We start from the raw sequence: 121896 nt of genomic DNA, 5'->3' as shown, positions 1-121896 counted from the left end.
AGGGAAATGGAGAGAAGTCTTCAGGAACTGGATTAAACTATTGTTCTGTCATGTCAACTGGTCTTGAATGACAGAGCAGAAACAGCTGATCAGTCATGTGGGTAAAACGCTCCATCGAAGCTTATTTGGAAAATAATAATAATATCATCATCACCCATTTTCCCTATAAACTATGGTTTGAAAAAGACAAAAACCACCTCAAGCGAGCATAAAAACTTTTATGCACATTTTTGATGTTTGATGTTTTTTGTTTCCATCAAGCTTTTCTCATGCAAATATTCAAAATGCGGATAGAAATGTGTTGATGGGAACAGGACTACTGATGAGCCTATGTGTACAATTTAATTTAACTTCAATAATCATGTAATTAAACCTATTTGGTTTTACAGAGGACCCTGAAATATCTGGGAAGGATCCCTAAACGGTCCACGAACCAGTGTTTTGGAACCTCTGATTTACGGTGTTTTATCACACGTAGGCTACTTTTTCATTAATCCCCCGGTGCTCCATGTTGTACCGAAGAACACGGCCATCCCCCCTCTCACAGCCCGTCGGAAGGAGGAGTTTAACCCCACATTGTCTGGGAGGAGTCCGCAGTCTCTTGGCGCTCCGTCCCAGGAACATTTGCTCTGGAAACAGAGGAAACGTGGAAGTATATGCTCCAAGAAAACCCGATTTTTATGCTCCTGTTAAATGCAATAACGTTATATTTAGCGGTCGCGGAGAGGGGAGCACGAGAATACTGCGAGAAGTATGTTTTATCAGAGGAGACGTTAGCCGGTGAGTTGCGAGCGAACTTCTTTTACAGTCACGTTGGCTTTAAATCTGTCCGTTCATTTCTGTGTGTGAGCGCCAATGCAACATAGACGCATCTTTAAATCAGGATAAAAGTTTGTCTGCTAAAACAAAAGTTTCGGGATGTTTGTCTCATTTCACCGGTGACTTCTCATTGGTTGTTGTGAGTGTAAATATCGCTGCAGCAGCTGTGACTGAAATCATTTAACTGTAAAAAAAAAAAAAAAAAAAAAAAAAAAAAGTAACCATAATTGTTTTATGGTGAGAGGCTTTTTTTATTTATTGTGGGAGTACACCATGGGTCGCAGTATAAAGTACAGAGTAGTTATTCATCTGTGTGTATTATTCTAGAGAGAAAGAGTATGACCTCTCTTTATATTTATGATCATCTATTAAAACTGCTTGTGCCGATTTTCACTTTCTCATGAATGCAGCATCCGTTATTGAGCCTTTTGTGTGGTGTGAAGCATAATTTGGTCTGCTAAATTAAATTAACTGCATCCTGTGAGCACACTCAGCCATGGGAAATTAATTAACCCCCCAAACCAAAGGTATTTGGTTGTCATTCCACTGACACAATAGATCACCGAGTGTGGAGATGTCCAACATGTAGCCCACAGCAGCTGCTTATTGCTCCTCATTCTTTCTTCTGATTTATGAACTGAGAGATTGGGAGTCTTGGTTGGTCACTCTTAAAATGCTGGCGGGTGCTTTGCTGTTGTGCTTGGATGTGATTTACCCTCAGCTTTTATTGTTGTTTGGCTGTGTGCTGGGGTGGAAGGGCTCTGTAGCCGCATATAGAGGTAACAAAAGGGCCCCGGGACCCCTGGAGGCAAGGGCCCGCCCTGAGAAAACACACCCAAGGAGCAGGAGGAAGGGCCGGGCACGCCTTTTGGCATGGTGGGCCCTCTGTTATGGAAACACATGCGAGAAAGTGTCATTGTGACTGTCGGGTACCTTTGCACAGCACCGTGGAGGGTTGCAATAATAAAAAACACAGGCTAATGTTTGACTCAGAAAGCCTGGCTGGTTATTGATCCGTCTGCTCAGGTTCAGTCTTGAGGAAATGTGATATTTATGGGCAATTAATGGGATTACTGATTATTGAAAGATGGATTAAATGAGTGGATGCACTGTAAATGGCTTTTAATCATTTACTTAGCTTGATTTTATCCAGGAATTAGCCTCAGCCCAACATAAGTGCAAGAGAAAAGAATGCCTTCTGTTTATTTTTCTGGAGGGGGAACATGCTGTGTGATTGGTTTATATTTCAGCCCTCTCTCCTGTTCAATGGACTCTACAATAATACTTATATAATTTCTGTTGTCCTCATGTGTTCATTCTTTTTATTTTATTTTGGAGGCCAGTAACAAAATTGCGGGGTCAAAAGCAGTGGCACCACATGCATGTTTTTGCCTTTGCACTCCACATTTTTGCGGCATAGAAATCTTAAACCACAAGGAACATAATGTTTTTACTATTCTGTTTCTCCGCCGACTTGGGACGGGGTCTTAAACCAATGTGATACTGATTGAGTGTGGCCCGTAATTTCCTTTTAACGGAAAACATATTTGTTTTGCTTGTTCACTTTTTCCTTTTGTGCCACGAGTTGCGAGCTACAGCTAGCAGGACTGTCAAAGTTGTTTACGAGTGACAAAAGCTAAATGTAATGCTAACCCCTCTCTGGGTGGCACAGGGTTGCATCACAGGCAGCTCATCTCTTGTCTAATTTAAGTTGAAGGGTTCGGTAACATCGTGAAAAGATGACATAATCACCACAGGGTCTTGTGAAACAGTCTGTTTTTGAAGTCAGTTCGTATCTGACTTTGGAGTTCTGTAATTTGACTCCTCTTGTCATTGATACTTTGATGCTCTGAACAGCACCCTTCCTCGAGTTAAAAACTTTGAATTGTTCTCTCTGCAGCAGGCCGCTTGGAAGTGTGTGTGAGTGCCCGTCGTCGTTAATTCTGAAACACACTGGCTGAGAAACGCCAATGTTTCATGTCTTCTCCCCGGCACATTTTTCTCCATATAAGGTGGCGTGCATGTGACTTATCAGGCATGGGTAACATCTGTGCTTATTGTCATACTGGGGATGAAGGCCTTTTACTGTCTCTAGGTAGAGAGGCACAGCGGGGGGAAACCACATGCACATGACTGGTGCATCTCAAATGATTTCAAATGGATCAAACTGAAATCAACAACTTTGTCCCTTCTTTTTTTCTCAGAATATTCACTCCCTCGATTACAATGTCCTTTCAAGGCTTCTGTCTCAGTGTCCAGTCAGGCAAGCATAATGGTGGCCTGTATGTTTCTATTTCTTACTTCTGTGGTTGGGATTATATTTGGCTTTCAAAGTGTTTGCTGGTAGTGTACGGCCAGCAGCGTCTGGAGTGGTTGCTATAAAAAGCAGGTGAACTAGAAGCTGGTGTTGACAGCATCTTGGCCGAGACTTCTCATTTGCTACCGCACTCATCGAGGCGCCAACAAAAAAAGACACATGACTGGCTTTGACCCCGTCTGCACAACTACAGGTTGAAGAGCTATCACCAACGCTGACATTACGAGTCCCGTGTTGTAGTGGCAGTTTGGACAAAAATAATAACTGAACCCTGTGACTACAAAAAAAAGAAGAAAAGAGACGCTTCTGTGCTGCATAATTCAGTGATTCTGGATTTAACTTGTTTTGCTGTGGCTACTGGGTTGGCCTGACACACACACACACACACACACACACACACACACACACACCCATCCACTTTTGAGGGATTTGTTCAGTCAGCTGCACTTTGTGTATCTGCTCCAACACGAGATCCCCTGCTCTACTGCACAAACAGGAACCTTCTGTCCAGCTCAGCAGAGCGACGTGGTCTCATCCAGCTGAACCGATGCACCCATTCTTGCTCCCCTTTAGAAGCCACAACTCCGGGACCTCTGAGGAGATTAACGCATAGGCTCAAATTGAATTGCACTCCTTCTGAGGGTCACCTGCTAAAGAAGGGCTCGTGAGGTTTGCAAAGAAAATAAAGATTAAATGGCGTTGGGCGCTTTAACAATGTGTCAAATGGGGTAATGGATTATGAGTTAGGAGCAGGTGATTGGGCTGTAGGTGAAGAAGTGAGTGAGGTAGCTCTTTAAACAGCGCAGCAGCAGTGCACTTGCGAGAAAGACTTTCATTAACCCCCAAGAAATAACTGCAAGACATGCCATTACCATTCTTTTATTGATGGTCATATAAATCATATGGTGTGCACGAGGCAAAAGAAATGCAGCAGTTGAGTAGCAGTGCATGTAATTCCTGTAAGCTCACCAGACTGCTTGCAATATTTCAGTCTGGAAAAGGTGCTGCCTCAGCACTTTGAACCCAACCAAGTGATTTACAAGCCATAGATGTACATGAAGTAGTTTGATTATCAAAATGTATGTACAATGAGACTGAGAGGACAAGTTTTATTGGGCGCAGAAGCGGTTCGCTGGTGTATTGATCTGTCCATGTGACTTTATAATCTTCACAGTCCAGCTGCCACACAGTACCCTGGTGGAGTGTGTGATCTTTTATGCTCAAAGCTATTCTTTGAGTATGTTGCTGCTGTGTGTAAAATACAAGTTGAACCTTTGATTATAGATTCAAGCTGGAAACAGTTGAGTTGAATCATGTCTCTGCTGGGAGTAGTAGTCTGTATGTGCATGATATTTGTGTTTCTTATGTCTTCAAAAGACGGCACGTGTCCTGCATGCATTCTTCTAGCGATCAGCAGCCCTGTTTGTATGGAAATAATTCTGCACCCCCCTCTCTTTGGCTTTAAGCCTGCTCACCGGTCAATCCTTATAACAATAGAAATTGAGATTGATCTGCCCTACCTCGACCCAGTAGCCATAAGGTCTCACTTACTATCCTTGCCCTATTGGAAAGGCAAACACAGCTGGTGCTTCAGGCCAGAGTGCTCGCTGCTCGGATGCTCAGTTGGTGCCATGTGTCTCGTGCTGCCCCCCATGATGGATGGAGCAAATACTGGGTACCCATTTACTCCAGCACATCCCACCTGCTCATCAGTGGGCGGAGATTGACTTTCTTTTGTCTTTGATGCAAGCTAGGAACTTCTGCTGTATGGTAAACAAGTGGCAACCCCCGGACCTTAAAAGTGAAGCCAATGTTGAAATCCTTAAACCTGCATTCTTCCTGATGGTTAACAGGGGTTGGCTGCAAAATAAAGTCAGATTTTATAGAATTCTATGAGAAAATGGCCCTACTTCTCACTTGATTTGTTACCCAGCAAACATTTTCCTGAAGTGTTTAATCACTAGTTTCAAGTTTTCTCCAATACAGCATAATGTTTTTAAATTTATGATCCCATTTAGAGTAAAATAGACAATAAAGTTGGGTATGCTTTATGGTGTGGCTACAATTTTTATGTCTTAGTGCTTTGACCCTGTGTTTTCAGCTCATGACGCTTAATTGTTAAATTTTTTTTAGCCTAGAATGTCTTGTTCAGTGTTGCAAGCTGCATTCATGTCTTTGAACTGTGTGGTATTAATGCGCCAGATCTCTTTTTCTAGTTAATTTAGATAACAAATTCCTGCTTCACCATAGCTGAGAAAAGTGTTGTGATATGCACAAATCCATTACTGACCACAAATGGATCCAACTGATCCAATAGTCCATCCATCATTGTCTACCATTAGCACAAATATATCCGTCATCACTATCCAAACTTGCTATAACTCTGCAGTCTTACAAGATATTGATGTTGTTTCCCTTCTTTTGCTTGCTCAGTGGCTTGTTCCACTGAACTGCAACGGGCATGACGTGCCCTTATCTTCACAGTTTCCTGGGCTTTATGGCAGACATGAAGTGCATTGGGGTGGGTCTTTGGCACTGTTATATTCGTGTAATGTTGAGGAACATTTTCAGGCTCATTAGCACTCCTCTCCCTGTCCAGCCCTCTCCCTGCTTTTGCAGTATGCGGTTTGATCTCTGAGCAAGATAAGCTCTTTTCTCCACTTCTCAGTCTCCGGGCCTTGTCATGTTGGTTCAGTCATTTGGCGTCCGGCCAGCGTAAACAGAGGCAGGGTCCTGATTGCTTTGGGTCAACTGCAATGCTGGCATCCACTCAGTGAACACGCTCAATTAAAGCTTTTTTTTTTTAAATCCTTTTTCTCCAAAGAGGTAAGTGTATCCAAATAACCTGTTTCCTGGGGTGATATCATCGTCAAGGCTTATTTGAGACCTCAGGGTCAGAAAGAAAAGCGTATGCGATTGAGGGGCTGTAAAGCATGTCATGATAAGAGCAAAGAAACAGTAGTGTTCGGAACATTTTATCGGTTTCATCAGTTTTTGCAGTCTGAAATGGCAGCAAAATAGAATAATACGCATCACATCCTCAAAGTAAGTGAAGCCAAGTGGTGTTTCGGCCAGGCTGCAGTGGGAGAGCATGTGTGTGGGCTTTCTTTGTTTTCACAGCACCCTCATGCATGCCCAAGAATCGACAAGCAGTTCTCAATTTCTCACTATAGTCGACTTGGGTTTCCTCATCGCCCAGAAACTTCCAACTTCACTTCTCTCCACTCTGCTAGCGACAAGACACGATCTCTGCTTGGCTGTTACATAAGAGCTGTTTAACCCAGAGTTCATTCTCTCTGGCCCAGGGGGAACAACTTGCTCACACCGCCTGGCTCTCTCTCCATGCCACCCTGGCTGCACAGCCCACAGCTCGGGTGGTTTTTCACAGTTGACGGGTGCAGGTGCAAAACCAGGTGCAAAGGACAGTCTAGATTTTTCCACCCAGTAAGCCTTGTATAAACCAGTGTTGGAAAGAAAACCCTTTTCAGCAAAGCTAAAGTATGTCTTTCTTATTGCTTCCCTGTTCTGCCACATTCTTTGCCACCAGACATGCCATCAACTCCGCCCCAACAAATTACACAAGCAGTCATACAAAGTCAAGAAGGTCAGTCTTATCGCTGGCAGGTGCCTCTGTGGGTTGATGCCAAGTCAAGCGGATTACGCAGAGTGCAGGTTGCTGCTCAGCTTGTTGCAACCTGGGACAGTGCTGCAATATTAATACGTCTCCATCTTCAAAACCATGTTACAGCAGATGCTGGTCTCATAAATGCTGCTTTTTAAAAGTTTTATCAGTCTCTGGGTTCACAGTCATGTCAGAGGATTATTAAAACTTGCCACTCACAGAACATCTCAATCTCTGAACCTTAAGGTATGATATTAGAGAGGAGATGGAGGGCAGCCAGTACACTAGAAAACACATGTGTGTGCTGTGTGTACAGGGGACACCAGAGGCTATTAATGTGATTTGACATTCGACTGTCATTGGAGAAGCTGACTCGTAATGTGACTGCAGCTCGATCCTAATGTTATTAAAGGTGCTGGAGCCAAGAAAGTGAACTGCTTGGTTTAGAGACTTCCACTGATCTGGTCCTAGTCCCTCGGTCCAAGCACCGCTACTCTGATTCGAAAAAGGTTTCTAAGAGTCTAAAGCAACACTGCAAGTTTAAGGGGTGCTGAAAGTAAGCCTGTTAATGGGCCAAAAATTACACTCAAATATCCTTCTTAAAAAACAAAGTATTGGAATAAGGGGTTTTGCAAATTATGTCCATATAGCCTACAATTACAACAAGAAATAAAACTAATTGCATAGTTACATTTATTTCAATATGTGTTTTTTTATTTAAATGTCCAATACCACAAAGTAAAATTAGACCAGAGACCTCTTTTTTCTGCACTCTGTTTGGTGAGAATTGTGCCCCATAGCAAGCTAACAAACGAATCAGCTGCTAAATTGATAAAATTAAGCAACTTAATGCTTCAGCCACACACTTTTGTCGCAGCGTAGAAAAACACATTGCTATTGCCAGATGAGTGTCCACTCTTTTCGGCTCATTATCTGTAATCAGTAACATGATGGTGTGGCAAAATTAGCTAGCTAGCTATCTTGCCAGCCATCCTCTAGTTGCTAATAATGGGCCTGACAGTGGCAGTGCTGGGTCTAATGTTCCAAAGATGGACAAGCTAGCTAGCTAACTAGCCAGCCATCCATATCTGCTCTCCTCTGTGAGCAACAGGGAGTAAAGTGGAGAATAGCAGGGTGCACTAGCTAGTTAATTCAGGTATCATTTGTAGTCTGATAAACAGTAAAGTCAGCAATGCAGCCAATAGGGTTGTTTTTTAACAATTTAAATATTAATTTGTTTTTAAACGTTGACATCCTTTACTGAAAGTAAGGTTTTTATAACCTTTTGACAGAGCCAGACTCGCAACTTCCCCCTGCTTAGCCTTTCTGCTAAGCTAACAGTATTCTGCCTCAAGCTTCATATTCACTGTACAGGCTCATCTTAAAAGAAGAATATTTCCAAACATTTTGAAATGTTCATTTTAAAGGGATTAACCACATTTCCCCCTGTGTGAAAGAACAACACCTTTTTGTACAAGAAAGGGCGAAAAAAAGCTAAGATATTCTTAGTAGCCTACTATAAACTTAAAGCGGCCTTCAGATAACTTGTCTCCCGTTGTGAGCTCACTGCACACTGACCCTTCTTCTCTCTGTGTACTCGCCATCATGGCTAAGACAGTAGCGAGTATGGGTCATCTCACTCAACCCTTCAGACCTCCCTCATGGTTTGAGCCACTCAACAGGACCATTGTTGGCTTTTCCACATGGATCTCTCTGGATGTGGTTGATGTTTGAGCGTACAGTGTCTACAGTTTAGACTGGCTCTCTGTGGTAAAAGGGGGAACGACTGACTCACAACTACAACTGGTGTGCATGTCACGTGTATGTGTGTGTCTGTGTGTGTGTGTGCAAAGGAGAAAATCAGTGCAGAAGTATGTGGGGCTATTGTGGCGCACATGTCGTATAGCAGCTCTACTACTTGCATTCTTTCTCGCTGAATAACTGAACTTGAACTCTGTAACACGGCATAACTCTCTCAAAGCCTTCATCGTCCATGTTGATGGAGTAACCGCGTGTGAACCGCCTGTTGGCTGTAACAGGATGAAAGTTTCGATCTTGACCTCATCTGCCTTCATGGTATGAATCCTTCTGCTAGCATATCAAAGAAAAAAATGCCTCTTTCAGAGCATTTTGTACCCTTTTATATACCCATTGATATTCGCCCTGCATGTGACAGGATCTGGTATAAAGTGAATGCGTAGAGCGGTGAAGTCATTCATTATAAATCATTTCCCCTTTGGAGGGTGAAATCACTTATTCACAGTCTCATGAGGTTAGTGATCCAAGGAGCACGCCCTGACTGGTGACTAATAGGTGGCTGATGTAGTGTCATTCAACCCACTGACTTTGGTGTCTAGGTTATTGCAAATCATTTTTTTTCTCTTGATACAAAAAGTACTGGAAAGCTTAATTTAACTTATTTTGCCTTAGGAATGCTCTGTCTTGGACAGCTTTCATCAGCCAATTCTCTCAGTTCAAGTGTCTGTTTCTGCCAGAGTCTGACTATAAAGAATGACTTTAATAACCGTGATATTTTCCTGAAGTTATTTTGAAAACCATCCATGTCTCTTTAGGCGCTTGTCCTGCTCCTCACTAGTAATTTTGTGTGTGTGCGAGCGAACGGTTTCGTCTCCGGCGGCAAGCCCTGTGGTCTGCTCGCGTGGAGCCATCGGCCTCACTGGAAACTTGTGGCTGCCTTTTTTTTTTTTTCGACTAATAACAATATTATATAGTGCATAAGTTCTTACTGGCATGCCTAGGCTTTAACTAATAATAACAATGTTGAGAAACGCCAGGAACTGGGGTTTCCTGACAGTTAGGATGATTGTTACAGTTCAAGAAGCTGGATGACAAGCTGTACTTACACAGTCAGGTTGTATTATTAGCCTCATGCATCATTTCTCTCTATATTCTATCCTTTCACTTGATGAATCATGTGTTCATTTGTCCGGTACCTGATGGAAATTTGAATGTGAAAGCCTTAATTAACACATTTCGACCTTTTGTTTTTCATTGGCATTCATAACACTTACTTGGCCCAGGAGAAAGTAGGCCGTTAGTCATTGGGCAGCGTGTGTGGCTGTGTGTGTGTGTGTGTGTGTGTGTGTGTGTGTGTGTGTGTATGTGTGGCTGTGTGTGTGTGTGTGTGTTGTTTTATGTATTCCCTACATAGTGAGGACCATAACAAGTCTTTCACGAACAGAGTGAGGACATTTTTGGGAAGTGAGGACATTTCAGCTTTTTTAAAGGTTAAGACTATGTTTTAAGGTGAAGGTTACAATTAGGGTTAGGGTTACTGTAAGGGTTGGGGTTAGACATTTAATTGTGATGGTTAAGCTAAAGGCTCGGGAATGCATTATGTCAATGAAGGGTCCTCACAACGATAGAAGTACAAGGATTTGTGTGTGTCCAAGGGGGATTGTCTAAGTGCTCATGTTGGGTCTCAGACATGCCTCCTGCTTTTGCTAATCATGCTATCATACGATGCCACAGGCTTTTTTCTAAGCCAACAAGTATTTTAACAAGCTGGAAGACTGCACTCATTCTTTCCAATCTTTTACCAGCATCCATATCATCATGCTTAATGTCTGGGCTTTTTTGGCACGCTGTGTAATACGCTTTGCCTAGCCACAGGAGGCCAAGTCCAGGATGCATTCATACATAGCTTGGAAACTGTTGAATAAAAGTTCAGTATTATCTTCTATATGCAGGAGTACATCAGAGCCACTTTGAAGCAGACAAAGCCGTGTCGCAGACAAGTCAGGTCAGGTTAGGTTGTTTGAAACGCTGTGGTCATTATTGCTCTTTAAAGTGGGTTGCAGTGCATGGCAGTGTGTACTATCAGAACACCCCGTTCCCATTCCTCTTGTTATTGTCTCGCCTGGGTGGCAGCGCTTTCTCTTGATCATTCCGGAGTCGGATAATGTGTGAATTTCTCTCGTAACTTTCTTTCTGCCTTTCTCTCCACTTTTTTTTCATACTTCCTTCCCAGCGGTGTGGTTGAAACCGTTTCCGTATCTCCACCAGTAATGAGAGAAACAGGGGATGGATTGTAGTCAGCCGTTTGCCTCAAGGGTTAAGTATCCATCTCCGTTCCCTCTAAGCCCACCCCTGCTTAGGAGGAGAAGGCTGTGAATAAATACCACCCTTGTCCTCTCATAATGGAACAGCTTGACCTTTCGTGACCTCTGCTGGTGGGAGCATCTGCCTGTCGATTCCACCAGCACGTCCTGTGGGACATCACCGGGCTGTCGCATCTGCCCGTGAGCTGTAATTCAATTGGTCGAGGAATTTATTTTACAGAATAAAACTTAAGTACTGGCCGGTCATTTTTCAGAGTCACAAAAGAAGCCCGTCAGCTGGATTATGCTGTTGATTTACAGTCTGTGATCGTGTGAAAGTACTTGTTTCTCTCTGGGCGATGTGCATGACGACTGCATAATGAGCACGGTCCTCATTGGCATTCTTGAGCCTCCCTATATGGATGGGATAATAATGAGTTTGGCAGGGGCCTTAATTTAATCATGTCGGTAAAAGCGGTGCACATGTGGCACAGCTGCTAGCGCTTAGCTGAGTCTTGCCATGCCCTCAGATGAGGTGCCATTCGGTGCCCGCACTGGCTCGTCCCTGTGTTATCAGTCTTTATGCCCCGCATTCCTCAGTGAAAAGGCTTTGCAAAGCCGGACAAAGGAGTTTGTTTTGCAAAGATTTGTCTGTGACTTTTCTGCCGCAATCGAATTAGCTCACGTGCTTCTGCATCCGCGTGACTAGAGAAACCGGTTAAGGTGTTTATCCTGCAGCCGGCACAGGTCAGCCTTTGTTGTTGCGTTTATTTAACTTTCCCACTTAAACAGAGCTGCCTGAGTGCTTTGTCGAGCACCTGTTGTGGATTATAGGTCGATAACGGCTCCCAGCTAATTTCTTGTGATAATTCAACGGTGAAATCTAATCTCACCTTTGCCATTTGGGCTCCTTTGTAGAATTCTTGAGAGTCAAAATCTGTTTCTACTTGAAATTGAAAGGAGTGAAAGACAAAGACACACATGTGTTACCAAGCAAACTTTTGCCAAACAGGTTCCAGGGAACATTCTATGTACGCCAATGAATAGCATGTTAACCTATGACACAGTTTGGGCACAGAAACTAGGTCACTGACGAAAACATCCGCCGGGAAAAAGGCAGCCAGACATGCAAAGATGCGTCCACACTCACCGCAGGTGTTAAACCTGTTTGTGAGTGTTTAGCTCATCCTCTGCATGATGTGTCCAGTGTGGCCATATTTCCCCCACAAACAGACACACTTTGGCCACAGTTTACGGTCACTCGTGGTTTTTATACCCCCAGGTGTGGCTGTAATGAAATGAAGATTGATTTTGTTGTCTGATGTTTAAAGTAGATTTGCTTTAATCAAATGACCAAGGGTGGAATGTAGCACTTACTCAATTAAAGTCCTGTCCCACAACATCTGACGTTTTTAGTGGGAACAACTGGACTTCATTCCCGGGACAAACGACTCTGCAGTCGTCACTGCTATTTACTGGCTCCTGATACATTTTCGCCCCTTTTCTGGCAAAAGGCTATGACGCCAATTGAAGTCACATCATCGCCACAAATTCAGTCCAAACAGTGCTCCAACACTGTTCTAAATTAGTCAAACCCGAGTTTCTAAAGAGACTAAATAAGTAACAGATATAAACTGATGTTTTCCACTGGTTACTAACCCTGTTTTCTGGTGCATTCATAACACTGAACATGGGACACCATAAAAAACAAAGCCAGAAAGCCAGAAATTAATCTCTCACCCATTTTCTGCCTTACAAAACTGCATATATGTGCTAATTTTGGTGGAAAAGGGGTATTACTGCAGTGAAATAGAGCTTCTTGGAATTCACTTCCATGTTTATAATTCTACTCCGTAACATTAAAGGGAAATATTGTGCTTTTCACTTATGTTTTTATATGCATCATTAATTATAATCCAGCGATATTATATATATTATTCTGAAATGGGCCATTCTGCATAATGGATACTCAGAATTTTGGTACCTAATGGGAACAGGAGGATCCAGATTTTAACAGATCACAATAAAAATTGCATTTCCATTGTTTGGATAATTGTCAGCAGTCACTACTTTAGCATAAAAGGTGAAAATTCTGTGACTTTTCATAAAAATATCTGTATGAAGTTCATATGTGCACATAGTTGCTTGCCTGCACATCCCATGCAGATATTGAAGAGCCCGTTACATGCACATGAGTAGCCTCATAAATCCAGATTGTGTGCGTGTGCGTGTGCGCGCGTGTGTCCTAAGGTAAGGGTTATAATTATGAAAGCATTTGTAAGGGTTAGGATAAGTCAATGTATCTCCAACAGTAAGTAAAGTAAATCTGTGTGTGTGTGTGTGTGTGTGCCTGGCTTCTCACCAGCTGTCTCACTCATCATCGGTGCCTTCAGGATGCTGAGCAGACAGTCCAGCTCAGATTTCTCTCCTCTTATCTGTGCTGTAAGTCTGCCACGGACAGTATACTGTATATTATGGCCAGCTGGGCTTGAAGCTGCAATAAAACAAATTGTTTTGGTTAATGATAACCGGAGCAATAATGTTCCTGCTTTCCCGTAAAAGCGAGATTGCACTAAGCTGGTCTTATTTCATAACCTGTTTATTGCTTCGGGAATTTACCCACGTTTGATCAACAGCCAGCTCAGCAGAGAATATTAGTTATTCTCCCTCTTCTGTGGAGAGCCAGTAGCTGTGAGCAGCTTTATGTCAGACGATGGTTACTTTATGTGGAGATTTACATGAGCATGTGAGCTCAGAACTGTGTTTACGAAAGCTGTGCTTTAAGTGGGATACTTCCTTTATAGAGCCTGCACGAGTGTTTCAGGTCACTTCTAAGCTGCATGTACGTAAACATGCATGTATATAGGCTCCAGATACAGCCAGGCGTGTCCAAACAGTGCTGATTTCACCTGATGGATGGTTTATTTAGCTGTCCAGACTGTGGTCCTGTGTTTACAGGGCTCTGATGTAGGTCCATGACCCGACACTGACAGCCCCTCTGTTTTATCCTGCCATCTACAGCCGGTCGCCTGGCTCCACTCTGCTCTGCTGGAGATGAGGATGTATGTTTGTCTCACACCGGCTCAACAGTGTGATGAGAATACTAAAGCCTTTCTGGTGAATCATCGCATTTATTTTCAATTTTGAGTCAGAAATAAATTGCATTCCTACGTCGTCTAATGCATTTGTGATGCAGTTTGGATTCGCCGATGCAAAAAAAAGGTCAATGTTAATAAGCAATGCAGCGCTGAAATTAGTTTTAAACAAGTTAATCCTCCCTTCTGGTGGAGGGGGATAATCCTGCGTGTTTGTAGTTTAGTTTCACTTATTTCAGACATTTCTTTAAGTGTCAGTATGTTGAAACAAGGCAGAATAAAATGGAACTCAGCAGCTTGCTACATGAAAAGTGTTTTTGCTGCACACTAACTAGGGCAGTGTATTGGCAAAAAATACAGCAGTATTTTTTAATATAATTTGTGGAAAACTAGCATTATATAAAGAACAGAACCATATGCATAAATATTACAATCAGAACAGTGGGATCTGCAGAGCACTATTTTTGGTACAGTAAGACAATATCAAAAAACTTAAGTTTAACTCAAGTTTATCGATATTTTCTGACACCCCTAACATTAACTAATTTGCCACAATTGGATGAAGCCCTCACCAGATAGAATCCATCTTGAGCACTTACCAAAGGCAGCCTTTCAGACCTTCCAATGTGGCGAAGAAAAGCTTTAAGTGTAGACAGTAATTGCCTCGGATAATGGCCCCTAATGGCTATCTGCCCCTTTGTTATCTATCTTAACCTTGACCACAATGAGCAAAGCAACTAGACAGGCCCAGACTAGTCTACCCACCTCTAATTGAATTAAAGCACCATCTTGGCTTTGGCCTGTCAGTTTGTCACAGTTCTTGGCTTTAGCAGACGTGACTTTTATGTATTTAAGGCGCTGAAAGTGCTGAGCAAGTACCAACATTTGCTACGACCCGGTCATTACTGATCATGTCAAGATAACTACTTTTGTTGCATGATATAAATTGTCCCAGAAATATGCCATTTAATGACTATCTAATGCCACTAATATAATGATAATGTAATTGCAAAATGCAAATACACAACTATGTAATTTGATAACAACATGCCTAGTTGTTAACCAACTTGGGATATCCAACTTTCTTATCAGTTTCATTGGTTTGTTTACTTGTGCTATCAGTCACATGGTCCACTAACCTGTGCAGTAAAAAGAGTTATACTCGTGAATTAAATCAGAGCCAGCTGGGAGATTAATTTCCTCTTTGGCCTGACTGTGATCGACACTTTGGCCTTTAATCGGCCATAAAAGAAGAGACATTGCCAGTTGGAGCGCTAGTTTACCATGAACATATGGGTCTCCTTGGTGTAGGGAGATAACATTGAATTACCATATCCATTAGCGTCAACCTGTCCTCTGACTTTAATAACTTAAATCTCATGTTGGTGATTCATCAGCTCACACGGTGCCATCGCATCTCTGAATAAAGTTTTGGACGCGCAGCGGGCAAAAGTGTCTCTGAGGCTGGGTGCTCTCTACCCAGGGTGAGGGAGGGAGGCCACAAGGGCAAACTCCCTCTGGCGTCAGAGCTCCTCAAGAATGCAGAGAGGGATTAATGCACGTCTGTGGCAGTGATGGATGGGAAGGGTAGCCAGACTCACACACTTAGTTCGGCCCTCCCCTGCAGCGGTATGTGCCAGCTTAGAAGGTGTGTGTGCACTTTTTGTGCTTGTGTGTGTCTGCTGGGACAAAGCCAGACTTGGTTGTTTGCCCTACTACCCCAGATAGAGCTGTTTTCACCAGCCGCATGTCATTTTGATTATACCGCGCAGCTTTTATCACGCTAGTTCACGTCTGGGCCACTTTGAGCGATCGGCTTTGTCCTTTTCAAATCGCACATGAATCGATTTCTGCTCCCTCAATAGATTTTTTTCTTCCTGTTGAGTCCGCTGATTGATGCCGTGTGTGCGTGTTTGTGGTTTTGAATGTGTAACTTCTGCTACCATTGATTACAGTACATGCACTCTTCTACCTGCTCCCCAAGTCCCCAGCACCTCATTGTTTCCCTGAAACCTCTGTTGGTTCTGCGTGACCTCTAGCAGCTGCCTCCATGTGACTGATATTGCGCCGCAATGGTCAATGATGGCTGATGGATCACCTTAGGCAGCCCGGAGTGTGTCTCACATGACTGCGGCAGTACACTACAGCGGCTATAGCTATGGTAATGAGTGAGTGTGTCGCGGGCTGATCGTATTAATCACTAGAGCTCACACCACGGCGCGTGTGACAGATTATCCCACATCGCACAAAGGACAGCCGCAGTCAATTCTAGTGGAGGTAATACAGTTTGCGAATGGGTTTAATGTAGGTGTATTATGCAGGCAAAATACACAAAGTCACTGGAAAAAGTTGGGGAGGAGAAAACGGTTTTCTCTTTATTGATGATTCCCGAGATTCAAACTGACCTTGCTGAAGGTTAGCAACTAATGTCGTCTTTCTATTCTCTTTTATGCGCCTCAGCGGCACTTTTCCCTCCCTATCTCTTATCTGCAGGGAGATAATTAGGTGTCTCTGCTCTCCCCTTTGTGTGCGGAAGCTGTCGTGCTTTGCCCCGTCTTCCTGGGCACGGCTGGGTGTGTGCACTTGTTTTCCCAGGAGCCTCTGGGTCTCTTATCTGACCCTGTGGCTGCTAAAGACTCCACGTGTTTCATATGCGGCGCCTGTCACTCATTCTATTACATTTACCATCACCTCCGGGCATTTTCACTTAAAAACATCAGCTTGAACACAGCGGGTATCAAAGCTGCTCCAGCTCTGTTTAAGTAGACTGCATGATAGTGGCATGAAGCTGCATAAACTTGGCTGAGATGTCCTGCTGCAGCACAGATGTGGAAGAGTATGTGTGTGTGTCTGTGTGTGCATAATGATTGCAACTGAAAATCAATCCAGCGAAATTGTGTGAATATCAGCCAGCCTGGAAGCCGAAAGACTGCAGCTCTGGACCAAGTTCAAATACATGCTGTGTGTGTGCGTGCGTGTCCGTGCTTTCTTCCTTCACAGATTTAACCCTCAAAACGACCTTCTTCTTCTGTCCATTAAGCTGCTTAATTAGCAGAGAAGCTGATGGAAAGCTGATTTGCACCTGCAGTCTTCCAGCTGTTTGCTGGATCTCAAACACGCACACACGTACACACAACCACACACACTCCATCTTTTCTTTTTTTTGCAAATGCTGTTGACCTATTCCTCCCTCTGCCACTCAAACATGCATATGTAAAAGTATGTGCACACACACAGACACAAGTAAGTAGCATATGGGTACTGACACCCCCTTGAGGATGTTCTGAGTCAGTGTCTCCCCTAAACAAATCATCAGGAAGATGTTTACACCTCATTTCTCATTTTAGATTTTTACACAGCCACTGAGAGCAGAGAACAAACCCTCTGGTGGTGTCCTCTCTCTCTATCTAACACACACACACAGGCACACATAACTGTTCTTTGTCAGCAGACAGCCTGCGTGCGCTCACATATCCTGGTTAATTTAAAGTGGGGAGTGTCGGAGTCGCTGTGTTTTGGGCTGTCTTGTCTGACAGGATCTCCACTCTTTACAAAATGAACTGAGCTGACAGCAGGGGAGGCTGGCAGAAAATAGAGATTTCACTGTTTGGGACAGAGACGAGTGGGCGGAGAAGGAGGAATAGAGGATGGATAGTGGGATCGGTAACCTTTTGAGTGATTTGAGTGATTTGAATGTCAAAGAATGTGATAAATATTTTTAAATATTTATATTTTCCAGATTTGTAATCACATACAGATTTAGGTTGGATTTTTTTGTTGCTTTTTTTCATGTACATATTTTGTTTTTTGTTGCAAAGGGTTTTTTTTTGTTGTTGCTTTTTTTGTTCATTGCAGATTTAGGTTTTTTTTTTCTTTTAAAAGCACGGGTTAAAAATAGGGCTGCAATGCATGGTTATTTTTTATTGTTGATTATATGCTAATTATTATCTCAATTAATCATTTTTCTTTTTAATCACTTGGGTTTTATTCAGATTAATAAGATATAAAATGGAGGAAAGTAGAAAAACTCCATATTTGAGAGGCCCAAAACAGAATTTTCTGCTATTTGTGCATTAGAAATGTAACAATTAAATGGTCAAAGTTGCTGGTGATTCTTTTCTATTGATCGATTAATCAATTAGTTGAGTAATTGTTGCAGCTCTAATTAAACAGTTTAATGTATAATATCAAGGTTGTTGTGCAGTTTGATGCAGTAACTGAGTATTAAATGTAAGCTGTTAAAAGTGAAAACATTGAAATGGACACAAATATATTGCATGTCATATTCTGGGGCACTTTTTATTTATTTTTTATATGCAAAGAAAATATTTGGGTTCCTACACAAGGTTACACCCCACTAGTTGAACTGATAAAGAGACAGAGCGGGTTTGAGAGCAGAAGCCAATCATGAAACAAAGGACTTGACCTTTGACCCCAACTGAAAGGATTCCATCTTAAGTGAATTCCATCAGTCTACACCCCCATTTTCTCCGACCATCTAGTTATAATTTCCCCTGCGTTTCTAGACTCTTTATATTTAAATCCATGCTTCTGGGTGAGGCGGTCTACTAATCACTGCTAAAATGAGCAATTAAGATCAATTTATTTCCTCCCAAAGGACGCTTTATACAAAATGCCGCAGACTGCAGTCCCCAGTGAGCAGGATAATCAATGGCATCAAACCATAAACGGCCTCCAGCTATGAGAGTGGCTCCATCATGCTGTTTAGGAGGGGGACAAGAAATATTAACATGCTGACTGAAATCTCATATTTCTCCCTCTGACTGTCTCTTCCCGACTCTTTCTCCGCACCATTCGTCAGCCCCATCACCAGAACTAATGTGACTTTTTCATCAGAGATGGATTATTGCAAGTTATTTGTCTGAGATAAAATGTGACATAATTTATGTATTCTACATAAAAGGGCATTTACATGGAAAGTTAAGGTGTACCTCTATCAGTTTACCACATAAATGGGATTCATCTGTCTGAGATGCAGGAGTTAAGTGATGCATGGGCTGCTAGCAACGCTTTTTTTTTTTTTTTTTAAAAGGATGCTCAAAACCTAGTGGCAAACTCTGGGTCTGAAAAGTAAAGCCAATGCAAAAGAACCTTAAACCTGAATTCTTTCTAATGGCCAGCAGGGGGCAACTGCAAAAAGTAGTCAGACTGAATAGAAGTCTATAAGAAAATTAACCTACTTTGCACCTGATTTATTCAAACAGTACATTTTCTGACAAGTTTATGGCCTCAAATGCTAGTTTTAAGTTGTCTTGAAAACACCATGATGTTCATTTTGTAAATTATGATACCATTTAGAGTAAAATAGATGCTAAAACAGTGTTTGCAAAATAACAAAAAGTTATTTTGTGATTGACAGGTTTTGTGCTTTGACCCTTTCCTGGTTTGTTTTCCGTTCATGTGAATTGCAACATTTTTGTTGCCTAGAAATATCTTAAAGACACTTCAGGGAGTCTGTGTTCATTTTGAATGATAAATCGACCTTACTAACCAAGCTAGTTACTTAATGTCTTCCTGGCCAGCTCCACCATTTTGCCCCAAAGATGGTCACTTCTTGTTCCAAAAAACCAAGATGAGATGGCCAAAATGACTCGCAGCTTCAAAACAATAGTCGACAAACCAATAGGTGACACCACTGTGGCTATGTTCACTTCTTTTATCTAGTATATATAGTCTATGTTTAAAACAATAAATTACGTTCTTAGCTTTGAATAGCTGGGAGGTGGTTTGGAAAAGTGGGAAGCACTTTTAGCCTTCTTAACCCTCGGACTGGACTCACCTTTATTTTGTACTATCAGCCATTATGGAAGTTGACCTAATGTTGGGTAAACTGAAGTACAGATTTCTTTGAGGGACTTGTGTTCTGTCACACTGCCATTATTGGAACGAGTGAGGCCCCAGATAGGTCATCAGGAGTCATCTAAGACCTTAGTATCAGTGGGGATTCCTGGTGTTTGAAAGCTTTATCCCAAAGCAAAGCTCTGCTGATAAGCCTGCTTTGAAACCTGAGTTGCCACGCATACAACAGTAGGGCTCCTGATTTCCTCCGTGTGAAAGCGTGTTAGTTACGCCTTTTCTTTGTATTTCCTGTGCTGCTCGGTCACTCTAAGTTAGATACACATGGGCAGAATATGACATATCAGTAATGATCAAATTATCATGATGTAGCACAATGTGACCTTCAGCCTCCACTACCAAGTTTGGGATTAGTTCAGCAGCTGAAGAATTTTCGTCGAGAGTTGAGTCAGTCGCAGAGAGCTTGCATACAGAGGGATTTAGTTTGGCTCTGGAGAGCTTGCTTGGGCCTTAATTGATCTTAATTAGTGGTCAGATCACCGTGTGGAATTAGGCCCGGCACCTGCTCTGTATGAATATGCATCACGGCGGCCCGCCCCGCCTTCCCTGTCTTTCTCAGCGCCTCACTCTTTTCATGCCTCTCAGTCTCTCCGAGCGTGTTGTTGACCAACCTTTTAGCTGCCTCCATCTATAGCGGGACAAAGGGCTTTGAGAGGAGCTCAGACTAGGCCACGGGGACTATTGTGTTGTTAACAATGTTGTTTAGCCCTGTTGAACGCTGCTAATATTGTGTCCTGGAGCTGATGTCTCTATGTCAAGCAGCAGGCTGATGGAAGACTATTCCACAGCTGCTCATAGAGCGTGGCGTGGTCGTGACTTTCAATAGCCATTCAGGCCGAGATGAGTTTCTAGAGAACAACACGGCTAGGCATTCTAGTTACATAGGTGTTTGTGTTTTCCATTTGTAGGAGTGATGTCCCTGAACACCACTCACATCATTTGAAATAAACAACTGTAGCAGCTTTTGGAACAGCCTAGTCTAGTTCTGATGCAGTGTTGTGTTCTGGTGTGGCTTTCTGAATGGGTCCAGTTTGAATGTTTAACCACAGCTATGTGAACTGTAGACACATGGAGAAATGTGTGTGTTTTTTAGACCGATGGCGGTCTCCGCTGGGATAAGGCTGAGTCACACAACACTTTGAGTGCATTTCAGAATTTCTAATTCCACAGAAGGTCTTGACTCATTTTCTTGCATTTTAATTAACACAAAATGAGATGCACACTTGGCCCCTCTGGCCCCGAGAAAGTCAAACAGCTTAGCCATGTCGCTAGCGCTTTACTCTCTGCACTTTTTTCTTATTTTCTGGCTTGCGCTCACTCATGCACACACACACACTCTCCCCAGTAGCGGGCTGCCTCCCTGGTCTCCTCCTTGGGTCATTGTGGTATTTAGGGTCAGACAAGAGCTCCAGTCATTGCGCCCTCCCCAGTGCCTCCCAGGCAGTGCTGCAGCCATTATACGCCAGCTTGTCTGGCCCAATCGCCTCAAACAGCTATGGAAAACCGCCTTGGCTGTAACAAGCCCTGCATCCTCCTCCTAGCCAACGGAAAAGCAGGATATAGGAAAAACAACACAGTGCAGTAGTGGAGCCTTTTTTTGCAGTGGAGACTCTAAACGGATGAGAGCTATAAAACATCCTTCTCTTTCTGAGAGCTCTTCTGTTGAGAACTTTTCACTTTTTCCCTCCCAGCTCTCCCGAGCTTTTCCTCTTGGCGCTCTGTAACCCAGGGTTACCCTGGGAGGGCTGTGATTCGCTGCTGCCTTGCAGCCGGGAGGGAGTTTCCACGTGTCCTCCAAGTGAGTCTGGGTGTGTGAGTCAGATGCGGTGCGTGTGTTGCTTTAAGACACAACGAGCCTTCACAGGCACTTTGAGATCAGAGAACACCAGCTAGATCTCTCCTGTTCAAAGAGCTTCTAGATGAAAGCTCAAGCCACAGAGGTAAGGGAGGTTATGGGCTCTGTGTTTTATCTTTCTCTCCCTTTGTTTCTCCTATTTACTGGATTAAGAGGAAGCTGAGGTGAAGAGGTTGCATTGTGTTTCCTATTGTCCTGATCCACAGGTGTGGGTTACTCTGCATGTGTGTGTGTTAGATAGTAGCTTGTACTTTAGAGTTTATCTCTAGTGTGTGGTCTGTACATGAAGATACAACAAAGTGGCTTTTCACTATCTCAGACGTTATCACTTCTGTGTGTTTCAGTGTGTCTGCATGTTATGCATGACTCATGTTCACTTGAGAATAAGTAAGTTTGAGCGCCTTGTCTAAACTCTGTATCTCATGCTAAAGTTTTTGGATACTTGAATGCCCATTGTGTCAAAGTGTTTGGAAACGTTTTTACTTTCTTGGCATCACTCCGGGATGGTAGTGGCATACGTGTATAAATCTTTCAAAAGGCTGCCATGTCATTTTTGGTCGGGAGCCAGGCGCGGAGCTTCTAAATGTATAATGAAAAAGTCAGAAGGACACTTAACAAGCACTTTGATGGATGTTTGGTGGTTCTGGCTGAATCCACCACACAGTAATATGGGCTTTCAGCGAGTGATTCATAGATTGACATTTCTCCTCACAAGCAAACAACCGCAGGATGCTTTAAATCTGGTTCATATGACAAAAAACTCAGCAGGAGACGGCCTGGTCTCCTTCTCCACTATTCTCTCTTCTTCACTTCCTGTTGTTGTTTTTGTCCTGGAAGAAGCTTGTGTGGTTGTTTTTGCATAAGTTTGAATTTAAGCTGTATCTGAAAGAGTGGAGCTTTAAGGGCACCGCCCCTTTAAGAGCTCAGTTGTCAGGGCGCCAGAGGAAAGTGATAAGAGACAGGTCCCACGGGCTGTGATTTGACAGGAGGAAGGCAGTGTGATTGTGTTAACAGTCACTTCCAATAACAAATGACCTCATAGTCCCTAGTTCACAGCATAATAATTCAAAAAGCATGAAACCTTCTTGGTAGAACTTAATTTGTAGGACATTGTGTAGTGTTCTTTTATTGGAAACCATTGAGAAAGTCCAGCAAGATGTCTGTGATAGCCAAGGTTCTTTGGTAGAGGAGGTTAAAAATCTGCACTAACAGCATCATGATATTACTGTGAGGCTTAGTTCTCTGGGGAGCCACCCTGTGTTTCACACCCTGTGTTTGTTCCTGCAGCTTTGATTCCCAAGTTTAGATTCAAGGACAAGAGGGTCAGAATTGCAAACGTAGTTCTTCAGACTTAGACGCAGGTTATAGCTCCTGTTCTCCAAATTCACGGTGGTCTTAATATAGGAAAAAAAGGCAGTTTCTTCCTTAACACAATGCCTTCACGTACCTGCTGTGTTTATACCATGTCGAGGTTCGCCCAAGACGCGCACGGTGCCAGACTAAACATGGAGCTTACGTGGGAGTCATCCAGGGGCAGCCTGAGAAGAATGCCAGGTCATAGGGTGTGTCGAGGAGCGTTAGGGTGGCAGTGGTCCCTTGGCCCCTGAGCAGATGGCCTGTAGGAAGCCTATTGACGAGAACAGAGGACTGAAGGGGAAGAGGGAGGGAGAGTTCAGACTGGGGCGCAGTGGTTTGCAGCTAAAAGGAAGACTTGTCTTGTTGTTCTCCCAAAAACAGTCGCACAATACCGCAGTTCAAGTCGCAGCAGACGGCAAACGTGTGTGTCTTTAGGTTTGTGTGTTGGCACGCCTTTTCGCCTTTCATACCCACAAAACTGCACTGTGTGAAAAAAGTTTCCATGGACGGCGTTAAAAGAAAGCAGTCGATGTGACAAGTTCGACAACTGGCTTTGACTCCTAGTGTTGTCGGCAGCTGCTTTCTTGGTCTTTTCTCCAGAGAGAGCATTGTTTATTGACTCAATACCAAGCACAAACGTTTCTTTTTTTTTCACTAGTTTAGTTGTGCAAATGGGTCAGACATCTACTTTCCCAAAGTCAATTTTTACTTGCCTCAAACAAATTTAATAAGTCTTTGTTTTGTTGGAGTTTCACCCACATCTTCTGACGCCACCCAACTAAACTCAATGCTCAAACTTTGTCTTCGCTCACTGCCATTTTCTTGCGATTGTGCATATGTGCAACTCTCAACAGAGATGGAGCAAGATGCCTCACTCCTTACTCCCATCATCAGGTTCAGAAAAAAAGACGTTTTACAACTTGTTTGATCAGTCAAGGTTTACTAGCCTGGGCAATAATTGTTGAGTCCTGCATTCATGTATAGGGACTTTAAATCATTTTACTTTCACTTTCTAGCTTCTAGACAAAAGACAAACAGGGAATTGAGTGAGAAATATGCCATTCAAATGCTTAGAGTGACACCAGTCGTGCAGTTGACCATTCATTCGTAATCACTATCGGCTTGGATTTACCTTGGTTTGATGTGAATCCTGGCCCTGGTTCAACTAGCATGACAAGGCTGGAAATTATTAGTGTGTTACTGGCAGAAAGCTGCTTGGATAGGTGGTTTCAAGAGGTATACTGTCTAGATTATTCTCTCAGTATCGGCACTGCTTTCACTCTTTAAGTCGTGACGAACGAAGCAAGTGTTTGCTTAATCCTCTGATCAGCTCAGAGTGATGGTTCAAGTTCATTACCAGGCCTACTTGTCTCCAGCCAAGTTTCCACTGCGGTGCTACTTTTTCACACTCATTCTAAACAGTTTAAAGAAGGAGAGAATAATTATCTTGTGTGGCTCCTCGTCATGTTTGATTTTTTTTTTTTAAAGTCTGGATCTTTGCCCTGTCCTTGAACTTCGGGATCTAGCACCTATATTTAAGTCCCCCTGGAATTTCCCCCTCAACTTCATATATTAAACAAACTCTTTTACTGTAGTCCATATAGTCAGCCAACAGTGTTTAATCTTGCCTCACAGTCGAGGTGCATCCAAGCAAGAGCAGATAAACTCTTAATGCTGCAGATCACTTAATCCCAAAGGTTAGGGCTTCTGGCAGGGGCTGTTTGCACTGTAACCTTACGCATTCTGTACGTGTGCTGCGAGGCTTAGTGGAGTTAGCACTATTTGAAAGCCTTCCTGGAGTGTGAGCTAAATGCATGTAAGTGGGTTATATTACACACACAGGACAGAGTCACACTGCTGCTCAGGAAGATGCCTGGTGCCTCTGCAAAGAGTGCTTCTCAGCCGTTACTGGTTTTGGATCCTGCCCCCGGACAAATTTGGCGGTGACGAGTGAAAAAAAAAGGAGCAAGCTAGGATTCCAAGGTTTAAAAATAAACAGACGGGTAAACTGTAGCAGGCTTTCAAAAACTTTCCCAACCTCGATCAAAGACGACGTCATTTACTTGCGGGGAGGTGGAAAAATGCTACTAATGTTTGGGTTGGATGTCTGATTGAGGAGAGATTTTGGGGGTTGGAGTGAATTTTTCAACTAGTCATAGTGTAGCGCCAGGCGGGCACTACTGTACTGTGCTGTACTGTGTAGTACAAAGCTTGGTTGATACTACTAGAAAGGAATAGAGTTCATTAGTTTGATACTTTAGGGCTTTTTTTATGTTGTTCCTTTTTTTTGTTCAAGATAAAAAACATCTCCAAGAGTAAAATCTCAGTGCTGTTTCAGTGTTGCCTTGGCTCTGTTTACCCCAGTGAGAAACAAGTATGGCTGCCTACCAAACACTGTCTTCTCCCAAATCCTGCAGATTAGATCTACTCTTTAACTGGCACACCTGTTATCAAACACAGAGCTTATTACATGTGGTAAATTACAGTCCTGTAGAAAGAGACTAAGCACTAAGTCAACCTCTCTCTCTCTCTCTCTGTTTCAGATGAGCCAGACGTCAAAAGCAATGAGTTTATATTGAGGAATGAGACGGAGGGAACCTTGCACATAGCGGCTGCGATCTGAGGAGAGACTTTCAGAAAGGTGAGTTTGTGGCCTTCATATCTGGGATGTCTGCATTATTGTGCTTTATTATTTTGCTGTGGTCAATATGGCTCTAAAATGATATTTCACAGTATTTGTGGTAATGGTATTCGTGACTGTATATTACTAAAATATAGTTGAAAATGTGTTTTATATGTCAGCAAACAACATAGGTTTGCTTTCAAATATTCTTTGAAAACTTGACAAAATGTATCTCCCAGTAACTCAGAGTGAGATACAGTCTTTGTATAAAAAATATTAATTACGAACCATGTTTGCTGTTGCTGTGTGTTACTATTTGAAACATAACATCAACTCAGAACATTTCCATTATCATAAAATTATTATTTCATTATAATTATACTGGTATTATCGTAAACAATATGATATGACACACACCTATTGTGAATTTATCCCTGGTATACACATGGAAATCTGTCAAATCCCTTTTCACTGTAACATACAACTACAATTTTTTGTTTTTTTTGTTTTAGCTAAGCAGTGTCACAAAAAAGGTGTTCATGTTGTAGAGAGGTTTGCCTCAGTTCCTAATCATCTAGGTGTGCTATTTCAAAGACTTGATGGCTGTTGAACCACCTATTATGTAATCACGTCACAGACAGCAGCACTTTATCTGCTACAGAATCAACCCTGTAATGAAATATCTGTCTGGTCATGGCTCTCCATCCCTAATGTAACAGTGTTGTGGGCAGTCTGGAAGTGATTTCACATTGTCCTGAACTCTGTCACACATAACAACCATGACAGCTTAAAGCCTGCTCTTCTGACTTGACTTTTCTATAGCAAGAATGGAAGGATGTAGTAAAATAAGAGAGGTGGGGAACCCTACAGGTTAATGACCAGATGTGATAGATTACTTATAGCTATTTTCTTTGAGGAAAATATTAGATCTGCTGCTGTTTTACCTTGGAAACAGTCACTGCAAAATAACCGATTCTGAGTGTGTATGGTCTGATTTTATGGGAGTGTAGTCATTATTGTTTATGAGTAATAAGTTAATCTTATGCCTCTGATGAGATGGCATTATGTCATTCCATGTCATTTATAGTATACTGCCTTATGTGTGAGTATCATGGATTTTCCAGTAGCATAATGACATTTATTTCCTTTTTTTTACATTTTTTTCCAGGAAGCAATGGGAAATTCAGAGAGCCAGTATAGCATCCAGGGCCCCAAAGGCACCAGCTTTGTCTTCCCTGGGAAACAAAAGCCATACTCACTAAAGCCCCGCTCAGCCAAAGATGACGCTCTGTCGCCCCATACGTGGTGGAAAAGTGCCCCAGTAGGCTCAGGGTATAAGGCCAGGTGTGTCGGCCGTGGCTGTCTGTCCCCTCCTAAAAGCCGGCCGCCTTACTCCCCTAGACACTGTGACTACGTTTCAAAGGGGACAAGGGGAAGCCCAGGTGAGCATCGCTGGCATCGAACGCCTGGATGTGGCATACGAAGGCGGCATTTGTCCGATGAATACAGAGATAATCCATATGGGGCTGATCTTAATAGCCGCACCCTGAATGGACACAGTGATGAGCAGGAGGCTTTAGAGGAACAGAGCAGCCCGCGGGTGGTGATCAAGAAGGATGGCAGTCTCAGGGTGGAGTTCACCAACACCTCAGGCAACCCCCTCCTCCTGGACGAGGCTTCTGGCCCTGTCCAGCTCCTCAAGTTCTCTCCCAACCTGGAGTCTGCCTCCACTCCCAGTCCGCCTGGGTCAAGTGGTAGCAGACAGGAAGGCCACCGCAACGGCCCACCGCCGGCCTCTACCTCCTCCACAGCCAGGACCAGCAAAGGAAGCTCACTGAGCTCTGATGGCTCCTGGTATGATTCTCCCTGGGGGCCCAGCACGGAGCTCTGCGAGCAGGAGCAACCCTGCTCAGCCAGCAGGACAATAGTCCACTCGCCTATCCACCAGCTTGACTCCTTCACTGAACAGTCGCCCCCTGTGTCCATCACAGACCTCTACAAGGACCCCACAATGGCTGTCACCTTTCCCACAGCCAAGGACCTGTCCTCCCACTTACAGCAGCCTGCACCGGGCCAGAGGCCACACCGAGCCTCTTTCGCATCAGTCCTGGATGTTCCACTGGAGGAAGAATCTCCTGAGGCCTGCCAGTACTCATCGTACACCCTGCCATGCCGCAGGACCAAAGCCCACACAATAAGCGAGGACCTGGACCAGTATCCTGACCAGGAGCAGACTGGACATGAATTTGGCTTCCAAAAGAAAGACTCCATCAAAAACCGCATCAGGCGCCTCAGTGACTGGACAGGAAGCCTCAGCCGCAAGAAAAGGAAGTCTCAGGTGAGTTTGGCTAGGATGGCTTTAAGGGATCACAATGATTTTTGTCTCATTTTTTGTGATTTACATTTTTTTAATACTCACAGGGTTCATGCAAGGATTTGTCCTGCACGGTATGTAAAGCAATGGGTTTCATAGATGTGATGTTCATAGTTGCCCCATAGCCCTCATAGTTTAAACACACAAAAGATAGATGTATCGCCCTCTTATTGTGGTTTTCTGTTGTCCCCTCACTACTAGACTTAGCACTACACCTTATTAGACAGAAGAGGGCATCAATAACAGCCACGCACAGACAGTTTCCTGTCTGGCAAGGTTTATTTGATGGCGAGCCACAGCGGTGGTCTTGGCATGGCCAGGAAACCAACCACCGTCCTCTGGTCCTTAGCACCGCAACACCAGCTGTCCGGAGACAGGGCACAGTGGGGCGGCACAAAATGAAATTTGTAAAGCAGCCAGCGCTTGGTCTTGTTTGTTTTGTGAGGATGGAGCAAGGATGAGAGGTACTTCCTTTCATAATGCGTAAAACATGGATGATCCTCGGAGGAAGAGAAGTTCAGGGCTGATGTGCAGGTTTCATGATGACTGTATCTGGGTGGGTACTTCTGAAGTATTACTGCATGCTGATTGTTTGTGATTAGTTGGATTGACAGTACTTTTTGCTTTCAATATTTGCCGTCAAAATAATATATTTAGGGTTTTTCTGCCTTTGAATTGCATTTTTAATTAAAATTGTTATGAAGGTTTCAAGCTAACTGATGGCTGAAATGCAAGGACATTTGCAGGGTGCTACAGTGAAATTTTGGCACATGGGACACAGAGCAGAAAGCTGATATATTTTTATTTTTCCTAGTAGTAAAATGATACTTGTAGTGCACAGGCACAGGTCAGAGGAGAGGTTGGAAATAACCTCAGCGTGTCTGCACGTTGCCTGCACATGATATTAAGAACCATGTGATTTTTTTCCCCTCACACTACATTCTTAATAGCTTTAATTTGACATAAAACATTAGTTGGATCTGAGCCTGAACTCGTGTCGCTCTGTCTTTAAGACTTGAAAGCGTTTGTTTCTACATTAATTCGTTTAGCTTTGCCTTGTAAAAGTTGTGAGAACGATGTTTGGGCACTGCCAAGAGAATAGCTGTAAGCCTTTGAGAGGCTCTGTTAGAGTGAAACTAAATCCTAGCTGAAGATTGAACCCCACCCCTCCTCTAATGTTAATGAATGACTTGTGGTTGTTGTGTGGTGCAGATTTTCTGGGCTCCCCCTCCGCGGCCCTGAGAGAGTAAATCTGCTAATAGGGATTGGTGTTCAGTCAGTTGGGACTGAAAACAAACCAAAGGACAAAATAGAACAATGGCTGCATTCAGATGGCTTTTTCGTCTTTGCTACAGGAAGAATTTGTGAGCTTCTTCTTGTGCTCATACAGCAAATAATGCTGACTGATATATATGAGATACTTTGCCTTGACGCTGTCACGTCACCCTGTAGTGACAAATACGCAGCGGAGTGACAGTATTCATTTTAAGTGTTGCACAGCTTTCACTTTACATTAGTAATGTCTGCCTCTAAATCTCCAGCTTGCCATAACGCCATGCTAATCTATGGCCATGCGTTGGCGCTTGACTGTTTAAAGGGCAGACTAGCACCCACAGAGTTACTTTAGTCTTTGTTATCCAGAAATAACGCTGATAGAGGCTGTTTTGTCTGCAGAAATCCTCAAGAAACCCTGACCCTTTTAAATCAGGTGTTACTTGAAGAAAAATCTATTTCCAGCCCCAGATATTGCTGACAAATTGTAACAACTCGGGCACTGTTATAGAGTTAAATGATAATACTTAATTTCCATTGAGGCTTGACATAGTCTTATAGGGGACAATGCAACAACAACCGAAATAAGACAAAAAACGAGAGAAAAGAGCCAGTACAAACTTGAATGCTTTCAGTACTCACTTTAATGATAGAGTATATCTCTTCAGCATCAGTGAACCAATAAGCATGCAGCATGCTTGTACCAAGAACTAATAACTCTGGTGATTAGCTATTAAACATCATTGAGGCATACAGGGGAAAAAAAGATTTGTAACATATTGTTGTTTTTTATTTTTGGTCAAATAGATTTTATTAAAATTGGTATAGAAAAAAGCATCATACAGGATCCGGTATCTTTTTTTTGAGGGATACCCAGCTCTAGTGATTGATGCCTGGGGTTCTCTTTCTTAGTGACTGACAAGGCTTGAAACAAGCTCCTGTTGAAGTCACTGAGGTGCTCTTTGGACTGAATTTCCTCTTTTCTCTTGGGTCCATTTTGTTGACTGCCAAACCTCTGTGGCATATCACTCCAAGTGCTGCTCACAGTGCCTCCTTTCAGCGGGTCAAAATCAAAATCAGGCGCACCTCCAGCTCTGGTTCCCCTCCACCTGAACTCCAGGGCTCTGTTGTGGGTTTAAAGGTCATCCTGCAACCCTGATGCCAAAGGCCAAGAACCTGCTTGTAATGAAAAGCAGCTGGAAGAGAACTGAAAACTGAGGGTGGACAGATTCAGGCTGTCAGCTAACGGAAAAAAAAGGAAAAAAGACCCAGCCTGTACTCAGTACACATTTTCCGACGTCTCTGCTGCACAAACACTGTGTGTTTCATGGTGGCAGGTGGATGTAATGGTTAAAAAAGACCTTGGTTAGAGGCTGTGGGTTCAAAGGGTTCATTGCTGCTCAGTAACTAAACAGGACCCTGAAGGATTCAATAAAGCATTACCTTGTAAATATTTTCCACATTAGAAAATTATTTAAGCATCCTCTTGAGCGGTATTGTAGTCTGTGCTGATTACTTTGGCAAATTTGAACTGTTTGGTAAATATGAACAATGGGAATAGCATTCATAAGCGTGGAGAAGAGTTGGATGAAGCCGAGTGAGACGCAAAAGACTGAAGATGAGCTTCGGCATGACGGCTCATACTTTGTGTCTGCAAGTCGAGAGCACTCCGCTCTGTTGCCAGGGGCAGAATCAATGCTGCAATCTAGTCAAGTGTAGGTAGGCTGTCATTAGGCATGAAAGAGTGCAATTCCATCAAGTGTTCATTTGGGGAGTTGGGAAGCCACAGCAGACCTCAAATGACGTGAAATTGTCTGAGCCTGGAGGGTTCCAACCTCCCAGGTGCCAGCACAGGAAATTTGTCCCACTTTCTCAGCCCTAGTGAAAGATTTAGAGACTGTAATGCAGACTTTGAAGTAGGTTCGAGGGGTTTGACAAGATTTTTTCAAAAGTTTCTCTTCCACTTTTGCAGCGCCTTGTGGCTAATTGGAAGATACACAGTTTGATTGTTGTCCCAATGTAAGCTTGCTGTATGTACAGAGGTGTATACATCTAGAAGAGAACACTGTAATTTTGCATAATGTAGGTGAGAACAGTTATTCTGTGTATTTATAGCTCCAAACCAGTTAAATGCCTCAAATGATGATTAATCAGTGAGACTGTTCAGGTATCATGTAGTTTTAATTGGAAATGTCTATCTTTTTTTATCTTGGCTACTGTGGCATCACTCATTGTTTTGTAGAACTTTTGAAGCTTGAAGTTTGGCATTTTGGCCGTCGCCATCTTGGTTTTTGGTACCAGAAGTGACCATATTTTGACGTGAGAGTGGAACGTGAAGTTATTGACTAGTGCTAGTTAGCTAGCTTGGTTAGTAGGGTGCAGCCAGCTGACTCCTTTGAGTGTCTTAAAGTACAACTGAACATTGAACAATTCATCTTCAGACCACCAAATTGTTAAAACTAACTTTCATGAGCTGAAACCACAAGAGGATCAAAGTTTTAAGACAAAAACAATTAAATGTGCCATTGTTGCAACTTGCCAATCAAAGGGTAGAAAAGCTATATCCTGCCTTATGTCGATTTTCCTCTAAATGTTGGGTCTTATGTTAAAATCCTTAAACTGAACATTGCTGCGCAGTGGTTCACCCTCGTTTCCACCTTGGGCTGCATTCAGGTGCAAAGTGTTCAGCCAATCAACAATAGCCCATATTTTTGTCCAATCTCCTTAATTAAATGGGACCATAATTTGCTAAATTAATATCATACTGTATTGAAGAAGACTTGTAACTAGTAGTTGAGTCCATACACTCACTAAGAAAATGTTTACTGAGGTAATTAATCAGTTGAGAAGTAGGGTAATTTTCTCATAGAATGTCATACAATCATATTTCTATTTTTTAGCCAGTGTTGTCGCCCCCTGCTGGCTATCAGAAAGAATGCAAGTGTTGGGCACTCCGTATTGACTTCACTTTTCAGGTGGGGGTTGCTTCTTGGTCTGTCCTTCATACTCTCATACTCACCTCACCTTTCTAAACGTTTGTGCCTTATCAGGAGACCAGGTACAAGGACCTGAGCGATGCCTTCGATAGCGGTGTCGATGGCTTGACTGCAGACACCAGCTCCCCCTCTCAGGTCTCTAGCCTCCTCTGGTTCCCCGGAGCCTCCAGGGCCCAGTCATCAGGAGCCATTCACCAAACGACAAGTGACGCTCTCCGTCAGAATATCTATGAGAACTTCATGAGGGAGCTGGAGATCGGCACTGGACAGGGAGGAGGGGGAATCGGCGAGAGAAGAGACCCATCCACGGGCACCGAAGAGGGGGAGAGCAGCAGCGAGTCGGCAGAGGGCTCTCTAGAGCAGCTGGATCTGCTGTTTGAAAAGGAGCAGGGGGTGGTCAGACGGGCCGGCTGGCTTTCCTTTAAACCCCTCGTCACCTTGCACAAGGACAGGAAGCTGGAGCTGGTGACCCGCCGCAAGTGGAAGCAGTACTGGGTGACCCTGAAAGGTGAGCTTGAATCTGGAAGGAGGACATGTGCAAATAAGGGAAACAATGATGCATTTTGAAATTGAGTCAAAGAATGTGCTGACTTGTGGTTTTAAAATAATTCACTGGCAAGTAGATTATGCAAGTTTAAGTTTCATAATTCAGTTTTGAAGAGCAGGTGGGTTCCTCTTTGTTCCTCACTTAACAGCAGTCGTGTCCTTGACCATGACATTGCACTTGACATTGAGTGATGAGTCAAACTCTTCACGCTTACAGGAAATAATGCGGTTTATTCTTGTCGAAATAATAAAATTCAGGCCACCAAATGGGTGTGTGTCGCTTTTACAACACTGCTTTTAAGTATTTACTGAAGAGCACTTCTTAGAAGTTTAAAAAAAATAAAAGGTATCAGCAAGGACATGCTTATTATTTGTGGTCTTTTGGGAGTATGTAAAACTTCTGTGTACCCCAGTCCTGCAGAACTCCATTTGTTAGATGTTTCACAAGGACATTTTGTCTGTTAAAGATTATGTGACGGCTCTAAAAAAAAACAAAAAACTTTTACAGCCTAGAGAAACTTAGCTTGTTGATGTTGTTTTTTGCTGCATCACTTGCACATTTGTTTATCTCTCTCAGTCTTTGTGTCTTTATTTCTGTCTTCTTACAGGATGTACATTGCTGTTTTACGAGACTTATGGTAAAGGCTCTCCAGAGCAGGAGTTGTCACCTCGCTACGCTCTCCTTGCCGAGGACAGCATCGTCCAGGCTGTCCCTGAGCACCCGAAAAAAGAAAATGTCTTCTGCCTCAGCAACTCGTATGGAGATGTCTACCTCTTCCAGGTAAAACATGACGGTTGACGCACTTCTCCTGACTTAAATTATCTGCAACAGATGTTATGAATGTTGTTTTTCATGCTGTCGTGGGTGACATATAACACACTTAACAGACTTTAAAAGGAAGAGACAGAAGTATGCAGCATGTTCTTGCAGTGCACAGTTGCAGAACATGGCTGGAATTCTACCAGACATGCACCTTTTAGCCTCCCTTCCCTGGAGTGTAGCATGTCAAATGGTCAATTTTGGCTGGCAAGCAAAGTGCCCAAACTTTCCAGCTAAGGGGTCTGAGAGCACATCCTATTTGCCTGTTGTGCTTACTGACCTACATATCACTACCAAAATTCATGGCTGGCCTCAGCTCTTTCCATGTTCCCTCCTCCTTTACAAGTCTCTCAGACTATTATGGTGTACAGACCTACATCTAAAGAAACAGTTCTATGTGGAGCTGACTTGGCCCCACAGGCAAAGAGAGAGAAAATTAGCTCTATAGCATGAAGACAGCTTGGGTTTCAACCTTTTGTTTCCACTCACACGGCCTGTTAAACATGAGTCATTCTCAATCTAAAAGGGGGTTCGACTGATTTCTAAACCGGCGTGCTTCCTCCCTTCGAGTGAATCATTTTTATAAAGACAGCGTGATAATCATGAGGTGGCTTATTAAGAGAGAAAATGTGTGTTAAATTTCAGTTCATAACCTGTGCTTTCTCATAGATGCCCCGTTAATCAAGTTTTCTTTTATCGATTGAGCTTGCCACCCAATGATCTCATCATCCTGATATATGGTAGAATAACATAATAGCAGTGCTTTGGCAATGCCAGCAAATTTATCAGGCTTTGCTTCTCTGAATCCAGCTTGTAACAGGAATATTGGTCTTTCTACTTCATCAAATCGAACTCCCTGTCTCTGTTTGCCCTTTCAGGCCAGCAACCAGACCGACCTGGAGAACTGGGTGACAGCCATCCATTCTGCCAGTGCCTCGCTGCTGGCCAAGCGCCAGGGGAAGGAGGACACTGTGCGCCTGCTGCGGAGCCAGGTCCGCGGCCTGCTGCAGAAGATCGACATGGACGGGAAGATGAAGAAGATGGCCGAGCTGCAGCTGACGGTGGTCAGTGACCCCAAGAACCGCAAGGCCATTGAGAACCAGGTGAGGTGGTGATCATGATGCTGACACATTAGTTGAATCAGCTGGAATTTAGACCAGCATCACTGAGAATATTGGAGGCCTCTATCACATTTTACACTGCGTTATATATATATATATATATATATACATCATGCCCTCTGGACAAATTTCACGGAAAATCTGCTGGATTATTTTCAGCATTGATAGATCAGGTGGCGTAACGCATGGTCCTTTCATGCTAAATTTCGATCTCCAGACTGTGTCGTTATCCCATGTGATAGCAACCACATTATGTGCCCTACTTAAATTTGTGACTGCGGTGACAAGTCTGAGCTGTATTTTTGTCTGTGGGTGGGTGAAGTGGCCTAAATGCATCAGTCCCCGAACGCATCGCGAGGGGCCCAGGGGAGCAGCTCGCTCCCTGAGCATCAGATTGAGATTCCAGATGTTTCCTGGTAATGGGCTCTCAACATGCATTATCCTCTTCCTCCTCCTCCTCCTCCTCCTCACAGCCTGGGGGAGAATCCAAAGCACCCAGTGCTGTGCTGTAGCCTACATACAGCAGATTACTGATGAGTATAAAAAGCCCGTAATCTATAGTTTAGCAAATACTTTTACAAGAAATGTGGGGAAATCCAGCTGTGACTCAGGTGGTCATCGACTTTAAGTGCCTCTTACGTATGCTTTCTGCCTCTGTGTAGCCATGTGAGTTCAAGTTTTGTCAGCTGCTCATGTCCATGTATACTCTTGAATAGCAAAACGGGCACTTATTGGAAGGGTTGCTATTTGGTATTTAGTTAAAGAGCCCTGAGTGGAAATATGAGTATGTTAATATGAAGAAGAAAGATAGAAGCCGGACAGCTCACCGCAGTAATCACCAATGGAGATGTCACTGCCTGCCTGCGAGACTGACCGACTGTGTGCTTGTATCTGTTTCCAATTATCCACTATGCCACCTCAGAGTAGACAAAGAGACAGACGGGGTTGGAGTCAATGATAGGGTCAGAGGGGTATGGGACAGGACTCTTGATACAGGCGCCCCAAGGCTGATGATAGATTTAAGGTTTCGTGGGGTTGTCTAGCACCAACAGGGCACCACTTTGATGTACCCCACCCCCACCCGTGTCTACTGAAATCAGTGCCAGTAGACCTCTTTTGAAGAGTGCCTTTGCCCCCTTTCACACACTCGTGCTCACATACACACACAGCGATCAAGTTGCATTGAAAGACTTATTATGCATTAGGGCTTTTACAGAGAGCTGGGGGCAGATGTTAGAGAGGGGAAATAAGAAAAGATGAGAATCTGTTAAAAGAAAGGCTTATGTCTGCTGAGCTTAATGGCTCTAAAATTAATGTAAATAAGTTGTGCACGCAGGCCAGATGGGCCCAAACATGCCTTGCTTTTCATTGATGTTGCCTGAATGTCTTGCTGCACCTATTCAAGCCCGCTAAATGCATGAAGCAATAGTCTGCATTTAGGCCTTTACTGTGTAAAAAAATCTGTTCATCAGTGATGCACCCTGGCATGAATTCTCAAATCGAATTTTCCGCACAGGACTATTTTAGAACATCCCTGAAAGGAGACCTGGGTATTTGACTGTTGACAAACAGATCCAGATGGCGTGTAAATCAGAAGCATGCTTGGATCTTGTGAGATAGTTATACATAGACGTGAGTTTTTACCAAAGCAGCAACTCTCCTAAATTTGTCTTTGCTTTTGAGGAAGGAGCTTATCTGATTTACTTCGTAATACCTCCCTCTCCATCTGAAGTCATCTTCAGACCACTCAGAGGAATTCATTCTCAGATCCTCCAGAACTGTGTTATATATAATGACCCAAGAATAGCTGGATGAAAAATGTGCTTTGCTTACTTACTATTAGAGGATTTATGTACAAGGTCTTCGAGTTCAGGTTCAGTAACGCCTTTAATTAGAGCTGACAGGAAGGTCTTTAGACACGTTTTTTTGTTCTCCAAAGGCAGTTCTGCCTAGTCCTGACCTACTGGGCTGTGATTGGTGGATTATCTTGTGATAGCAATGTGCTTTCCTTCACTTTGACAAGAGTGTGTGTGTATGAAGCAGAAAAGTACTTTTGACTCATTTAACAGCTGGATAGTTGGCTAGTTAGCTTGCTGATCCATCTCAAGAGCTGCCATTTGCCCTCATCCCGGCAAAGTAGTCTCCTACTGGGTGGCTGGGAACTCTAACTAGTGTCACATGAAATCATAGTAGAATTAGCAAGCAAGCTAGCTATCTGACTGGTGGGCGGTGGGCTAGTTAGCTAGCAGGCTAATTCTGCTCTGCTTTCATGCCACACTAGTTACAGAAAATGAGAGGAAAGAACTTGTCCGTCATCTGGGGATACCAATGTGCTTCCCTACTCTGTGAGAAGAGTGTGCTGATAATGCATTAGGTTGAAAAATGTACATGTTTAGCAGCTGGCTAGTCAGCTAGCTAGCTAACTAACAAAACGTGTCGCAGCAATTGGTACTAGCCAGTCACAGCACAGTAGGGTGGAATTAGGTGTAATTGTCTTGGGCAAAAGAGACAAGATGTGTGACTACCGTCTTCCAATAAGAAACCTTTTAAGTTGTAAAAAATGTTTTGTCCCATTTTGTTTCAACAAATCACTTTATAGATAAAAGTTGACCCCTGTCTATCTGTCTGTAGTCTACAACAATAGCTTAGGTGGAAATTATAGTGCATAGAAAATGAGACTATGAAACTTTTGCTGACTTGTGGTAACTGTAGCTACAAGTGAGAATTACGGGACAATGCTTAATGCTAAAACATGGTGTGACAGTAGAGATGAATCACAGAAGTTAGCATCAGCTGGCTAACATTAGCCACTAAAAGCTACTGCTCAATCAAGACCAAGTAAGGCTGCAGCTGCAAAACCCCAGAGTAGGTCAATAGTGTGTTTCATTACTTACTTACTTTCATTACTACAAAATGCGTCACATATTATTTTAAAAGTTGCATGGTCTGGCTTTAGGAGCTCCTGGGCAAATGTTCCACCAAGGACACAAACCTCAAAAACTTTTTGTGACTTTTTAATCATAAATGTAATTCAGAATTTAACCATACTTATTTTCCAGAGATAAACTCTGATGTGGGTCTCCTGCTGTTCTTGCTTTGCGAAGGACTACTGCCTCACTCGAGTGTTTGATCATTTTTCCAATTATTTAAATAACTGGCATGCCAAAATGCAAGGTCATTTTTAACTAAAGCATGTGGATTCACCACTGTTGTCCTCATGGTCCAAGGCTGGAATGGGAATAATGGCTGAATGTCATTGACTCGAGGCTTATTAACCAAGGCCACCTGCACTATAGGTATTTTCATGGGTTTAGCGCATAGCTCAGTTTACTCCCATGGTAATTTCTGTGCAAGTTCTTTTGTTTAAAAAAAAGTCAGAGGTTCATAAAACACCACCCTTATGCCCCTCCTCAGTTTGTTCCTAAATCTAAGGAATGCCATCAACATAAATGAGACCTAATAGCACAACCCCATAGGGTGCGTTATTGTAAATGAACTCACAGTGCAGACGAGACCTATTAAAGTCAGTTGTTATAGAGGGTTGTTTAACTTGAGTGTTCTCATTAAAACCAGTCTCCAGCCAACAAAATAAGCACTTTCTCATAGCGTACATAGTGCAAACAGGCATAGGGGGGAAAGCAACTGTAAACTATGTGTATACAGCATGTGTGTGTGTGTGCAGGGTGGAGGTTTAACGGGTGGTCTGTGCAACATCACTACTCTCTCTCGACTTACATAAAAAATGGGCATTAGCATTTACTGCACACACTCTGACTCCTCTGCTACATATGCAGTCCCCCCTCACTATCAAACCTCCACCAATTTGTGCCCTCACCCTCCACGAGCATCTGCAAGCAATTGGAGCTTGATGGAAAGCCCTCGACTGACCCTGGATCTCCCTCTTTGATTCCTTTCCTCCCTCCCCTCTACAAGCCTCCTCCTTTACCTCCCCCCCGACTCTCTTTTCTCAGCCTCCACCCAAAAATGGTCAGAAAATTCACATTCAGGACCTCTGCCAAACCAATAAAGTAATAATCTTCCTTTTCCTTCAGATCCAGCAGTGGGAGCAGAACCTGGAGAGGTTTAACATGGATCTGTTCAGGATGCGCTGCTACCTGGCCAGTCTACAGGGTGGAGAGCTTCCCAACCCAAAGAGCCTGTTGGCAATCGCCAGCCGCCCCACCAAAAGCACCCTGGGACGCCTGGGGATTTTCTCTGTCTCCTCCTTCCATGCACTGGTGAGGAAGCTGAGGAAAGACCTTAAGAAAGAGCTGATGAATGACTAATTAAGGAAAGCACAATATAGAATCAAAGGCTACATGCATGGAAGCTTTTTTAACTTTTCCTTTTTGTAGATGATACTTCATTTTGACTTTACTTGAAGTGTAACAGTAACCTTGAAAATCTTTTAATCATTTGAAACTAAAAAGCATCCAGCAAACACTCCCTTCATGCATTACTGGAGGAAAATAAACCTAATTAAGATGGTCTGATTAGATGGCATTTTTGTAGAGCTAAATGATTTGTGGTTCTGATAGTCTGCGTCTGTTCAGATCTGTTCCAGAGATGAGGCCACACTCAGGCGGCGCTCATTGTCCCTGACTCACAGGCAGCGCAAGAGAGGCCTTTTCTCCTCACTTAAGGGCCTCGACAACCTGACGAAGAGAGGTCGGGACAAGAGGCCCTCTGCATCGCAGGTACTACTGACACGCGTATCAGACACAAACAGATCTGGGTAATGTTTAAAGAATACCATATGTTAACAGTTTAAAGGATGTATGCTTCAATGTTAATATCACACATTAATTTGCATATTGGTGACGTCACAGCATATTGGCTTAATTGCTGACTGTTGTCGAAGCAGCATGCATGGAAAAGGAATTACAATATAATATATTTCTTGCCTTTTTCCTGATGGTCTGAATACTCGCTAGCTGCTTTTTTTTTTTTATTAGAAAATTAGCAACTTAGCAACACCACAGACATGGTGAAAGTGCATATATGAAACCATGAAACTCTGACCAATTAGAGCAAACAGGACTTTTTCAGAAGGTGGGCTTAAAGAGACAGGCGCTACAATGGAGCATCTCAGACAGAGGGTGAAAACAGGTACAGCAGGCGTGGGCAGTAAGGCAAACATAAAGGCTTTTTGAACATTAAAGCATGTAAACATATTCTAGAAAAAAACTCAAATACGAGCATGAACCTGAAAATGAGCATAATAGTTCCCCTTTAATGTCAGTATGTTTGAGCTCTCTGAAGAGTTGAAAGCCTGACAGCAGCACCTTGAAGTGATGCTTGATCATCTCCAGGATCCTGGAGTAATGACACTCTTTAGGGGGTCTGGATCAGAAGATTTGTAATAAGGGTTCACCCACTCCATGTATTCAGAAGGGGAACCTACCCACATGCATACACATAAAATGAGCATGCGGAAATCCTATGCATGCTTGCACACAGTGTTACGGTATACCGCACACGGTCTCTTGGGTCTGCACTGCCGAGAAAAAGTGTATCTTGACACTTGCAGCCTCAGTACATATTGTGCATAATCGTTAATGAAACAACCTTAAACAATGTTCTCTTATTGCTTACTTGCATGCACACCGCCTGTGTTGACATGAAAGAAAAGCAAGAGATTGGTACAGTCATACAGCACTTTCAGCACATTTTCCCCCTAAGGAGATTTTATTAATTAGAAGCACATAAGCTCACGTTGCCCCCTGAGTGTGCACCTCCCATCAACATAAACACAGAGGGGCATTCCTTACCCAGGTGCAGAGGGGGGAAGTCTAAATCCTCTCAGGTTAGTAATTAGACTCATGCAAGCTGGTTATTTATTGATACAGAAATCCACCACTCTGTACCCTCCAGGTACGGCCCAGGAGAATACTCCACTCTAGGTGGTCTATTTTAAGAATCGCCACAGGAAACACTCATTTGCTTGTCTTTTATAGACTTCCGTTCATTAGTTGGGAGTATAGGAAGGGAGATGAGTGCGGTTTTAGCAATCTACCTTCATTTTTCTTTATGCTGTGAAGTCAATATGGAGTCTTATTGTTTTGCAAGAGCCACTCATGTCCTCCAGTAGGTCCTCCCTGACTCCTGACTGCTCTCAAAACGTTCCCTGTCCTGTTTTGCTTGCTCTTATCTAGCTCACCCATCCCACCACCTGCCCTGTTATATTTATGTTTGTCTATTTGCGCACTTCTGTCAGCGACTAGGTATGTGTGTGTTATTATTTTCCCGGGGAACTCCAGCCGACCGGCCTAATGAGGCCCAGTTACATTTCACAGTGCAGAAGGCCGAGGTGGCACACACATGAATTATTGAAAGCCATATGTGGTAGATGGCATTCTCCACTCTTTCCTCAGCCCCGCAGACACCAGCAGATGGTTGGTGTAAAGACGCTAAATATTAAACAGCCTTCCTTTATTTTTTTCCCCAGGTCCACCTTCTCTTACAAGCTAGTTTTAGTGCTTTTCTGGTATTTTTTCTTTACATAGAGGCTAATCAGGTACAAAAAATGGCTGGTGAGTGCTTCAAAGGATTGTTGCAGTGCTGGGATTTCCTGGACATCTGTTGTTTTCCTTTAATGCGAGAGCGAGGATCATTGGTTGTGTTATTTTTTTTTGTCGTGGCCATTTAAATGACATCATCCGCTCCTTGGCTGTTCTCATGTACTGTTAAGACACGTGTTTCCTGGATAAGGATTTGGACAGCGAGGCCGTCTGAAGAGCCAAACTCCTCCATGCATTTAATCTGTTGTTACCTTCTCAGGTTCACAGACTGCTTTCTCTGAGATTTTCAAGATATCTTCTTTCGGTGCTCTTCTCCCTTTTGCTCTCCATTTATCCCCTTTCCTCCAACTGAAACACGCTATCTTTTTGCCTTTACTTCTATCCAATTTATTTAATCTCTTAAGGCTGGAGTTTCATCTCTCTCTCTCCCTCAATTCCTCTCACCATTTGTCTTTCCTTTTTTCCTCTTCAGCCTCATCCTCTTTCTCAAACCTCCTGTTTCTCAGAGCATAAACATCAGAGCATTAGCTGGCGGTCCTTCTCCCACAGTTTCCATACTGACTCATCACTGTTGACTAAGCCTAAATCCCGTTTACCACTGCAACGCTGCACTCGACAACCTTGCCCCAAAGTCGCGCCCCCTCCCCCTTCATCTCCTTTCCTCTCGTTTTCTCATCTCTCATCCGTCTTAGGAGAGCTATGTATACAGTAAGGATCTGGCAGACAGTCGGCTGTGGGAAGTAGGCCAGAAAGGTCCGAGGATTTGTGGGAGAGTTGGTAAAGCTTTCTAAAATTAGTCAGTTTACAGCGAAGCAGCACTGTTTACAGCCACTTTATAAATGTACTCTCATTGGGGAGGAAGAGTTACTGTACTCTGCTGCTCAGAGGTCAGATGAGGGTTCTTACTACCATAACAGGAGCTGAAGGTTTTTTTCTGATTGTAAAGGAAATCTTGGGATTGTTTTTGGAGAAAGTAATCCTGATCCTGATTAGAAAAGGGGATAGCGCTTGCAAACTTAGGCTGTATATGAGAAGAGGATGTAGCCACTGTGACATCACCCACTGGTTTGTGGACTCAAGCTTTGCATTTTGGCTGGGAAAGGCGCTTTGTATAAGCGAACACTAATGTTAGCTAGCTAGCTTGGTTAGCATGGTGCATCATTATTGAAAAACAGCAGACTAATTTGAGTGTCTTTTAGTCCAACTGAATGCTGAACAAAACATTTTTTATGCGACCAAAGTGTTACAATTAACTTTCATTAACTATCAACACACCATGCCCTAAAGCATATCCTGTTTTATTATCTGTTTAATTATAAATGGGACCATAATTTACAAAATCAGCATCATGCTGTAATTAAAACGACTTGAAACTAGCAACTGAGATCATAAACTTGTAATGAAAAACGTTTATTAAGGAAATAAATCAAGTGAGAATTAGGGTCTTTTTTCTCATACACTTCTATACAATTGGGCTTCTTTTTTTTGCAACCAGTGAAATTTCCATTTTAAAGAAGGTTTTGTTTTCACTTTTAAGGCCCAGAGCTTGCTTTCAAATCTCTTTTGTCCACCAATTCCTTAGTGCAGTGTGCAAACAAAGGGAATTCTTCTTTAACTTCATTTTACCGAATACAAGCACCTTTGAGCTTTACTGAGATCCGTTTTGAGAACAAAATGCCCCATTTCTGTCACTAGCTATGCCACCTATCATGTCTCTCCTTCCCTGTGACAAAGTATCCCAGCCAAAACCTGATAACTGCAGCCTGTATGAGCCGGGCCGGGAGTTCCACCCTCAAATAACGGATAGCTCCGTGTCACCGCTGTATTATAGAGTTGTTAAAGCCCTCTGAGGCTGCAGAGTCACCTCCAGCACCGGGCTTAGCCTGACACAACACACCTTACAATCACAAGCCAGAGGAGAGGATCTAAAGAGGAAAGGTTGAGGGAGATAGAATGAATCAAGAATGGAGAGATTTCACTCAGAGGTGGATGTGGAGATGGGGGGGAGGAGAGGGAGGGTTCTCTTCTCATCTGTAACTGGACTGTTTCCCCCTTTCATCTCCAGGCTACACAGAAACCACTCAGTGTCCACACACACCCCTTCCACTCACACACACAGCATATTTCCACCATCGCACCTTCAAAGGCTACAGACCCCGTTTGCAAGCAGTATCAAAGCGATGCACTCGCCACACGTAGTTTTTAATTAACTACATAATAGCACAGTGTGTGGCTAATATTGTGTTGCCGAAGTGGCTGGGCATTTAATCGCTTATGAGTCAAATCAGTGCGGTGCCCCTCTGTCTCTACTCCTAACTTACTGTCTGTCTCTTGGTTTCAGATCTTTGAGAGCGACGCTGGAGGTCAAACGTACGCCCTGCCTCCCAGGAGCACTGAGGTGAGTCATGGCGTTCGGTAACTTTGTCCTCTACGGTTTGTGGATCTTTGATATATCTTTTAAAAATGCCTTTCCCATCTGTCATATCCATCCTGTGGTACCGTTTTATGAGCTGAATTATTGGTTTCAGCGTGAAGTAACCGCGGCAGAAACATGTCCGCTGTTACTCTGACCTCTGATGTCTTTCATGGTTTTGATAGCGGGCTGTGTAAAGATATTTTTACACAAATAGTGTATGTGTATGTGTGTGTGTCTGTGTGTGGAGATCAGAAAGTAGGTGTTTCTGCCTGTGTATATTACTTTTCCAGGATCAAAGCAGAGGTTCCTTTCATGTTGATCTGCAGGTGCCTGAAAGAGAAATAGACAGCGTATCTAACAAGAGATTTTTACACCGCGTTAAACTCTCCTTGGACAGGCGTCCAATGCACCGCATAATTGAGTTAATGGAGAGTTAAAGTGTTGACCAGAAGCACTTGAAAGTGTGAGTGTATGGGTTTATGGTGAAAGTGTTGAATGATTGAAGAGTGTGAATTCTGGACATCTGAGCAGCCAGACGTTGGAGCTGCAGCATTCGCAGGTTATCGAGGTGGTTACATGGCGAGATCGAGGAAGTGTGAAATGTTGCTGTTGGATCTGTCGCTGTTCCCAAGTTTCCACATGTCTTCGTCTACTCGGTCAGGGACTTTTTATCCTGTACAAAATGTCTGAAATAAGACAACGGTTGAGAACGATACTTTCAAGGAATAGTTTGATATTTTGATAACTATTCTAATCTGCTTTCCTGCTGAGAGTCAGTGTGGAGATCAATATCACACTCATTTCCGTCTGTTATTATGAAGCAGCCGGTTAGCTTAGCTTAGCTTTCTCTAAAGACTAGAGTCAGGGGAAAACGGCTAACATTAGCCTTGCTCTGTCTAAAGGCAACAACATCTGCCATAAGCCCTGCTACATCTAGCTTGTTTAATTTGTAAAAAAACTGGTGAACTGGTGAAAGACTTGGTTCTTGGTTGAGTGTAATGTGGAAGTCTCAAAGAAGTCCCTGTTAGATATTGCAATTTTTTGTAGCTTCATATTTAACCAACAGACATGACACAGCATGTGGTGTCAATCGTCTCGCCTAAATAGAACCATACAATAAGTCATTATGTTTTCAGTCAGTATGTATTATGCACAGTCTACCACACAACATATAATAATATGGATTAACTAATTTGCAATACTGCAGATTTCCACAGATTTTCTATTAATCTTGTTATGTATATATCATATATACCTAGTGTTTTTTATTTCTTGTATTTCTATTCTATTTAATTGTATTTGTTAATTCCATTTATATACTGTTTTATATCCCTACTAAATACTTTTAAATTACTTTAACACAAAAAATGTCCTTTGTGGAATAATAAAATCTGTCTTGTATGTTTATCGCTCTACAAAAAAGACGCATAAGCACATTCCCCAAAATATCAAACAATTTTGTTTAATTGAGAAGTATATTGATTGCAGCCCACCTGTTGACAAGGTGACATTGTATGCTGAAATCACCATAACCAACCAACCAACCATATATACCGAATAACTTCAAATGCAGCTGAGCATTTGTTCTCAGAAAAGGAAGCAAGAAAATCATATATTTTATAGATATCTTGTGCTTGTCCCGTCAAATAAAATCTTATCAAATCCTCCCAGGCCAAATGGAGGGAAGTGTAGCGCTGACAGATGAGCATAATGGAGGCTTTTAAACAGAGGAGGCCGGAAGTTATGAAGATAGCTGTTCCACAGGATGCTATGATTCAGTGTGAGTCTGTGGTGAATGTAGCGAGTGTTAAAACTGCCACCATTAATGACCTAGAAATGGACTCAGAACAGGAAGTGGTTTGGGGAAACAATAATGGCCTTCATTGGGCCGAAGCTTTAATGTTTCTTAAAATGCGGTACCCCTCCCCTTTGAGTGTTCCGGCCGTTCCTAGATTTGGATGTGGAAAACAGCCTTTCAGTAGAATCCATTGATTTGTTGGGGATTAAGGACCTTCGGGGTGGGAAGCGGGGAAGAGGAGAGAGATGGAGAGGATAGTTCGGCCGTATTGATTTTCGTTGACACGTACAGGTCTTCATCTCTTTCTTGATGACTTTGCTCTTGTTGTCTCAAATCCCTTGAATTACTCTAATAAGCAATCATCTTCCACTAATCCTTTGATGTGAAGTCAAGTGAAGGGTACATTTTTATGTCTGTGCCCAGGCTTGGCTTGGCTGCGTTGCTTGGCTGCGTGGCTTGTCAGTGAGAGTTTGTGAGCATGTGGTTGCTGTCCTATCTTCACGGTTTTAACCAACCAGCTATTTCAACAGGCTGAGGCTGTGCTGAGACATTTGAGCTGTAAGGTTGTGGCCTCTGCATAAAGCCGAGGGAGATAAACATCTATATGGAACCTGTCAGTAACACAGAGGCTGTCTTGGCCTCCATAGAGGTTAGAACAGAGTTCACACTGAATGGCATTTGCTCTTCAAATCCTCCATCCACCCACTCCTTCTGTCAGCAGTGGAGTGAGTGACTATGTTTTGACTGCTAGAAGAAATGAAATGCATGCTTGACTTATGCGACTTAAAACTTTTAAAACTCCCTAAACTTCTTCTCGCGCTCACATTCTCACATACTTCACATGTTAAAATGCATACAACTGCTTGCTTTTGTTGAGCCGGATTATGGAAATATGGTAATGGGATAAGATTCAGATGTAGCTCCCTTTCATTTCGCGTTTCTTGTCTCAGGTGGTAAACAAGAATGGATTATGACACAGTGGCCCCTTGGGCACAGACATGAAAAAGGCCCTGCCACCTCTTTTACATAGGAACAATACATACTTTATAGACTTTATAGCTTTTCTGCCTCTCTTTGTTGTTGTTTTGTAACTCTTTGTTGCTGTCTGGTGTTTCTTTGGAGTGATTTTGAATCACTTTTTATTTGTTCTGCATTTCTGTAGTCATTTTGTCTTTCTGTAGTTGTTTTGAGTCTCCTTGTAGCCATTTTGACTCTCCTTTTGTAGTCATTTTGTGTCTCTTTGTAGACATTTTGTGACTTTCACTGGATATTTTGTGTCTCTTTATAGTTGTTTTGTATCTCTTTGTGGTTCTTTGGCCCCCTTTTCATAGTTGTTCTGAGTCTTCTTGTGTACCTTTGCTGCTGTGGTCTCTTTGTAGTTGTCTTATGTTTCTTTATGGTCATTTCAGTCTTTTACTGGTCAGTGCGTGTCTCTTGATTGACATTTTGTAGGTGAAGGCCAGCGGAGGCCCTGACACTTTGGCTCTCTGGCCCTCTGGCCTTGTGCCCGGTATGCCTGTTCAGTAATCCATCAGTGTTTCCAGACAATAATGTTCTCTCTCATTTCTAAATTTTACTGTCTGGTGATTAAGATCCCACCTTTCTCCTTCATGACATACTGTTCCCTCTGTCTGTGTCACCACCTCTCACCACGCCCCGCTACCCACGGATGCATACCTCTGCTTTAAGTTGAGGAATGGGCACCAGTGCTAGTCAGTATGGATGGTCATTATATTGTCACCTTGTGTGTGCGTGTGTGGAAAAACGTGTCACAGCGGTGGAAAGAGGGACCTTGGGTGGAGCTTTGAGGAAATGAAGCGTAATACCCTTTTAATAGATGTAATAGAGGGGAAATTAGCTAAAATTATCGTTAACTGTTTCTTCTTCATGGTCATCCTGTCTATTCAAGGCAGTCCTGTAATATTTGTGTTCTCCAGTTGCTAAGTGGAACAGAAAGGGTGTATTTGTGCAGCAGTCTTTTACCCCTTGTTCCATCTTTAGAAGCTCCAGGGTGGAGGACAGCTCGCATGGAAATAATTTCCACACTTGAGAGGAAAGACTGAAGTATTGAATTATTTGGCTGAATGCAAACATAAATACAGTACACACACTCACCACACAGAGCACTTGTTGAAGTCCAGCGCGTGGCTCGGACCGTAGTCTTGGCAGTCGCTCATGGAACGTTGACCAGGCAACCGTCGCTCCGTTACAACCCTCTCTGACCATGAAAGAGCGTACAGTGTTAGTCAGCCGCTGGTCAGGTCAACGTAGGCAACCAAATCTTAGTTTTCCGGTCACGCCATGTCGGAGACACACAAACAGGGCGGTTATGCAACCATTTGCCATGCTGGCTTGTTTTTTTCCTCCTCAGTTTTCTAAGCATGACCTCATAGACGCAGACAGAGGTGAGTGTTGAAGTGGCACCTTGTGTTCATCCATCCCAACAGGTTAGGGAAACATTTTGGTAAGAACATTGGTGGCCCTGATTCCTCAAGTAGACTAGTCATGGGTACATTTAGATGACAAATTAAGCAAATGTTTTTCTGTGTGCCTGTGTTTATCTGAGCTACACTGAGAACTGTGTGCATTTCTGTGTGTGGAGCTAAGTGATGCTCTGAATCAGAAGCCTTGGCTTGTCCCTTTAGGCTTTTTGTCTGGCAAGGAAAAAGGTCTTTTTCCTCTTGAGGTGATGCATCAACTGCAAGCTGCCAGCCTCTCTCTCTCTCTCTCTCACACACACACACACACACACAAATCCTCAAACACACACACACATTCACACACACCATTCTCAGTTTTTATGATCCCATAATGCCTTTAAAACGTCAGTATACACCCAGACCTATTCACTTATGCAATTATCCTTCTGGTTCCGTGTCTCAGTTTAACCGACGACTCATATCGTCTTCGTCAGAAGTGCTGAATCGCTGGCTTCCTCAACCCATGACTTTCAATACATTTGGTGTGATTGAGCCTTTCCTCAAGATCTGGGGCCTTGATAATTGCGGTGTTAGGCTACACTGTGGCGTCTCCCACAGCCCCTCAACACAGCAGTGCTGCTTTTCCCTCCAGAGACACAGAGTCGCAACCAAAACCCCCAAATGGCAGTCTGTGAGGCCGAGCGGTGGACTACCCCCCCTGCACCCCCTGCTTTAATACCCGGTTCAAACTCACTCACTGTTAATGCCACCAACAAACAATTACCTTCAAATGATCTGAAAGTTTGACTGATTTTAAAATAAATTGTCCCGCTACATCACTTAGGTCAAAATGACTCTTGTGGCTTTTCAAACCAAATAAATGTGCAGATCTCATCTGGACGTCTAGACCTGCCAGTCCACCCCTTGCCAATCCGCTTATGTACACGGCCATTACGATGACTATTATGTAGAGCAACTGCCGACTATGTTGTCAAATGAATTTCTGAAAGGCTAATTGTATGACATCTTAGCTCCGCTGCTTGATCCACAGCCAAGCATTTAGACTAATGGAACTGTATTGATTTATGTGCTGTTACTCAAAGTCTGCTCTCTCTCACCCGCTCCTGCCCTCCCTCTGTTTACCTCCTTTTCCCCCTTTTGTTGCCGCTCACCCCCTTTTCCTTTTATCTGTCTTTACCCCTCTCTACCCTCCCTACCTCTCCCACAGAGGCTGGACATGCTGACCAGCATCTACTCCATGTCGCCCCCTGAGGGCGGTGTGTGGGACAGCATCAGTGGTGCCACAGACGTGCTGACTTGTGTCTACATGCCAGACGGCCTGACAGTCCAAGTTCCTGTCAGGAGAGATCAGACAGCCGCCGACCTTCTCTCTGCAGCCTGCAAGGTTGGTTTGGCGGCCAGAGAAATGATGACACGTCACTGCAACGAGAGAACAATATTCCGGACAGTTGGGGAGAAAAAAACCTGTGATGTCATATGGATTTAGCTGTCTAGCAGAATTTACATAATCCTGCCATTCATACTTAATGAAGGGAATGTGTATCCTCCTGTAATATGCGGTTTAACCAACCAATCACATTTTCAGCTATGTCAGGTGTGGTCTTCTTAATAGTCTTTGGAGCATCTGTAGTAGCAGATCCGGTTTTATTACGCTTCTTTGAGCTTGAAATAAAACACCTCCTGCCTAACTTCACACCACCCCCTGAGAATGGATGGACATAGATGGACACACACACACACACACACACACACACACACACAGACACACACGCACACACAATATTCCCTTGGGCGAAGCTTTTTTGTTTACCACAAATTTCTCATCACAAAGTGTAAAGCCGGTGAATAATTCACGCCTCGGCCACACGGCAGCTGTCTGACTAAGCGTCGATGCATGAAATATGCCAGATGATTTTGTGCATGCAGACCGCTGAACATTTACACTCTTGTGTAAACAGGTGAAACAGCTGGACCCGGGCCTGCATGGCCTCCGACTGCACAGGCGAGCAGGGCAGGGCGTGGAGGTTCGATACGTGTCACCCGGAGAGCTCCTCCGTGACGTGGTGAGTAGCGCAAACATGCAAAATCACACTTAAGATACACAGTGCTCCTCATTATCTGCTCTTTGTTTACAGTGTATTGATATCCCTCTGCAGGTCAATGATCAGTTGGAGGTGGTCCCAGTTAATGTGTTTACTCTACACATGAGCAGGCCGAGCGGCAGCGGAGACTTCGGTGAGTCGGCCATTTATGTGGTCTAATTTTGACCTGCAGTTGTCATGATCTTTTATCTAATCCTTCTGTCAGTCTAACTCTCTTTGTTTGCTTCTCTTTCTCCTATCAGGTTTTGCAGTAACGGGACACATTGACGGCCAGAAAAACAGCAGGATTTTTGTCAGTGAAGTTCTTCCTGATGACCTGGCATTCAACGAAGGTGCCTCTTTGCTTAAGAATGACATATAAACTTTAAAACCACCAATAACCGTATCACCATGTGTGATCTGTTTGGCTTGATTGCACAACACTGGTTGACTCTACTTGCCTCCCTTTTTGGTACCAGGTCCTTTTCTCTGTTGTATTTAAAACCACAGCATTCTCAGCTGGTCGCCATAAGTGCCACTGCATGAAACTGCTGTGACATCATCCTCACTAAATTATTTCATTGGCAACCAAACTATAGAACGTCTGCACTATGTCAGTTGTACTGCGTAGTGAATGGCATGTAAAACCAAAAAAGTGCGAGTCAAGTTGAGTCGAGCCATGCCATACCCCACAGTGCAAATGCACCATTTTCCCACATACTATCTGAAACAAACTTTGTTTGTCTGTATCTCCAGGCCTGCGACCAGGGGATGAGATCCTGGTGCTGAACGGCCAGTGCGTGTCGACCCTGGACCTGACGCTAATCCAGACGCTTTTTGCTGAACAAACCCTGCACCTGAGCCTGAGGCGGGATGGACCTGTGCCGCTAACTGGCGCCTCCAACCACCGAGCACTTTCTCTCAAACACAGCCAGGAGGTTCGAGGCAAGCACCACAGAGCCAAGTCCTCCTCAGGTGCTTAAATCCATGTTGCATTAAACCTCACACGAACCCTCCAACCTGCTAAAACATGCAGTCATTAGCGAGGATGTATTAGTACTAAGAGGCTATAGATTTCTACTTAATGGAAACACTTAATGGTACAATTGAAAGTGAAGTTGATAGCGATACGCTTTAGTTTCAGTTTGTTAGACAGATGGTAAGAGAGAGAGAGGAAGAGACACACAAAGAAAGCTGCTGGGAAGCGGTTGGCGCACCCACTGAGGTAGCGATTTCTCAGTTCTGTGTACATACAGTATGAAGGCACCAGTTTCACAGGTTTCTCTGAAAGCAAGCTGTGTCATTCTTCCTGTGTACAGTCTGGATCGGCCACTGCTCAGGGTTAAAGAGCCAGTTTACTCATCCAGTTTTCTGTTTTATTATGTTGCACGTATAGTATTTTTTGCTATGGGATCATATTTCAAATTAGTTATTTCCAGGTACGTTTTGTTCCTTTGAGCTGTATTTATCCAAACCAGAATGTCACTTGATGGTCAGTTGCTTACATTTGTGTTTGCTGAGAAAGTCGACATTTTTGTCACTTAAACCACAGAACACTTCCTCTCCAGTTAAATATCTCACTTTGATCTCAACTTCCTCTAAAAAAAACTGTCTACACTGTCAAAAGAAGAAAAGCAGTCGAAAAAAAGAAGCTCCAGATGAAGTTCACAGCTCTGCGTTTCCTGGAGGAGAGGAAAGCCCAGAAGGGACTTTTGACCGCACAGGGCTCATTATTGCTGTGAATGTATAGTATCCTGTCAGCTCGGTTTAATCTCACTGGAGACGAGACGTGTCAGAACTGAACAGTAAGGTCATCCATGTCGGCGGACAAACACAGCTGATACCCAGCTGAGAGAGATACGTTTTGTTTGTTCAAGCCTCACCCTAAAAGGTAAGGGGAGATCAAAGTCGGTGGAAGAAAATGATCGGTGGTATCATCAAGTTTAAGGTTTGATAGTTGGTTTCAGTTTGGTCTCAGATTAGATCAAGAGATTCAAATTAGGCTGTTTCAGATGTCACATATTCAGTTAAGTTTGGTGGTTTGCTAGTTTGTCTGTTTGCCAGCTGTTATAAAGAAACACTACTGGCCTGATTTTTATGAAACTTGGTGAAACATGCACCAAGAAGGAACACATTCAATTTTGAATCATTATTATATACAACTTATTTCATTTTATCTTTATTTTCATTTTGGTTAGCAGTGCAAGAAGGGGCATTTCGCCAGGGTGGAGATCTGCTCTCTCCATGTGCTTCTCTAGTTCCTACAACCCCAACTCTAAAAAGTTTCTGAAACATTCTGACTCTAAATAAAACATCTCTTGTGATTCATATTACATTGAAAACTGTACAAAGATAGTATTTTAGGATTAAATAAATATTTTTTTTATATTTATACTATTTATCTTATATTCCAGAGTACAATCATTTTATTTTGTCTTTATTTTCATTTTTGTTAGCAGTACAAGAAGGGGCATTTCACCAGGTAGCATTGGAATTTCGTGCAATATGCATATTTGTATGTATAACTGAATGACAATAAAGTCTGTCTAAGTCTAGTCTTAAACTGATCACCTTTTTTTTGTAAATATAGACTCGGAATCCTCAATTTGATGCCTTCTGTTTTTTGTTTTTTTTACACAGTGTTTAAACTTTTTGGGGGAATCTGGCTTGTAAATCAAGTTGGGTTTTTTTTTTAATAACAATTCACTTTTCTCTAAGTTTATTTGTTGTTGTTTTTTAATGAAAAAGTCCCAGAATAAGTATGACTTTACCACGCTGGTTTAACTTTTAAATATCCCACAGTGTCCCAAAACTTTACTACAAACATTCTCCTTCAAAATGTTTAGAACATCCAGTGCTTTTTATGTCTTTTTTTCATCTTTTGGAATTAAAAAAAGGCTACAAATAATGAGTCTCTTTCAGAGAAAGTATAGAGTGTCATCTTAATGATTGTAATTCATTAGTGTTTCTTCCACTACAGCCATAATTGAACACAGAGGGATTAATGGCTTGAAGGCCTCATTACAGAGAGTGGTGTGATCAAAGTGCCTGCAGTATTCTTCTCCGTCTCTAGAGGGCGTATGATCCCAGGCAGGCTGATAAGGAGGCAGGGAGGTAAAAGCCCACAGTGGAGAATTAACACTTGTCGAAGACAAATTACCCAAATTATTTCATGGTGGCATTCTTTGAAGGAAACTGTCTATCAGCAACGTTAATTCAGCCTCGTGCAGACGCACAAGACAAGAGAACCAAATTGAGAAAACTCGATAGCTTTTCTAACTCTATCAGACATTTGGTTGACGATGATTGGCATATCAAAAAGGAGAAGTTCAGCTCCACGGGAGGTCCTGAAGTTTTCTTTTGTTTCCTGCTGTCACATTGGCCTGCCTCCCGGGCTACAATCAGGAATAAAGTCTGTTCATGTGCCAAATGCTTGAAGAGTTTGTCCTCCAGACCTTGGATTTGAAAAGAAGAAGCCAAAATCTGGAAAATAGTCTCAAAACACCAAGTTAATCTGATAATGCCACCCTGTCCGGTTTCTATGCAAATACAAGTTTTATTTGGGAAACTTTATCTTCAAAACGGCCTTTTTTTAGTCAAACAAGGACAGAGAGATAATAGAGTCTTTAATTAGGATTGCCAAGTTTTTCTTTTTTGGGATGACTGAATGCCATTGCCATTTTTAGACAGGAGACATATTTTAGTTCTGTGCGACTGGCAGGCGCCCATGATGGTTTTAGACTAAAACTATCCAGCATTGTTTGTGTATTGTGGTCAGTAGAGGGATGTGCTTCAGCAAAAACCACTTAAGTGCAGATGCAGTGTGGGTGGTGTGAGCATAAAACACGAACACACACACACACACACACACAGACACACACACAGAGTGATGCTAAACCTAATGTTAAAAATCTCTCTCTCTCTGTCTCTCTCTCTCTCTCTCTCTCTCACTCTCACTCTCCCCCTCTCTCTCTCTCTCCCTCCAGATGTGTGCACTGCAGCTGATGGTGCTGAGTCCCTCTGTGTAGGACTGGAGAGCGGTCACTCCCACTGCGCACACAGGCCTGTTCAGCACAGCAAGGTAGGAGGGGCTCGAATGTGTCTGAGTGCCAGAAAGAAAGTATTTCTATTGTCTCATCCACGTACGGTACCCCTCTCCCTGCCTCTATCTCTCTCTCTCTCTCCCTCTCTGCTTCCAGCTTTGTTTGTGTGAATAAAAGTGTGCACATTGCCGTGTGTTTTTGCCCACTCACAGTGGCAGCTGTGGGGTTGTCAGAAACCAGACTGGCACCAATTCTTTGCATTACCATAATTAGGATACTCCATCACAGCCACCGGTGTCAACACGGCTTATTACTGTCATGCAGAGAGGATGCAGACTGAGAGAAGGGGCTGTGTCACACACACACACACACACACACACACACACACACACACACACACACACACACACACACACATGCACATGACGATGTGTATGCCTGTGGGCAAAGCCAAATCTAATATTCTTCTCTCATCCTCACTTTCACTCTGACATACTTACAGTATCTACTATTATATCAAGAATTACATTAATTTATACAGTATGAGAGGCAGATATCTTCTTGCTTGTGACATATTCCTGCTGCTTGACTTTGATCATAAACACACTATAGGTACCCTGCAATCAATACAGCTCTTGAAATTCCCTCTCATATCAGTTCTAGAGAAATATCTCCTCTATAAATATGCCAAATGGCTCTCCCTGATGATTTATGGCAGATTGCATGCCTATTTCTGTCCTATCTGTTGTTGAATATCTGGTCAGCTTTTTGATATGTAAACCAACTTTATTGAAGTCATTAAACTGAGCATGAGCCTGTCCCGCTGGGAATTACGCCTCAGCGATGTGGTAATGTAACAGAGAGTGTGTACGCCGGTGTTTATCCAGAGCAGTAATGAGTGTGTGTGGTCATCACGAAGAGCTGTGTGTTAATGATGCAGACATGGCTGGGAGCCTGCTGAGAGCGGCTGTGCGTGTTTTCATGCATATTCACCTTCCTTTGCATCATTCAGCTAATATTTTGTGTCCCTTTTTAAGCTGGTTGTAAGTGCATGTTTGGCACACTTTTTCCAACCTGCTTGTTATGTAACGCGGGCTAAATGAAAATCAAATCATGTTGTGCTTATTTCATCAATGATTCATTGATAGTAAATCCAGGCCAAATATACTGAAAGCTTCCCTAATTGCTGCGGTTTTATTCTAATTGTCTGTGTCAGAAGATGCCGTGCAGTATCTGACCCGAGGTCAGCCAGAGGGTGGATTAGAGAGGACAACTTGCCCTCTTCTTCCTCTCTCTATTCTAGCTCTTTTTGTTTGCCCGGCGACACGAGTCAGTCCCACAGCGCTGAGATCTGCACTGCACCACCGCTGCTGCTGCTGCTGCTGCTGCTGCTCAGCTCCCTGCCGTTTGTCTGTTACTGAGGAATGAATGGAAGATAGGTGTGTGTATGTGAGGGAGGAAGGGTGGGAGGTTTATGAATGTGTGTGCTTATGTCACTGCATACGTGCACATTTGAGGCACAAAAGGAGAAAAAGCTCTCCTGGCTCTATCAGGGAGAGTCAGCCACTGTGAAGGCGAAAAAAAAAAAAAAAGAAAAGCCAGGGTGAGATATTGGTGGTGGTAAATCAGATTTCTGCTGTCACGTAGAGCGGAATTTAATCACCGCACGGCCATCAGTTTGTTCTCTGGGGCGGGGAGAAAGAAATCGAGTCACCGGGTAGAAAATCAGCCATGTATCAGCATATAGGTGCACACATGCGTGCACATGAAAGTCAATAGAGATGGATGGAAGGGAAGGACTAATTTCAAGCCTCTTGTCACACCTTGTAATCGGCTGCCTCACTAGACTGACTACCTTTGATTAATTGGTCCATTGCATTCCAATTTGCGCTTATTACACAAGAGAGATCTGCACACGTGTGTGTTTGAGTGTGTATTTTCAAAGTGCTTACTAGGCACAGTTATTAAATGTTGTTTACCATCGAGATACTGAATGTGATTGCTGTGCCTGTAAGTTACTTAATGACACATTTGGCTATAGAATGTTGTTTTGTGGTGCCATTATGAGCTTAACCAATCGATTTCAGACGTCAGACTGAATTGGTCCCAGAAAACTCCCACGAAGCACCACAAATTGAATTGATCTGACACGCGTTAAATTGGTGCACCGAAGCAAAGCAGTCGTATAGGTAAAATAGGCCAAAGAATAACTGCATCTGTTTTGTTTACGCCTCACCTAATTTCTGCTAGTTTAACCAACTGAAAGGCTTGAATTAGAGGCTCGATGGGGATTTGTTGGCTCGAAGGTCATCAACACATTCACACGCTTACATGGGAACACACACAGATTTATGGCATACCAGGTGATCCCAGCAGACAGATGGAAGGACGTGGGAAGTAATCTGGCATCGTCTGGTTTCACCACATGACACTGGTCCTCTGCAGGGGACTCCCACATCTATCCATGCACAAACAGAGCAACATTAAAGGATATCCTGAAGCTCCATATTGCTGAAGCGATGGAACAATGGAACTATGGAACAATCTTTTGAATCATTTTTAAAGCTAAATGCCTAAACTTCACTGGTTCCTGTGCCTAAAATGTTTTTTCTGCTAGTAAACGAAATAATGCTATTTGGACAGTTTGCAATTTTTTAAACTTTTTTATTTATTTTTTTGTTTAAATTGTATAGACCAAACAATAATTCAAAGAATCAACAAAACAAAAGTCAGGGAAACCGAAAATAATCATTAGTTGCAGCCCTGCTTTAAAGTATCCTGTTAAAAATGGTTCATGTAAAGCCGAAATCAATTAATTGATTGGATAACAGAAACATCATTGTGTTTTTTAATACAATAAATCTACACTAGAACATCTAATATTCAAAAGACCCTGTGTCTGAGACGCCTTTGTTTTAAGGTTTTCTACATCTTCACGTTTGTCGTCTCTGTTCCACCATCATTGCAGCCAGAGCAACCAGAGAAATTTCCATAATGGAGTATAGCAGCCCTTTTGCAGTTCAAGCAACTTAACCAAAATCTACACAATTAGATATGTTCTAGCAGCAATGTGATCCGGAACTGGGGAAAAATTAACAACGTTTGCAACCAAGATTAAAGATTTCCCTGACGTTAGCATGTAGCTCAATGTAGCAGTGTATGTAATGTAAACAAAGCAGTAATGTGTCTGGAATAAATGACCATTTATAGAAATCTGTCATCAGTTTGAACAGAGAGTATAAAAAGATTTCCAACTATTCTAAACACTTTTAAAACCTGTTTAATATGAACAGTCAACACTGTAAGGTCCCCTTTAATACAACAAGATAATTCAGTTATTTATTTTATATCATCAGGAGCTAGCTGGTGAACTAATTCCATTATATAGTTAAAACCTGTAATAGTCTTTCATTCTATATAAAGCCATCATACGTTATATCCAATGTAGCATATCCATCATGTCTTGTATTAAACCAAAGGTTAGACAGCAGACAGACATATTAAGCCTCTTTGCTGTGGTCCAGACTAGATGTTTCAGTAAGAGCATTTAAATGGACTTATGAAGAGAGCTATGAGTGGAGCCGTCCTCTGTCTGGCTGTCAGTAAGAGAGATTTGGTTTGATTCAAGTCGTGATGTTATTATGCTTCTTCTCTGAATTATAAGAAAGCATTAGTAGACTCTCAACATTTGTGCCTTTTTTATTACCTCTTCCTTTTTCCTTCTGGTCTCAATCGTCCTTTCTGCTTGTCTCTGTGGGCGAGAGGACTCTGAGAGGTGATTTAACACTTTAAAAAATGTGTGACTAACAGAAAGTTGAATTATTCAGTTTCTATTCTTCTCTCTTATCGTGTCTCCTCGACTTCAAAAGGATACGGAGATGCCTACGGATATTAGGTTGTATCATCTTCTTCAAACATGATCCCTTCTTCCTCGGAGCTACAACCATCTCCTTCCTAAACTTAAGAGAATGTACTTTACTTGAATTGTGTGTGAGTGTGTCTGTCTGTTGGATAGGAGTTTGGGGGGGTAATTTAGGGAGGTGTGTGAGTGTCTGTGCGTTATGACTAAACCCATCAGTTGCCATCTGGCCGTGAGCAGGCTAATAATCTGAGCTTACAGCTGTCAGCACAGTTAATGCTAGCCTGCTCTCGTCAGTTCCCTCCACTGTAAACAAGTTGGAGAGACAGAGCTGGAGATAAAAACTTAAAAAAGGAGCGACGGAGGGACCAATAGGGACACAACATGACCCAGATCCGGCTGGGATGACCGCACCGGCCGTGCCTGCCACAACCATGGCCATAGCAATACCATCTGTAGCCCCGACGGTTAGCGAAGAAGCTCCTCGGCCGTGCCTCTACCTCACCACCTTAATGGAGCTCTTTATGCGGGACCAGTCGCCCGCCCAGGCCCTGTGCTCCCTGCTGGCCATGTGCTGGTTCTGGCCGTCCGGCTGTGAGGCCAAGGAGAAGGACCTGTTCCTGGGTTCTGTTCTGCTCAGTTTGGGGCGGTTCTTCAAAGACAAGCTGGCCTGCCTGGCCCGGGACATGGCTGCCTGCCTGTCTTGCAAGAGAGACAAACACACGGTAACTATTGTCTGATGCGCTCCTTGCTTGTCGGAGGTTTCTACTGAGGCACAGCTGATACTATTAGTCTTCACACTTAAGCTGCAAACTTTCACACAACTCCCACAACCTTCTGTGTGTGTGTTTGGTAAAAATATCTTCACGGATGTGGATCTGGAGTAGGTTTACAGTCAGAGAATTTATTTGCCTTGTATTTGCATTTATTAGCATTTCAGTCTTGATTTTATAGAGCTTGTGTATAGCAGCATGCATTCGCAGTATCATGTGCAGTGTGTATGAAATATTTGCTTCATTTTCAGCTATTTGATGGTGTGGCTCTAGGGATGGGGGTTAGTCTGTCTACCACGTACAGTTTTTGGTCTAAACTGTAGTATCTCAAAAATTATGGGATGATTTGCCATGAAACTAGGTACGGTACTCATGTTGCCCAGAGGATGAATCCCAATCACTGAATTTACTAGTGCCATAATCGGGTATTATTTTGAATATTCTCATACTGTGGTTTATGCAAAACTAATGACATTCCCATAAGTCTCAGCTGTACTTTGTTTTTTTGCCAAATGCTCATCCAAATATTCTCCATCCATGCGATCTCATCACATTCGCCATTCAAGATTCAAAAATCTTTATTGTCTATCTCACAGTGATAGAAAATTGTCTTTTGCTAGGGGCTCCAAAACATCAGAAAACATATACCTATGAAAAATTTACAGAAAACGATCTGAAAAGTGAATAACAGGAACAACAACAACATCAGCTCCATAAATAAATATGTTGAGCTGCATTGTGAGGCTCTGCCACCCTGCATGGCCTTGTATAAAATGGATTTAGCCATGGGAATGAAAGAGTTTTCACTGTGCATACACATGCCAATGCGTGTAAACACTGGACATGGGCATTGTCCTAAAATTGCTTGAATAATAGCTTCCCTCCTGTGCATGTAGGAAGCTATAAAATACAACAACAGCTAGCAAAGAAAACAAGGTTTTTCAAGTTATGAAACAAAATGTATTGGAGTGAATGCAGTCTTTGTGTTGTTTTCTACCTGTTTGCCCTCTCTACTCAGCCCTATCCTGGTGATCTTTAATTTAGCTGTTCACTTGCAAGATTTATGGTACAGGCAGATGGGACTAGGTCAAAGGTCATGGTGTTACTTTGTGCTGCATCTCTCCTGCTTTTATTGCCATCCATGATGTTATCTCAGCAGTATTGGCCGTATTAGAATTAATTGTATTGGTCTGACTAGCAGTCAGAGCCTTTATGGGCATGTATTCACTCTCAAATGGTCACCTTGTGAGCCTAGTGGGTCTATTATCTGTTAGTATCATGTCATGGTGGGCAGTTGTATGGTGTGGATGGTTCAGGGGGCTTCGGCTGCTTCTGAATCACCGAGATTGAGCTTTTCCTGGTCGGAAAGGGGAATGTTGGGCAGCTCAGGGATTCCCATTAATTATTCTGCAGACTTGTTTGTCATCATGCCATGTTTAATGATGGCAACAAGCATTTCCACTTAACCGTTCATTTAGTTTTTAAGCATTTTGGTTGAGTAAGAATAGCGTGTAGTGCTAGCATTACTTTGCTTTTGTACTTGCAGTCATGCAGCGGAGTGGATCTGAATGGCCTAGGGACTCAGTAGAATGGGTGCTTTAATCCGAAGCTGACTTCATTATTAAAACACACTCCTCTCCCAAAGTCCTCCGAGACTTGGCGGAATAATATTTGTTTAGGATGAATAATAAAAGGCGTAAATGGGCTTGAGTGGAGCGCGACGGGACCAGCCCTCCCTCTCATCTTCCTCTCCCCTCCCCTGCACTCTGTTTGATTTATGAGCATGCGTCTTCTTTTATTGAGCTTTGAAAAGAAGATGGCATCATGGCACTATAGCCCTCTAACATGGCACATGAATCACCGGCCTGCGAACCGGCCACCGGTCCTCCTCTCTCTCTTTCAAAGTGTAATGACAAGGCTGTTTCCTGTGAGGGATGGGTAAAGCTAGCCCCAGGGACACGCCTGTGTTTCATCCCCTCTTTTTTATCCTCTCCCTCCCCATTTGTTTGTTTATTTTTCGGCTAAGATGGGGCATCTCTGCGAGGCTTCTTCTTTGATTTGAGCGGCGTTTCATCTGCAAAGCAGACTGAGCTCTGTACATAATGGCTCCATTGGAGCGTTAAAGGGAGATGGAGACAGTGTTTAGTGTTTATTTTGCAACCACCCAGTCTGACAGAGCCAAGCTGTGTTTTTTATGTCAGTGTTTACACCCAACACTTGGACTAAACAACTACTGGAATATGACCTAAATTAGACTGAATAATCTTCCATGTTTGCATGTGCGGGAAAGGGGGGCTGAGATCCTCCATGAAAAAGTGTGCGTGATTACAGGCAGCAGAGAGGATCATGAGCTTTAAGGCCTCAGTATGCTTCAAACTAAGTGGTTGTCTCCCAGTGTCTGGAACCCCCATCCTGCCTCTACAAGCCACTGGGCTGTTGTGTGATCATGTTAAAGTAGGTGGGCTCGGTACTTCTCTTTTGTTTATTCTTCAAATACTAATTTTTCCCATGTAGAATTAAGTGTAAAACCCCAAATATATTTGAGAACAGGGGGTCCGAAAGTGTGCTCAACTGCCTGTTCCTACGTAGAAACAAACAGACTTTATAGTTGTTCAGACTCTTTGTTATTGTTTTATGTCTCTTGGTAGTCTTTAAACATCTCTTTGTGGTTTCAAGTCTCTTTATGGTCATTTTGTGTCCCTTTGTAGTCATTTTATGTTTCTTTTGGGTCTTTCTGGTCAGTACGTGTCTCTCTTTTTCTCTCTTTTGGCATTTTCATGCTTTATTTGATAGTGACAGATAGGGGACCGCAGGGACTGAATGGAACCCGGGTCCACGGACTCCAAGGACTCAGCCTTCGTGGTATGAACTCTACCAGTGAGCCACTGGGATGCACCAGTATGTGTCTCTTTGAGTGACATTTTGTTGGTGAAGGCCAAGGGGGGACCTTGACACATTGGGCCCCTGGGCCTCTGCCTGACAGGCCTGTTCAGCAATGCATCCATGCCACTTTGGATGATTCATCGTGTTGAGACCACAAAGATGAGGAAGACAGAATTCTTGGAGATCAGGGAGGTATAGTTGGATGCATTTCAGAGGAGGCTGTGTCTTTGAGTGTTTGAGTTGGAACAGCTTAAAATCCGATGCCTTTGGATTTGGTTGGACAACACATTGGATGACCTATTTTGTTTGTTTGAAAGTTAAAAAATCCTGACCAAGGTGCCCTGGTGGCCATAAGCCACAACTGGGAACCATTGTTGTATGTCACCAGTTTGGAAAACAACTAAGTTTCAATGGACAGAACCTTCATCTGTGTATTTATTCCATGTGATAGCACCCTGTGCAATGTGCGATACATGTCACGTTTTATTCTAGTGCGAGTCCATAGTTAACATTCCTACCCCGTTACCCCCCACCGGCTCAGAGCCTCCCATTTTTGAGTCAGCCATTCCTCTGTGTGTGGAGGTAACAAGCCAGAACAGTCTGCATTGTACTGATGTTATTGAGAGACTGGACACTGATACAGCCCCCGGCCTCTCCATTCAGCTCTCTGGAAGTTACACCGGGGTCACATGGAGCCGAAAAGGAGAGGAAGAACCAGGGGAAGAGGGAAGAGGAATGGGGATATCTGGAGGCAAATGGACAGAGGGAAGTAGGATTGATGGCAGGATGTGAAAGTAGAGATGTAGGAAGACCAGCGCTGATGGAAAGAGACGGACAGTGAGAGAGGGCACAGTTGCCAGGGGAAGAATTCCCCTTTATTTGCACAAGCCAAGTGGCCAAACCGTCCGCTGGTGATTGATATGCAAAACAAGCCGGCAGCGAGCACTTTTTCTCTGCTTACGCTTACAGAATGGCAGGGCGCAGGATCAATGGCTAGATCCCCATCAAAGCCCACGTCGCCTCAGAGGCATAGGTGTACTCAATGCTGAGGCTCCTGACCCAGGCCTAGCAGAGAGAGATGGGCAGCAGAGGACACTAATTAAACAGCAGGAAAGGAGGAGGAGGAGGGTGAAAAAGTTGAAGAGGGGGTTGACTGACCGTCACGTTAAAATCAGAGGGTAGACAGAGCGAGTCGAGCTCCCAAGCGGATATTTTCTCCGGTTCCGGTCAAGTTCTAAAAATCGTTCTCCATCTCTGGAGCAATCATGCCAACATCCAGGGGAGGCAGGCTGCGTAGGAAGGGCTGCTCACTGGCCCGAAGAACTCAGCGGCAGGCCACAGCAGCATGGAGGCTGCTCTACAGACTGCTCTTCATGGTGAGCAGAAAGCAAGTTTATGCTGTGATATTTAATGCACTTTTTGTAGGGGCCACTCAACCGTGTTTAAGTATCACTGCTCCTGAAAGTAAGTGGATACATTGAATGCTTTGGATTTATTGATATAGATGAGGATGCCATATAGGTTTAGCCTGCCATGGTTATTCCTTTGGTTAGTTTGGAAAGAAACTGTGAGTACATTTATAATAATGGAATTGTGTAAGTGTTGTAATGAAACCCTTCACTTTGACATGAAGAGGATCCAGCAAATGGACATCACGTACATGTGTCTGTGGCTGTTGACTGAAAATGAAAAGAAATGCCGTCAGAAGGAAACTGAGGAAACGTAGAAAAAATGACTCAGCAGCCTCTCACTTCATTTTATTTTCATTTCAAACCTGCAAATGTAGACAAAGACCTCTTCTCTAAATGAAATCAAACTGCTCTTTGATTTAACAATGCTAATGCTGTAATACTTGATGCACTTTTTGAAGGGTGCTCTTTAAAAGAGACTCTAAAAATTGTTTTTAAGTGTCACTGCTCCTGAAAGTGAGTGGGCACCAAAATGCTTTTGGATTAATATTGTCATGACTATTTTTTTGGCCAGTTTGAAATTCACCTGTGACAGAATTTATTGAAAAAAGGAGCTCTGTTTGGCTGGAAGGGGACAGGATTTTGTGATGAAACCCTTTGCTTTGACTCCAAGTGGACATCATGTACTCATGTCTTTGGCATTTGACCGAAAATGAGAAGAAAAGCTGCTGGACGCCGTCAGAAGGAAACCGAGTAGACTGAAACAAAATGACTCAACAGACTCTCACTTTATTTTTATGTTTTTAAACCTGCAAAGGTTGACAAAGACCTCTTTTCTAAATTGACTTCAGGGCATACATGGTGCGAAGAGGTAGAAACACGATCCAGAGCTGTCAGCTGTCAGACAGAAAACCTGAATAGGAACTCAAAGCAGCGCTGTCGGTTCCACTCTTCTTTCCTGGCTCGCTCCTGGGCTTCTCTCCCGCCTCCGCTGGCTCTCGTCCTCGGCTCTTAATTGGTTATTTGGGCTAGCTGTCAGGCTGTGTTGGTGGGATTGTTGTGAGGCAATCGCAATTCCTGAGTCATGACAGCATGTAGCCCCCAACACCTCCCCCCTCCCCTCCATTTTTCTTCTCTCATTCCGTCTCCGCACCTCTTCCCGTCACGCTCCATTGCAGGTATCTGCCATTTCGAGTTGATGAAAATCTTAGTTGGGAGGCTGTAAGAGAGGTAAAAGTGTGTTTCCATGTGCACGCTGTTCCCGAGTGTCCAATTAAGCATATACGCTCTCTTTTTCCACCATCTCTGTGGCTCCTCCATCATCTCATTTGTGTGTGTGTGAGCTAAAATGAGCCTTCTAACGTGTGGGTGTGATGAGAATTTACTCAGCACTTGAGTGGCGGTGTGAGCTACCGGACAGGCCTCCCGTTTCCTCAGGGCGCCTGTAGCCGAAATAAACGGCAGATATGACTGTTATCTGTCTCCACGAGGCTGCTCTCCCCCTGTCTGGAGCTACCAGTGGGCTGTTTGATGAATATGTTGCTCTGATATCCTTAACCTCTGTTTCCTTCAGGCAATCCCCCCCTGTCCACCAACATGGACTTTTCCCAGAGTGTGTATCAGAGAATGAAGGATTGCCTGGCGCCGTGTGTGGCAGCATCGTAAAGTGTATTTTTTGATCCTTTAATGGAGCAGTGTGTTTCAGCAGCTGTAGTTAAATGGCTTACATTCATAGGTTCCTTATGAATTCTTTCCAAATGAGGAGACATGAATGTTGGCGTGCACACAAACAGAATTAATGCTTACAAAAAACGCTGTTTCCCATCAGCTCAGACGCTGAAGTAGATGATTGTTGGCAAAAATATATTATTATGCACTCCAATGAGAGAGAGTACCACTCATATACAAGATAAATCATCATGACATTTCAAAGCTTAATGAGGCCTTGTAGTGATGCGAGCAGAATCACAATGTTGGTCGGTCCGGTACCTGGTATATCTTAACAACTAATGCATATGTGGACAAGATTTCAATTGGTCCAATTATTTGATTTTTGTTTTGTTTTTACCAAAACAAAGTAGCAACCTCTGGGGCTAATATAAAGCCAACACAGAAGTGCCAAAAACTGCAGTTCTTCGACTGGCCACTTGGGGCCGGCTCCTTAAACAAGTCAATCCCCATAGACCCCCATGTTAAAATACCCAAATTTACAGGAGTCAAAAGCATGTTTACAGTCTTGTGCAAAAAATGGTTTTGTTCTCTTTTGCTAATTACCTCATTCATGACATCTGCACCAGGGCTGAATTTTTATAAAACTCACCCATCTAAATTATAATGAGGCTTAAAGTAATGCACAATTGAGAGTATGGCTGCTTTGAGTGACAGGTAGCTGCAGTCACTGGTGGCGAGCTCAGCAATCAGGCTTAATTCAGCCCACCTCAGTCAGCTCCAACCATGCATGCACCACCTCTCAACCCATTATTAGAAAAGCCAAGAGTAAGGGGAAGTTGGCGATCGATGGAGCCACCAACACTGAACTTCACAATGGCTAATATTAATACTAAGTTAATGTGCAGGTTTTATTCTTGCAAAACTAACGCCATCTCTGTCAGCTTCGACTGTAGTTTGTGTTAAGTGCTAACTGGCTAACATTTGCCAATTAGCATGTTAACACGCTAAACTAAAACAATGGTAAATATTTTACCTGCTAAACTTTAACATGTTAGCATTGTCATTGTGAGCATGTTAGCATGCTAATGTTGGGGTTCAGCTCAAAGCACTGCTGCTAGCATGGCTGTATTCTTGTGTTGACTATTATTGAAGCATGAGATTAATTGTTTAACCATTCACTGTGTTTTAACATGTACAGGTATGTCCATTTACAGTGTATGTGTGTGTCTTGCTCTCTCCAATGAGAGCATCCCTACACCAGTGCAGAGGGAGACATTAAGTCCCCTCATAATTATCATCCCACATTCAAAGAGCTCCAGAGTAGAGCGCTGCTGTGGGCGGTGGATCACTTGAAAGAGGCTTAGCCCAGACATACATAGAGCGGAGGCATGTCCCCACTCTGTCTCTCTTTCTTTTCTCGCTCTTCCAGTCTGTCACTCTGACACAGTCTATATTGCAGCATTGGAGGGCCGTCTCTGGAGTGACCATGCTATAATGAGCTAGCTGATGAGTCGCAGGCTTATTAATGGAAAGCCATTGTCTGTGGGCTCCCTGGGAGTGGTTAGAGGGGGTTTATGGGTGGTAGCTCACACCAGTTTCAGAGCTGAATGACTGAGACAAGCTTTCACACACTGCACGGAAAGTGTGTACTTGCGTATATTGATGACTGCAGCGTCAGAATGAAGGGTGTATTGATCCATGATTGTTGCTGTACAGTCTTTAGTAGTGTGCTGCACTTGAATGCTTGCTCATGCGATACCCCCACGCATACAAACACACACACACACACACACACACACAGGAAGGCGGAGAGTGCTGAGCAGCTGTTTTGCCTGCCCACTGTGCTGTGTCGCTGTGCAGCGGATTGGAACCTGATATTACTGGCACTTATCAGCCTCTGCTGATTCTAGTGACCAGCCACAGATTATAATTGTCTACCGTGTTATTCACTTGGAATAAGAAGGGCCGGTTATCATGAGGCTATTTTTAGCACTGAAATCAGATCATAATTGATGGCCTGCACAATGCAGTCTAACAAAGCTTGGTGCAGTTTGTGAAGTGGTGCTAGAGTAGCTTATCTGGTAATTATTAAGCATGCATTTTGATTTTGTAGAAACAATAACCATAGTGGTTGAAAAGCAAATACCATACAGTGACGACTAAGATGTTATATATATAGAGAAGAGAGAGGTTTTTCCCTCACTGCTTCTGTTTTTATGTCCCTGGGAATAGAACAGAGAGGCTGATAATGGCTCATTTTCTGCCACAGTTGCTTGCTGACTACAAAATCTTACCCGCCACAGGCAAGACTTCGCAGTATGGTGCCCCTGGCTGATGTTAATTTCCTTACCCCAGGCAATACAGTCCAATATAAAGCGATGCGGATTAGCTGTTTCCGATAATAAAAAAAACCCTCTAAATGGCTTGTTCACAGAGTTCCAAAACAGGCTGGAGGAAACTATACTCTTTGTGTGAATGAGCAGAGGTATTGTCAGCTAAATTTAGAAAATGAGATGCTTCTAACCCCCTTCCCCACTTACACAAACTATTACAAACTGACCACTTGGGACCTCCTGGCATGTCAAATTTTCTGGGATTGATGTGACACAAAGCTGCATAACTGTCCATTATGGATTTAGAAGAATAATACAATGTGATATAATGCTATCTGCTGGGATATCCAGTTAGTCTTTCAGATGCACTGTAAAGTCTTTGATGCAAAGCCAATTAGCATAGAGAGCATAACTAAATCTCCATAACGCTCTTAGTATACCCAGGAGACTCACTGGCCATGTAGAGTGTAGAATTATATACATCATTATTTTATTCATCTATGGAGCAGAAATCATTAGTAGTGAATAGTTAAATGAGGGAGGGAAAAGACATTTTATTTTAATAGGTTAGGACATGTTTCTGTGCATGCCCGTGTGTGCAAACATGCAGTGCAGTTTCTCATAGTGTGGTTATAATCCTTGAGCTGCCTAACCTAAATACACCCCCTCTCTCTCTGTCGCCCTCTACAGAGCGTGGACACAGTGTGCACCCTCTACCAGTCCTTCCAGGAGGGGACAGGCTCGGGCCCCGGGGGTCTGATGGACAACACCAAGGAGTCTCCAGTGAGGCAGGGAGGGGAGGTGGGGTCAGGTCCCACGCGAGAGGCCACCCTGCTCAGACCTTGCCCCAAGCACATGAGCGCCACTGAGAGGTTACGCAAGGTCATCCAGGAGCTGGTGGACACGGAGAAGTCATATGTCAAGGTGAGAGCGCAAAGCATTGACTGCTGTCATGTTACAATTTCTCATAAGAGGCTGACATGAATATTTGATTAAACTCTATTTGAAACCCATGCCACTGTCCCATTTTTTTACTACTCCGTTATAAAATGGTCTACAAAATTTAATACTTTTTGTCTTTTTTTAAACCAAGACAAAAAAGGGACCGTTTCTATCATTTAAATGCCATTTAAACACCTGACTGGACTTTGCATGTTTTTATTGGACACATTATCATGTAAAATCACAAGCATTATCAAGTAAGAATTCAATATTCGGGGAAATAACTCTTTGTTTGTTGTTGAAAATTGTATCTAACTTTCAAGTCTGTATGATAAATAACCAGTAGGAACCAGCAGTTAGATAACTTATCTTAGCTTAGCTTCACTTAGCTTGGCATAAAAAGTGAAACGGCTACCCCGGCTCTGTCAAAAATTAACAAAATGACCGGTGCCTTAAAAGCTCACAAATGAGCAATTCATCTCTTTTCTTCTTAATCTGGTTTTGTTATCTATGGTTTTAATCTAAAATAGTATATGTAGGAGTGACATGGGACATAAAGAAAGAGAAGAAATAAACCAGAAGTGGTAGACCTCCTCCATCCCTCCTCCTGTCGAGCCTTATTTATCTCCTTCCTGCACAATCATTTTGCTGCCCTCATGCTTTCCAACATGACCTTTTCCACCCTGACAAATGTTAAAGAGCCACATTCATGATCTTCTAGACCCTGCAACACTTGTCATGGCTGGCGTTTTTTCCCTTTCTCCTTCATCTGCTCATTTGTCATTAAGTCCTGTGCACCCCTCCTCTTCAGCCCTCTGTTGATTTGTAATTGAGTGAGTAGATTGTCTTGATGCAGACCTGCTCGCCTGTATCCATGCACCACGAGGTAGTTTGGGGAGGGGACGAAGGGAGGAGGAGGAGGAGGAGGAGGAGGAAGAAGGAGCTCATAAATCAACCTAATGAGAATATCTCCTCTGATACCAAGACAGGCTACAGCCACGTTAAAGTAGTTGGGGGGGAGAGGAGAGAAGATAGAGGGAGGATATGGAGGAATGAAGCAAGGGACTGTGAGAAGGAGACAGTTGGAGGTTACAAAGGGAGAAATGAGTAGTTATCTGTCCTTTAAAATCCCTTTCATCATCAGACAGGTTAGAGGATAATGTTTACTATTGCTGTTTGATTCTTTATCTCTGACCTTCATGTCTCTTTTCTGTGCACAGGACCTGACCTGTTTGTTCGAGATCTACCTTAAACCCCTGCAGAATGAAACCTTCCTCACACTGGATGAGGTACGTGTAGCATTCAGATGTCCTGGGAGGTGTTGAGGCTGTATAGGATGTGGAATTCATTGAGTGTTTATTGCATAGAGGTGACATCGATTAACTCAGCTAGGTCGTAGCTCCCTCATTACCACTCTGACTGGCTGGAGGACAAATTAGCATTCCCCTCCACTGACCTTCTAGCTCTCCACTGGGACGCACCAGTAAAGGCTAGTGTAAGAGTAAACCCAGCCTTTATACTGCTGGTGGGTTTGAAAAGCATGTTTAAATAAATCACCAAAATTACACAATTTATCATATAGAGAAACTTTAATATAAGACATAATCGCTGGGTTTTAAACTTTCCAACTGTCCTTAAATGGATCATCTGATGAACACTTCTACCAGTAACCAAATCAAAGCCTAAAATATATTCTGTATGCCTCATTTAAAATTTCACCAAAAATTAAGCGGTTGCATTAAGCAGGTCCTGTAAAAAACATGAAATTTACGCTAACTAGACAAGTCTTCAATAGCACGGCTCAGACAAGTGATCATGTGACAAAAATTCAGTGAAATTTTGCATGAACTGCAGGCTGTTTACACAAAGAAGAGAGGAGAGGACAAGAAAGGTTGTAAAATGTAAATAGTTAATTATGTATGGCATGTTGAGCTGCCATTGTCTTTTCAAATATTGATAACACTTTTATCTCATATATAGATTGTTCCTTTTCAGCCACGATTGTGCTGTTTCCATAGAGTTGCAGAACTTCTATTTTTAACTGAAAAATGAGGCAACAGTGAGTAAAATGTGACGGGAGTCCAAAAAATCCCTTTTAAACTGCTTAGGGTTCAAAGGGTTAGGCATTCCCCATCAGGGTTGCACACCACAGTAAAGTAATGTCTGCTCAATTTAGTGCATTTCCTTCATTAGGACACTGATTTTTTTCTCCATATAAAAACACCCTGAATTAAGCTGTAATTGCGTGCCCCTGTGACAACGTTTAGTAGCCGCTGCAGCATGCTAATGACCTTAGCGGTGCAGTTTCCAGCTCTGTGCCAGGCGTGACCTCAAACACAGGACGACTCTCCCAAGACACACCAGTCGATAGGCCACTGAGCACTGGGGCAAATTAAAAGGCCATTATGGGACAGCGGGACGTGTGCAGACACAAAGTGGACAAGAGCATGTTAGCTCCCGAACGGCTTTTAATGAAGGGAAGTGTTGACCCTGGGTGTGTTATTAGACTGTAGAAGTTTGTGTGTCTGTGTGTGTGTGTGTTGCATTTCCAGCAGGGCCGTAGCTCGTCCCTAAGTGCCTTTGTCAGAGATGGAGGTTTTTATAAGACTCCTGGGTGCCCGTCTGACTGACTGTTATGAATCACAAGCTATCTTTTTCCTTGTAGCCTCATATTCTTTCGCTCTCTCCCCCCTCCCACTCCTTCCTCTGCCATTTTCCTCTCATACATCCTTATCCATCACCTTTCCACAATTCCCTGCTACCTCTACTCTCTTCACCTCTTTCCATCCATTATCCCACCGCCCCTCTACCCCTCGTTCTCCCCCCTCAGATGGAGAGTCTGTTCGGCAGCCTGCCAGAGATGCTGGACTTCCAGAGGGTCTTCCTCCAGACCCTGGAGGAGAGGATCGCCTCCTCGCCTGACTTCAGCACCCTGGAGACCCCCTCACAGTTCAAGGTGAGATACACAGTTACACATCGCCATATCGATTAAATGTCCAAAGCTTCAGTGTGGATTTCTGGAGTATACATAACATTATTCTCAAACCAGGTGATTTTAGCCACTATTCCAAAGAAAAGCATGATCTTTGAGATCTTGAGGTTTATAAATAATTGAGGTGGTGTGACAGGAGCACCGACGGCTGATTTATAGGCTTGACATGACAAGGTGTGGGGTCTATTGATCGAGGCGGCGGTTCACTGCTTGGATTGTGAGCTGGTGAAAGCTGGTGGAGTGAAGAGGTTGGGCGAGAGGGGGAGGACAGCCGGGGCGTTTGGATCGACTCCCGAGAGAGGGAGGACAGAGTGGTTGGGTCATGACTTCACATGTTCTCACTCTTTCATCCCCTCTCTCTGTGTTCACGTGGCTTTGTGTAGCATCACTTTCTCGCCATCTGTGTGTAACACTCAGTCCCTTTCTTTGTTTTCTCTCGGGTTTACAGAAGCTGCTCTTTTCTCTTGGGGGTTCGTTCCTCTACTATGCCGACCACTTCAAGCTCTACAGCGGCTTCTGTGCCAACCACATCAAGGTGCAGAAGGTCCTGGAGAGAGGTACAACACTGAGTTGATGTTTACTAGTTTTAGTCACATTTTAGTCATGTTTATCCAGTTTTTATCCTTTTGTCTAATTTTTGTCAACTATTTTGGTCAACCTTGAGCTCTTAGTCAAAAGGCTTTTTCTCTTAATATTCTCAGCTTTTTTTCAATTAGTCCTGTCCAGAATTTATCTAACATTTCAGTCAATCTAGTCCAGTGGTGGAATGTAAATAAGTACATTTACTCAAGTACTGTACTTGAGTACAATTTTGAGGTACTATTTCCACATATGTAACTTCATACTTCTACTTCACTACATTTCAGGAGCAAATGTTGTACTTTTTACTCCACTACATTTAGCTGCCAGTTACCTTTCAGGTCGAGATTTAACATGAAAAAAACAAACAAATTTAAAATGAGTGTCCATGTTTATAAATTAAACCACATAAAAGTATATTAAGTTGTTCAAACTTACTGCTTCTATAAATGCATAAAAAATACATTTAGAATATATAAAAAAAACAATCTGAATGGGGACAATTTTGCATAACGTGTACTTTTACTTTTGATAATTAAAGCATGTGTTGATGCTGATACTTTTGTACTTTTACTGAAGTAAGTTTTATCTTCTCATTATCTGATAAAATCTCTCCTGTCCTCCTGACTTTGCTCATTAGTGATGTGCGGTTCAGTCTCACCCACCCAGCCAATCTGCACTGCTTAGTACGTAGGAATATGTGTTAATCAACCCCCCGACCCACAAGCTGCAAACTTTTGTATTATAGTGGAACAAATGTCAAGATTTAGGATGGACACAGACTGAGTGCAGCGGCACTGTTAACAATGTGTCTGTGTGTTTGAGAGAGAAACAGAGTGAGATAGAGATGGAAAAGAGGGTAGAAGGCTGACGAAAATCAAGAGAGGTTTTGGTAAAGTTTTTATTTTTTAAACTACATTTTCGTCCCATATTTTTTGGCAACGATGTTGCACATTGATGTCATCACAGTTAGATTTTTTTGACCTTGGTGCCATCTCGTCTTTGTCGTGGATAAAAAAAGTTTGTTGAGGAACATATATTGTCATAGTTTTCATTTGCAAAATGAACACTGACCTGAACACATGACAGGCTGAATACACTCGCAGGGCACAAAGTGGAATCAAAAATCGATGTATATAAATTCATCTGCAGACAGAGTGTCCCGGACCCCTTCTAAATTCAGCTTTCTTGCACCTACGTTGCATCAGAGACACCTCTTGGCGCTCTCTGTTGAGGGTGTGGCCATCTCTCTTGGGAAACAAATCAATTATGCACCAAAGTAAATGTCTCACAGTGAGACAGTGGATGAAAGAGAAGTGAGTGATGCCTCTCCAATTTACTGCGAGCCATGTTCCATCTTCATCTTCATGCACAGACACGCACTCTGAACATTAGAGTTGGGAGCAACAAAATCCACCTTTCATTTTGTGATCTACGGTTTCTAAACATTCATAGCTATTACCTGTTTTACAAGCAGATGACGTTAAAACTAATACATGCATTTATAAATACGCAGACTTTGGATAACCTTGTCCACAAACAGCAGGCTGTTACAACCTGAGAGACCTAATAATTCCTCACGTCGCCCTCAGCATGTGACAGAGTAGAAATTTTAAAGTTGATTTATGCGTGCTACGACGCCGGCCTTTCTGCCACTTTTTGGGAACGCTGCCCAGTGCAGAGAGAAGTGTAAGAAGATTGGATTCTATGCCGTCACGGGGGAATGGGGTGGGCAAATTGCCCCCCTGTGCTGCTTAAATCTGCCCCATTACTAGAATTGCGCGGGATATTCCTCGAAGTAAGCAGCAGGGTGGATATTTAATAGGATTAGAAGAAGAAAAACACTCAGAAAAGTCCCAGATGAGACAGAATTACCTTAAGGAGAATAAATATAGTTTTCAAAGCAACACTGAGTTTTCTGCAGTGTTGTATGTTTTAAAATGCCATGAAAATTATGTTTAATGATACATTTTGCCACCATCAGGCTATAGGAGATCCTTCAGTAGAAGCGACTAGATTTACCTTGTATATAAATTTACTTTTTATCTAGTTTTAAACCATATTTTTACAACACACATTTTAGACGTTGGTCAGTTTTACTATATATTTAACCGGATGAAGGATTTTAGTCATTGAACACCTGGATCTCAAGTTATCAGAAAAGAAAGCTGAGTAAACATTGGCAGCAACTCGGCTCCAGCCCCTCCACTTTCGAGCCAAACTGCATCGGAGAAACACATATTTTTGAGGTGAAAGTTTATTTAGTGTTTTTATCGGTTTTAATCACCAAGTGCATTTGTTTGAAGAGGAGGAGAGCTTTGTGAATAATTCGGCTCCCGGTAAAAATCTGAACGATGAATACTGTGGGAATCCTAACCATCAGAAACTGCCTGCAATGACAGCATTGCTCCATATCGTATGCTTAAAACAATCAATTTTTTGGGAACTTTTTTTAGGATTTATATGGTAAAAAAAATACAGACTGTCCTTTTCAAAAAGCACCTGAGCTCTTGGTATAGTGATTATTTTTAAGTCCTTCAGTCTGTGGCTGGCAGTGCCAGCTCTGCAAAAAATGTCTCCAAGTGCTTGAGTAAAGACAAAAAAAAGATGCCAAATTCAAAGTACTTCACTTACAGGCTTCATACACCCTATTCTTTAACCAGAGCTTTAATGATGGGGTGTACTGTATTACAGTTGGGACACACAAGCTAATATTAGAGCAACATGTAGCTCAGTAACTGTACAGTACAGATAAGAATAGCCAAGTATAACAAGGCTGATAGCAGAGTATATAGTCGGCTCAGCGTGGTCACAACCAGCTGATCCAAGACACAGAAGAAATCTGTGGGAGTTTGTCAACCCTTAAAGTAATTACATGCCCGTCTCTGCCATCTTCATCACCCCCCTCCCTTTCCCATCATGCCAAGGGCCCTGGGTTGCCTTAGTTTCTCTGTTTATTTGTCGACTCGTTAATTGCCTGCCAATTACTCTGGGAGGTGTCGATGTGGCTGCCTGTCTGTGGCTGGGAGTGCTATAATTAATACTTTAATGGCCCCCCTCAGTAAGCGTCGTGGAAGCATACTGCTCAGGGAAAATGTCATCACCTTTACAGAATGCTGTATTATACCTGCCATTTCACTGTGAAATGCTGAGTCCCAGCCTGATCGTTCTCACCATGTTGTAAATAAGACATCTCTAGTTACTCATCATAGCTAGATTTTGCTCCTCTTTGCTTGTGTTTCTTTATGATACTCTGAGGCAATTTGCTGAGTCTAATAGATGCATTAGCAGATGTTTAGACTTTAATACTGCAGTGGTCATGGTAAGCTGGAGAAGCCTACACTACCCCCTGCTGGAGACAGCTTATTGCACCATGATTCTGCACTCGTCTGGCTTACGTCTCTCCCAACTGTGCATGCATGACACCGGCAGGAAACACAAAAACAAACAGCTGCTAAGTATTCATATTAATTCAGCATGTGTGTGCTTTTCAGCTAAGACGGATCAGGCCTTCAAGGAATTCCTGGATGCGAGGAACCCCACAAAGCAGCACTCATCCACCCTGGAGTCCTACCTGATTAAACCCGTACAGAGGGTGCTCAAGTATCCCCTGCTGCTCAGGGAGCTGGTCTCCCTCACTGACGCTGACAGCGAGGAGCACTACCACCTCACCGGTACGGAGATACATAAACATGTGCATGCACACCCACACACACGGAGAAGATGTTCTATAAAATGGGGGCATGTTCACACATTTCAGTGTCTTGTCGTCATGCTATCATGCCTGGGAGCTTCATGTGACAGATCTAAGCATAAAAGACATTTTTCCCCCTACACAATGCACACATGCTACTGTAACGCAAAGCAGCCATGTATACAGTCGAGAGTTGATCCCTGTTAACTCACTTTGTTCTGTCCCTGCAGAGGCTCTGAAAGCCATGGAGAAGGTGGCCAGCCACATCAATGAGATGCAGAAGATCTACGAGGATTACGGCTCCGTGTTTGATCAGCTCGTTGCTGAGCAGGCTGGCCAAGATAAAGAGGTAGATACACATTTCACAATCCGACTCATAATCATCAAGCTTAGTCAGGATATTTAAATTTGCCTTTGCGGCAGTCAATATCACAAAGTTTCCCAGGACACATGCTACACAGGCTTCTTGTTAAAATTAATACATTTATCACAACCAGTTTAAACTACTTCAACCCAGTTAACTATCAGTACATCAGAGGGGGCTGTTTATGTTGTTTATGCCGTCCTCTGTGCGTTGCCTCCAGGGATTGAATACATTTACAAATTGATGGAATATTTTGTTGGTAACCACTGCAGTGTAAATATTCAAAGTGAATGCTAAATAATGTTGTCTGGGGTACTGTATGTTTTCAACATATTTTCTCTCAGACAAAGAGGATATAAAGGTTTGCATGAAAATCAGCTTTCACCCCATGTGCACAAACAGTAGTTTGTTGTGTCTGTGAAGCTCCATCCATAGACTTAGTACTTAGTATGTATCACACAGCAGTATGCTTCAGCAAAAAAAGTCAAAAGTCTGCCTTGTTTTTCTTCTGTCTCTCCCTCTGCTGGTGTTTTAACAGTCTCTTGTGTTTCTCTGTCAGGTCACAGAGATTTCTATGGGAGAGTTTCTCATGCATTCCTCAGTGGTCTGGCTCAACCCGCATGCATCGTTGGGCCGCATGAGAAAAGACCCAGAAATGACCGTGTTTGGTGAGTCTACATGCTTCTCCAACCATTATTGCTGTTGCATTCTGGGAAAACAAGTCCCCTCCTTTCCCTCAACTTCCACCCTGCTAGAGATTTTGGGTCTAAAAATTAAGCCAATACAAAAATGCCATAAGCCTGCATTCTTTATAATGACCAGCAGGGGGCGACTTAATTAGCTGCATAAAGAGGTCCAATTATATAGAAGTCTATGAGAAAATTACCCTACTTCTCAATTTTTTTTTATACCTCAGTAAAAATTCTCATAATGACTTTTTGGTCTCAATCGTGTGTTTTAAGTGTTCTTTAATACAGCATGATGTTCATTTTGTAAATTTTGGTCCCATTTAGAGTAAAATAGACCATAAAGCAGGAAATGTTTAAGGGCTGGGCTATCTTGTGATTCATTTAGGAACTTTGAAAGTTAATTTTATACTTTTAAGACACCTAAAATGTCTTGGTTGTACTAAAAGACACGCTAAGGAGTTGTCTGCTCATTTGGCATCACGGCTGCACCTTGCTAACCAAGCTAGGTAGCCAGTGCTAGAGTTAGCTTAAGACTTCTCCAGAGCTTTCACCCTTGTATCCAAATGCGGCCACTTCTGGTCCCAAAAAAACAACTTGGTGACTGCCAAAATGCCAAACTTAGGGCTTCAAAACAGTAGTCCACGAACCTCATGTTAGCTACATCCACTGCTGTTATTCAGTCTATGCTTGTAATCCGTATCTTGACAAGTATTCCTGTAAAATATACTGTTTTGTTTCAAAAGCTTTGGGCACATATGATCACGTAGAAGACAATTTTGTATGCAACCTGTGGATGTTTGCAGTTAAAGTTGAATCAGTACAAACAGAGTGTATTGGGTTTTCTGTAGTGGCACACAGAGTTGTGTCTGCAATAGCACTCAAACAGATTTCAGTGAATCTCAATATCCGGAGCTGTAGCGCTGATATATGCTTTCAGGCTTCAAACTGGCATCTAAAATGCTTCTGTGGATTGCACTCCTTCAGTCACTTTCCCCATGAGGCTTTTGCAGTCAAAACTGAGCCGCTGATGTGTTCTCTCTCACCAGTGTTCAAGAAAGCGGTGATATTGGTCTACAGGGAAAACAACAAGCTGAAGAAGAAGATGGTAAGCATCGTGTGTGTTGCACTCATTAACTCTCACAAGCCACAAACGGTGTCTTTGGTGTGAAACTCAGCATTTCTTCTCTTCTCTTCCTTTGTGGCATTCTCTGTGTGATGACCAGACCAACCCTCGTTCAGCACTTTCTCACGGGGATTCTGACCCCTTTAAGTTCCGTTGGCTCATCCCGCTGTCGGCGCTGCAGGTCAGATTGGGAAATACTGCAGGTAAGAGGCTGGCACACTGCCACATAAGCCCCACTAAATCACTCACAAAGTACAGCCACTAAATCTTTTTTGTTCTTTCTCCCCCTTCATATTTCCTCACACAAACCCCTAAGCTCATTCTCCTTGCCCACACACACACACACACACACACACACACCTTTTCTGGCAATTCTACTCAGCTCCCTCCCTCCTTATCTCCTCCTGAAACCATAAACCATATTTGGACTGTGTGATTAAAAGCCTCTCCTTTATTTCCTCACTCTCCCAGGAACAGGCACAGAAAGCAGCTGCATCTGGGAGCTGATTCACTCCCGGTCTGAAGTGGAAGGGAGACCGGAGACCGTTTTCCAGCTGTGTAGCAGGTCAGAGATTAAACTTTCAGGTGGAATCAGTGATGATTAATGATTGTATGCATTCATGAATTCCATAGTTGTTGTTTTTTGAGACCATTGCCCATACCATACTACTTAAAGGTATAATACGCAGGATTTTGTTTAAAAAAAACCCATCACTTATAACCCACTAGAAGTGTGTGGTGGTGTCTGTATCTGCCTGTGATTTCTCTTTTCTTTTTGGTGTGTCTGTGTCTGCACCCTTAGGGCAATAAGCTACAAAAATAGTGCACACAGCGCTTCAAATAAGTAAAAATAGTGAGGTGAAGCACCAAGGTGACCGAGCTAATTTAAAAATGAGAGTGAATCTGGGGTTTGCTTTTATTATTGTTCAACTGAGGAGGAAGGGCACAACTTCAATGTTTTGTTTACAAACAGAAAACCACAATTCCTGCACAGTATGCCTTTAAAAATGCCCAAACTCATTAAAATAGGTTGGTGCTGACTTAGCTCAAGAGAAACCAGGCTATGTATTCATATATCGATTTTTATAGTTCAACAGAAGCATAATATATGCATTTTGGAAAATATGCCTTTTTTGGCTGATCCTATTCTCATATGTGTCTATGTTAAAAAGCTTAGCTTAGCATTAAGCCTGAAAACAGAAGGAAGCCATTTACCCAACTCTCTCCACAGTTAGAAAATATGCCTACCAGCACATTTAAAGCTCATTAATTCACATTTCACATGTTGTTTTTGTAAACATTAAACAAAAGGGATATCATGTATTACTTAGTTAGCATAAGAGGTCTTTATGCTCAGCTAACCAAACTGGCTGCTCGCTGTAGCTTCATTTTTAACGGGTGGAAAATGTCAAACAACACCTGCAACTATTTATAATACATATAACATATAACACAGAACAGTAATATTTTGTTACCTATTACTTTATCATGGTTCCTAAAAAAAGACTTATTTTTCCTCCAGATCTTATGTTTGCTCTTGTTATTTTAACATTAAACACAGTGAGAGTGAAGCCTGTGACCCAAATGGTAATTCTCATTACACACTGTGAAATTGGGATGACTCCTAATGAATTACATCACCCTTTACTCTGGGGACACAATGGAACTGTCTCACCAATCCCCCCTTAATCTATATTTAGCTCCTGAAAATCAAGTTTAACATACCCTGCGCTCACGTTACAATGGTCCCTCTGCTTTGTCCTCCTCAGTGTGCCAGAGAACAAGGTCAACATCATCAAGGTGATCCGCTCCATCCTCCGGGAGAACGTGAGGAGGAACACGAGGAGCGAGGGCACGTTGGACAGGAGCTGCAAGGAGCGCCTGGTCCCCCTGCGCAGCACCCGGCCCTCCTCCGCCAGGCTAGGTGAGCATCTCTTTAATGCAGGAGGTATTTCTTTAAATTTAGGGTCTATGAAGGAAGCTTGGCATTTGCTTGTGAGTACCAGGCACTGCCCTATGTGGACATGTTTTTATAGAAAAACTTCCCAGAAGGCAGGAAAGTGATTCTTGCTGACTGGTATTTATCCTTTAGAAACAGCTGTGTAATGCTAAGTGCTTAAGAGATCATATCTCACTTTTAAGGTCATAAAATGCTACAGGGGCTGAAGTGTTTTGCTCAGATAAGAGTGGCATTTCTAACGTCCATCTCCATGTTTGTTACAAGGTTCCACCAGGGCGTCCTGGTTGTGTAAGCAGCCGTCTGGAGATCTCGCCGCCCAGCCTGGGAATCCCAAACTGGGGCCCGACTCCGATGAAGGCAGCCTGAGCAGCGGGACGTACAGTTTGTCCAGCGCTCCTCCACCTTGCACCTCCTCTGTGCAGCAAAACTGGCCTCAGACACCTGCATCCAGCTCGCAACCCCGCTCCACGTCTGCTGTGAAGGAGTCTGATATTTTAAGCGACGAGGATGACGACGGCTTTAGCGAGGGGGCGGCCAGGAGGGGGAGCGGAGACAGCAGTTCTCCAACAAGCGCCATTGAGGCTCAATTCCTCCAACTGAAACTCTCAGAGGAAGCTGCGGCACAGTGTGCCCAGGCTCCCTGTGTTGAACCTGAAGGATCAGGGGAAACGCCAGAGACCCAACCCAAAATGATGCACAGACACCTCAGTGCTGTTAAGAGGAAAACCAACAGTTTCGGCAGGAGCCAGGGCGCACTGTTTAACATGAAGGCTCACAGCAGGTCGCTGGACAGCCAGACGGATGCAACACCGCCGTCGGGGGTGGTGGACCTCAACACGCTGCTGGAGAGAGAGTTCAGTGTCCAAAGTCTGACTTCTGTCGTGAATGAGGACTGTTTCTATGACCCAGCTGAGAGTTGTGCCACTGACTCTGGAAACGCCACATCCTCATAGAAACAGTAAACATTTTCCTGATGTGTCCAGAGCAGGACTGTACTGTACCATAAAGGTGGAGCAGACTCTGACCAAAGCCTCTGTGGCTCACTGCAGGTTCTACCGGTGTGGCTGAGGAGCTGTGCCTCAACTTTGAAGTTGGTTTTGAAACCACACACCTGCCTGCAAAAATAATTATGTGTAAATTGCCAGTTCTTAAAGGAAGCCTATTGGCTGTTTCTCCCCCTAGAGAGGTGCAGCGAGGTGATTTCTGTCCCAGTGATAATAACTGCAATGAATCTGCCAAGCACTGATGTGTGATTTTCTAAGACATCTGAGCGACGTTTTTCCATCCTAGTTTCCCCTGCAGCTCAAGCTGATTGGCAGTTTATGTTCGGTTTTTGACCTTTTTTTCTATGAAGAATGAGGAGAATGTCCTTGGTCTGTCAGTCCCAAAAGTTTAAAGAGGAGGCAAGTCCACAGTGCGTATAGAGCCACAGGATACTGGGATGAAATACGTTTCTGGAGGCAGCCACACTGGTGTTTTGGCACAGTTTGCCAGGCAGCAAGCATTCACACAAAGGTCAAAGGTTCAGGGTTGGTGTCGCAGAACCAAACACTGTGGGTCACTGCTTGTTACAAAATGCATTTCTGTCAAAAATGAAATGAATTGAGGCACTGAGAGAAGGCTACCACAGACTAATAAGATCCACCCAAAGAGCTGTCAGACTTCCTGACACTAACTTTCTCAACAAAGCCTTTTTTTTTAATTTGCAATATTTTGTGCACTAATGTACAATATTTGCCTACATATTTGAAATATTTTTTATCTGTACAGGTTTTAATGTTATTTATTAATAGGTTTGATTATGTATATCTTAGCAAACTAACTTTTTTTGGGTGAAGGCTTGAACCGAAAGATTTGGTCCATTAGTACATAAAAAAAAAGATGCAATACCGCTTGACTTTTCTTTTCCCACTCACTTTTAAATGTAGCTTGCTGGATTTTGGTTGTCTTTTCCTGAAGATTGTAATTTCCAGTGTATGCATTGGAATGTACACGTTTGAAAAAGTCTGGCTTTTAACGATTTAAACTGCAATAATGTTTAAAACCCTAATGATTCTTTTTATGTTTGTGTCCTGTACATAGAATCTTTTCTATCTTTGAGACATTTATGTATTCTCTTATACATACTTGACACTGTACAGGTAAGACACAAGGCAGGAATTAGCAATAAATACAGCTGATATTTTTGTAAAAACCTTTTTGTTTGCCGTAGTTTAAAGTACATGTGGAGGTACTATTAAAAAAAGGCAAACCACTACTACATTCTTTACCTTCTCAGCTCAACTTTACTATGCCTTTAATGCTAGCATACCAATGAATGTGAATGCCCCTTTCTTAAGGAATTGTTTTATAAATAAAAGTTTTATCTGTGAATGACGCCTGGAGAACAATGCTTTCAACTTGCCCTTCAAAGTCTTGTCAGTTCAGATTTTATGGTCCTCTATGTTCTGCTGACAGGTAAAGCAGTGCTGGGGAGTAAGTGTCTTATCTCAGGCATGGTCCCTGGGCTTGACTTGCCACCAGTCCCTGATTAGCTGTCATAAGGAATGCAGGTATTGGAAGAAAAGGTATATCCTCAACAGAATAGATAATTATCTGACAGAAGTAGGGCACAGTTATGTGAAGAAAGAGCTCCACTGCAGTGCTGGATTTTAAACACAGGCATGTGAAATTAACCAAGCTACATGGTGGGAAAATTTTTAATTGCCTGAGCATATTTAGCATCTCCACAAGGACAAATCAATTCTATTTCTTATTCTACTTCATATACAGGCTAGAGGTCTGAAAACAGCCAAAGTATCAATTAAAGGAGGTTTTCTAAGTAATCATCTGCATCGCAAGATAGTTTCAGCTTTATTTTGGCACCACATTACAATAGGAGAACAATTTAATTTAATTATGGTGTTAAAAGTGAGTTTATATTATGTGCTGCACAACAGAAATTTAATTTAAAATGAACGGGCCCTCGCAGTACACGCGTGTCGGGCATGCTGCCGTCGGGGTGTGTGCGTTACAGGGACCAGTCTCTACCACCCCTATGAATTTCATTGCCTTAAGTGTTATTGTGTGGCCATGGTGGCACTTATTAAATTAAACTGTCGCCAGAGCACCACCTATGGGCCGATCAATAAAATCTTCAAGGTTTATCCTCAGGAGGGCACTGACAATAAGTATACCAAGTTTGGTGTTAATCCGACCAACCGATTTTGGAGATATAAAATACTTCAATTTAAAGAGCCTCAGGGGCTCATGGGGAAGTAGTTACCTGAGTTTCATGTCATTCAGACACACCAATGTGGAGATATGCAACACTTTGTGTTTTGTGTTGATAATAGCGCCACCTGCAGGAAGTTGTTATTTAATAACTTGAGTATTCTTTGGGTTATCAAAATTCTTTCAATAACTTTTTGTCATGAGGGTCCATAGATGCTGTGTGCAAAGTTTGGTGCAAAACGATTAAAATTGCCTAGGAGAAGTTCGAAAAAGTAGGTTTGCGACATTTTGCGAATTTGCGGAAAAAAAACTCTAGGCGAAAATGGGCGTGGCCTATATCACGAGATTCAGCACAACTCAGTGAACGTGTGGATATAAGGTTTTTGAATGTGCAATAAAGTATGTGGGAGTTATTAGCCAAAACGCACTTTCCTTTATTATAGCGCCACCTAGTGGTGGAAATTCAGGATGACAATAGATTATAACATTTTTCGCCAGGTGTGACTTATATTTAAAGTTTCATGAGTTTTGGGTATGTTCAGGCAGTGAAAAATGCGATCATTTGGGAAGAAGAAAAAAAAAATCATTTGCAATACAATAGGGACCTTGCAGGTCGTTGCCTGCTCGGGCCCTAATTAAGTCAGTAATAATGAATCAATATCAGCTAAACATCGATATCTTAGTTAACATTAGCCACTATAAGATGCAGGTGACATCAGACCAAGTGAAGCCAATGGGCTGCATTCTTTCTAATGGCCATAGTAGTAGATAAGAAAATGACAGTACTTCACACTTGATTTATTTCCACAGTAAACATTTTCCTGATGTGTTTATGGACTCAATTACGAGTTTCACATGTTAATTTGGTAAATTATAGTCCCATTTAGAATAAATATTAAGAATAAATTCAACTTATTTCTAACTTACTTAGTCTTGATTTAGGTATTAAAAAAGAATATTTGAAAAAGCTAAAGGGAAATGTTTCTTAGCAAAACAATTTAATGCTTCTATGGGACAGTTTTGTGATTTAACAGAGATGACCCTCTAAGACACTTTTTACAACCTGCTGCTAACCCACCACCTGTTCACTGTGATGCAGTCCACTGGGCGACACAAGGAAAGCCATATGTTAGAGCTTGATTAGTATTTTGCTCACAGCAAAGGTTTCCATTGAGCGACACAGAAACTAAACAGCTAGACTCAACATTTTGAAGAAAAATCCTAGATCATAAGGCCTAATGATGATATAGTACCATTTAAGGAGCTATGAGAGCTATTTAGACGGCTATACTATGACTTTTTAAAAAAATGATATTTAAGACGACCTACTATACTATGACTTTTTCATAATCATTTTGACATACTATACTATGACTATGAAAAATATTTTAAGACGACGTCACTGGCAGTTGTGTGCCAAACTGGTGGCAAAAAAGTTGCCATCTATAAAAACAATTAGGAAACAGGAAAATAGATGAGTTTCAGGGGGAAGGATGTCTTGCTGTGCCGTTGGATGTCAGAAAAGAAAACATTAAAAAAAACGTGGCGTTCATCCATATTGATAACTTTGAAACTAGACGGAGACTTTATGGTTGCAAGCCATTAAAGAGACGGAGTGTGCCCCTTAAAAAAAAAGTCATACGATACTATAATAAAATGCCAAAAATGCTTATGGGATGTCTAAAAAGGACCTCCTCAAAAAAGCATGTCAATTTTTGTCAAAAATGGTCAGATTTTAAAATACCTAAAAATGCTTAAAATGGGCCAATTATAGTCTGTTGATACATATTAGATCATAATATGGCCAGAAATGAAAAAAACAAACATTTCGGGTATTCAAAAATGAGCACTTCAAAAAAAAGTCATTGTGTCGATTTTTGTCAAAAACGGTCAAATTTGTAAATGCCTAAAATTGATAGAAATGGGTCTAATATAGTCTGTTGATACATGTGTTTGTATAATTTGGCCAAAAATAGCAAAAAAAAACACCATATAATGGGATGTCCAAAAATGACCACCTCAAAAAGTCATACTATAGGAAGTCAATTTTTGTTAAAAAAGGTCAAATTTGTAAATGCCTAAAAATGCTAGGAATGGGTCAATTATAGTCTGTTGATACATATTAGAGCATAATATGGCCAGAAATTACAGAAAAACACCCTATTTTGGGATGTCTAAAAATTATTGTCTGTTGATACACGTGGTAGTATAGTTTGTCCAAAAATAGCTTAAAGAAAAAACACACAGTCTATGGAAAAAAATCCACCATATTATGGGATGTCCAAAAGTGACCCCCTCTAAAAAAAGTCATATGTTGATTTTTGTCAAAATGTTAAAAATGCCTTAGAATGCTTATAATGGATCTATTATAGTCTGCTGATACATGTGGTAGTATAGTTTGTCCAAAAAAGCTAAAAAATCACACTATAGACCAATTTGGAGTCAACGTCATGGCTACGTCAATGGCAAACTGGTGGCAAAAAACTCAGAAAAACACTTGTGATCTATAAAAACAATAAGGAAACAGAGGAAAACAGACAAGTTATAGGGGTAATGATGTCTTGCTGTGCCGGTAGATGTCAAAACAGAAAAAGTAAACTGTACCGCCGTTACCCCTGAAACTCTTCTGTTTCCCTCTATTTCCTTATTGTTTTCGGTTGTTAATCATAGTTGTTTCCCTCTGAGTTTCTCCCAAATTACAGTAACATTTACATACATGGGACAGTAAATCTTGCAATTCAACCACTCAGACTTTGGCCACTTAATGCTATTTTTGGTCCTTTATCATCCTGACAGTTAATACGGGTCAAGAAATCTCTCAACATTGTTGAGGGTCAGCTTACTCATGTAAGACAATCTGTCATTTGATAATAAACCATGAAAATAATCAAGAAAAACATCTGGATGATTGATATTATTTGACAACTGTACCGCTCGCACTGCTGGGACCAGCAGCTAACTGTCACTTTCTGCCACCAGTTAGGCTCCGCCCACAAAATACATGGTCATTGTTGGTAAACAGTAAATTGGTCCATACTATGAATTTTTCTTTGATTTTTTGGCAACATACATTACTTTTTAATGATATTTTAGACAACATACTATACTATGACTTTTTAATAATAATTTTGATGAAATACTATATGACTTTTTCATAAACATTTTAACAACATACTATACTATGACATTTTATGAAATTTTGATGACTTACTAAACAACTTACTAAATTATTTTTTTGAGGACATACTATAACTGTTTTTTCACTTTTTTATTGCAGACTACACTGACATTTTTCTATATCGTGTCATTTCTCTACTAGTTGCACATCTTAAGTCCATTTTCAACCTCCAGTCTCTTCCCACACATGCTATCATCTTCCAAAATAAAAGCTTATTATAACACAGACCCACCTTGCGTTTCTTCACACAGAGTAGTTTTGATAACACACAGGCATGAGGCTGCCAACATGGCAGTCAGGGCTGCATACCTATCTGCCTTGTAGATCTGATCAAATCCTGATTGTGGTTGGAGATTAACACCCACCAATCAGCAAAACTGAGTGAAATCTCCCTCTGGCAAGTCAACCTTGGCGTGCCATCTGCCATACTGGCAGGCAGCAGATCTGCCATGTTCTCTCGGTGATAATCAGTTCCGGCTTTCAAAGACGAATATTTAAAACTTGTAACAACACTTTTATTGATTTAAAACCTCAAATAACAGTATTTTTTTACATGCATGTCATAAATGCTGTACAAGAAATGTAACAAATACATGACATCAGTGCCTCTACTAACATTTATGATTATATTTTGAAAAAATAATTGGTTGAATTTGATTAATTTGGATCAATTGGTGACAGTGTTTCTTTTTTTTTCTTCTTGCTCTCCTTTTTAATTGAATACAGGCTTTTACAGTGGATTCTTCTGTGTTTAATAAAACAAGAGTCGTTGACAAATTCCCACCACTTTTCTCCTCCCTTTAAGCTCGATGTCCCAGGAGACAGAGCAATACAGTACATAGACGAGGGGAAAATGTCCTGGATATGGTGGTGCCATGTTGTTCCCATTTTCTAAATCACCCCAAAAACAGTCTGACGATCCCTCCAGGTCCCACAGGACAAGGGGTTATGTGAGTTGGATGTGAAGTAAGAAATGGGACGTTAAGACACTCTTAAAGAGCTACTGCGGGTAACAATACATGACTTTGGCTTTGAGCAGTCCTACCCTGGAGTAACGTCTTGGAACTGATCCAATCCAGCAAAGATCTTTATGTGCCTTGTGATTCTTGTCTCTGCCCCAGTGTTTCATGTATACCAAGTTACCTATTGCTTCCTTGGGTGCAGGGAAAACATTTTAAAAATGCATGCATATGCCAGGTGGAAATGTCAAGGCTAAGAGCAGTCTCTTGTCTCTCTGTGCTTACAGAGGCTATTACTGGGCTTTTCTTGGCTTCTGTGCTTTTTTTCATTTAGGTTGTTCAGGATTTGGTGGGGTGCTGGTTGGCTTGTCCGTAAATTTCTCCATTGGTTTCTTTCTTGGCTTGGTGAGTTGCTTCAGTCTGAGCTCCTCTCTGAACTCATAGTTGAGGAGATTGGGTTCATTGGTGCAGATTTCAGCGTAGGCATCCGCTAAAGCCCTGAACTGGGGTATGGTGAGCTCTGTAGGGCGCAGCGTGGGGTCCACATCTGCCTTCTGCATCATCTCCTGTGTCAGCTCCACACGACTTGCCTCAGGGAACAAATTTCTGGGGTGAGGGATAAAAAAAAACAACAAAAAAAAACATGATGAAATTATATTCCTACATGCAGGTCGCTTTGATATCTTAATGATCATGCAAGTTTAATGGCATTATAAAGTTCAGACAGAAAGAAATTATCCCTCAGCGATTATTTCAAATCTGTGAAGTTAATTGAAATCACACAAAGGGCTAGAGCTGCTCATGAATTGTTAATTTGTTCCACCATTGCCATGCTCTATAGTCAAGGGGTGTAGATACTGACATAAAACTCACACAGACACACATTTATCCAACATTAAGAGTCCAGCTATAATTTAAATATCCAATTTTGATTAATTTTTTGCTGGCACTCCCGCTGAAAAGCTCTCCAGAATATTCAATACTGAACCATTTATATTTTAAAGACATTTCCCTGCCTAAGATGTTCTTCTGTGTTCTCTCTCTGCAGGTTAGTGAGCAATAGCCAATTCCACATGCTCTCGCAGTACAGATGCTTTTCAGGCGCTTCAGTGCTGGTGCCTCCACTCCAATTTGGTGCCGCTGCTGCCAACCCGCTGCAGTTACATAAAATATGCTTCCTCGTCTTCCTATGCCACCTCAATGACTCATAATTGCTGCTCTCTTTCAGACAGCCAGTGTTCTTTTGTTATCCGGGCCTACATACACTTTTGCTAACAGGAACGGGGGCGACGGGCAGCGTGCAAACGCACGTGGGCGTGTGGGTTTGTTGCCCGTCGCTTTGAGTTCTGAGCATTCTCCGATTCCTTTAGATTTTGGTTACAGAAAAGCCTCAAAAGTAGTGACATTATTTGTCAAAGTGGTGTATGTGTGTGTGTGTGTGTGTGTGGCGAAACACAGTAAATCAAAAGCCATTCTAATTAATGATGAGATGAAGACGCAGCTGTCAGAAAACAGGGAATGAAAAATGTAGACAGAGAATGATAGATGAGGATGAGACAAGATTAAAAGGTAGAAAAGAGGAAGAGGAAAGAGAGGATGATTTGCTACTTGTATGACTTCGCTTACTCTATTCCTTTGTGGCAGTACTTCCTGCGGAACTGGAAAATGTTCCTGACGACTTTCTCCACCAGCTTGAACGGTTGCCGGATTTGGGGCTGAACCAGAGGGGTGAAGTGAAGTACTCCCACATCCACCTACACACACACACACACACAGACAGGCAAAAAAAGAAGAAGAGACCTTTGAGTGTGCTCATGGGAATCACGATAATGGTAAGAAAGGGCAGGTAGGTGTGAGGAGAGAGGAGAATGCAAAGTGTGGTGAAAAAATGCTGGATGAGAAAGGTTGCCTGACAAATGGCAAGAGAGATACAAAGCTGGACAAAGAGAGAGGGAGAGGTGGCGGGATCAATACACTGGGATAAAAGAAAAGAGGAAAGGCAGAAAATAAGATGACGCAGCATGGCTGGCTGGCGAGCCGGTTCCAGTTGCCACAGTAACACCTGTGCGATGGACCATAGAAACTGAGCCTCTCTCTTTCCTTCCAGTCTCTCTCTCTCTGTGTTGCTGCATCACTGTTGAGTTTCTCAATACCTACTGGCCTGAGTCACTCTAGTACTCTTCTCTTCATCACAGTGTTTTTTTCTGATTTGGTTCTAACATTTCCACTAAAACCAATGAAGCATGGACATGTATGATGGGTAAATAAGGCAGCCACAGAGCTCACATCCTGCTTTAAAGAAGATTCAGTAGGCACAGTAGGCGTGTTGTCATTAAAGTAGATCAAACTTTAAAGCAAAATTTTGCAATGTTGTATTGAAAAAATGCCATCCATTGGTTTAGAGCGAATAAACAAAGCTGCATAAATGTACTTTTGAGATTGCAAAGACAGAAAAAAAACAACAACAAAAAGAGGTTGCTACAACTTTGGCTGGGAGTCTTGGAAAGTCTTCAGGGATTTGATTCAATTTGAGCAATTTATAATTGTTCTGTCATGTCAGCTCGGCAACAGCTGATCAGCCATGAAAGTTAAACATTCGCTAAGTTAGAACTTTTTTCATGCATATCCTTAAAATGTGCATAGAAATTCATTGATGGAGAAACAGGACTAGTGAAGGACAATGACTAAATGACTAATAACTCTTATACCTGTGTTTCAGTCATGGCCAAACCAGGTGGCAACCTACTGTTCAGACCTGGGGGATCCGATCACAAATGGACAGATCTAAGTACAGGTGCGAACACACTCAAGATGTATTGAGATCTGATTCCTAAGATGACATATGGCCATATTCTTTTAGCAGTATGAACACAAATGAGTCCTGCTGCCTATTTCTAATGTCAGAGAAACGACAGAAAGGAAATCTTGTGTTTTGAATGTTATACTATTAGGAGATGCATTCTAATGACAGGTGTGAACAGACGTTCTTAGAGCTGTCCACTTGTGATCAAATCACACAGGATGCATATTAATGTTGGGGAATAAAGTAGACAATAAAGGCTTTGCTACCTTTTGATCGACATGGTGCTACCATGGAGTTTGGGAGCTGTCTGTGTTCAAGAAAGGTAAGTAAAACACTTTGGTCTTCTAAAAATGTATTGTTAAATTAAAAACACTCTCTGGATGCACCTTGCTAACGAACAAGATGGTGATGATCACCCTGCCCAACTTGAGGCCTCAAGTTCACAAACCAGCGCACACATGCACAAAATGAAGCTCATCTTTTTTTACTTGCATCTAAGCCGAAAGAAAGACCAGACAAATTCTGCTGAAGCGACAGAGGTTCTTTTAGCAGGGCTTCTTTTATAAAGTCTATGGGCTAACTACTGCTCTACAGTGTTTCCACCTACCCCCTGGCAACTGTGATGGTTATTGTGGGAACCTTAGTTCCAGTTCTTCACTAGCTCCTTCCTGTGTCAGCCCTAAGCTGACATGACACACTGTTGATATATGCGTGCCAGACTCAGCAGCAGACCCTAACTCATTCTCTCAGATCACTACCTCTTTAACTTTCAAGCACATATACATCCAAACATTTTTCATCATCTATTTCTAGTTCCCCTTTAATGGATGATCCACTCTCTTCATCTTGTGAATCCCATGATGGGATTGAAGGAATCTAAATATATTAAAAAGACTATTTCTGAATGTGTGTATCTATGCATCTGCAGTGCAAATAAAGCCATCATCTTTGAATGGCGTTTCACACAAACGGCATTCAGTCCTGCAAGTTATAGCTTAAGGGGTTACTGTACAATCAGAGATACACTCTACTATGTGGCAATGGCATAGCCAGACAGTGGACAGTAGAGCAGAGCAATGGCCTGCCTGTCTTTCCATAGATGGTAATAGCCGTACTTCCCTAGTGAGCGAGCACTGAGAGGGACTGTAGTCTGGCTGGCTGAGCAGACTGACAATGGGGCTCAGAGGAAAAACATCAGCAGTGTTAGTCCTAATAATAATACATTTCATTGCCCTTAAGTGCTTTTCGATTTGAGTGCTTCTCAAGATACTGAAAGAGTCTTAATATAGCAAGAGAAAAATAAACATGTATATAAGTAGCTCACATAGAACATGAACTCGAGATCTAAAAGTGGAATGGGGTGTTTTTTGACGACCAATTCAGAAGCTTAGAAGAACAACAGAGAAGACGTAAGTAACAACAGAAAAGACGTACAGTGCTTAACAGATTTATTAGACCACCCGATTTATGCCACAGTTGTCCTAAATTAACAGCATTAGTAATTACCAAAATCATTTTTATGTTTCTGTAAGTATGTAGAAGCTCTTTAACCGAAATTATATTTTAAATGTTAAAATATAATTATTATTGTTATGCATGAATGAAATTTACTGTTTTACAAAAAAAGTAAAAATAGTTCATTATTATTTATTGATTAAGATGCCAAATTATAGTTATTTACTTGCATTCCTGAACAGAAAAAGGAGTTTTAGTGGTTGAATATTATGCTTGATTAATTCCTGACTTCTCAGAGAAGCCCAGCGAGCCGGCTCAAATTCAAGTATAAAAAGGTGAATTCAGTTTGTTAATTGCCAAATAAATAACAATAACATTTTAGTCTTAAACAAGCTTTTGGAAGATTTCTAAAATATTAATGTTTTCCCTTTTTCATGACAGGTGGTCTAATGAATTAGTTAAGCATTGTATGTAAATGAGAGGAGACAAAGGTTGGACAGGAAGGAAGCATGCAGGTGCATGAATGGGATTGTTACGCAGCATGTTAACTTAACATTTAAAGGCAAGTCAAGCATGCAAAAACACACACACCCGTAGACTTGTTTTCCCCTCTTACTCATACAAACACACACACACAGAAGTGAAATAAAAGGACATGTAATTCAGCTCAACAGCCCTCCTGTTGAGACTATATGCCCTGCGGAGCTCCTCGTGCTTCCTTGAAGATTGTATTTCTGGATTGTGTGACTCACTCGCAGCTGCTTTTCTGCTAGGGCTAGGGGCTGGTGTTGATAATTAGGGGAGGAAAACTAAAGTGGTCCGAGGACGCGCGAAAGGGTTTCTAATGAGCTGTTTAGATTCCCCATTTCTGTGAACAACCGAGGCTAGCGCTCAGGAGCACTTGTAAACCGCAGCGCTATCTCTTATCAGATCTATAGATCCCTGTGTAGTCCAGCTTCCTGCCGCAGTGGCGTTTAATGGGACGGTGGCGGCGGAGAGTGTTTGTCTCAACAGCCCTGGAGGCTATGTGCAATAAGAGAGGCAAAGGAAGCATCAAACTAAGATGGAGGAACAAAAGAAGGAGGTTATGAGTTGAAGCTGTAAGTGCATGTACTTGAGTAAATCTCATGTTTAATAGTTTTGTCAGTAATGGCTTCAGCTTCTTCATGATAAGTCTATTATTAATAAACTAACCCCTTTAGATGATACGGCAGGTGTTGTCAAGGGCATTGGGAGCTGTGGCTGCTTCATTTGGTTTAGAACAGAGCCAATCAATCCCTCCACCTGTCACATCAACCTGTAAGGATTCTGCTTGATATTTCATATCTGGATTGCAAAAATGCTCCTATCAGTGCTTTGGTGATACAAGATCAGAACACCATCTGTTGGGAAGAAGCAATAAAAAGGAATGCCTTTAATTTCACTCTCTGCTGGAATAATTAGGTCATTTATATTCTGCACTTCATGATTTAAGAGAGGAGCGAGGGGAAAAGTCGATATTGGGACTATACAGGCAGCAACATTTCAGCCATCAGCTTGTCCAAGTCACTTTGCTGTTATGATTTATGTATGGCCTTGCTACACGGCTTCACTAGGTAGCGCCACTGGAATATATCCCGCTCCCTGCCATTAATCCTTCCCCTGATAACCTCAACATGCAAGGAAAGTCCATCTTAAATCATACGCCGTCACCTGGGCCCTCCGCTGAGGTGTTATGAACATGCCTTCGCCGCCCCAGCCCTCGCCCCCAAAACCCCTAAAATACTTTGCATCGTGAACAGGGGTAGCAGACTTATTGACCCTACCTGACAATCTTACTAACAGCTCAGGCTCTCCTGTAACCATCCCCTTTACTTGACACCCAGTGGCAGTAAGGATCAGACGCACAAAGCAGACAGACAGGAAATGAAATAATAATTTCTTGTAGGCTTGAGCAAATCATCGTATTTAGTAGGGGAAAACGAGTGAATCATTGCCACTAATTTGACCTCTAAATGAGATTGTTCTGTAAGGATCAATAATCAAGCTCATTTCTCTTGCTCTGACTTTCTCAGTCCAACTAATGAAAAGACTTCAAACATTACCACTCATTGAACCTGCTTTTCTCCTCACGTATGGTAAACTAAATAATCTAATAAACTAACTAGGGATAGGGAATTTATAATAATATGTATTTAGCCAATAATGAATAGCCAACAGATATACCTTTATCAAAGCAGATATCTCACATGTCACAGCAGGAAAAGCACACGTGTTTTTAATAACATTAATGATTGCTACGTTCCACTTAGGGGAGTTCCTGCTATTGTGCATGTTAGCTCGATCAAACTGCTTCCTGGGACACTTAATGGAACTGAGCCATCATGAACACTATACATTTCACCTGGGCTTTTCCTACAAGTCAAAGTCAGATTTCTTTTATTGACTTAACAAGTGCAGCATCTCCACACAATGATGCCGTAGGTTGTGGTTTGCACCTTCAAAGTTGATTTGTGATCCACCAATAAACGTATTAACAATACATGTCTTATTTGACAGATTATGACAAAGTTATGTTATTTTGATTAAAATTCTTCGTCAAAATGCTCCATCAAAATCGTTTGTCAAGTTTTTTGACTGACTTTCCTTTCTTTATTTCCGTTAACAATAGTGATGTCAGTCATGTTTGGCTATATGTCAGTGCTATGGAATATTAAATTATCCATCTTCTTTCACCGAATCTTAGCCTTTCTTACCCTCAAGGTGTGCATGAACTACGGGTTATGAACTTCTTTCTAAAGCACGTGGAATTAGCAGTTACCTTATCCGTATCTGCCATGAGAAGCAAGTAATTCTCCATATCTGCTGAACGTAAAGCGTTCTTACATGCATTTCTACTGTAAAAAATGTCTTAGACTGCCGATTCCTCTGGTGCAGCGTTTTAAAAGGGCAAACTATGAGAGATCTCTATCTAAAAGTCACCCGTATTCTTTTGTCCACAACTCAACACCTTTTCTGACCCACTTGAGAACAATGGTCCCACATCCACATTAATGTACCATATTTCATGTGTTTGACCTTCCCAAAGCTCAGCAGGGGACTCTATTACTCCAGCTTTGCCCTGTGGTTCTCCAGCTCCCCCTTCCCCACTTCCACCACCAACGTCTCTTTCTTGGTGAGTTCTCGCCCAATGGCGTGTGAGCAGTAATTTGTCATGTCCCTCTAAGCGTAACCACGATGAGATGGCAGGGGCCCGGGGGCACCAGCCACTGTGCTACCTGAACCACCAACACTTGCGCTTACATAATGGCAGGTTCGGAGAAAGAGCAGGGGGATGGAAGAAAGCTACATACAGCCAGGGAATACGGGAGGGAAAAGCTCACAGCAATCCTGCAAAGGGAGGAAGAGCTGCATTAATCATGACAATACCTTGAGAAGACAACCTCCATTACAGCAGTGGAGGGAGACAAGTCTCTCGGAGAGGAGAAGGCAGCAGTCAATGCCGCTGAATATACTAGGCTGATGTTGCTTGAGGGGTTTGTGAGGAAGGGCTTTGGCTTCCTGTGCAGGCAGCCCAGTGTACTTCCCATGAAATCGCTCATGGCATGCACACATGACTATCAAGACTGTAGCCCTAGTCTTTGACAAGACCAGCTCCTTGGAGAGATGCTTTCGTCATAGAAAAGCTTGAACTTTGCCCAAAAATGTGAAATTTAATGGACCACGAGAACAGCCAATGGGGACACCAAGGGAAAAATTGTTTTGATGGGATATTAAGCAACTCATAAATACCATTCCACAATGTTCACTTGGGAGTCTGTCTTAATGGAGTAGGCTTAAGAGACTCTTTAATCAAGCCCTGCCGGTAATTTTGCAACATGTCACCAGTGTTTTGCCTTGGACAGGTTTACACGTATTATCTGTGGTGAAACTGGACCCGGGCCCCGCTCCGCAACAAGATTGCATTGACAGCGACATCACAGCTATCGCACGACACCTTGCATCTCTGCTGTGAACAGACTGCCTTTGCAAGACGATGAGCACGGAAACCAATTACGCAAGGGAGGACATAAAAGGGGAAAATGCAAATTGAACGATAAAAGCCCCTCGTGTGGGCAAAAGGGAGCGTGGCTGGTCCGGCTGTGCCTCAGAGCTATGCTGCAAAAAGGCTAGAGAGCTCTGCTGTGAGGTGATAAAATAAAGGGGACCACGCTTATAATAGCCTGCAATATCTTCACACATCACAGCCCCACACATCTGCACTCACCGAGCGTATGTTAACTGCATTTTGCTCTTCTCTCCTTCCGTCTTTTTTCTCTCCTTTTATCCACTCCCTCTATAATCTATTTATTTATTTATCTTTCTCCACACAGAACAACATCAGCATCAGCACTTAGGATCTCATTGGTTAAAAGGAGACAGGTCACACACGCCATACTGTAGTGTGTCTGTGAAAAAGTGGAAAATTTCTCTCCTTGCTGCAGTGGCATCCCACAAAGAGCCCGGAGAATGTAGTGTTGAAGGTCGACACCAACATCACACTGGAGGTAATGTGGTGTGCACCGTCCCCTGTGATGGCCAGATCTCATTTTAACAAAAGGTCTCTTAGGAGTAGTTTATGAGAAAAACAATGGATGGAGAGAGCACCGGGCCATATTAAACAAACAGATCAATAGCTAAACAAATCAATTGCCACCTACCTATCTACATGTAATAGCTACACATCAATGTGGTCAATGCCTGGTCGTTAGACTGTAAGTGGGGAGATAGGCAAAACAATTTCCAACAGCTGGCTGTTTTTGCTGATTTGCCCATGCAGCAAAATAATAGCAACACACACATCTGCGCTTCCAAGGTTATCAGGTCTGTTACTCCTGTCTGATTTTTTTCCTTTGTCTCATTTTGTCCTATTTGTCATTCATGAATCAAGGCCGTCCTAGCCACTCCCTCCCTTGTTGTACGTCCTCTACAGAGAGGAGAAGGAAGACAGGGTAGCAGCTGTGAGTTTTAGGCTCCTGCTGACTGATGCCTGATGAAGATGACGCCTCAGGGAGGGTCAGTTTTGGCATGGTGGGGTGCACATGCTCCTCGAGACCACCACATAAACAAACAAAGCTTCATACAAGACAACTCTGACCAGCTCATGTGATTATAATGATAGCAGATTTTTCTTCTGTCTTAATTAGATTAAACTTCCCAGTTGTGGAGTGGGGCTATGTTCTGAAACCTTATCTAAACATTGCATCTTGGCCATTTCTTATCTTTAAACAACAGCAGTATTGCACGATGATTACTGAATAGCTCAGTGCTGCTCAGTAATAGATTTCACTTTAATTGGTTGGTTAGTTAACATCACACAGCGAGAAAAGCTTTCTCCGTCCTGAATAAAGTCTGAAGAAACAAATAATGCCGCTATAGCCACTACCTGTCTAAGCAACTAATTCTGCCAAACTTTATGCTTTCATATTATGAAGAATTTATCATTTTTAAAATATACAATTGTTGAGTTGTGTGACATAATGGGAAGACACCATTGTATAATTACATTTTTTTTTAGACATTTATTAAATATTACTACTGTTCTTTTCACAAACACCAATTCTCACAGAACTTTTCTATTAAGCTTATTTTAAATTATTGAGGAGATAGAATGAGAACGTGCTTTAGTAACATAGAAAGATACATTAAATAAATGATTACTTTAGTCTTCCTGCTCTGGAATAATGTGGAAACAACTATCTTCATAAAGACAAAGCAGAAAGTAGTTCTGCTAAAAAAGGGTTCACAGAAAAATAATTGGATTAGCGTTAGCTTGGACATTGTTTCTGAAAAGACCATTTTTGCTGAAATGTGTTCACAAGTGAATAAAACCAAAAGTGTTCTGCATATACACCTCTTGAGGTAAGTTAGGTGAATGTTTTTTTTGTAGTTAGTTTCTGTTAACTGACTCTTATAGTTTAAAAGAAGTGCTTGTAGACATGTAATGTAGCCAACTTCAGCTTAATGTTAGCATGACTAATTCCTTTAATGTTAGCTAGGTTAACTGCCGCAACTTTTCTGGGGTAAAATTTTGATGATTCCAGGTGGAATAATTGTCTTTATTTGTTTTATTAATAAGGCAAATGGCAACTAGACATTACTAAAGCACAGCTTAGAGTGGAAACAACAGATTTTATTGTTGCTGCCAGGATTATCTTGTGCAACTGGAAGCATAGCCCAGATTTCCCAGAGTGCTTTAAATAATGCAAGGCCAGACAAACATGGCATAAATATTTAGTTTATATTAAAGGTGCGACAATTTAGAGGGGCACTGGTAAAAGGGATGTGTATATTTATGTATGTAGGTATATGCATATGATTATGTGAATATATGTACCTGGAGGTCTGTATATTTTTATAAGAACTATTGGGGTGCTGTTGGGCGTGAAGACTTTTAAGTTAATTTAGTTTTTCATTGACCATAATTGTGTTGATCCAGTAAGTCAAAGTGAAAAATGTAGTATCATGTCATATAGGGCGCCACAGGAATTAGTCCTGAAGTTAACCCGGAAGTAAGTTAGCATTTTAGCACCCTGGCGTCAATCTCAATGAGGATTTTGAATGGGTTGGTGGTTAGATGCCTGAAATGTGGTATACACAAGCTAAAGAGATGTTCGTGTTTGGTTGTACGGCACAAAATGTGTTCATAAATACCACAACTTGTGAATTTTTCCGTTTTTATTAGGACTACCGTGGTTGTCTGGGACATTAAACGTCATCGCACCGGATATGGACGAAACTCTCTTACTAGTCCAGATTGTAGATTATGTTAATAAACAATTTATTAGGCTATGGTGTTTGCAAAAGATCTTATTTTCTGCAACAATCCAAAATTCCCGGGGTTTTTCTCAATAGAACCAATTAAGCAATGCTAACTTCCAGGTTGGACTACAAAAATATGTAATTTTTGTTTGCTCTTTATTGAGGTGCTGTGGGCGGTTGAAGGCTGCCTTTTAAGTTACATTTCTATTCTTTTTTTATAATTATTGTTTTCTGGGTTGTTGTTTTTTAATTGTATGTATATTATAACCGTATCATCCATTGTTTTTTTGGAATAAGTTCTTATGCATAAAACAAAATTAAAATGGAAAAAAATAATGGCGTTATGCGTTGACGAAATGAAACAAATACAGTTAGCTAATTAAAATCAACGCAGTTCTGTAACATTTCTAAAAAAAAAAAAAAAAAAAAAAAAATTAATTAAATGAAATTTAAAAAAGCATAACGTAGTGGTGCGTGAGTAACGTTAACGGTTCGACAGTTGGTTGTCGTGACAGACGTACAGAAGCAGTCGGAGCGGTACACTGATGTTCAGCCTTTTATAAAGTTGTTGTTGTGAGGCAGAGACCGCTATTCTCCAGCACACACACACACACACACACACACACACACACACCGGCGCGGAGAGAGAGAGAGAGAGAGAGAGAGAGAGAGAGAGAGAGAGAGAGAGAGAGAGAGAGAAAGAAAGAGAGAGAGAGAGAGAGAGAGTGAGAGAGAGAGAGAGAGAGCGCTACGGTTATTTCTCCCAGGCTCCGGCCAAGCCTGTGTGGTCGATAGAGCAGGGATGTCCTCTCATACACTGTTGCTAAGAAAATGGATGGCTTGAATGGACCCGTGATCCGGGCTGAATCCTCCTCCTCGCCCCCTCATCAGCCTACTGTCTTTCAATGTGTGACTGTGTGTGTTTACAGGAATCACTGCGAACAACGTGACGCGCCAGCGCCAGCTCTGCACCAGCCGGGGTAAGGGATTATTTCAACAACGCTTCTTTTTTTTCTTCCACCCTTTCTCTCCTCGGATTTTAAAGCAATTAGTCTGAGATTATTTATTACATCTGGAACGACCTGTTTATTTAGCTGCTGAACGCCACAATGCGCCGGCGAGGAAGTCCGACAAAATAGTAAAACTGATACATTTAAAGTTTAATTCTAGCGGCTGACAAAATTCAGTAAACTGGTATTTAACCTTAATGTAACGTTGTGTAACTGTTAAAAATGTGGGCTCAGTTTATCAGGTAAACAGCAGTGAAATTAAAGTGGTAGAATATACAGTATATGAGTGGGGTGACGGCACTGCAGCTTTAAGTCCACATAGCTATTGAGCATTGCAAATACCACAAACTCATTTCTCCCTCTCCAATAACAGCTCTATGGGGCTCCGGTGAGGAAAAGGAGAAGGCAGCACATAGAAATGCATACATGCACAACAACCTCAGTGTTTTGCTTACCTACTGTACAGTCAGCCAGACTGCTTCATGCATCGTGCTTCATGCTGCCCTTTGTTTCCAGCCAGAAAAGTCTGTGCTTGTGTTGGGCGAATGAGGGGAGAAAGAAAGGAGGGACTGCGAGGGGAACCCACTCAGTTCAATTTCTAATTTCTGTCTCTCTCCTCCAGTCCAGTGGAGCCGGAGCTGAGGCGCTGAGGAGCTGGGGATTTGACTGGCAGCCGGTAAACCACTAAGGGAGGGGAGAGAGGCGGCTGGGCAGTGGGGTCGACGAGCCTTGCTGGCGCTGGGTGAATGCTGCCTGGCGAGGACAAGGGCTGAGGAGGCGGCAGCAACAGCATCAACTTGAAAAGGAGCATGGCATCCACGGGCATGCAGATATTTGGATTTGTCCTTGCGCTGTTGGGCATCATGGGTGCTATGGTGGCCACTCTGCTGCCCAACTGGAAGGTCAGCGCAGATGTGGGCTCCAACATCATCACAGCAATTTCCCAGATGCAGGGTCTGTGGATGGACTGCACATGGTACAGCACAGGCATGTTCAGTTGCACACTTAAGTATTCGGTGCTTTCACTACCTGCGTACTTGCAGACTGCCCGTACCACTATGGTGCTCTGCTGTGTAATGGCTGCCATGGGTCTCTGCCTCGCATCCCTGGGACTAAAATGCACACGTTGGGGTGGTGGACGACGCTCCAAGCGGCACGCTGCGATTGCCAGTGGCGGCTGCTTTGTCGCTGCAGGCTTTCTGTGTCTGGTGCCTGCTTCCTGGTTCACCAACGAGGTCATCACCAACTTCCTGGACTCCAGTGTGCCTGAGAGCAATAAGTTTGAGCCTGGGGGTGCTGTGTACGTGGCCTTTGTTTCAGCGGGATTTCTCTTTGTGGGGGGGTCCATCTTCTGTATGTCCTGCTCGGGGAAGAGGCACGGCCCCCAGGACCTGGTCCTGCTCCCTCCCCCTGACAAACTGCTGCTCCAGCAGCAGCAGCAGCAACAGCTGCTTCAGCAGCAGCAGGAGCTCCAGCACCAGTACTGCTCTCTCTCCCCATTAGACAATAAGACTGGCTACAGCCTGCAGGACTATGTGTAATAAAGCAGCGCTGTGTACGCTACGGCTAAAGGGAGACGAGCCTGAGGGGAATCCATCGCGGCTTATGCTACACACTAGGCTCCACTCCAGATGGAGGTGGAGAAAAATGAGAGAGGAGGGCAACAACTTTGAATTCATTTTCCCTTCTCCTCTATCTTGCTCTTCTCCCTTTTTCTGTTTTGCAAGCACAAGCACTGGAGGTATTCCCTAAGCAGCGCCTTGGAACAAACAGTGTGAATGTGTAAGGAGCCAGGATAAGGTGCTGCAGCATCGAAGGAAGCCGCTAACCAAATGCAGACATCCTTCATCAGTAAATCACAGAAAGAGTTCCCCGGGGAATGGATTAAGCAAATAAGGAAGCCTTCTGTGTAGATCCCCCCCCCCCCCCCCTCGCCAAAGGTTTGAATTGAAAGAAAAAAGCAATCATTTAGCTGCTATTTACAATCGTCTTGTACCCTCTCAATTGACAAAATAGGCAATAAAATGCCTGGGAGACCTTTTCATAGCAAGCCATTGTAGTTTTTCGTATACTTATCCACTAGAATGCTACGAGGAATTGATTGAAATAAATAGTCATATTTTTGTTAGCTACTAGAATGATGTTGATATTTTGCCTCTAAAGCATGCTGTGTGGAGCCTGTCTGTGTATTAATACAGCGGCATGCCTGGTAGAAGACTGAGACATAGCCACAAAATGCCTGTGCCTGAAAAGCTGTAGAAACATTACCCTGCTGTAACTGTTCAAAGAGGACTGTCAGGAGGAGTAGATGTGGACTGCTGGGCTGGATTTAAGACGGAAAATGCATACAAACAGCTGCCTGCTTCTCTCTCTGCAGGTGGAAATATGAGAGAGATGGAGAAAATAAGTTAAAAGGCGATTCAACCCTTAAGCAGTGGACTATCTGATGAGCTGTTTATATATTTACACCGAGACAAAAACATACTGTCTGTGAGTAGCAGCTACCCATCCTAATCCATCCACCCATTGTTGCACGCCCTCAGACATGCACACCCACACACTTACTCATGCTCTTGTGTGTGTTTGTATACACAGTAAACACTCAGACATGCCGGCTTTTTGCATGTGCTTTTCACTCCTGTCATCCTCCTCCGCACTGCCATGGAAACGGTATTCAAATATCTGTATTGTCTGGGGGTATGTGCATGTCAGTCAGTGATTTGAAGTTGTTTAGGGGGGCATCTTTTTTTTTTTCCTCCAGGCAAGGCTCCAGAAGCTTTAATCAAAGCCTTTGCTCACACTCCTTTCACTAATCCGCTTTATTAGCCAGTGACATGAGGCAGCATCCCTGTTACATGGTCAGAGGTTTTGGAGAATGCTCTTCCTTGCTGCCCGCTGGTATGGTGTCTATACCATGCAGGGATGAACGGGTGTTTAATGGTGCAGTGGAGGGGAGGCAAAGACGAGGCTGAATAGGAGAAGCTCCTTGAGTCATGGTCGACTGGGTAGCTGTGTGGCAGGCAGCTAAAAAAGGTTTGAGTCATTCTCCATATGTGACTTGTTTTCCAAGTGCGTCAGCAGTGCGCATATGCTTCCAGTCTGCACCTGCAGAAGGTCTCAGTGTCTTAAATTGCAGCCACTTGAGTAAGCCACCCATCCTCCTTGTCATTCTTTTTTTTCCTCACCCTTTCTGTCCTGTTTGTGTCACATGTCACAAGGATGTGATTGCTGACATGAGCAAGAGCTGATGCATGTTGAAAGCATGGCCGCCCCAGCACACGCGCACATTACCAAAACTCCCACCTACTCATATGTCAGCAGCTCTGCTACGCTTTCAGACAGTAATGTTCTCCTCTTTACTGAGGGAGGGATATCTGAGGTTTTCATGCTTGAGACAGGCCTTGGCAGTGATGTATAGAACTGCACATTCTCTCCTTCTCTCTCATAAACATGCAGCTTCCTGGGGGAGAGCAGATGGCTGAGCCCAGCTCGCCACCTGCAGGCTGCTGCCGGCACGCCACGGGCATCTCTGTGGGCACCACTGCCGGCCCTGGCAGCCCTCTAGGGCCAGGTTTCCACCCCTCCCTGACTTAGCCATCTTGCCCAGCATAGACCATAGCCGACAGAACTGGCCTCCTGACAATATCTCACTGCCCAGGCACCATAACCAATGCAATAAACAAAGAAGAATGTGCCATGTCATCAACTAATACCGACACGTTATGTGTTTTGAGAATGTGCCAAATCGTCTCATGATGACACGTTTTAATACTTTCTGGAGTTCTTTCTGTTTATTTTTTTATTGCGTTGTTTGTACGTGAATTATACATCAGCAAATGTTTTATGGATTTGTGATTTGTTCTGCCAGACTAAGTCTCAAGTCAACTAGATGCTTGTGTGCAGTCCAGTGCAGCTTTCGAGGGTTATTTTAAATCCTCTTTATTCCTCATTTCCCAAAGCACAGCAAGACTTTATCAGGAAGAGAGTTTCATTGAAAAGACATGAGTGTGGTATTTTCTAAGTGAAATTTTTTTTATTCGTTTCAGGAATTCTGGTTCACTGTAAGTCTGTGATAACTGTACACAAGTATCTAGGCTTTTCAAAGTGTTTGTTTTCACTGAGGGATCAGGGTCCCTCAGATTGTTTCAATATAAAATACAATACCATGTCCATACCATATCTTCTTTATAAGAAGACTACTCAATGCACCTTGGCTTGTGTTACTTTATTTGACAGCAGTTTGTTTCAAACGGCTGAGCATTCCAAGTTTCCTGGACCAGTACAAATACTGTACATAACACTACTGGCACTCTGGAAAAAAAAGGGAACAATTTCTGTCTGATGGGACTTCAGCAGGAAAATAGGAGCTAGAGATTTCTCTTTTTTGTGGCTGTGCAGCTTGATCATCAGCACGCAATTTCATTAGCTTATAAATGGCCAGAGTGCAAAGTGACTAGGTCCTAAAAGTGTAAAGAGTAACAACTCTCCTGCATATACTGTACCGAGACATTTATCATTTTGATAACTGCAGCTTATTTTTGTGAATGCTTTAGCACTTCTTACTTTGCCAGAGCATATTTGTGATGATTAACAGTTCACAAGTTCTGATACAGTTGTCTCAATGTGCTTGTGCAAGTAGTTCTATTTTTTACCAATAAAACTATTTTGTGAAAGCAACACGCCTGCTGTATGTGCTCTGCGTGCCATTCTTGTGTGCTTTTATGTGACACGCTGATAAAGATGGAGATAGCATTCATCTGCCAGATCTACAGACTGTTGGATAGTACAGGCTGTGCTGCACGGAGCGGACAGGCTGCTCATACACAGCACCCAGGAATACAGGAGAATCAGTCCAACTAAAATATGCATCCATTAAACATTACTATGTGGAAGTGGGTTTTAATAAAATTCTTCCTTACATACCGCACCACCTAGCCTGTGAGTCATTCCTCACCGAGATGATAGCAGAGGTTAACAGATAAATGGAATAACTGGGAGGTTAAGGGAGTGGGAGTTATTTCAGTTGTCAGAGTCATGAGTTTACTGACAACATGCAGACAGACACTGAAATAAGTTGCAAACAGATGGCAGCTGCAATTTATCATCAACAGATAAATCTGCAATAAGAAGATTAAATCTGATTCCAGACATATTGGTGTATATGCTGGCTTAGTCACAATAAATTGCTGTACAGAAATGACCAAAATAGTTTGTGGTGGTGGTGATTTTGTTGCGCTGTCCATTATTCGATAAAATTATTATTTGATCACTGTTTTGACTCCGTTTTTGAGGTAGAAATGCCACTGGTTCCAGCTACTTAATGGTGTTCTGCTTTTCTTTGTCTGATGCAATTATACATTTAATTTCATTAGCCTTGAGCTGAAAAAAGAAGCACTTGTTCACATAACTTTGAGCTTTAGGAAACAGTGGTATTTTGTACCTTTTCCCCTAGAAAAATAATTAATTGAGAAAATAATCTGCAGATTAATCAATAATGATTAATTATATTATAAATAATAATAATTTATTTGAAAATGTCCTGCTAAGCATGGTTTAGTAAGAATCTTTAATAACTAAAAGTTATGGTTATTAAGTATTGTGATTCCTGTCAAAATATATGTTAATGTTATGTACAACAAAAGCACATTGTTGAATAAAATATAAATCAAAATGGCTTTAAAAATCCTGTATCAGTTAGGTTTTAATCCATAAAACATTACAAACTGGACACATGCAAATGCATTAACAAGTGAAATGATAAGAAAAACAATCTTCAATTTTGAACTCATCCAGGAAACAAGTGTTAAACCTGACTTTGATTGTGCCAAAATAAGTTTGCACAACTTGCTGAATGAACATGTGTATAGCCTTATTTGGAGCTTGTACAGCATCTCCTCCAACTTTAATATCTATGTCCTATACTGTAACCTATACACTTCAGATGGAGCGCTCATTACAGCTGATTTGAGCCTCGTCGACACTGACTGAGTGAGAATGTGCTTTCCTGAAACAAACATGGATTATTCACGGGCTCCCTCTCATTCTCCCACTCCTCTTGGTTATGCAACAAGAGTGCAGATCAAATAACTACTCCTCTCGTGGGGAAACGCTAATAAGATCTGCTCCTCTGTGTATTTAACCTACATTTTCCATCAAAGGCTTTCACCCCGAGTTGCCGCGATGACAGATCTGAAATGCGAGGGGAGGTGAGCGCCTGTCAATTTGAGGCAGGGGTTAATCATGCGTCAGGCTTCTCTTTGAACTTCACTGCCACGTCAAATTCGCAGATTACTTTATTGACCTCCTTGACCAGCAAACAACCTTTCCAAAGATCAACCGCAGAAAAAGAAATGTAAAAGACAGTGAGGCGATGGCTGCACGCACTCCGCCAGTCACGCTTGCAGACACAAAGAGCGATATCAGAGCATGTTAAGGAAATGTCATGCCACCGCTCACCAAAACTCCATTAGCGATCACCACATTGCTCAAAATACAGTCAGCACCCAAATCGCTCGAGCATGTCCCATTACTTAATGTGGGGCTCCTTGTTTTGGACAGCAGTTATGCTCATGGAGGTTCATATGGGAGATATAATGTGGTCATCAACGCTGAGGGAGAATGACCTTCCTTTGTTGCTCTCCTCTGGTCCCAGTGCTCATGTGTGGCTGGGGGAATAATAGCAACGACCTTGGAAGAGCAGTTAACTGCTGAGAAAGGCAGTAAAAGCTATGGAGATGACAAAAGGAGTGCTTGTAGGAAAACAATACACTCTGACAGTTCAAAGGAGGCCCTTTAATATTTCAGCTTGGAGCACAGGGAAGGACGCTGGGCTTGAAGGATTCAGTAAGCTGAAGGTGAGGGAGGCTAAATGGATGAAAGGTCAGTTGTTTTTTTTTCCAATCTATATCACTCTTGATGAAAATGATCACTGTAGAGATTTTTGTATTGTATTACAGAAACAACAGTGTATTATTGAGAGCGGAGAAACACAATAACAAGCTTAGGCAAAGGCATGCTTTAACATACGGATAGAAAGGTTAATGCAATCGTAAGTTAAAGGTACAGTTCACCCCAAAATCAAAATCATGTTTTTCTCTCACCTGTAGTGATATTTATCAGTCTACAATGCTTTAGTGTGAGGTGCAGAGAACACAGCCTCTGATTGAACTCAGGGGCAGACACATAGAGACAGACAACAGTCACGCCCTATGGCCAAGTTTTTACCAATTAAAGCTAAGCTGTTCTTGGACTGTGGGAGGAAGCTGGAGGACGCGGAGAGAACCCACGCTGACACAGGGAGAACATACAAACTGAACTGAACCTGCGACCCCTCTTTTTTCTTCGAATGTTTTTCAAACTCCACTAATTGTCATAGATGTAATATAGCACCTGCTGCTGCAGATTCTATTTACTGCAGTGCAAGAGTGCTGCCATCTAAAAACATCTTTAGATGGCAAAGTATCAGTACAGCTAGAAATTGGGCGATAGAGGGTGTCTCTGTTATGATGTATTATTTTGATGATTATTCTGATAATACAAAGCCAAATTGCTGTCACTGACTTCAAGAGCTCAGCATCTGCACTAGAGGTGGGAATGACTGAGTAACATACTTGATTAATACTAATACGTTACATTGCTGATGTTAACAGTGGTATCACGATACATCAATGCTGCAATACTCAATACATTACAAGACAATCATCTGCATGTATTTCAGAGACATCTATGTAGATATGTGTCTAACTGAAGAGGAAAAAATAAGCAGGAAAAGCAAAAAACCCTCTTTTGTGAGGCAGAGTGCAAACCACTACAGCAGTGCTATCTAGTATTATATTTAAGGGAAGGCAGACATCTTCACAGCCGATGTCCCCAACACTCAAAAACAATTTTTTTGCTTAAACCACCACAATTACCATGCTTTTTTCCCTGACTAGTACAAAATCTCATCAACACACCCACTAAATCCAACCTACACCTTCAGCCCTCTAAAAAGCCTGGAAATAAGTCATGAAATGCATGAAGTTTAAATTAGACCGTTCAAAAAACCCTTCAAAGTTAATAGCTTATAGATTAATGCCTCCCATTGTGGTGAGGCTTTTTATTACTAATGTCATTTGCTATCATTGCATCCATAGCACTGCTAGCAATTAAATTATTTGAAGCTGACCCCCTTTCCTTTGGGTATAGCCGGGGTTTCAGCATTATTACTCAAAATACCTGCATATTCTCTTGGTATGTTAACTGACTAAACAAAGCTGAATTTGCTAAACCCTGAATGCTTACTCTGAGCGAGCCCGCCAGGGTTTCTTGTTAGGCGGAGCAAAAGATCTCTGGAGATGTTCATAAGCCAACTCTGCCAACCTCGGCATTTTGTTTAAGGAAGAGAGGAAGAGGAGGAGGAGGAGGAGAGTATTTTTATCTTTTTCTTTACCTTGGGTCTGTGATGTATTGAGACCAAACCTTCAGGCGTTTACCGCGCCTGCACGAGTCATTGAAATAACTTTCCCCGATACTCTTGATACCACGTTTGACCCCGTTTGCGAGATATGAATAGGCCGAGATGAATTGTGTGCCTGTGGAACGTGTGGCGAGAGGTGAGAAGGCAGCGCAGCCCCCTCTGAGGAGACTCACACTCTTACTGGGCCACTTCAGGTCACAGAGAAGATATCCATCACTGAGCCTGCTACCACGTTACACTAGATTGAGGTGGGTCACATTCGGCACTGAAAAGCCCCTGAATTCAAAGGATATAATTATTTTTATATGAGAACGGCTGCTGACACATTAGGAGAAAAGCGAGAGGACATTAACCCTCTGAGAGAGTCGTTGCTCCTGGATGACTTTTTGTCTTTCAAAGGCTGTAGCAGGCTCACTCTTTACACTATACTGACATCACTTACATCACACAAAACTAAAACACCTAAGGGCCACTGGTTCAAAATCTATTAGCTGATATCTTCCTTAATAATGCTCCAAAGTTAGGTTAAATGTTGGCAAGGGAAAACTGGCAAGGCGTTAATAAAAGGGGTCCCTTGATCTCTGATCTCCAGTTTTCTGAATGAAAATGGATTCTATGGGTACCCACAAGACTCTCCTTTACAATCATGACTCAACAAACATGCAGTTTTTCTCATGCAGTACAAATGCATTATTTTCACCTATTGTATTTTAATATTTCTGCACACTTTAGTTCCAAAACAGTCTTTTTTTGGAATTGCATAAACCTCACTGTATAAAGTGACCTGTTGTGACTTGTAGGGTGAACACGGCCTCATGAAATTTTACAATCACAAACTAGAAACCTGAGGCATTCAGAGGAGTTATGGCTTCCCTAGGTATACTGACAATAAGGGGGGTTGTACACCGTTTCCAGAACAGAAGAACAATCGTCAAAAATGCAATCCTTACAGAAATTTGCAGAAAGCTTTTTTTACGGTGTTCCTCGCGTCTTAATGTGGTATTTTGGAGGGATGAAAATGGTTGATTTTAGCACAACATCTGTGTTACAAATGATATCACCGCAGTAATTGTTTTAACAATTTATGAGACCTAACTGGGCATGGGAATTGGCTTCATGTACTTCAAACATAATATTCTGAGCCCTTTTACAACAAAATTTGAATACGTTCCTAAACAAAACACAGAAAAACTTGACACATAGTGCTGAGCTCAATCAAAATAATCTTCTGTTCCAGCTTTTAGATGGTGTATACTACATCTATGTGGCGTTTACTGTAGAATTTCTATCTGCCCCTAAAGATCCCCTGCCCCCCACCCTTAAAAAGAAACAACAGCTCTTTTGTGGCTCTCAGAGGATTAAAAATACCACTGTTTGTACTGCTGGATTTTAACTGCCAAAGTCCAAAGTCCCCCTGACAACTACCAGCCATAATGAATGTTCAATGCAGCATTAACAAATTCAATTTAGGCTCTGATCATCTGGCCCGTGCTCATGGTCGGCGTTTGTGTACAAGGCGAACATCTGTAGGGCTCTCCTCCTGTGAGGCTCAGTTAGTCGGTGGGTGATGGCTGATGCAGCCATTACTCAGAGCATGCTGACGACCGGCCCAGACAACCATCTGCTGGAGGTACGCCTCGCTCTCCTTTCAGATCGATCTCTGTCATGAATCTGTCGTCTAGCGCTCTGTACTCCTGTGGAGGGAGCTTTGCAGTTTTGACATCCTCTTCCAGCTTTTGTTTCATCCCATACATCAAACCCAGACCATATACAGACTCAATCCCCATCTCATCTTGCCTTTATTTCTTTTATCCCACTGTGGTTTTTGTCAGTTTCCTCTCGATCCATATTTTATTTCACCGCCCACCTACTTATCACTCCATTCCCCCCCCCCCCCATTTTCTTTCTCCGACTAATTTTCTTTTACAGTTTCTTTCACCTCTCCTATTACTATTTCCATCTCCCACTGCCCTCCTTCTCAATGCCTCCTTTTCTCCCTCACTTTGGTAATGAATACCACAGTGTTAGCTCTGTAGGTGCATACAGAAGAGACAGCAGGTTGCTCGTGATGAAGCATCCATCGCACGACTTATAGACCTGCCTGTGACGGACACAAGTTGATTTTAATCACATTCTGCCTAGGAAGCAGAGAGGCCGGGGAAGAGAGATGAGCAAATCAACACACACTCTTTGCAAATCAGCTATTTTCTATGTAAAGAGGCAGTGAAGATGAGACTGGATGACTGAATGTCTGTAATGAAGATGCAGATGCTTGATGGCAGCATACACTCTCAAACTCCTTGACCTCTGACCAGAATATAAATTAGAAATGTGTATAATGACTAAAGCAACAGCAGATTTCTCAGTTTTCCTTCTCTTAAGACACCACTCATATATATGTAAAGCTGTGGATGACAGAAGCAATTTAAAAACCACTCAATCCATCCGCCTCTGTGAGAATTAACAGGAGGAGAGCGACTAATAAGGAGAGGGAGGCAGGTGTGATGTGCAGCAGGACAGACCTAGGGCGTGATGAGCCTCGGGGAACACCATCAAAGCAGCCAATCGCCGCTCTCAGAAACCTTCAAGGACAATCTCAGTCACTCAATGTGACACAAGAGAGGTGCAGTCCGGGGGCGAGAAGAACAAGACAGACAGATTAAACTGCAAGGATAAGAGCCTATCTGCCCACCCCGCGTCAATACGGGCCCCGGCAGCGGCTGATTTAAAATGGATTCAACATTTCCCTTCTCATTATCCTATTAGCCCTTCGCTGGCTGGCTGGCTCCTATAGGTTCAAATCAACCAACCAATCACACACCCACACCTCTCCCTCCCCCCAGCCTTTAACTGGAGCTATTTTCTCATCATGGTTATTTGGAACGGTTCAGTTATTTCATTGCTTTTCTGTGGCGCTTTGTGATTCGCATGTTTGTTGGATTACACAGTATTAAACCACTTCAAATGTTTTTCACACTCCACTAATTGTCATATATGTAATATAGCACCTGCTGCTGCATATTCTATTTACTGCAGTGAAAGAGAGCTGCCATCTAAAACTGCTGACCAATCATTGACACTTTTTTTCCACAGAAATGTTTGTGAGTATGGAGCCACAATATATATTGGCCGATAGGGGGTGTCCTGGTTACTATGTATTATTCTGATAATTATTCTGATAATACAAAGCCAAATTGCTGTCACTGACTTCACAAGCTCAGCATCTGCACTAGAGGTGGGAATGACTGAGTAACATACTTGATTAATATTAATACGTCATATTGCCGGTGATAACAACGGTATCACGATAAAGCAATGCTGCAATACTCAATACATTACAAGACAATCATCTGTATATATTATATAGAGATCTACATGTAGATATGTGTGTAACTGAAGAGGAAAGAAAAGCAGGAAAAGCAGAAATTATGTAGTTATTCGCTGCATTGTTCAGTTTCACAATATTTGACAACTGAGATGAAAAAGTGTACAACAAAGTGCCTCCAGTTTTAGCTTAGTGCCTCTTTAATGCACACACACTGACTGCATGCTGAAGCAAGTAAAATATATGATCATTAGAGTCACACTTACTCATGTTAGGCTCACTTTTATACTGAAAAAACCCCCCAGCAAAAATTGACTATTTCCCTCCTTGGAAGTCCCTCAAGGACCACTGGGGGTCCCCAGACTCCTGGTTGAGCCAAAGCCAAACTACGTTTGTGAAGTTTACTAGAAAGAACATAAACAAACACTTTACTTTTGTTTGTTTTTGTTGTTAACAATAGTCATGTGAAATAGATTTGGTTAGATCAGTGCTACGGAATATCAAATCATCCATTTTTGCTCATTTCCTCTTTCTTACCCTCAGGTGTGAATAAACCACAGTCCTTAACATCTTTTGAAAATACAATAAAATAAATATTTTAAATCATCAGTAATGATATCCGTATAAGCCACAAGGAGCAGGTAATTATCGGTGGACAAAAAGTCCATATCGTGCATTCCTATTCACAAATAGGGAAATTATCTTATCAATGCGTGAGTGAGTGGATCTGTTCCAGGACTCACTCACAGCAGCACAAAAAGCCTCAGGTTGAGACATGACAAAGACATGCCAAAAGCAGATAAAAACAATGCCCAGTGGTGCTTCAATTTGAGCAAATTCCCCTTCATTAATAAAATCAGCGATCCAAAGGGAACAAGATAATACCAACAATTAGATTGGCTATAGGTATGAATGAGCCAATATCATACACACATGTCGCAGTAATCGAGAAAAAGACAAAAAGAAAGGGGATATAAAGGGAGACCCCTGTGATATCTGGCAGTATTACTCCTCCATTATAATTAACTTCTGCCCTCAAAAGGAGGTATTTAGCTGTTAACATTTTTATAAGTTGCTTTTGCTTTTTCATAACCAGTATCAACACCCAAGACAGTATCCATTATAACTTAAGCATTTATCCTCAGACAATATTTTTCTGTATTTCTTTATGCATTCTGGCAATATATAGGTGAGCTCTACAGTCAAACCACTGCTTTAGAAGTCTATATTCTGTGTGTCACAGCTTCAGTCCTTTTGATGTCGTTCCATAAATCAGGCAGGACATTTTTATAGTTCATGCAATTTTGCGTAATTACTGTGGTGTGCGCCAGTAAACAATGCCGAGCCATCAAGCCTTTTATGAATTATACTACATGACATACTAGTAAAAAGCAGGGCTGCACAATGCAGAGAGTATGATAATATACTCTGTGTGCTCTCTGATCTTTTATAGGACACCAGCAGCAGGAGGCCTGCTCATCAAACAGCCATCATCTCTCCTAATGATATCAATTCGACCAAGTGCCCATTAAAACATTTAGTGGGGGTAGCTGGCCTGTGTGCGCATGTGGGAGGCGCTGAATCATCTGCAGTGCATGCACGCGTAGGCAGTGTGAGTCCACTCTGTTCCTGTTTATACATACCACATGCATGCTAACACACGGGCGAATTTTCAGCAAAGACCAGCATGCTGAAATCCATTAGGCTGTTTGACGTACACGCAAAGTTTTTTTTTAAAAAAGTGCACAGAAAAGGCAGCTGAGTGTGATGAAATAATCATTGGGAGCCATTTCTTCTAAGAGAATGAACAATCACCACTGGTCCCATTCACTCTGCTTCATTTCAGTCCGCACAGGAGTTTAAATATTTACCAACAGTGGGTCTCCTAAAGAGCCATGACATCTTCAAGGGACCCACAGTCCATCTCTGACATCAACCTAACACCTATCCTTTAATTCAGGAAAAGAAAAACATGGTTTCATTTGTACAAAGATGTAAGAGAGCTCCCGAGTCTTTTAAAACAGTTGTGTGTCTGTAATCTCAAAATCTATCTCAGTGGAGCACTCCATTAGCCAACAACTGATATAATAATTTTGCAGCAGCACTTATATTTTCTTAATGCGCCCCCTAGTCCTGCTATAAATCCTTAACCCCGAAAGGAAAAAAAAAAGCTTTTTATTCTCATGTTACGTAAGAGTGAGCGTCTTTCTTTCACCACAGATACACGCACATGGGCTGAAAGACGCAGAGAGAGAAATTGGTTCTAAAAAAGAACTAGGCCCTCATTACAAGGTGCTGTATGATCGTGCCACATCTCAAATACCCACCAGGCATCATTACAACCTAGAAAGGGTCCAAAGACAGAACAGAGACAACACTGATTCAACACAGTCTTAATGAAGCCTTAAAGCAAGGGGGGTGAGGGAGGGATGAGTGATGGGGACATGACGAGGGACTCTGACGGGAGCATGGGACCAGACGAGGAGCAGGGCTCAGGAGATCCCGCTCTTATCCTACTGTAGGCTAAGAACTGTGAAATAATAATGTATCCATCTGCTGTTGTTAGCCTGACAGCCAATGTTTCAATACTGCAAGTAAATTTAATATTAAACATGCAATATGGATTTTTTTTTTCTCTCAGTCAAATAAATAACAAAAGAAAAAGAAATGCTGTTATTATGGTGAGTTTCTTCCTGTTCATTGTTAAGGAGATTTTTACAGAGAGACAAATTATCCACAGAAGGTTTACTCCTCAGCGAAACAAATGGATGCAGTGATTTAAACTGGCAAAAACACTGAAAAAGCAGTTTCACTTTAAAAACAGTGTTACTCCAATGTATTTCAGCACATTGGCAGAGGGGCAGGCACTAACGTTTGCTCAGCTTGTTTTTTTCTGATAACTAAGATCCAGATGTTTGGTGATTAATTCCAGTTAAAATATATGGTTAAAAATGACCAAGATGTAAAAAGTGTAACATGAAAATGAGGTTTAAAATAGGATAAAAAAAATCTACTTCTGACAGCTTCGGACAGACGCTGACAAATGCACAAAGGGGATATGAAGCAATTGACAGGCCACCAAAGGAAACAGATCGTTACTGTAATAAAATGTATGGATTTTTCTTGATTTAAAAATGTTTGGTTCAAATTATATAACATAGGTTTAGTTGTTTTGAGACACTTTTTCCTGCAGCAAAGTTACATATTACACTTTTTTTGCATCCTTTTGATCCATTTATTAATTTATTTTTTAAAGATGTATTTTTTTAAGGGCATTTTTTCAGCTTTATTGAGACAGTGACAGAGAGAATGGAAGAGGGAGACAGAGGGAAGACATGCGGCAAAGGGACCCAGACACAGAATCGAACCCTGATCCGCCACGACAAGGACTCAGACTTACTGGTATGAGCTCTACCAGTGAGCCACTGGGACGCCCCCATATTACACTTTTAAGTATCATGACCAAAGTTAAATCCTACCTCTGGTTTAGGGACGAAGGCTTTTCCAGGGATGGTGAATTTTTTGTGGACCGTGCAGTAAGACTGGGTCATAACGGACAGACGGCTTCTCTGTCTGCTGCCTGTGCTGGCTGTCATCCTCTGCATGGAGAGGATAACTGACATGAATTAGTCATGCAAATTCACTAAAAGCGGGTTAATTGCTGAGTTCATGTGATGTTGATTTTAGTCGTAACCAAATATGTCTGGCAAACACATTACATAAAGACTAAAAACTGGAACAAAATGAGCGCCAAAGTTTGTGCTAATTATGTTTTTATGTGTCAATAACAGAAAATAATAAGCAAACATGCTGTGAATGATCTGTCTGGCCTAAATGATAAAAACATTCCAGATTTATTTATTTTAGTTGCACATTTTGATTAATTATAGATCAAGAAATCATTATTTAATCATAACAATAAAAGTTCTTTAAACAATATCTCATACAGTGTTGATTTCATAGCAAAAGAGCATTATAAAGTAGATTTCTGGCTAGATCACACAGTTTGTTTTTTTCTTGGCAGCTTCCTGACAAATATACACCTTCAAAACATAAACAAGCAGAAGAGTTCACGCACCTCTGCGACCTCTTTCTGGAAAGTGAGAGTGAGTTGGGTGCGTCCAAAGACAAAGGGCCCCGTTCTGTTGGCCATGTTCTCCAGCCACTGAATCATGAGCGGAGTTGAGACGTTGAATGGGAGATTCCCGATGATGTGAAGGTTTGGCGGATCTGTGGAGCCACACATTCACAGTTAGGTTCCCTGGCTTTACTTAGAGCTGGACAATATATATATATATATAAAAAAAAAAAAAATATATATATATATAAATAAAAAAAAAAAAAAAAAAAAATATATATATATATATATATATATATATATATATATATATATATATATATATATATATATATATATATATATATATATATATATGTTGATATGTCACCAGATATCATCTTAGGTTTTGGATATTGTGATATTTTTTAATATTAATGTTTACCTGGTTTAAAGGACTGCTTTTCAGTCAAAGTATGTGACTTTCTGACCTTACTACTATGGATGTAAATCGCAGGATTCCTCATGAAAAGATATTACATCGATTCATTGGACAACAATGCAATATTTGGTTCGATTCAGGGGCCATTGATCGATACAAAAACAACTAAAATATGATTTTACCATTTCATTTATGAGCTCTTCCATTCTTTTTTTAATACAAAGAATAAAAAAAGATCTTCTGGTCACTATAAAAGTGCGTTTGCATTTAACTTGGCATTTAAGTGCAAATTTTTTTTTTAAGGGTTAACTTAAAAAGCCTCTGATGATCTTTTAATTATGAAAATTTTCCAAGACAGGTTCTATCTGTGGGCTCAGTTTACTTCTCAAAACAAAAAAGGGAGATTATCAAAATAAAGAGTATATTAAAGAATTGAATCAATATTAAGATGTATCATTACATCCCTACTTACCACACTGTTCTAGCTGTTTTATTGGTTGCTTTTAACCAGTCTCAGTCATTATATCCACATTACTGGTGATTATTTATCAAAAATCTCATTATGTAAATATTTTGTTAAAACACCTATACTCAACCCAGCAACACTGTCTCAATATTGAGAGAGGTATTGTATCAAATATATTTCATTATTTTTCTATATCGACCAGCCCTAGGTTGACTGCACATGACCCCTGCAACAGCTTTCATAACTCAGCTCAGCTCACCTCCCTCCCACGGCTTTGAGATACTTTTTGGGAATCCTCGGTCCATCCTGTAGGTGAGTATGTCACCGTGGACAATCCTCATCTTCTCTGGTGCTGACTCAGACAACAGCTGTTGAAAAAGGACGTGATATGACATTAAATAAGAAAGATGACAAGGTGTTCAGGAAAACTAAATAATCATCAGTCACTCTGCAGGTGGCTAACGATGCTGCAGTTGGAAATAGATGGACTGCCTTCATGCATCTGACAAGTGGCCGTGTTCGAGCTTTTTCTGCCGAGAGACCTAATGACCTTGAAATCATTGTGCATGAGCCCATATCATCGTGGCTGCTCAATTTACCTTCAGCCCTGGGATGAAGCGTGAATCTTTCTCCACCACGAGCACATCTGCTGCTCCCGCATTGAGGATGGAGCGGGTGAGACCACCGGGACCAGGACCCACCTCACACACATGGGCATCCCTCAAATTGCCCGCCTGACGCACTATTTTGTCTGAAAAGATGGAGATGGATGACTTATTCAACAGAGCATTTCATCAATATTTTTACATACACTCTTTTAACTACCTATTAACTTAGTGCAACTCATGCATCATTTAAATTACACAATTCTCTCCAATCAGATGTCTCCAACAGAGTCCTGGGTATATAAAGTGAGATTAATAGTGTGTGATGTTACAATACCTGTCTGCTCCTGTGTGATGAAGATGAGGTGCATTAATCTAACAGTCACCTTGTCCAAGGACAAGAGAGCAGATCAGACCTGCACTGCATCACTGATAATTATATTAAGGCTCAAGCTCTGCAAGGGCTGTAAACAACTGACTCGGTCCATTCACATTAGAAGATCTAGTGAACCTCGCCCATACTGAAAAGCCTGTCTGTTCCAATGCTGTGAAACAAGGCTATGTGTAGCTGTGCAATCAAGTGCACTCACAAAACACACACCATTGTGCCCCCAATGCAGACACAGTAACAAAGAACAGGAGCAAGCAGGTATTGGTGCACTGCAGATAGAGCGAAAGAAAGAGAAAGGAAGAGTGAGGCAGACTGACCTGTGAGCCTCAAGTCCAACAGAAAGTTCTGGGAGAGCTGTTTCTGAGCTCGCAGTTTGTACAGCTTTATGAGCTCGCTTATAGTAGGCAAGGGAGGCAGGCGGAAATAAGACAGTTTTCCTGAGGCAGCCATCGTTCAGGTGAACACTGAAGAAAAAAAGAAAGAAAAAAAAAACACACAAAATGTGAGAAAAACTGATCAGCTTCCACATAACATGACTCAGATGCTGAGAGGCATATAAATACTGAATAGGCCAATGTGTGAGGAATTACTGGTAATAATAACCTGTCAGTAAAAAGCAGTTGAAAGCCTTTATGAAAAGTAGGATCGTCAGGAGTGACCTTTTGAATTGCAGACGCTAAAGGCAATAAATTAGGGTTATTTTGGCATGTACCTTTTCAGCTATGATGAGTCAGCTTCATTCTAACCTTTAAATTCAAATGTATTAATAATTTCCCACAAATATGCTTCACAGGACATATTTATCTATAGGTGCCTGCCAATGCTGGCAAATTGCTTTCAATTGCAATTAGTTGTTCATCAGGTCATGGGATTAATTAACAATGTATCGCCTTAAACTGAGGCATCAGTGCCATATGGTGTCCTATAATAAGACCTCGTGCCCCACCTAGTGGTGTTATAACATATTAGTCAGTAACATAAAGAACACAAAATGTGATGTGTTGAAGGTTGTACATGTTCCCTTCTATCTTAATCTGATCCAAACCTCATCAAAACACTATTTTAACAGAAGCTTAACTCAACCCTGACCTTAACTAACTATATCCACTGAGGGAGCGCGACGAGAAACGATATTTTGGAGGGGAAGAAACATTATTTGAAGGGAGAACAGACACATTCTTACACTCCAGATTTTACAAAACATGTAAATGTAGTTGCTATATTTTACGGTAAAAAACAGTATTGCTCAATTAAGTAGCCTAAATGAATAAGCAAGGAGGCAGAAAATCCACCTCAAACTGGAGCAATTCGCTTTAAACTCATGTTGTCAACTGTCTCAGCTGTGACACTGACACAGTCGTTAGCATTGCAGCTAATATTAGCTCTTTAGTTCAAGTCCTGCCAACAGAGCCCCTGGCAAGGCTGTTAATATAAAAATAAACATGTCGTATTGTTTCTTAGAACAGCGATAAGGCTGTGAACAAACTACAGAAATAATTCAACAAAGGCAGGAGGCTTGAAATGTACAAGTTAACCCACGTTTCTCACCGGTGCCGTTTTCTTCTCGTACACTTCCTCCTTCGTCATTGAATTGACATCTGAGCATCCAATCAGCCTGCGAGAATTCTAACATCATCCAATCAAATGATAGGAGGCGGGGTTTTGGTTTGCCCTTGAAAAACCGTTCATTGTATATGTAATGATGCAATATAGCCACAAGAGAGCGACAATTCAGTGAAGATTTATCTATAGTATAAGCACATAAAGGAGGATTGGTTGATGAAGTCCTTCTATCCTAAAACATAATGTCATTATTTATATTCAATGATGGTTTGTCTATCAATGCAACCTGAATGTATCAGTGTGAAGTTAAATTATTTTTCATGGCTTAAAGAGAGCTTTGTGATAATAATCACAAAATATGATAATAACACATAATATAATATAAAATATGAATAATATATGAAAATAAATTACAAGAATACAGCTATTACTTAATTTTATCTCATGAAGACATCTATCTATAAAAGCAAGAAGCGTCTGTGCATGTGCGTCTAGGGCATATCTCAGACTGACCTAAGATTTTGTATGTGGCTTGCACATGGCATGAAGGTGTGCATCCTGGATTTTGAAGATTTTTTAATTCATTTTTCAAAATATCATCATTTACGTAGGACGTGTTGCGGCATTGCATTGTTTCCAATTGGACGCCTTTTCGGGGAGCTCCGCCCCATTGTGTGATAGGCCTACACCTGGTCAGTAACCCAATTCACTCTGGATTTCCACGCCTTAATCATCTGTAAGTCTATTTAGCCTACCTATTTTTCAGAGTTTTAAAGTGCGCTACAAGGTTCGATTTTCCAATAATATTCAAATAGTTTCCAGCGAATATCTTATGAAACCTTATGAAAAGTAAGTGTTTTATGGAGTTGCAGACATTGCAGTGGTCTGCATGTAATGTACGAATACATACTTCCTACAGGCACTGCACTAGTTTATATGAAGAAAGAGACAAGGTCATTATGAAGCACAAGATCCTCTCAGGCTTGTAAACACACAATAGCCCCTGGTTTCACTGTCATTATTAGGTTATAAATCCAGCTTACGACATCTCCATAATGTTGAACTAATTGAAACCTCTCAGCTTAACCTGATAAGCAGCCAGTATGCCTCTTGTCCACTGCAGGGCAGAAATCCATTGTCTGTTGTCATGCTGGATGATGCACAGCTGTTGTTTGGAATGAACCCCCCCTGTGGCCCTGTGGTCTCCCGTCTCTGCTCACGACCCACGCTGGGTGACGGGTGTCGGAGCTTGAGATGGAAATACCCTTCCCCTGCAGGGTTTGGTGGATGAGTGGCAGTTCTGTCTCATGCTGTGGCTGACCTTGGGAGACAGCTTTAGGCCCTAAAGAGGCTCTGCTGCCATGGAGAGGTTTCTGCAAAGTCACCTTTTTGACAGTTAACTCAATTTGTATGAAACACTTGTATTGATGAATTCTAGAGAATTAAGATTCATCACCCGGGGTTGTGAGTGGTTATACCTCCCAACGAGAGTGCCTATGTCCTACAAACCAGCCAAAAGGTTACAGGGCACATAATGCCTCTTTGATTATCATTAGCAGTGATCATCTCACCATTAATTACCAGACCGCCTGCTGCCACTTCTTCTTCATTAGCAAATGGAGCAGATGAAATGAAACCATGCCTGCTGATCCCCAGAGCTTCAGGAGACGGGGAGACAGGAAAGCATCCAAAGGACCAACTTTATGGATCATGCATGATATTAGAATGATAGCATGTTAAATTACTTTTTTTTAACATTTAAGTGTTTAAGGCATTGATGGTAAAATTTCAAGTAATGTTTATAGCAAAAATCTGTGTCATTGAATCAACTCAAGTCACTGTTTCAGTAGCTGTGTTTCCATTAAAGTCTTTTGAAATGTAGCATTAAAGAAAACGCTAATTAGGGATGTTTCCATCAACTGGTTTAGAGCAAATAAACAAACCTGCATAAACATGCTTTAGCCAGAAGATGACAGTGTAATGTTTTGGTGTAATCCGTCAGTAAACAGTAGTAGAAGAAGAGATTGCGCAAGCAAGAAAAAAAGATTTAAAAAAACAAACGAAAATAAACAGGTTGCTAACTGGACAATGGCTACCAATGAGAGAAAATAAGTCTTTTATGTCAACTCATCTTCACTGGTAGAGCTGAAACAGCTGATAAGTCATGTGAGTTAAATGTTCGATAAGTTATAAAAACGTTTCCATCTACTTATTTTTTCGAAAAAAGCCAAAAACAGTTATGCGCATTTTGGAATGTTTTATCAAATTTTGGTGTTTCCATCAAGGGATGCAAGCTTGTGTCTCATGCAAATCTTCAAAATGCACACACAAATTCTTTGATGGAAACTCGACTAATGACTTGCAACTTCACTTGACAGAAAAAAAAGGCTTGAGACTCAACTTGGACTTGGAAATCAAGGTAATCCTCGCCATGATTGGATGAATACCCTGTCAATCACAACTCCTGTGCCAAGAGTCGTCACTTTTGGATTCAAGAGTTTCACATTGCGGAGGAAAGAAGGCAAACTTCTGAAAGAGTTCTGACAGTCAGACTACAACATCAAACTTTGTTCTTGAATTGAAGACTCATTTGGATTGGTTAAGTTCGGATTCGATTAGCTGATGTTAGCTAACGTAAACCAGATACAGTCTGTTCTGTCACAATGCTATACACAATGCTATGCCTTATTGTTTATCTATATTTAAGTACTTTGTTTGTTTATTATTATGCACCAATACACCACAGCACATTCCTTGTTTCTGAAAACCTACTTGATAATAAAAATGATTCTGATTCTGAAAAAAATGACTTGGGCCTTGCTTGAAACTTTGACAAATAACTTGAGCCACATGTCTGGATTATAGTAATATTTTCAAAGGAACTCCCATGTCTTTCTGTGGTCAGAGAAGCCTGAGAGGGGAAAAAGGCTTTGCATAGTTTCATGGAAAACAAAACTGTCATTTTAACACAAGAGGGCGCTAGAGAGTCTCTTCCTCCATGCAACTCCATCGTGTGTGATCAGCAAAGACAGGAAATGAAACATAAGTAATTAACATTTCTGAGACGGCAAGTCATCTCTTTAACTGCAACATCTGAAGAAAAACAAAGACAGAAATACTTAAGAGTATATAATTTCCAGGCCAATTTTGAAGAACAGACTAACTTCAATAAACACAGAAACCACAAGAGATGAGATGTCTTACAGTATGTTCAGCAATAACTTTTGTTATGATGATAATTCAAAGTTGAGCATTATGTTCTGGTATTTTACTGGATGCGTTATTGATTCTGTAACAAGTTCAACAGGGTTAAGTGCCATAAAAGTGAAACCAGATGTATACTATTATGAAAAGCCATTTGGATTACTTGGTTTAAGAATTTACTATAACAATATTGTATTCCACTGAACATAAAAAAATGTAAAATAAACCTTATTTTTCTCCCCCAAATGAAATGGAAGAGTAGTTTGGGGGGTGGGGGTGGGGGGGGGGGGACACATCTGGCTCTTAGGATGAATACAAGTGCTTGTTCAGAATATATTGAGTAAAACTATTGTACAGTATGATGTCATTTTGACTCTTGCTATAGATACAAAACTATCTACTATAACTTTGGACAGGACACTATTACTGTGTTTGGAAGTGGAAAATCCAAACCCTGATTACACATATTTGTCCGTCAACCTTAACAAGAAATCCTATGGCGCAGCACCACATAAAAGAAGTTGTGGTGCTTGAACACAGGAATTCTTGTGGTAATCATTGTGTTCCTGTGATACATGTGTTGTGGTTTTTTTTTGTGGTACTCCACTGAGATATGTCTGCATTTTTAGGAGAATTTACCATAAGACGTTCGGTGTTCTGTG

The 121896-nt window shown here is 42.2% G+C and overlaps 3 protein-coding genes across 5 annotated transcripts; 2 read left to right on the top strand and 1 right to left on the bottom strand.

Moving 5' to 3' along the window:
• The first annotated feature begins 290 nt into the window (after window positions 1–290).
• Window positions 291–81518, top strand: tiam2a (TIAM Rac1 associated GEF 2a). Its single transcript, XM_059353306.1, has 27 exons — window positions 291–780; window positions 25546–25643; window positions 26794–27963; window positions 32322–32775; window positions 33422–33594; window positions 34512–34736; window positions 38807–38992; window positions 39308–39451; window positions 43617–43673; window positions 49138–49314; window positions 49889–49993; window positions 50087–50165; window positions 50275–50364; window positions 50768–50986; window positions 53998–54092; window positions 67673–67906; window positions 69145–69213; window positions 70755–70880; window positions 71365–71473; window positions 74990–75169; window positions 75420–75538; window positions 76113–76221; window positions 77289–77347; window positions 77466–77568; window positions 77837–77930; window positions 79135–79289; window positions 79590–81518. The coding sequence occupies exons 3-27, from the start codon at window positions 26800–26802 to the stop codon at window positions 80276–80278; spliced, it is 5214 nt and encodes a 1737-aa protein (XP_059209289.1). The 5' UTR covers window positions 291–780; window positions 25546–25643; window positions 26794–26799; the 3' UTR covers window positions 80279–81518.
• Window positions 81519–86247: 4729 nt separating this feature from the next.
• tfb1m (transcription factor B1, mitochondrial) lies at window positions 86248–118102 on the bottom strand. 3 transcript variants are annotated; one of them, XM_059353594.1, is made up of 8 exons: window positions 118007–118102; window positions 116785–116931; window positions 116071–116222; window positions 115731–115839; window positions 114585–114736; window positions 113986–114105; window positions 88302–88429; window positions 86248–87281 (listed from the first exon to the last, which is right to left on the bottom strand). In XM_059353594.1, the coding sequence occupies exons 2-8, from the start codon at window positions 116915–116917 to the stop codon at window positions 87002–87004; spliced, it is 1074 nt and encodes a 357-aa protein (XP_059209577.1). In that variant the 5' UTR covers window positions 116918–116931; window positions 118007–118102; the 3' UTR covers window positions 86248–87001. The 3 variants fall into 3 exon arrangements, with proteins under 3 accessions (XP_059209577.1, XP_059209578.1, XP_059209579.1); XM_059353595.1 differs by having other exon boundaries at window positions 118016–118055; XM_059353596.1 differs by lacking the exon at window positions 118007–118102 and adding an exon at window positions 117071–117269.
• On the top strand, window positions 99514–103029 carry LOC131988473 (claudin-20). The gene has a single exon (XM_059353597.1). It carries the CDS (start codon window positions 99533–99535, stop codon window positions 100262–100264), a length of 732 nt encoding a protein of 243 aa, XP_059209580.1. The 5' UTR covers window positions 99514–99532; the 3' UTR covers window positions 100265–103029.
• Window positions 118103–121896: the final 3794 nt, after the last annotated feature.

The sequence above is a fragment of the Centropristis striata genome, chromosome 16 (genome assembly GCF_030273125.1).
Source record: "Centropristis striata isolate RG_2023a ecotype Rhode Island chromosome 16, C.striata_1.0, whole genome shotgun sequence".
In the NCBI taxonomy this organism is placed as follows: domain Eukaryota; kingdom Metazoa; phylum Chordata; class Actinopteri; order Perciformes; family Serranidae; genus Centropristis; species Centropristis striata.
The sequence above is the reverse complement of the archived record's forward strand: the minus strand, read 5'-3'. Positions and strand labels throughout refer to the sequence as shown.

Excerpts from the sequence above, each read along its gene's own strand:
- tfb1m (XM_059353594.1), bottom strand. The coding sequence starts at position 116,917 with ATGGCTGCCTCAGGAAAACTGTCTTATTTCCGCCTGCCTCCCTTGCCT. Across the intron at positions 114,106-114,584 it reads TCCAGAAAGAGGTCGCAGAG|AGGATGACAGCCAGCACAGG; the intron begins GTGCGTGAACTC and ends CTCTCCATGCAG. Across the intron at positions 88,430-113,985 it reads CCTTCGTCCCTAAACCAGAG|GTGGATGTGGGAGTACTTCA; the intron begins GTAGGATTTAAC and ends GTGTGTGTGTAG.
- LOC131988473 (XM_059353597.1), top strand. The coding sequence starts at position 99,533 with ATGGCATCCACGGGCATGCAGATATTTGGATTTGTCCTTGCGCTGTTG.
- tiam2a (XM_059353306.1), top strand. The coding sequence starts at position 26,800 with ATGGGAAATTCAGAGAGCCAGTATAGCATCCAGGGCCCCAAAGGCACC. Across the intron at positions 50,987-53,997 it reads CAGAGCCAAGTCCTCCTCAG|ATGTGTGCACTGCAGCTGAT; the intron begins GTGCTTAAATCC and ends CTCTCCCTCCAG. Across the intron at positions 76,222-77,288 it reads CCCAGAAATGACCGTGTTTG|TGTTCAAGAAAGCGGTGATA; the intron begins GTGAGTCTACAT and ends CTCTCTCACCAG.